Source organism: Alosa pseudoharengus, unplaced genomic scaffold (genome assembly GCF_046254945.1).
Source record: "Alosa pseudoharengus isolate Yale_2024_CS ecotype anadromous, Long Island Sound unplaced genomic scaffold, YU_APseudo_1.1 YU_APseudo_1.1_scf_1, whole genome shotgun sequence".
NCBI lineage: Eukaryota > Metazoa > Chordata > Actinopteri > Clupeiformes > Clupeidae > Alosa > Alosa pseudoharengus.
In genome coordinates this window covers 2,042,100-2,186,278 of record NW_027468564.1, presented here as the reverse complement: position 1 = coordinate 2,186,278, position 144,179 = coordinate 2,042,100, and the positions used below count along the sequence as shown (strand labels likewise).

General features: G+C 39.8%; 5 protein-coding genes, 2 long non-coding RNA genes and 1 pseudogene across 11 annotated transcripts in view; 2 read left to right on the top strand and 6 right to left on the bottom strand.

Moving 5' to 3' along the window:
* LOC143121301 (uncharacterized) overlaps positions 1-13,506 on the bottom strand; it is a 60,469-nt gene extending 46,963 nt beyond the window's left edge. The window contains exons 1-3 of the mRNA XM_076281693.1: positions 13,377-13,506; positions 7,814-8,245; positions 2,598-3,725 (exon numbers count right to left, since the gene is read on the bottom strand). Coding sequence (XP_076137808.1) covers positions 2,598-3,725; positions 7,814-8,087 — 1,402 coding nt within the window. The 5' untranslated portion in view covers positions 8,088-8,245; positions 13,377-13,506. The remainder of the gene's footprint in view (positions 1-2,597; positions 3,726-7,813; positions 8,246-13,376) is intronic.
* Positions 13,507-16,251: 2,745 nt separating this feature from the next.
* On the bottom strand, positions 16,252-41,336 carry LOC143120286 (uncharacterized). The gene is made up of 5 exons (XM_076281364.1): positions 41,200-41,336; positions 38,198-38,506; positions 27,224-28,873; positions 24,414-25,928; positions 16,252-19,132 (listed from the first exon to the last, which is right to left on the bottom strand). Exons 2-5 carry the CDS (start codon positions 38,466-38,468, stop codon positions 16,560-16,562), a joined length of 6,009 nt encoding a protein of 2,002 aa, XP_076137479.1. The 5' UTR covers positions 38,469-38,506; positions 41,200-41,336; the 3' UTR covers positions 16,252-16,559.
* Positions 41,337-60,208: 18,872 nt separating this feature from the next.
* On the bottom strand, positions 60,209-76,055 carry LOC143121195 (uncharacterized). The gene is made up of 3 exons (XM_076281609.1): positions 75,910-76,055; positions 73,259-73,686; positions 60,209-63,261 (listed from the first exon to the last, which is right to left on the bottom strand). The coding sequence occupies exons 2-3, from the start codon at positions 73,530-73,532 to the stop codon at positions 60,404-60,406; spliced, it is 3,132 nt and encodes a 1,043-aa protein (XP_076137724.1). The 5' UTR covers positions 73,533-73,686; positions 75,910-76,055; the 3' UTR covers positions 60,209-60,403.
* A 977-nt stretch (positions 76,056-77,032) lies between these two features.
* Positions 77,033-92,013, bottom strand: LOC143120302 (uncharacterized). Of its 2 annotated transcripts, XM_076281365.1 has the most exons (4): positions 91,898-92,013; positions 85,778-86,123; positions 83,257-83,346; positions 77,033-80,656 (listed from the first exon to the last, which is right to left on the bottom strand). In XM_076281365.1, the coding sequence occupies exons 2-4, from the start codon at positions 86,049-86,051 to the stop codon at positions 77,982-77,984; spliced, it is 3,039 nt and encodes a 1,012-aa protein (XP_076137480.1). In that variant the 5' UTR covers positions 86,052-86,123; positions 91,898-92,013; the 3' UTR covers positions 77,033-77,981. The 2 variants fall into 2 exon arrangements, with proteins under 2 accessions (XP_076137480.1, XP_076137481.1); XM_076281366.1 differs by lacking the exon at positions 83,257-83,346.
* On the top strand, positions 87,512-89,673 carry LOC143121993 (uncharacterized). Of its 2 annotated transcripts, XR_012986580.1 has the most exons (4): positions 87,512-87,654; positions 88,355-88,385; positions 88,906-89,024; positions 89,371-89,673. It is a non-coding gene; the product is annotated as an uncharacterized LOC143121993 (long non-coding RNA). The 2 variants fall into 2 exon arrangements; XR_012986574.1 differs by having other exon boundaries at positions 88,355-89,024.
* A 3,228-nt stretch (positions 92,014-95,241) lies between the features above and the next one.
* LOC143120223 (uncharacterized) lies at positions 95,242-137,728 on the bottom strand. Of its 3 annotated transcripts, none has more exons than XM_076281361.1 (5): positions 137,222-137,728; positions 131,829-132,141; positions 105,678-106,441; positions 104,906-105,146; positions 95,242-97,958 (listed from the first exon to the last, which is right to left on the bottom strand). In XM_076281361.1, exons 1-5 carry the CDS (start codon positions 137,420-137,422, stop codon positions 96,349-96,351), a joined length of 3,129 nt encoding a protein of 1,042 aa, XP_076137476.1. In that variant the 5' UTR covers positions 137,423-137,728; the 3' UTR covers positions 95,242-96,348. The 3 variants fall into 3 exon arrangements, with proteins under 3 accessions (XP_076137476.1, XP_076137475.1, XP_076137477.1); XM_076281360.1 differs by having other exon boundaries at positions 104,906-105,149; positions 137,222-137,727; XM_076281362.1 differs by lacking the exons at positions 131,829-132,141; positions 137,222-137,728 and adding exons at positions 107,519-107,839; positions 110,134-110,249 and having other exon boundaries at positions 104,906-105,149.
* Positions 113,142-125,054, bottom strand: LOC143120259 (uncharacterized; annotated as a pseudogene).
* On the top strand, positions 135,978-136,679 carry LOC143120275 (uncharacterized). The gene is made up of 2 exons (XR_012986338.1): positions 135,978-136,509; positions 136,597-136,679. It is a non-coding gene; the product is annotated as an uncharacterized LOC143120275 (long non-coding RNA).
* Positions 137,729-144,179: the final 6,451 nt, after the last annotated feature.

Sequence of the window (144,179 nt, the reverse complement as noted above, 5' to 3'; positions counted from 1 at the left end):
AATTGTTCATTCTCCCTTTTCCGTGTGTTCGAAGTATGTGATAGGATTATTGAAAAAATAAGACTATGCAAGCAGAGCTAAAAACTATGCTGGCATCGCTGTGGATGGGTCACGTGATCTCCCTAGGCTGTGAAATTAAGGTCTAACCTACTGTTGGGTTTAATGGAATTTTGACGCAACCATTTCTGTCACTCCTGTAGAGCTCACCAAAATCATAGAAATTATCATTACAAGACACTTATCTTCTACAATCCAAGATAGATTTTCTTGAGTTGTTAGGCTTTTAGGCTTCTTGTTGCTAGGCTTTTGAGCATTTATTTGAACAAATCACATGGAAAACATAATTAATTTTGTCCACATATCCTTATGCACTATGCACAACAATGCCACTAAGTTAGCATAAACCGTGTGACTCAAGCAAGCCTCACCGCCTTAAAGTGACTCAATTATACTTGCACACCACCAGTACAGTGTAATGACATGAAAGATAAGTCTATATAGTTTATATATTCCGAGAAGGGCAAGGGGAGGGGCGGCAGCAGGTGATCCCTGGCCGGAGCAGGGAAGATGCACAAACAGCACATTAGTTACATGTCAGATATGCTAGCCTATGCTGTCAATTAGCGGGACATTTGGCATGGGAATGTGTAAAAAGCGTTATTTTCGTGCAAAACAAGTAGCCTAATGATGTGCTGGTAATGTTTGCAAAATAGTGATTTTTAAAAATATCCATATGAATAACAGGACCTTCGATATATGGCCACAAGATTGAGTGTAACATAAAACAATGATCGTTTTAATTTTAGAATCCTTATTAAAGCCAAAATGACTTTAATGCATTAATGACTCCCACTGTGTTCTTGTAGCTAGGCCTCGGCTACTTCATGGGGGAGTGGCTTGGCGAAGAGCAGTGAAAGGCAGGGAATTATGGGAGTTGTTGGCTTTCATTCACATGAGCCAAAAACACATTTTTGTCTTTTTCTCAGCCAAGAAGTCACTGACACTAATTATGACACTAATTATGACTCCACATTTGTGACCCTGCAAGGCGAAACCAGTCGTTTTGCGCACAGTGCTATTTTCAGAAAATCCACGATAAACAAACGTACGGGTTAAAATGTCGAATGTCACGTTTCCACATAATTCGACAGTATACAGTCTACACTTTCATATTGTGAACAAATTTCACGGATAAACATACGTTTTGACTGTTAAACCATGACTTTATTTAGGTGAAGATTCAACACATTAGCAGTCATTCCCTTTGTCCACGCCGCTATAAGGTTTTACGGTAGAGCTAAAATTGACTCATTACTCATTACTCGATGTGTCAGCTCTCTATCGTTCTTGGCAGATGTAACAGAATATGAATGTAAAGGACTTGCCTTTCAGGGCACGAACGGTCAAAATCACAAACTTTTAGAAATATCCTGGCGTCATTTTACGGACCAGGAGAAGATTTCCATTGACATAGCGCATTTTAAAAGTGGGTCTGTACACAGAACTTCCTCTCCCCTTACTTCCCCCGAAATACATTAATTATATTCTATAGTGACACCTTATGACCGTCCCAGGTATTAACTAGGGGGCAGAAAAAGACACTCACTCAAGTTGATGAAACTGGACATAGTCATCCGCTTCAAAGTCACACTACCGTAAGGCTAATAATAGCTGTGTCCTCACACTATCGCATGTGACCATTTACTTAGTGATTTTTATTCCTCTTCTGGCGTATCGTGACAGGAGAACCATGCCAACTTTGGATGCAGTTATCTTAGCGATACTTTTTACAATACCCTCGATATACATATCGTTGGAAAGCTTAGTTAATGGTCGTTCATGTGAGCACAATAACTTAATTTTGTACATTTTACCAAAGCAACTGGTTTCGCCTTGCAGGGTCACATTTCTACTACATAAATGCACATTCATCTTGAGTCAGTGGTGAAACGCTCCTTTAACTATGTGCAATACTTCGCCCGTGACATTAGCCTACTGATCAAGTGAAGATTTTGCGGCGGGGCTCACATTCCAGGAGCAGCGATTTGGATATTCATTATTTTCAAATGTTTTTTTTTTTACGAAAAGTAATACCTCGTAAAATGATTTTTTCATTAAAACTACATTTCAATACCTTTTAATGGCCTTCATTTTTGCTAAGTTGATTTACTTTTTACTACTTTTTAAAACCCCAAGGACACCCTGGATATGCCCGCTTGACAACAGGAGAAATGGAACTAACGACTGGCCTTTGGCCATTGCAACCATCCATTTAGAACTAGTAATGACAGTTTGTCCTGCAAGTTGAGAAATTATATGGCAGAAAGAAGTAATTTCTACAAACAAGACAGTTTTAGCGGTTAAAATTATTAAATTATAACAGGAAATGAACGCAAGTGGCAACAGTGGAATAAGCGGGATAATGGACTCCACGGCATTTGGTTCACCGAAATTATGCACTTACGAGGTGTAAAACTTTGCTGCATGTCGGGGCCATTTTACTACATTGACCGTGCATTTGTTTCTGTGAACCGAATGCTGTGTTGTCCATTATCCCTTACTTGTGTAATACTTGGGATTAATCTCTGAGGACTTACTTTCCAGCAGATGCTCTTGCTCATCCTCTTCTTCCTTCACTGTTGTCACATCGTCACTGTTGGAACAATCATGAGGCTTCTCTCCAGTAAGTGATGTCACATTGGATTTGGAACATTCTGGAGGCTTCTCTTCAGAGTGTGTTTGCAAATGGGCTTTGAGCCCCGTAAAGTGTGAAAATGCTTGTCCACAGTAGGCACATGTATAAGGCTTCTCACCAGTGTGCGTCATCATATGGAAATTAAGATTTGAAATTTGTCTAAAAGTTTTTCCACACTGGACACATTGATGAGGCTTCTCTCTTGTATGTAGAACCATATGGATTTTAAGGTTTGAAATTCTTGAAAAACCTTTTCCGCACTGGACACAGTTATGGGGTTTCTCTCCAGTGTGTGTAAGCATGTGGCGTTTAAGACTGGTAAATTGTGTAAAAGCTTTTCCACACTGGGCACATTGATGAGGCTTCTCTCCAGTATGCATTAGCATGTGGCCTTTAAGACATGAAATTTGCACAAAACCTTTTCCACACTGGGGACATTTATGGGGCTTCTGCCTATCGTGTGTAAGCATGTGGCGTTTAAGGTCTGAGGACTTTATAAATGCTTTTCCACACTGGGCACATTGATGAGACTTCTCTCCTGTGTGCATTAGCATGTGACTTTTAAGGCCTGATTTTCGTGAAAAACCTTTTCCGCACTGGACACAGTTATGGGGCTTCTGCCTATCGTGTGTAAACATGTGGCGTTTAAGGTCTGATGACTTTATAAATGCTTTTTCACACTGGGCACATCGATGAGGCTTCTCTCCGGTGTGTATTAGCATGTGAGTTTTAAGATTTACATTTAGTGAAAATGCTTTTCCACACTGGACACACTTATAAGGCCTCTCTCCGGTGTGCGTTCTCATATGGACTTCCAGACAAGTTCGTGTTGTAAATACTTTTTCACACTCTGTACATTTATGAGGCCTTCTTGCAGTATTCTGCTTTAGATTCAAGTCAACAGTGTGTGTTTGCTGGTGTTCCTCTAGTTCACTCAGGGCGGTGAAACTCTTCCTGCAGACTGTGCAGTGGTAGAGACGTCCTTTATGTTGCAGGTTCTGTTGCATCAAAGGTTGGTGTTGTGATATACCTGGAAGAGTTACCATGCGAGTTAGAATCAAAGATGATCTAAAACCACATTTAAAAAAAAAAGTTGTGGCACTATGTCAAATGCAAATAAAAAACAGAATAAGTAAGTATAGGTATATATACTCTTTTGATCCCGTGAGGGAAATTTGGTCTCTGCATTTATCCCAATCCGTGAATCAGTGAAACACACTCAGAATATGATCTTCTGCTAATCAAATCCACATTTAGTTGGGAAAAAATGCTGTTTAAACTCTGTTGTGCAAAAAAGAAACCATATTTAGACATGAGCAGGGGCAGACTGGGACCAAAAATCAGCCCTGGCATATTTGGCCCAAACTGCAATCAAATCAGTGGGGCACACCTAGTTAAATACAAAATCTTTGCATTACCCTTAAATATGCATATATTTTCAACTGTCATAGAGCACTGAAAGTGATGTAGGCCTCATTGGCCATCACTCTGACTGATCAGAGGTAGCCATGGAGCACATGATCTCCATATTAAAGTAGCCTAGGCTATAGATGTGTTTTTTTTTATTTTTTATTTTAGAGCCTGTTTTAGGTTTAGGTCTTTTTTATTTTCCACCCTGAACATGGGCAAAATGCCCCATTGACATCAATATGTTTTATATAGTCACCACACTGCCACCTGTGGTTGTATAGAGTAACCTGTGGTAGCTCTATACAAAACATATTGATGTCAATGGTGCATTTTGCCCATGTTCAGAGTGGAAAGTGAAAAAGAAATAATTGCATATGACAAGTCAAATTGGTGTTTTTAAAAAGAAAAGATCATGGAGAATAAAGAAAAAAAATATTTAAAAAAATCTTTGTATATTCCCACAAGGTGTTTAGGTGCTCTGAAAATGACTTCTAAGGTCTGCTGTTCAGACCCTGAAGGAATTTATTTTCTGTTCATTGTTTTTTGTGAGAGTGTTTCTACTTATCTCAGTTAGGAAAATAAATCAAGAGCCTATGTTGAGTACAAATATGTCTTCTGAAGGCTTAAACAGAGCCCAGCCAAAAACTCCTAAAATTTGTATCAACTTTGAGGGACAGCTATGACCATGCAGGATTATCCAGACCTAACGTGATGATTTTGCTTCATACTATTCCTATTTATGTACCAGCATGCAAAATTTGAGCCTCCTACATGGTTTAGTTCTTGCGCTGTGGGCTTGTGAACTTTGACAAAAAAAAGAGCCCGAACAAAATCGACACCCCCCTCCCCCTGTAAAACTGGCTGTATCTTGGAAAGTATTGATCTTACAATTTTACAGTGTGTCTCCTGGGTAACATAGGTACACCTGGTAATTCTTTCAGAATTTTTTGAGACCTAAGTGCGTGGGCCCTGGTTGAATTGACATGGAATGACCCTTTTACATTTAGGACAGTAAATTATCAGATAATGCATTGGGATTTGGGTATAAATAAAGAAAGCACTTCATAAGGATTATGACAATTATGTATTGACATACTGTGCTGAAAATGGCCAGTTTGTCTCTAAAATATATCTCCATATGATAAGGGATGCCACAGTCACATATCTACTCACTCCGTAGAGGTGAGGATCTTTTGAGTGCTGTTTCTCCTCATTAAAAAGTCTCTGACTGAAGCCAACTTCAGGCAAGTTGCATTACAAGTTAGTTCTGGGGTAGCAAATATCAAAGTTTGCCGTCTTTGAAGATTTACAGTATCCACTAAAAGGCAAAGGAGAAAAGTGTGTAAAACAAAACGTCTGCATTTCTGAATTCTTTGTCCCCGCGAGAGTTTAATAACAGGTGCAGAAAATTCAATATATTTATAGGAAAAATGTCAAGATACCGGATCTCTTCATATAGGCAAAGATAGCAGTTTTTTTGTAGGCACCCTTCAGAGGTCTATTGCGCTCCTCCAATGAACGACAGCTTTGCCATCTGTACGCTCTGGGCATTCCAAACTTTACCTGTGTGGCATTCCCCATTGAATGGGCTATTTGTTTGTTATTTGCTAGCACTACCAACAGCTTGACATGCTAAATCTAGCATTTACCACTTCACTACTACCTTTCCTGTCACTTGTTGCTTTGTAACTAGTACTTATCTCTGTACTACGCATGTTCACCCATTCCTGCTTCTGTCTCACCCACAGCGCGCAAGTTAGAAATCAAGGCGGCATTATGAAAGAGGCGTGATTTATTTCAAATAGAACCAGACTGATCCACCACCTCGTTAATTTAGGTAGATATGAAAACTTGGAACGTGGACTTTCTCATTGACCTTCTGAATGGCATTTAAATCCAGAAGAACACAAACCAGTCTTTGAATTTGGTGAACTGAATAGCGAACGGCCTACAATAAAATGGTGTGTCATCATATAACCTAACAAAGAATTGACTAAACAATTTTTTACTTTTGCTTTGAGGTTTGTTTATAAAGAATCAAGACCTTGGTAAGCTCCAATATCCAAAGGGGGTGATTATAACAAGGTTTTCCTTATTTAAAAATGTAGCCTCATGGATAAGGTAATGTCGGGAAATATGCCACCTTGTGACGCTGTAATGTGGAAACCATATGAAGCACCAAATTTGATACTGTAATATTAATTTGTAACGTTTTGTGTAACCTACATGTATTTAGAACTAGGCCTACTGCCGACATCGGGCAATATGCTGTTTCACCTTGTAGTGGTGCTTGACCTTAGCCGCGTAATTGAAAAGGTGCTTAAGTCAGTGGCAGAATGCATTTCTTTGTTTATTTAAAAGGGACAATGCACATCAATTGACATTTTTTTGTTTACACTCAAAATGTAAATGTACCAGAGTTAGCAAAAAACTAATTTTCATCTGTAATCCCTTGGCAGGTCAACACATCACCACACCACATTACATTAATAAAAAGAATGGAAGAAAGATAGAAAGCAAATTAAGAAAGAAGAGAAAAGAGAAAGGGATAAAATAAACAAACAATAAGTACAATACAAAGAAGGGCAGTTCCTAGGATGAGGTAAACCAGTTATTGGTGATTGCAATTTTGATTGTTTTTTAATCCATCTCTTGAGTGTGGTTTTAAATGACATGTTTTAAATAGGAAAATTCCCAGAAATCTTAGTATCTTTTAAACATGATGCTAGCAGGTGAGAAGCTAATGGTCTAATTAGATTCAATGACCTATGCTAGCCTGAAGCTAAAACTGGTATCACCAAACTCAGAGAATGGCTGGATGAACTGGAGAAAGGTAAAAATCAATTGTTTAACTCAAGGGGAGGTGGAAAATGTGTGTAATTCCCCAAATAGGGGAATATCCCTTTAACAACTGGATGCTTTTGGCTCAGATGTTGAATCATCGTTGATGTGCTGTTGTGGTACGTCAGTTCTGCCAAGCTAGTTAGAACGTACAGTATTTGTAGCGGCTGTAGCCTAATGTCGTAAGTTGATATGATGTTCAGTTGTGGAAATTTTAAGTAGTAAAATTTATGTAAAATTGCGAGTGAGCAATAAGCTACACCAAAAAACTCACACACACAGACACACCCGGTGTTAGGTTAGGCTACCTATCGCCTACCCCAGACTGAATAATTATAGCCCTCATTGTATTGTAGTATAACTGCACTGTAAAAAACTGTAGTTCATTTTTGTAAGGGAGGTTATTTGACAGTAATGGTCAATGCTGCAGATGCACAAATCTACAAACCGATATGAATTTACTTTGAAGTGACTAGGGCTAGTTTAGAGCATGACATTTGTTGTACATATTAATGAATTGCACTTAATAACGCAAAATCATTTTTTTATCCGATTACTCGATTAATCGCTAGAATACTTGATTCCAATAAGAACCGATAGCTATAGAACATACATAACACGGAACACGCAAGATGTGTGTACAGTCGTATATACCGCTGTATATAGTGTGGACATACGGAACACGGAACACGCAAGATGTGTGTACCTGGCAACCCATTAGACAACAATGTACGCCTCAATTAATAGCAGTGTTACAAGACACATAATACTTTATCGTTACATTTATCATTACTACAATTCTGTATACAAAATACTGTTTAGTTTTTACATGTGTAAAAAATGGGATTTGTCTTTGAAAGTACTTACTTCCTAGCAGATCATTGTGCTCATCCTCTTCAATCTTTACTTCAATCTCCGCTGCTGTCTGTAGTGTTTCATTATAAGCTGTGTCTGACTCTGCAAAGTCTGTTTCCGTTTTACAGTCAAGCTCTACAAAAGGCTTTTCATCTTCATCTTGACATGAAATTACGTGACCATCCTCCTCTTTTATATCTTCTTCCTTCATCATCACACTCAGTAGGTCAACCTGCTGCATTTCAGTCATGTTACAGCCTGAACTAAACGGCAGTCCAGGATCCATGTTCCCCAACAACTCAAAGACGATCCTATCCAACGGTCAACAGTCAACCTGGTGTGTTTTGGTTTCAGTTACAATACAGACATAATCCAGCACAGGTCCCAGATGCATGTTCCCCAACGAACCGATCCAGTTTTTGTTGTTTGTTTGTTTGTTGTTGCCTGTAGTCAGGGAAACACAAAAGAAAACAATACAGCTAGTAAAAAAGTAATTCCAGCACAGTTCTGATTACGATCTGGTGCGTGACGGGAGAGGCCGGATCACTTGAGGAGAGGGAGCAATCACGGGAGGACTCAGATGTGGATGTTTATTATTTTTATTTCAGTGCAGCAAAAAAATGTGTAATGTTTCCGTATTTCGACATCCGAAATAAAACCAATGAACATCCACATCTGTGTGCTCCACTGATTCCTCCCTCTCTTAAAAAAGCTTTCAAGATCCTTTTAGACAACAATTAAAAGCAACATTTGCTTTCAAACAGCTTTCCAGATTATTTTACACATTAATTAAAAGTAACATTTGGGGAAAGCCGGAATAAATGTAAAAATGTTTTTGCTTAAACATAATTTACAAAGAGATTGTACCCAACTGAGAAAAAGTTATGCCCTCTGGATTCACACCTTGAATACATTACAAGAACTTAATAAGGATTTTGCTTTTTTGTAACTTAGATAGATCTCGTTGTATGATAGCTGTGGCCTGATATTTTACATTGCCCTGATTTTAATCCTGTCTTGTTTCATGGCCGTCTCTGTGGACACTGTTATTTTAAAAGTGTATGCCTTTCATCTACATTTCCCAGGATGACTTACTACACTGGGATGCATTTCCCAAAACCATAGTTGCTAACCTGTTAGCAACTTAGTTGGTTGGCAATAGGAAATTGCATTGCAACCAACAAAGTTGCTAACTAAAGTTGCTAACTAAGTATCTTACACTCAAACTGTTCGCCATGCGCTTCTCTTTTATTGAACAATGCACCCAGGGGTGTAGCAATTAATGACCTAAGATGTGGTCTAGCACATTACCTAAAAATTGATATCATACACCATCTAAAAAGTATTACGCCACTGACCAAGTAAAACCTGGTCTATAAAGGTGCATATGAAGCACAGTTGAAGACGCACTGTCACGAGATGTAAGCAGCATCCTCTGCAGGATAAATGTCCTTAGGTTTTTTATTCAGTCATTTGGTCATTATTGGGGTAAGTGTTGCTTTTTTCAGGCTTTGTTTTCAATGGTAACCCATTGTCAGTCAATAGTGAAAGTAATTAACTGTGTATAACTATTTTGTCGTTGACTATGACACCACGGTGAAGTTAGTTTCATTTTGCCTACGAGTTCATATAATGGACGATAGCAGGTTCATGTATGCTATATTTTTTTAGGTTTTAGTTAAGCATGGTTTAGTGGAATACATGTTCCATACGGTCTCATGTGCAAGCAGATTCCTTCAAATTAGAGCCCGACCGATAAAGGATTTTGAAGGCCGATACAAATATTTGTTGATTTAAAAATCCGATATTCCGATATATATCGGCCGATATATATTTTTTTTTCAGAAACGCGCAACAAAACATTAACAGATTTCCCTAACATTATTTATAAGTATTGACTAAAATAATATGATAATGCAACTTGTTTATTTTTAAATAATATTGTCACAGTGGAACAGAGGAACATCAAAATATATTAAAGTTCTGATAAATAAAATGTATAAAAATAGAAACTTAAGATATGAAACTTAGTCTTTTGAACAAAAACACAATAACAACAACAACCAAATCAAAGTTACCAGTATTAAAAGACTTTGTAAGCTTCATAAATATAACTTTGAAATAAGACTTAATAATTACAAAAAATAATGATGACATTATTACTATAATCATCATTTGTATTATCATTAAACAAGATAAAGGTCACTCCTACAGTAAATGTTTGAGTGTGCGTGTGTAATAATTAGTCCCTATTGCCTTATAAGCTACCTTATAATTACAATGTCAGCTTGCATATCCCTTTACCTGCACTTTTAAAATAATTTCCATCAAGCTACATCAAACCATTTTCAATCATCAGTTGCTGCCTGCCTTCTAAAACCTACTATTTAGTGATCTAAATCCATTATGTAACTCGTTAATGCTGCGGCTGAACGACAGTCTGAAACGCACACTTGGCGTCATTGAATTTCATACACGTGTAAAAGAAAAGCTAACTTTTATGCACAAGCTATGTTTTGCACAAGCTACGTTTGATACTTTTTCTCTATGTCTAAATGTTCACTCCTCGCACGTCTAACTTAATTTTACAATGCAGGGACTGTAACTACAGATATACTAGTTATAAATACAGTAATCATTACTTTATTTAGGCAGAATAAGTTCGTTGTGGTTTCCAAGCTCATTAATGTTAACGTTAGCGGTCTTCCACTGATATTCATGGCATTAGCTAGCTTTGTGGTTAGCTAGTCTATGATGAGCCATAATTTAGCAATGAATAACGTCATACTGCAAATTGTAAAACATACGCTTTCAAAATAACAGGCCGGGGAGAGATGATACGTCTCACTGCTATAACTGTCACGCTATTAAAGAAATACATCTTCAGTCACATTGTCAAAAGTTATAAGGACAGACAGTCAACTACACTGTAACAACGTAACGTAATTACTAGCTAATTCCGCTTCACTCTCGACTTATTTAACAGCAGCAAAACTGGACATTGTTTTCACGAATTTTGTCATGCTTATTTGAGTTAAGAGAACTGATGGGGATGTTCTTTTAATTGTTATTCAAGCAATGTATGTCTCGTGACCAAATCACCATGAACACACTTCACTGATGATCTCACTCGCGGATAACTGGTTCTCTCTGCCCGACTCTGGCTGGATCAGGAGGTTGCAGGATGTGTGGCGCGTTATACACGAGTGTTGCCAGCAGGGACGGTGTAGAGTTCCCTCTGGTGGACAAACTATACAACGCCAACACTCATGACATGGTTGAAGGGTGTTTTATTTTATTTTTAAAATATTCATTTATCGGCCATTATAAATGCCGATACCGATAGTTTGGAAAATGCCTAATATCGGCCGATAATATCGGCCCGCCGATAAATCGGTCGGACTCTACTTCAAATGCACCACTGACTATCAAAATACTGATGCGCTTTTGTGCTGCTTGCTAATAAAAGGAATGACAGATGTCATTTTCATTTGGTTTAAAGGATGTTACGCCCAAAACACACCCATGACTGATTAAGAAAGATAAGAACAACCTTTTTTGCGTTTAATAAAAAAAAAAAGCCAATGTTTAAATTATTCGCCAGTGACCACCTGTTTCAGATCGCCAAAGATAGGGCCCACTGCCTCTTTGCCATAATCAAACGTGAATATTGTGGTGATGGAAACAGCTATGGATGCTTCTGCCCTTTCATTGCCAGTAACAGTAAGAGTTCCCATTTATAAAGTTGTTTATATTTATATGCGAGTTAAACCATTGCACAGTTAAATAACATATATTTGTATATGCTATATGTGTGTACCTCTGAGCGTGGTAAACAAAATCGGATATTTCAGGCAGTAAAAGCCCCAGTAAAAACCAAACCAGATTTTGTTCAAATCTACACACCTATTCTTTCACACAAACATACGGGTATTTGTGGGCGTTTTTGCGAGGTAACCAGGTACGCCGGATGTTTTTGGAGGTGCAAACAAACGCTGCATTGCCATTGAGATTACATAGTAAGGAGCTGGCTCAAGGGTTATAAATGTATTTTGTAGTGTTTAGTTGTATAATGAAAGCACAGCTTTTATAGCCATCCATGCGTCTTCCCTTCTGGCTCTTTGGCTATGAATTTGGTAACTATAGCGGACTATTTGACGTCTTTAGAACACTAAACAGGTGGAGGTGTCAAATGTTGAGTTTCTCCAGTCTAGATTAATCACTCCTATGATGTATTGCTATTGTCTATCCAAAGTAAAATACCTGTTTCGAAGTTAACTGATAGTCAAATCAATTAAAACTCTGATTGTTTGCACCTCCAAGTGGTGTGTGACGTAGGTCTGTGACGCGAGTTTGTGTGAAAGAATGGATATTAAAGGTTCATTTAACAAATGTTATTTTGAAGTATTAAAAAAACATCATTGTTTTAGACTTTTCAATGTACATGTATGTAGGCTACTGGACTAATGAATGTGTGGTTATTACAGAGTTCCTGCTAGAGATTGTATGTGTAATGGCCCATTGTATAATAGCCTATAATGTTCCTGCTAGAGACTGTATGTTATGGCCCACTGTATAATAGAGATGGTCTATTGAGTAAGGGCTTAGGAAGAGAAGCTTTGAAGCATAGGGTCATTTAGCCCTTTTAGCAATAGACAGGAATCCCACTCTAAGTCAGATATAAAATTATATGACTTTTCCCCGAAGAAAAACCTGAATTTACAGTGTTCAAACATCATTGTGACTTTCTTTACGGTGAGTAAATGGACATTAAATAAACAAAGTTTGGCTAACCACAGCTTGTCAAGAAAGCAGTAGGCTAATTAATTAACAGATAACCTACACACTAATTCTGCAACATACTTCTATTAATGCATTTTGGCAGGTAGGCTACATTGTGAACTGCTACAACATAATTCCCTGATATTCCATGACTTTGCCCCACAGATTATAAAATGCCCTGATATTCCATGTATGGAATAGACTTCATCAAATGTCCCATATTCTAGAAATCCCATGACCCGTGGATACCCTGAATAGATCAGTATGCGAAAAATGCATACCTGGAATTGAAAAGTAGGCCTAGTAAACATAGGTTGGATGAAGGAAGAAAGGAAGGAAGACTGAGGTGTGAGGCAAATGCTAACGTCTCCTGCTTGACAATGAGTTAACCAATCTCCAAACGAGCTGCATTAAATATCGTAAGGTTCTGCCGTCAGGAGTAGGCTAAAGTATCAGCTGTCAACAGTTTCCCGTTAAATTACTAACATGTAACTTTAAGAAAACATGCCTGGTTGCCTTTAGATTGAATGGATTAATGTCCGTTTCCTCCATAGCTCTTTTGCAAATGTATCAATTAGTTAACATACAGTAGTAACTAATCGAAGGATTGCCATCTTGCAGGCTAGCACATCAAGTTCTTGTTAAGCAGCCATGATAAGCCAACTATTTGACCAAGAATCTGATTAGAACTAGCCTATTTATCAATGCAGCTAGTGTGCAACTGCATATTATTCAACTAGTGCTCGAAGGTTAACATAATTGCGGTCACACCAAACGTAAATGCACAGCCTACCTCAAGCAAGTTCGCTGCATGGTCCGCACAGAGAGCTGTTAATTTGGTCTCTGGTGAGACGTGGAACAAACCTTTATCTCCGCGAAATGCAATGAAAGCGACAGATGAAACTCCTGAACTTCTTTTTCCTCGAGTTCTTCTTCTCCTTCTTGTTTTAATGGCAGTTAGCAAACAACTTCTGGTTGCATTACCGCCACCTTCTGAAATGGAGTGGGTCTGAATCATATATTTCCCTATACACATAAAAGTATCTTTATTAAACCAGTACTTCTAAAAAAAAAAGAAAAAAACCAAAACATACATCTCTATAATTCTTTTGCAAAATATCCTTTACTATCAAAGGTATCTCTTCATCTTCTAGCTGATGGATTAACTGCACTGCCTCTCATTACTATACACGGGTTTCCCGTTTACCAACAAAACTAGATGCGCGCGCAGCCGTGAGGCAGAAGACGCTTGGTGGCCGTCCACAACATTATAAACTTAACCTAAATAGTCGGCTGCTGTAAGCTACAATCAGATTTTTTTGTATACCCCTGTTGTCTCAATGATAATAACATCTAATTTCAGACTATATTTCAAAGTTTGCCGTTCATTTGCATTATTAATCTAACATCGTATTTTGTCATTTTTGGCGAAGACATGCATTCCGTTAGGGATATTAAACATATTTAACATTCTCTAACCATCGTGATTTCGAATTGGTGCCGTTTTCAGCACAAAAACTCATTTTATTCTTTTGCTCTTTTGCATTGCTCTATGCTGTTCTATGGTGCTTTCTGCCTCTTGGTTGCGCACGCATGTGACGTTGCATAGAAATCCATGCATACCTAGTAGACTACATTTTTCAATAGCATGTGGTATCCTATGTGTTATACACTAGCCTACACCTCCCATTAGCATGTTTTTTCATTAAAAATAATGTACTGTTTAACCCTGTGTGCCCAAATCTCATTCTTGAAATGTTCCTGTGTATTTCTGCACGTACTTCTATTCACCCTCTTTTTTGGTAGTTTCCTACCGGTCTGACCATCATCCCACAAGACTTGCCAATTCTCCTTTATCTTTACTTTAGATCAGTGTTTCTCAAACTTTTTCAGACGAAGGACCACTTAACCAATAAAAAAGAAACTCAAGGACCACCTAGCTTAAAAAAAAAAAAGATCAGACCTACTTCAACAGTATTGTAGCGTCGGCGCAAAAAGACTGTGCTACCGTTCTCCTGCGAAAAGCATGCTGGGACACGAGAGCGAACAATCGGGGGGTTTATGTCATTATTCTCCTAAGTTATAAGTGTAAAGTTGGTGTCCTTATCGTAACATGTTTCCCTTTTAGTTATCCCTCATGTGTGTTCCTTTTCGTGTGGGGGGCTGGACCTCCCCTGTTGGTGTAGTGTGTGTGATTCCTTGACCTGCCCTGTGTGCATTGTAATCTGTGTCTGTGTCCCTGCCCTCGTTCTCGAGCCATTAAAGCTGCCATTGAACAACGCTTGGTGTCGTGTGCATTAAACGTTACAGTATATTAGCCTACACAATAGGCCTACTCACTGAATCGCCTTGCTTATTGTCTTTGCACTTTGCTTATGGTGTCAGAGGATTCATATGATTTAAACTGGCATATCTTACATAGACAATGTTGCAGAACTGTTTGGATTTACATACAAGTTGGTTCAATATTGCAAACAACTCATTTATATTATATTTTACCACATCTGCTCGCGGACCACTTGGGATAGCTTGCGGACCACCAGTGGTCCCTGGACTACACTTTGAGAAACACTGCTTTAGATTGATTTAACTTCAGCTTTACTGTACTTAATACTTATATAGTATAGTAGAGAGTTTATTGCAAGTAAGTTTATAGCGAGTATAGCATCCATAAGCACCATCACATTCCAAAATAAGTCTGTGGAAATGCATGGATTCCAGTTGCTTCCATCAGCAGCAACTGGAATCCATGCATTTCCACGGAATTATTGTTGGAATCTGATCCCTCATCATACCTGTTCATTCATACTCGTTGCTTGACTTATCGTGCCTAAATTCAAGATGGCGGCGAATGGTAAACTTCCTAAAGGTACTGTCTGTACAAATCGTCTTGTAAATAAACTAAGTGCTTTTTCAAAATTTTTAAATGTCAAGGCCCTCGGAAGTCTACCAATGAAGTGTGGAGCTACTGAGCCTCGTAAATGGTGTAAAACAGTGACTTATTTGCATGGCTAGGCCGATGCCCGAGGCACCCCCTTTGAGCCGATGAGTTATGAGACATACTGTATGTTCACACTCGGTATCATGTTTCAACACACTTTAGGTCAATATCTTACCGGAACTCTCCTTTAATGAGTACAGTTCCAAAACACTACCCTGGAAATCCAGAGTTCTCGCGAGAGCACAATGGAATTGTCTCTGCGAGACACTCTGGCAAAGAGCAATGATGCACGTTACTTTTTCCCCTTGCATTCCGGGGAACCATCGCTGCAACGTTGGAGGACAGTAAGTTACACATTGGTCGTAGTGTTATCCGATTGCATCAAAGTGAACATGGTCTAATGTTACCCAGTTGAGTGCAGTGAGATTTTTAAATGCATGCTTGTTGCCGCCCCTCTAGTTGGGCCATTACATTGCTCTTTGCCAGACCCTTAATCTTTCTAGATTATCAGGGTCTGGACTTTCCAGGCTACCAAAACACAGCTCAACTAGCACAATGCTAACTGTGGAGCAATTTCCCCAATGACGTTGATAATAATGAGAAATATCAACAATGAAATAATGAGTGTTTAGAATAGTGGATAGTCTTGGCACTAAACTTCATACTTTGTCCGTTGTTGGGCCCTTGAAGTGGTTGGATATTTCACAGTAATAGTGAAGATTAAATCACACAATGAACAATATCATTTTTGGAACACCAATTTTATACAAAGAAGAAAACATTAGTATCCTTACTGAAATCATTTATTAAGAAAATTTAACAAATGCAGATGTGTGACAATGTTCAAGAAGTAATGTCAACTTTTTTACTATGTCACACTGAAAAGGGCTAAGTTAGCTAATTAGCAAACAAATGATGCTAATATGGAATGTTTCTGCACTTGTGAAAAGGAAGCAAATCGCCCCCTAGCATACCTTGGTAAAAAAAATTCATGTATGTATACTAAGGAGTCATGTGGTGTTGACGATTTGAAATTTATGGTCTTTCTCCACACTGGACCTCTTCATGAGGTTTCTCTACAGTATGTATTGTCACAATGGAATCGTAACATTCTGAAGGCTTCTCTCCAGAGTGTGATGTCACGATGGATTTGGACAATTCTGGAGGCTTCTCTGCAGAGTGTGATGTCACAATGGATTTGGAAAAAAAAGGAGGCTTATCTCGAGAGTGTGTTCGCATATGGCATTTGAAACTCACAAAGCATGTAAATGTTTTTCCACAGTATGCACATCTATATGGCTTCTCACCAGTGTGCATCAGCATATGATAATTAAGATTTGAAATTTGTGTAAAAGCCTTTCCACACTGGACACATTGATGAGGCTTCTCTCCAGTGTGTATTCGCATATGAACTTTAAGACTTGACATTTGTGAAAACCCTTTTCCACACTGGACACATTTATGGGGCCTCTCTCTAGTGTGTACAAGCATATGCATTTTTAGATTTGACATTTTTGGAAAACCTTTTCCACACTGAGCACATTGATGAGACTTCTCTCCAGTGTGTACTAGCCTGCGCTTTTTAACACTAGATAATTGTGTAAAAGCATTTCCATACTGGAAAGATTCATGAGGCTTCTCTTCAGATTGTGTTAGCATATGGCATTTAGCATCTTCAAATGCAGATTGATGAGGCTTCTCTCCAGAGTGTACTTGCGCATGACCTTTGAGATGTTCAACATGTAAAAAAAAAATTCCACAGTGGACACATTTGTGCAGCTTCTCACCAGTGTGTGTTAGCATGTGGCGTTTAAGAGTTGACTTTTTTGCAAAACCTTTTCCGCACTGTACACAGCTATGGGGCTTCTCTCCAGTGTGTGTAAGAATGTGGCGTTTAAGAATGGAAAAATATAAAAAAGCTTTCCCACAATGGTCACACTGATGACACCTCTCTCCCGTGTGCATTAGCATGTGGGTTTTAAGATGTGAAAGGTAAGCGAACGTTTTTCCACACTGGACACATTTATGAGTGTCCACGTTAGTATTCTGCTTTTGCGAATCTCTAGTGTGTGTAAGCATGTGACGTTTAAGATCTGAAGGCTTTTTAAATGCTTTTCCACACTGGGCACATTTATTCAGCTTCTCTCCCGTGTGTACAACCATATGCCTTTTAAGAGTTGAAATTTGTGAAAAACCTTTACCACACTTGAAGCAGTTATGGGGCTTCTCTATGTGTCTAACCATATGGATATTAAGATTAGACATTTGAGAAAAACATTTTCCACACTGGGTACATTGGTGAGGCTTCTCTCCAGTGTGTGTTAGTATATGTCTTTTAAGAGTTGAACTGTATGAAAAACCTTTTCCACACTGGGCACATTGATGAGGCTTCTCTCCAGTGTGTGTTAGTATATGGCTTTTAAGAGTTGAACTGTATGAAAAACCTTTTCCACACTGGGCACATTGATGAGGCTTCTCTCCAGTGTGTGTTAGCATATGGCTTTTAAGAGTTGAACTGTATGAAAAATCTTTTCCACACTGGGCACATTGATGAGGCTTCTCTCCAGTGTGTATTAGCATATGGCTTTTAAGATTTGCACTTAATGAAAAACCTTTTCCACACTGGACACATTTATGAGGTTTCTGTCCAGTGTGAATCATCATATGTACTTTAAGATATCTTCGTGTTTTAAATGCTTTTTCACACTGGGTACATTGATGAAGCTTCACTCCAGTGTGTGTACGCATATGGCTTTTAAGAGTTGACTTTTCTGCAAAACCCTTTCCGCACTGTACACAGCTATGGGGCTTCTCTCCAGTGTGTGTTAGCATATGGCGTTTAAGAGTTGAAACGTGTGAAAAAATGTTACCGCATTGGGCACATTTATGAGGCTTCTCTCCGGTGTGTATTTGCATATGGCTTTTAAGAGTCGAACTGTATGAAAAACATTTTCCACACTGGGCACATTTATGAGGCTTCTCTCCAGTGTGTATTTGCATATGGCATTTAAGTTGTGCACTTAGTGAAAAACATTTTCCACACTGGGCACATTGATAAGGCTTTTCTCCAGTGTGTATTAGCATATGGGTTTTAAGAGTTGAACTGTATGAAAAACCTTTTCCACACTGGGCACATTTATGAGGTTTCTCTCCAGTATGTATTAACATATGGGATTTAAGATGTGAAATCATATAAAATGCTTTTCCACACTGGGCACATTGATGAGGCTTTTCTCCACTGTGTATTAGCATATGGGTTTTAAGAGTTGAACTGTATGAAAAAGCTTTTCCACACTGGGCACATTTATGAGGTTTCTCTCCAGTGTGTATTTGCATATGGGATTTAAGATGTGAAATCATATAAAATGCTTTTCCACACTGGGCACATTGATGAGGTTTCTCTCCAGTGTGGATTCTCATGTGGAGTTCAAGACGTGTTCTTGTTGGAAATGCTTTTCCACATTCCGGACATTTATGAGGCCTTTTTGCAGTGTTCTGCTTTAAATTCAATTCAACAGTGTGTGTTTGCTGGTGTTCCTCAAGCAGATGGAGGTCATCATTCTGTTCTTGAATCTTCTGTTGTGTTGAATGTTGCTGTTCTGATAAACCTGGAAGCATTACCATACGAGTTAGAATCGCAGACGTTCCAAAACCACATTTTAAAAAAAAATTGGGGCACTATGTAAAATGCAAATAAAAATAGAATATGATCCTTCTGCAAATCAAAGCCTCATTTAGTTGCAAAAAATGGCATTTAAACTCTATTGTGCAAAAAAAGACATGAGTAAGATATCGACATTGGCCCAGAACTTCGCATGCACGCGGCCAATTTTTTATGAATTTAAATTCGACAGTGGAGTGTGACAGGATTGGGAGAGAGATGGACCAACTAATATGGTACGGGCGCTGTAACCAGTTGCCGTTCACCCTGTTACGAGTTGCTGAACCACTGAAACGATTTTTGGAAACATTATTTTAAGGTACAAAAACCTTTTTGGTGTTGCTTTAAAGCAATTCTCTCAACAATTCCAGGACAATTTAAAAATGGTAGAGTACAATAGGAATAAGTGCATCAGTGAGTGCTGTTTTTAAATGGTCGAGTGTCAGTTCTACTCACTGCGTTGCAGTGCTGGAGACGCACCCCGTTCACCCCGTCGCATCGCGTTGGGAAGTTCAGCTGTTGCTGCACCAACAGGCGGCACCAGCCAATCAAATTACGGACAAGCGAACAACAGACTGCACCAGTAGGGCTGGGACAACGCGTCGACTTAATCGATGACGTCGACGCAAAAAATACGTCGACGCAAAATATGAGCGTCGGTTCGTCAAGCTAAATATTTTTAATTTTACACCTTCAGTGTTTTCCATACGTTGACTAATCTGTGGCTGGGCACCACGAAATCAAAACCGGCCACCACACATTGATGTTCTATGTTGTAGGCCTACTATTTAAATTAAAGATAAGATAAAATAATTTCATTGAAGATAAAATAATTTCATTGAGCTGCACTTTTTACTCACACAGCCTTTCCTCGCCCCGCCTGCTCTCTCGTAACGAGCCCGCTGCTCCTCCTCTGCATGTGCATTTAACAAAATCACGATTGTTGAAGGATTGTTGTTGCCACATAGAAGCACTGCATAGAACACAGTGGGCTAAATTGCTATTAAATCCGCTTAGCATCGTGACCATGCTGCGCAAATTTGCAGCATTAAAACTGCTGAATTAAAGTTAAAGTAAACTCTGCTAAGGTCTTATCACAACACAGTACATTGAGGAGACTAAACTAAGTTAAGTTACAGTATGCAATCGAGCAGTATCTCAAAGCTAACGTTAGAATACTGTTTGGGTGTCAAGTTTAGCATGCTTACTTGCAGCTGCTTATTCGTTACTCATGCAGGGCTCATTTTATTGACTCTGAATGTTTGCAAAATCCCGATGTAAATGGAAAAGTGTTTTCCAAGACTCAAAAGTGCTTGTCCAAAGGAGACGTACGAACCGTTATTTGAACTAACTACATGAATTGCATCCACACATCAGCAGCCTTTAACTGTGTTAATGTTAATTGCAAGGATTCCCACACGAACGTCTTAATATGACAGGCACTCAATTAGACATACACTACTGAACTTTATTGAATGCTACCTCTGACTAAGAATGCATTACTTTGCACTTGTATAGTCTTTTATTTTGGAATCTTAAGAGCAATAAACATATATTGCAATGTTAAAGAATTCATGTTTTTTTCATTCAGATGTGTAAATAAACATGTATAAGTTGCTATTAGTGAATTAATGGGGAGATAATCGAATCGAAATCGAACTGAAAAAATGAATCGTTAGATTAATCGATGCATCGAAAAAATAATCGCTAGATTAATCGTTTAAAAAATAATCGTTTATCCCAGCCCTATGCACCAGCCAATTAAATTACGGTTATACGTAATTTACGTATACGTACGTTCACGCACAACACTGCCTACTATGCAAATTCCTTGAAGTAGGACTATAACCGTAATTTGATTGGTGCAGCACAAGTTGAACTTTTCGACGGGGGCGATGGGAGCAACGCAACGCAACTGACCCACAATTAATTTCTGCAACGGATGACGTAATCCCATGTAAAGTGAACGAGATGCGTCTCTAGCACTGCACTGCACGCAACTGTGTGTAAGCATCGTAACGGCTCCCGCACACAACTGTGTGTAAGCATCGTAACGGCTCCCGCACACAACTGTATGTAAGCATCGTAACGGCTCCCGCACACAGCTGTGTGTAAGCATCGTAACGGCTCCCGCACACAGCTGTGTGTAAGCATCGTAACGGCTCCCGCACGCAACTGTGTGTAAGCATCGTAACGGCTCCCGCACGCAACTGTGTGTAAGCATCGTAACGGCTCCCGCACACAACTGTGTGTAAGCATCGTAACGGCTCCCGCACACAGCTGTGTGTAAGCATCGTAACGGCTCCCGCACACAGCTGCGTTCCATCAACGCATGCCAGTGGGTGCTCCCGACGGTAGCTATGCAAATGACTTAAAGGAACACGCCACCCAAAATCAGTAGTGATATATGTTCTTACCGTAACTTTCACGAGTTGAGTCGTACCTCTCCCGCGTCGGTAGGTGCACTCAAACGCTCTGTCGCGCGGCGCGAATGTGTTAGCATGTTGCTATGCTAGCGGGCTCTGCCGTGGCCGTAGAGAGAGGCACATAGCAGTATTCAAACACCTCCACGTTTTACCTACTTAAATACAGTTGCACGAGTAGTTGATGAAAAATGTTAGGGCACACAACATGAAACGTGACGATTTTCCAAGCGAATAAACATGAGAACTACAATGTGTGGCTCAATAGCACTTGGGAGTACTTCGACCTAGCGTGGTAATATTATTAACACCTAATTGTAGATCCTATCCACCACAGATTTTAGAATCCATGCTGGATCGACCCTCAGCCTCTCCCTCCCCTCTGAGCGAGAGAGGCACACACACTAGAGGTGGTGGCTGGTTGTTTTAATGTAGGCTATATGGGTGATGCAGCGCTGCTGACGTGAGGCTAGAAAGCCCTTGCCTGTTCTAGAAAGACTGATCTAATGCAGCAAATATATTAAAAGGCAAAAGTCGTACATTGGCTAGGCCTATCCCCAGAATATCAGCAGCAAACTCAGTCTCTGTCGCGCAAAACAGTCTCCAAATAAAACGCACATCGGCCTGTTGCCTATTCTGCCAGCTTGTGACAATATATTGTCCAAAATGCTTGATTGCATTGCATTCTCCACATTTTTAGCTACATTTTCATGTACCACATCAGCATTTTTGTTCAGTGAATCTTTTGTAAATTGCTTTACAATTACCGTCGGGCCCTTGTCAGCAGACTTCGGCTTGCCTCTTGCCATATTCACTCCTTGTCTTCCGATGTCATTTCTGAGTCATCTACAGATGTTCACCTCCCTAAATAGAACCAACTTCAACCTGTGTTATATCCTAGATGAGACTGCCTGGGTTATTTTGTTTAGATATTAGCCTATATATAAAACACATAATTGTAGCCTACCATTCAGGGAATAGGCATTTAAAAGAGAGACAGAGAGTGATATGACTAAGAAATGACATCGGGCGATGGCAGTGCGAGATGTTCAGAACGTAAGAGCTAAAACTTCTACAAACTCACTAACATCCACAGCGGAAAAAGAAGGTAAGAAAAATAGTCGGAAAACTTAGATGTGTAAGGCAAGCAAGCAAGTTTGGCGGTTGTTACTAATTAATTTTATAGCAGGCCATCGGACAAATATGACGCCTCGATATTAAAGAAACTCCGACTCCATTCATTCTGAAAGTCCACCGCACAACAATGCAACGTGCATGTTCACATTTTTAGTAACAACCGCCAAACTTGCTTGCTTGCCTTACACATCTAAGTTTTCCGACTATTTTTCTTACCTTCTTTTTCCGATGTGCGTTTTATTTGGAGACTGTTTTGCGCGACAGAGACTGAGTTTGCTGCTGATATTCTGGGGATAGGCCTAGCCAATGTACGACTTTTGCCTTTTAATATATTTGCTGCATTAGATCAGTCTTTCTAGAACAGGCAAGGGCTTTCTAGCCTCACGTCAGCAGCGCTGCATCACCCATATAGCCTACATTAAAACAACCAGCCACCACCTCTAGTGTGTGTGCCTCTCTCGCTCAGAGGGGAGGGAGAGGCTGAGGGTCGATCCAGCATGGATTCTAAACTCTGTGGTGGATAGGATCTACAATTAGGTGTTAATAATATTACCACGCTAGGTCGAAGTACTCCCAAGTGCTATTGCGCCACACATTGTAGTTCTCATGTTTATTCGCTTGGAAAATCGTCACGTTTCATGTTGTGTGCCCTAACATTTTTCATCAACTACTCGTGCAACTGTATTTAAGTAGGTAAAACGTGGAGGTGTTTGAATACTGCTATGTGCCTCTCTCTACGGCCACGGCAGAGCCCGCTAGCATAGCAACATGCTAACACATTCGCGCCGCGCGACAGAGCGTTTGAGTGCACCTACCGACGCGGGAGAGGTACGACTCAACTCGTGAAAGTTACGGTAAGAACATATATCACTACTGATTTTGGGTGGCGTGTTCCTTTAAGTCATTTGCATAGCTACCGTCGGGAGCACCCACTGGCATGCGTTGATGGAACGCAGCTGTGTGCGGGAGCCGTTACGATGCTTACACACAGCTGTGTGCGGGAGCCGTTACGATGCTTACACACAGCTGTGTGCGGGAGCCGTTACGATGCTTACACACAGTTGTGTGCGGGAGCCGTTACGATGCTTACACACAGTTGTGTGCGGGAGCCGTTACGATGCTTACACACAGTTGCGTGCAGTGCAGTGCTGGAGACGCATCTCGTTCACTTTACATGGGATTACGTCATCCGTTGCAGAAATTAATTGTGGGTCAGTTGCGTTGCGTTGCTCCCATCGCCCCCGTCGAAAAGTTCAACTTGTGCTGCACCAATCAAATTACGGTTATAGTCCTACTTCAAGGCATTTGCATAGTAGGCTACACACCCCTTGACTGTCGGGAACACCTACTGGCATGCGGTGACGCAAAGCAACTGTTTGTAAGCACCGAAAGTCCACAAGCCTGATTTTTGCTGACAAGCTCCGCCAGTTCGTTCTCGCTCCAGAATTCTGTTTTATAACTGTAATCAAATTCTGTAGTTGTTACAAACCAGGCATTACAGATTCAATGAGGGCAACGTACCAAAGGGAAAAAAAAAGAGAGAAAAAAAGACACCGAACACCAGGCACTGGTACAAATATCGGATCAAATGTGAAAGGTACAAAACCCTAATATCAAACTGTTTAGTTACATGTGTAATACTTGAGATTAGTCTCTGAAATTACTTACTTTCCAGCCGATAATCATGCTCTTGCTCATCCTGTTCTTTCTTCACTGTTGTCACATCGTCACTGTTGGAACATTCATGAGGCTTCGCTCCTGTATGTGATGTCACAATGGATTTGGAACATTCTGGAGGCTTCTCTCCAGAGTGTGTTTGCAAATGGGTTTTGAGCCCCAATAAGTGTGAAAATGCTTTTCCGCAGTAGGCACATTTATTTGGCTTCTCACCAGTGTGCGTCCTCATATGGGAATTAAGATTTGAACTTTGTCTAAAAGTTTTTCCACACTGGACACATTGATGAGGCTTTTCTCCAGTGTGTATTAGCATGTGGGATTTAAGATGTGAAATTTGTGAAAAATGTTTTCCACACTGAGCACATTGATGGGGCTTCTCTCCCAGGTGTATTCGCATATGAGTTTTTAGACTTTGCATTAGTGAAAAAGTTTTTCCGCAATGAGCACATTGATGAGGCTTCCCTCCAGTGTTATCGTCATTTTCAACACTGGAGAATTGTGTTAAAGTGATTCCAGACTGTTCAGATTCATGAGGCATCTCTCCAGAGTGTGTTAGCATGTGGGTTTTCAGGTGTGCAACGTCTGAAAGAAAAACTCCACAATGGACACATTTATGAAGCTTCTCTCCGGTGTGTGTTAGCATATGGGTTTTAAGAGTTGAAATTTGTGAAAAAGTTTTTCCGCACTGTTCACATCGATGAGGCTCCTCTCCAGTGTGTATTAGCATGTGGGATTTCAGACCTGAAATTAGTGAAAAATCTTTTCCGCACTCGACACAGCTATGGGGCTTCTCTCCAGTGTGAATAAGCATGTGGGGTTTAAGATGTGCACACTCTTCAAAAGCTTTTCCACACTGGGTACAGTTATGAGTGTCTTTGATGGTATTCTGCCTTTGCTTATTTCTAGTGTGTGTAAGCACGTGGCGTTTAAGATCTGAAGACTTTATAAATGCTTTTCCACACTGGACACATTGATGAGGCTTCTCTCCAGTGTGTATTCGCATGTGGCTTTTAAGATTTGCATTTGCTGAAAATGCTTTCCCACACCGGGCACATTTATGAGGCTTCTCTCCAGTGTGAGTTACCATATGGTCTTTAAGACGTGTTTGTGTTTTAAATGCTTTTTCACACTGGGTACACTGATGAAGCTTTACTCCAGTGTGTGTTAGCATGTGGCGTTTAAGAGTTGAACTGTATGAAAAACATTTTTCACATTGGACACACTTATAAGGCTTCTCTCCGGTGTGCGTTCTCATATGGACTTCAAGACGTGTTCGTGTTGTAAAAGCTTTTTCACACTCTGTACACGTATGAGGCCTTTTGCCGGTGTTCTGCTTTAGATTCAAATCAACAGTGTGTGTTTGCTGGTGTTCCTCAAGTGCACTCAGGACCGTGAAACTCTTCCTGCAGACTGTGCAGTGGTAGAGACTTCCTTTATGTTGCATGTGGAGTTCATCATTCTGTCCATGAGTCTTCAGTTGCATTAAAGGTTGGTGTTCTGATATACCTGGAAGAGTTAATGTGCAAGTTAGAATTGCGATTGTTCCAAAACCTCATTTATCAGGAACTATGTAAAATGTAAATAAAAAACAGCTATGATCTGCAAATCAAATGCACATTTAGTTGCAAAAAAATGCTGTTTAAACTTTATTGTGCAAAAAAGAAACCATATTTAGACGAGTGAGATATCGACATCGGCCCAGAACTTCACAATCGGTGCATTCCTAATGGAAAACGTCAAGAGGGCATTAATGTTTCTTGGGGCGTTTTCAGACCTGTTTGGTCTGCAGCAGGCAATAAATTGATGATTGCTTAGGTCAAAACGCATCTGTGGACATGGTCTAAATAAATGAGCAAATGAGAAAAAGCTTGAGAGTTAACTTGCTTAATTCAACTTTAGAGTTACCACTGTAGCAACAGCTTTACGGGCAGATCTCCTATTACACTGTTTGCATGTGTCACTTTTGGCAAATTGTGGAGATTGAGAACGAGTCCCGACTGAGACTAGAAAATAATCTGATTTGCGTTGCCACATACTAATAATCTGATTTGCGTTGCCACATACTAAGCCAAACTATCTATCAAGCATTGTTTGTACCTCCTCACACTTCCACGTGTGTCCACAGTTCATGTTATTAGGATAAATCTTGCATCATTTAGAAAGTGCAAAACAAATGAAATGTACCTAATTTTAGTCCTTTAGTAGTAGTAGTTTGTTCTAAAATGTTCTAAATATATAGCATGAGTTGTGTTTTAGAACTGTAGTCAAATTTTGTAGCTGTTACAAACAAGGTGTTACAGATTTAGTGAGAGCAACGTGCTGAAATAAAGTACTGTTGAATAGATACCAAACATGACAGAGATGGCTTTTAGCTAGTTGGATGGCAGTAGGCTAAGTAAAATAGCAATGTTTCACAGCTAAGGTTAAAAAGAATCCTGGGATATGCCTGATTGACAACGGAAGAAATGGAACTAACGACTAGAACTAGTAATGGCAGTTTGTCCTGCAAGTTGAGAAATTAGTTGATATGTGGCAGAAAGAAGTCGTTCTACAAACAGTTTTAGCAATTAAAATGTTTAAATTATAACAGGAAATGAACACAACACATCTGGCAACAGTGGAATAAGCGGGATAATGGACTCCACAGCATTCAGTTCACCTAAATAAATGCACTTACAAGGTGTAAAACTCGGGGCCATTTTACCACCTTGACCATGCATTTGTTTCTGTGAACCGAACGCCGTGTCTTCCATGATCCCTTACTTGTGTAATACTTGGGATTAATCTCTGAAATTACTTACTTTCCAGCTCATCCTCTTCTTTCTTCACTGTTGTCACATCGTCACTGTTGGAGCAATCATGAGGCTTCATTGGCTCTGTTGGAGGCACATCGTCACTGTTGGAACGATCATGAGGCTTTTCTCCAGTAAGTGATGTCATACTGGATTTGGAACATTCTGGAGGCTTCTCTTCAGAGTGTGTTTGCAAATGGGCTTTGAGCCCTGTAAAGTGTGAAAATGCTTGTCCACAGTAGGCACATGTATAAGGCTTCTCACCAGTATGTGTCCTCATATGGAAATTAAGATTTGAAATTTGTCTAAAAGTTTTTCCACACTGGACACATTGATGAGGCGTCTCTCTTGTATGTACAAGCATATGGGTTTTAAGATTTGAAATTTGTTTAAAACCTTTTCCGCACTGAACACAGGTATGGGGCTTCTCTCCAGTGTGTGTCAGCATGTGGCGATTAAGACCGGTAAATTGTGTAAAACATTTTCCACATTGGGCACATTTATGAGGCTTCTCTCCAGTATGCATTAGCATGTGGTTTTTAAGGTGTGAAATTTGTACAAAACTTTTTCCGCACTGGACACATTTATGGGGCTTCTGTTCAGAGTGTGTAAGCATATGGCGTTTAAGAGCAGTAAATTGTGTAAAAGCTTTTCCACACTTTGCACATTGATGAGACTTCTCTCCAGTGTGCATTAGCATGTGGCTTTTAAGGCTCGACATTTGTGTAAAACCTTTTCCACACTGGTCACAGTTATGGGGCTTCTGTCTATTGTGTGTGAGCATGTGGCGTTTAAGATCTGAAGACTTTATAAAGGCTTTTTCACACTGGGCACATCGATGAGGCTTCTCTCCAGTGTGTATTAGCATGTGGCTTTTAAGATGTGCATTTAGTGAAAATGCTTTTCCACATTGGACACACTTATAAGGCTTCTCTCCGGTGTGCGTTCTCATGTGGACTTCAAGACGTGTTTGTGTTGTAAATGCTTTTTCACACTGGGTACACCGATGAAGCTTCACTCCAGTGTGAGTACGCATATGGATTTTAAGAGTTGAAATGAGTGAAAAACCTTTTCCACACTGGGCACATGTGTGAGACTTCTCTCCAGTGTGTGTCATGATATGGAAATTAAGATTTGAAATTTGAGAAAAACATTTTCCACATTGGACACACTTATAAGGCTTCTCTCCGGTGTGCGTTCTCATGTGGACTTCAAGACGTGTTCGTGTTGTAAATGCTTTTTCACACTGGGTACACCGATGAAGCTTCACTCCAGTGTGAGTACGCATATGGATTTTAAGAGTTGAAATGTGTGAAAAACCTTTTCCACACTGGGCACATGTGTGAGGCTTCTCTCCAGTGTGTGTCATGATATGGAAATTAAGATTTGAAATTTGAGAAAAACATTTTCCACATTGGACACACTTATAAGGCTTCTCTCCGGTGTGCGTTCTCATATGGACTTCAAGACGTGTTTGTGTTGTAAAAGCTTTTTCACATTCTGTACATGTATGAGGCCTTTTGCCGGTGTTCTGCTTTAGATTCAAATCAACAGTGTGTGTTTGCTGGTGTCCCTCAAGTCCACTCAGGGCCGTGAAACTCTTCCTGCAGACTGTGCAGTGGTAGAGACGTCCTTTTTGCAGGTTCTTTTGCATTATACCTGGAAGAGTTACCATGCGAGTTAGAATCACAGATGATCTAAAACCACATTTCAAAAAAAGTTGTGGCACTATATAAATTGCAATATCATCTTCTGCAAATCAAAGACACATTTAGTTGGAAAAAATGCTGTTCAAACTATCGTGCAAAAAACAAACCATATTTAGACATGAGTGAGATACTGACATCGGCCTATAACTTGACAATCCCTTGCAGAAACCTAGCAGAGGATGAGTTCTTCATTCTGTCCATGAATATTCAATTGCATTAAAGGTTTGCATAACCCTTATAAAACCCTTATTTCCAAAAAGTTGTGTAAAATGTAAATAAAAACAGAATTTGATCATCAGCAGTTGTGTAAAGCCATATTTAGTAGCAAAAATGCAGATTAGTATTACCCTGGAAATCCAGAGTTCTCGCAAGCGCACAGTTGAATTGTGTATGCGAGACACTCTGGCAATGAGCAATTGATGCACGTTACTTTCCCCCCTTGCATCTCGTGGAACCAATCAAATTGGTGTATCTGATATGCGGGCCAGAGGCATGCCAAACTGATGACAACAGAGTTACGACGTTGGAGGTCAGTAAACATTGATTGTAGTGTTATCCAATTGCGTCGAAGTCCGCAATCATTCAGAGTAAGCATTGGTCTAGTGTTATCCAAATGCGTGCAATTAGATTTTCAAATGAATGCTTGGTGCCGCCCCGAGTTGGGCCATTACACATTGTTCGTGGCCTAATCTTTCTAGATTACCAGGGTCTGGATTTTCAAGGCTAGATTAGTATCACAGATATTCTAAAACGTTATGTTGGGACACTGTCAGAGGTGTCATGCCCATTGAAGTCACGTGATATTCTAAAACGTTATGTTGGGACACTGTCAGAGGTGTCATGCCCATTGAAGTCACGTGATATTCTAAAACGTTATGTTGGGACACTGTCAGAGGTGTCATGCCCATTGAAGTCACGTGCCCCCTCTGACCCCCCACATCATTTTTTTGACTTTGTTGGCTCCATAATAAGCCATAGCCTATAACGACTCAAATATAAGACCGGTCAGCAACAGCCTTTACTACTTTGCAGAAGAAGATGCTGATATTGTCATCCCAAATGAGTGTCTGGCAAAGGACAGGTACATAATGACAGGGACTATTCACAGGGAGGAAGACAGATATACAAACATTTTACATGGAAGCAAACTCAGGAGTTTCAACAAGCCATATTTTGAGAAGTATCAGTGGTTGGAATACCACAAAATAAAATATGCTGCCTTTTGATTTCCGTGTTTTTGAATGACAGGTTTTCTGCTGAGGGGTTCAGGGATTGGAAGACTGCTTTGGAGACAGGGAAATACTTTGACCGACATGACGCAAGCCAACACCACAAGCAACTTTTTTTAAAAGTGTACTTGATAAATGATCCAGATGATGCACAGCTGTTGGCACAGACAGCCTAACAAATTGAGCTTAAAACAAAAGAAAGGGAGAGCAGATTACAGGCAGTATTCAGCCTTGTAGACATGGCATCTACACTCGCCAGATTGAGATTGCCCTTTCGAGGCCATGATGAATCTGAAACGTCAAAAACAAAGGTGTTTTCCGAGAAATAACAGGATTAGTGGGAAGATATGATGAAGTTCTTCATACCCACATCGAATTGTAGGGATGGTCCGATACCAATACTGGGGATCGGGCCGATACCGTCCTCATATACTCGTAAAAAATTGGTGATTCCACGCACCGATACCACGTACATTTTGCAAAACGAAACTGGCTGCCGCAAGTGCTTTGTCAGTTAGGAGGTGAACTGAGGCATAGGAAAGTATGTTGGCGGTTTGGGCTCATTTCAAGATAAGGGATGATGACAACAGCAAGGCAGACTGTAAGTCATGTTCAGCTAAGGTGTCGAGAGGAGGGAAATAAAGTATGTCATTTAACACCAGCGATCTAGTCAAACATCTGAAGAGGCATCATAGCCCTGAATACACACAGTTTAGTAAAGCTAAAGCAACTCAGCAGCCAACATTAACACAGGTTTTACAGAAGCGTGAGAAGATGTCCAGAGATAATCCACGGGCACTAAAAATAACAGAGGGAATTGCATACGTTATTGCACTTGATGACCAGCCATTGTTGGCTGTCGAAAATATAGGATCTCGACATTTTCTTGGCATACTGGAGCCGCGATACAAAACTCCCAGTCACCACTACATTACAGACGCTATGCTACCAAAAGTGTTTCATGAGGTGAAAAAGCACGTCAGTGGCCTGTTGTGTGACGTTTCGGACTTAAGTTTTACAACAGATATTTGACATTCAGTTAGGGATCGGTCAGCCTGCAAAACGACTACAGCAGGATGTACAGACCCGCTGGAATAGTACATTTGACATGATCCAGTCCCTGATTGAGCAGAAATGGGCTCTGGGAATTTTTGTGTCCGAATATGAACTCTCTGATAATCTCACGGCTCACCAGTGGGCACTGCTGGAGAAGACGGTGACTGTTCTGGGTCCGTTTGAGGAGTTAACACGAACAGTTAGCTCTTCTGTTGCTATGGCAGCACATGTGATTCCTGTTGTCACTGTACTGCAGAGATTTCTGTCTAGAGAGACCGACGATGACCAGGGAATCAAAACTATGAAAGGGACCTTAGCTGCAGCTGTCAGGAGGCAATTTTCCGATGTGGAAGAACAACCCAAAAAGTACTTAAGCTAGTTCAGATCACATTGCTGACTGAAATGTTTGTTTAACTGAAACATGGGAACGGTCACTGTGCCAAATAGTTTAATTGTTGTATAAAAATAGTCTTCTAACCTGTGTTCTAAAATAGTCTTCTGTCTTCTTTTCTGGGAGCCTATAGTTACTTTTGCGGCAGAAATATCGGTATTGGTACTCGGTATCGTCAAGTACACAAATAGGGTGACCAGATGAGATTGGCTGAAATTCGGGACGCTTTTTTTTTTCGCGGGGGGTGGGGGGGTGGGATGGTAGGCTAACAGCGAATTTTCAAACCTGTACCAAAACACATTTTTATTCAAACATCAAGAATGCCTCAAAATACAACAGAGAAATCATGAACTCAAAATGGCATTGTGGGGAAAAAAAAAAACAATGACTGCGTAACAGTGCAAATCAGACCTTTCAGAATAAGGATAATAGCCTAACGCTAATAACAAGCCTTGCCAAAATTATGGGTCATTAAGTAAGAATACAAAATAATTGTTAGATTAAGTAGATTATGTTAAAACGACATGGACATTAGGCCGAACTTGCGACGTATTTTTTTTGCACACACGCTGGCTTTGCCTGCTGCGCTGCCTGCACATTCAATGTCCTCGGCTTCGCGAAATCAGTGCATATTCGCGCCTAATTATAGAACGTCAAAAAGAAACAAAGTAGCCGGGCTGCATCCAGACACTTAGCTGCCGTCGGGGGCTGCATGCAGTCGACTCAGGGCAGGATTCGGGATTCGGGACAACTGCTTGGATATCGGGACTGTCCCGAATTTTTCGGGACGTCTGGTCACCCTATACACAAATTAGGGCTGCACGATTATGGCCAAAATAATAATCACGATTATTTTGATCAATATTGAGATCACGATTATTTATCACGATTATTAATTAATTTTAGTGACAAAAATATTTTTCCCTTAAACATATTGGACTTGCTATCTGGCTCACCCAAATTCTTCCCCTCACATTTACTCCCCAAAATTACTGCAAATATAGATTGACTGCGACTTCCAAACTTCCAGCTTGCTACTTTGTTAATATTTGGGGAAACGTTAACGGCAACACAGTAATTACAAAGTATTAAGAAATACTGTTAATTTGATGCTTTTTAATTCATTTATAAATGGTGCACTGTCAATTTAAGACCCTTTGCCAGATCCACTCAAATAGCCTATGGCTAGTGCTGTGCCCACTCAGTTTGTAAATGGTCAGTAATGGGAACTGTTGCCATTGCGCTCTCTCTCGTGCACGCTCAAATGCGTTCCCAATTAAATGGAGTAGCATAACGTAGTTAGATCTGCTGCAATGGAGATACTATGTCTCTCGATGTAACAAGCTGTTTTGACATTGACATTGTAAACGTTCTTTAGGAAGAGTGTAAAGCAGTTTGCAGTAGCCTGAAGTTAATCACAACGTCGTCTATCGCTGTGAAAAAATAGCTAGCTATGATAACCTAATTATATGCTTGGCAGGCCGGATTAAAGTGTGGCGGACCGGATCTATGATAAACTAATAAATGCTCGGCGGGCCGGATTAAAGTGCGTGGCGGGCCGCAGTTTGGACACCCCTGGTTTAGTCATTAGTTGATATGTAAAACACTGACGTGTAGGCTACAATTTCATTATTGTTCACTCGTTTTGAGTAGGCTGTGTCTTGAAACGCATATGCATTGTAGGTTGCACATGTAGCTTATAAAATACATTAATATAATTCACGGATCCCGTCGTTAGCTCAACTCTTATTATAGGCTATATCGGAGGAAGCAAACAAGGACTAAAAGTTAACGTGATAAAAAGGCATGTGTGGTTTGATGTGATGTGTTTCACGGTATGAGTTGAGAGCCCTGCTTTGCTTAAGTTTTTGGTTAACTCCACTTGCCTGAAATCCGAAATATTTTCGAACAACGGATGATCCGTTTCGAGGGACAAGCTCTTGGCCTGCCGTGCCACACATTTGATTTTTGATCGTCGTTTTTTTGTATAGTCTAACTAGCCTACTAATAGTTAACATAATGCTACTAGTCCACAGTGCATCCAAACTGAGCATTGCATCAGGCTGAGCAGTGCAGGGAACAGTTGTCATTAGTAGGCTGCATGCAGGCACATTGTTTTGTAGCGGAGTGTTCTATGGGTTGCCAGGTTGGTTCAATGGGTAGAGCACGCATTTTTAATATCGCTCGATCACGCAAATTTGATCGTGGGAAGCCAAAATCGTGATCGTGATTAAAATTCGATTAATTGTGCAGCCCTAACACAAATGTAAATACTCATACATCGTATCGGTTTGAAAAAAAATGGTGTCGGGACATCTCTATCGAATTGGCTAAGAAAACCCCTAAGGTGTACCCAGTTACCTTTCTGTCAGAAATTCAATGATTGGCTGCAAAAGAAGTCAGAAGAAAAATAAAAGATGAAAAGAAGGAAGCAAAATTATTCTGTGTGCCGTGACACAACTTCAGACTCCGCTAAACAGGATCAGTTGTCAATTATTCTCCATTTTGTTGACAAAACAGCCAATATTCAGGAGAGCCTAATTGATTTTGTGCATGTGAAAGATACAACTGCACAACGGAGACAACGGAGAAATACAGCCTTGAAGTCAGCAACATCAGAGGACAGGGATATGATGGCTGTGCTGCCATGTCATGTAGGGGCGTACAAGCGATTATAAAACTGACCAATGACCAGGCATATTTTGTGCATTGCTATGCCCATTGTATGAGTCTTGTAGTGGTAAAAATATGTCTTGTAAAAATATACCCTCTAACAACTTCTTTGGAGTCATTGAGGAAGACAGATATCCAAACATTTTACATGGAAGCAAACTCAGGTGTTTCAACAAGTCATATTTTGAGCATGATGCTGCTTTTTGGTTTCTGTGTCGAATTTTTGGATGACAATTTTTCTGCTGAGGGGTTTAGGGATTGGAAGACTGCTTTGGAGACTGTGTTCATGGAAGGTTCCGCCAAAAGACACTGGCTGTTTGTCATAGTCAAGGACGGATCCCTCAAAGCTGCTTTTTCAAGTATGTTACGTCATTAAATCTCGCCGAGCACTGTTCCAATGTCAAGGGTGCTTTACAATTCTATCAAGTGCTGAGTCCTTCGTTCTGAGAATTTTCGAGGATGCATGTGTGTATCCTCTGCATGCTTGGAACACCCACAATCCTGTGCGCATATTTATGGAAGATTTAAAATATGTACTAAACAAGGCAATTCACTGTATTTAAATGTAACCATAGTGTTATTGTCACTATGTAAAGTAAACTTAATGAAATATGGGCTCAAATAATTTTGACAACTTTGAACTCTCACACTGTAATTGTGTAAATAAGGCAGGTATAAGGAAGGGTATTAAAACATTTTCTAATGATAGCTATTGCGAGCTAAATATTACTTTTCTCTTAACGACTTTGCTTAATAGTTGCCACGTTATACACGTGGGAGAATGACTGGTGCATTCATTGTTTTTCAAAAAGAAGCGGGCAGGAGGCATGATGTTCAATAACACACACCTGCAGCTTCCTGCACACTCGCTAGTCTGTTCCATTGTGTGTTTTCTGAACGCTAAGAAGCCTTGCCTCGTCTTTGAAGACTAAGCACAAATTCTCGACTTTGAAAAACAACTATAGCTTGTTCAATGATATGAAAAATTAGTTGATGTGGAAATTACCCCAGAAGACCCAAGACACTGAAGTCCTTGAGTAAAACAAGATGGGCAACACAAATAGCCATCATCATAGATTCTGTGGTGGAGACATTGGATCAGATTGTTGCATCTGACAAGGACACATCAGTAATGGCAATGACAATGAGAAGACATGATAACCTTCACAATCAGCATAGCAACTGCTTTATTTGGCATAGCACCACCAGTTGTACCCTAGCAACCACCACTATGATGCCACCTTAGCAAAACACCATTGATTTTGAATTCTGCTTCCATCTGGTGGTCTTAAGTAGAATTGTGTCAGTGACAGGTACACTTTCAAAATACTTGAAGGCATGGACATCTGCACAGATGTAGATCTTGTGTATCATTGCAAAATGGAGTTGTCCGACTTGGAGAGACAATGTTTCTAAGGAGTTGTGGAATGAGGCAGAAACCGTGGTGTCAAAGACTGATGTTGAATAGAAGAAGGCAAAGAAAGGTTTCAAGAAGACTGGATGACAACTGGTCAAACCAGACACTAACAAATCAAAAGGAGAAGGTGAAGGTTATTTTTCACTTTACCACTCTTGACCTCTGCATTTAGACCCAACCTCTTCTCAAACACTCAGGCAGCCCAACAAAACCATAATTAGAGAAGATCCCAAACCTCAAGCAGCATACTACTGTGTGCATACTACAAAGGGGATGTAAAACAGCATACTACTGTGTGCATACTACAAAGGGGATGTGAATTCAAGTCAAGCTGAAATTGGAATACAAACTCCTGATACACAGATTGAACAGGGAAAACAAATATTACCCTGCAAGATTATGGCTATTTACCAGTTCCTGCTTCAGAATGGTCTTGTTGAAGCATATCCTGACATTAGCAAACTCTACCAGCTCATTATCACTCTGCCAGTCGCATCATGCAGCAATGAAAAATCCTTAAAAATCCGTAAATAACAGCTTGCGCACCACAATGTCGGTGTGACGGGAGCAACACGACGCATCAGACCCACAATTTAGTTTTGCAACGGATGACGTAAGCCCATGTAAAGTGAACGGGATGCGTCTCCAGCACTGCAACGCACGCAACTGTGTGTGGGAGACGTAAGGGATTCCTTTTGGAGCCTTGTGGTCCAAAATGCGGCAGCCAGAATCCTGATGAGGGCTAAAAGGACAGACCACATTACACCACTCCTCAAACACCTCCACTGGCTACCAGTTCAGTACAGAATTGATTTTAAGATTCTATTATTGGTTTTTAAGTCTCTAAATGGAACTGGCCCCGTCTACCTGAAAGACCTATTGCAGCACTACACCCCTACCAGGTCTCTCAGATCCCAAGAAAGGCTCCTCCTGGTCCTACCCACTACCAGAACTAAACATGGAGAAGCTGCTTTTAGCTCATATGCCGCTAAAGCTTGGAACTGCTTACCTGAGAACACAAAAACCAACTCCAACAACAAGCTGTTTAAAAGTAGGCTAAAGACGCACCTCTTCTCCCTCGCCTATGCCTTTCCATCCCAACATTCCTTAGAGCTCTCCTCTCCCTCGTCTATGCAAACACTTTTCTGGTTTTAGGGATTTTATGGTTTTTATGGATTTTATGGTCTTATTATTAAACATTTTTGTCTCGCCTTAGCTTTTATTGACATATACATTTAAAACTCTATTTTTGTACTATTTTTTTTAATGTACATTTTTAGAGTATAAATGCACTTTCCCATTTTTAATTTTTATTTTTGCATGTGAAGCACTTTGAATTGCCCTGGTACGAAAATGTGCTATTTAAATAAATCTTGTCTTGCCTTGCCTTGTGGACAGACGTTGGGGTAGGCATAAAAGTCCTTTCATTTAAAGCAAAACAAAGTCAGACTTCAGCACCTTTTTAAGGCTAATGTAAGATTGTTCTAAGGTCACATACCAATTTAAAATCATAACATAAAAACTGCAATGATACTGTTTTTAAAATCATGCCTGCAAAAATTTGAGCATACAGTTGTCATCATCATGTCTTGACATTAAGTTACAAAATAGATACTCTAGCTCAGTGGTTCTCAAATGGGGGTACGTGTACCCCTGGGGGTATGTTAAGGCACTCCAGGGGGTACGTGAGATTTTAAAATGTACATATATTTAAAAAGTAGAATCCATGCAAAAATATTTTAAAAACACTTATTTAATAAATATTTCAGGAAAATATAAGTTCATAAAATGAATTCTATATATTTCAGTAGGCTATTCAATTTCATTATCCTAAAAACCCAGAGCCCCCCCCCCCCATACCAGGATGGTTCGACCCAACCTGTCACATGCCACCCGCCATCACCTGTCAAAACTCAAACGATGGAGTCGTGGTTGAAGCGTAGCGGTAATTCTTGTGAAAACACGGAGGGACAAGTGACAAAGAATGCGCTGGTTAGGGGGTACTTGGCTGAAAAAATATTTCACAGGGGGTACATCACTGAAAAAAGGTTGAGAACCACTGCTCTAGCTTAGTTCTCAGATATAGGAGGGCTGCTGGTTGTTCTGTTAAAGTATTTCTGTCCCTCGCAAACTGCATTAAAATGGTATGTTTAGCAGCCAGAATTTCACAATTTTCACAGGAAGAAACCCCCGAACCCCCTCTAACATGATGCATGTAACCTGCGTTGGGTTGAACCTGCGTGCGTGGTTCAGCCCTGCACATGCTCGGACTCAAAACCGCGAAACAGCAGCACCTCGGATCGGGAGTTGAGTGTGCTGACAATTGAGCTATTTGAGAAATTGAGCTAAAAGCCAGCTCGCATGCTAGCTTGAAGGGTTGTTCGACTCATTGTCATGATGAAAAAGACCCTGGGTTCAAATTATTCTGGATTTACACTTTAAGATTATGCATATCAAATACTGTTAAATAATCTAAGATACATGGGATTTGTCTCCGAAAGTACTTACATCCTGGCAGATCATCCTCCTCCTCAATCTTCACTTCGATCTCTGCTGTTGTCTGTAATGTTTCATCGTCAGTAACGCTGGACTCTGCAACGTCCGTTTCAGTTTGACAGTCAAGATCTACAAAAGGCTTTTCGTCTCCATTTGGACATGCAATCATATGACCATATTCCTCCTCTTTTATATCTTCTTCTTTCAACATCACGCTCAGCAGGTCAACCTCCTGCATTTCAGTGACATTGCCACCAGAATTAAACAGCAGTCCAAGATCCATGTTCCCAGCAAACCAAAGATGATCCCATCCAACGCTTTCTATAGTGAGAGCAAGACAAAAACAATAGAATGCCTTTCAAAACCTTTTCTCGAAAATAAAGAAAGAAAGAAAATACTACAAAACAAAATTAACTGACATGATCAACTGGCCTAACCGCCACCTCTTGGTCTGGGCTATGTTCAAGTAGGTACACTTGTTAGCACTTTAACTTAAACATAATTTACAAAGAGAATGCATCACACTGAGAGACTGTGAGACACAAATGTTTGCACCCTATGTCCTCTGTACTGTGTGTGTGTCTGTGTGTGTGTGTGTGTGTGTGTTGTTTGTCCTCTGTAAAATGGACGTGCCCAGTTTGAACTAGTTCACTTTCCAAAACCACAATATTACAACAGATCATAAAACTTTTTTAAAAATGTATTTGTTGTATTATTTATTTATTTTTAATCTATTTATATTATTGACATTGTTTCTTTTTAGATAGCCTACTGCAAGCTGTGGTTCTTAATGCATGTTATGGTTCTTATGCATCTTATGGTTCTTTGTTATGGTTCTTAAAGAAGCACTATGAAGATCTGGTTAGCTACGCTAAACGCCCACTAGCTAGCGAGCTAGCCATCAAGAAACCAAGCTAAACATATACAGGGTTCACAATAAAATGGTCGAGCAAACACATTGTTCAAGAGACTATCAAACCACATTACAAAGACGAAGTTCACCCAAGGGTAGGCTATAGGGCTGGGATAAACGATTCTTTTTTCAACGATTAATCTAGCAATTATTTTTTTGATGCATTGATTAATCTAACAATTCATTTTTTCAGTTGATTCGATTTGATTATCTCCCCATTAATTAACTAATAGCAATTTACATTGATTTACATATCTGAATGATGAAAACATAAATTCCTTAACAGTGCAATATATGTTTGCTCATAAATATCCAAAATAAAAGACTATACAAGTGCAAAGTAATGCATTCTTAGTCAGAGGTAGCATTCAATAACGTTCAGTACTGTATAGGTCTAATTGAGTGCCTGTCACTTTAAGATGTTCGTGAGGGAACCCTTGCAATTGCAACACTTAAAGGCTGCTGATGTGTGGATGCAATTCATAACATAGTTAGTTCAAATAACAGTTTGTACTTCTCCTTGGGACAAGCACCTTTGAATCTTGGAAAACTATTTTCCATTTACATCGGGATTTTGCAAACATTCAGTGTCAGAATCAATAAAATGAACCCTGCATGAGTAACGAAATTGACAAGCAGCTGTAAGTAAGCATGCTAAACTCGACAATTAAAAAGCGCTCCACGCTCATGGACGGATTATGAACTTTTGGGGCCCTGGGCCCAGATGTATTAAGGGCCCCCCATTAATTTTCACATATGTGTGGGAGGGAGGGTTTGCACATTTTTAATTTGTTTGATGCGATTTCCTGTATTCTGGTGCATTTTGGGGGGATGGCCAATACTTTAATTCAATCAGATTCATAGCCTACATCCTGATGTGTTGATATTGAGGCAATGATTCCATGCAAAGGCTTGGGCTTCAGGGCCCCCTGACCCCTTGGGCCCGTGCAGTAATCCATCCCTGTCCGCGCTCAAATTCCATCCACATTACACAAAACTATAAAATAATCTAAACTTCATTCACTCTCAGTGTATAGATCTGGACAGACTTGCGGAACAGGCTGCAGGGCAACAGTCTGACAGCCTGCATGAAGATAGGCATTAATGGGCCAACAGAACGGAGTGCAATTACCAAAGGGCCGTTGAAATGTTCTTTTTAAAGCCAAGGAGGATGGATTGTAGCGATGCTAGTTGTCATCTCTGCCATAAGTAGTGACTAATCACATTTGCACATTTTGTTGTTTTGCACTTTATTTTGCAGTTGTTATATAGTTTGTAATAGTCTTTGTTAAAATCGCACAAATATTTTTGAAATATTTGTATACTGTTGTATGTTATTACTTTGTTAACTATTATTTGGAGATGCTGATTATTTATTTAATGTAGTATTTAATAAATAATTGTTAAATGTACAGAGCCTGTAGTGTATCACACAAACAAGACGCCAGCACCCACACCCCCGGTCGAACCGACACCATAACACCTCCACTTACCCTTTCTCTGTCAAATTATTTGCATTTTCTCCAAATCCTTCTTTCTTTATCCTTACAAAACCATGAAAGCTGAGCACCTATATGCCATTACGCTACATGTCACGTATATTATAAATGTTATTTGAAAGTGAGGGTGGCAGCGTGCCCACTCGTTTAAAAGTAACGTCTCCAGTTCTGACTTGACGGCAGTTGAAGGAGCTAACCAAAACTCCAACAGAATTCAAGCTCTCACTTGCAGAGACTGTGACTGTCGGTAGGCTAAAGCATCAGTTGCAAAGCATCAAGTTTCCCGATAAATTGCTAACAAAAACGTTAAGCCAACGTGTTTGCTTACATTCAGTGTTGTTCCGTTAATGTTTTGTCAATTGTTTGCAAATGCATCAGTTAAGGCTAGCCAAAATACAGTGATAATAGAAGAATAGCTACGCTAGCACACCAATTCATGTCTTACAAACCATGATGAGCAACTCTCTCGAGTTATTTTACCCCGAAGAACAGAACATTCTTACTAACCAAATACAAACAGTATGGAATTGAATCTTCTATATTTGACTGGATATTATTCAACTAGCTGCTAGAACCCCAAGTTAAACATATAGATGTCTCACCAAATAAATATACACAGACACCGGCTGCTCCGCATACTATGATCTGTTTGGTGTCAGACGAGACGTGTATCAAGCTTTTATCCCCACAAATTGCAACATTTCTGAAGCAACATCAACGAAAGTCCTAAACTTTCTGAGGACGCTGTAAAATATCCATGCATAGCCTACTACACGAAATAAATTAATTCCTCGTGGCTGGCAAACCAACCAGAAAACTGTACCCTACTGCCACCGCGTGGAGTGGAGTTTGACTGCAGGAAACTGAATCTGGCTTTCAGGGGGGTATTCCCTTTCTATGGGTATTCCAGAAAGCGGATTTATTATGTTATTATACGGCTCTTCACAATGCAAGTAGAACGCTCCATTGACTTGAATGGGATTTCCGAAAGTTCTAGCGGTCATTATTTCTTGGGAAAGGACCTCTGAAAACAAGAATGACCGCTGTCAATGGCAACGGAGTTTGCGCTTGGAACTTCATTCAAAAGTGAAAGCAGACGGTTGATCGATCAGCTGTGTTCTAAAGAATGTTTGATTCAAGTTCAGCGTGTGTTGCGAACTATTTGTTTCTCAGCAAAAGCCACGACGAAACGGTAACAAATAAGTGTAAAGAGACATATCATGGAGTTTATTTTTTCGTTTTGGCAAGTACGGCTCTTCACAATGCAAGTAGAACGCTCCATTGACTTGAATGGGATTTCCGAAAGTTCTAGCGGTCATTATTTCTTGGGAAAGGACCTCTGAAAACAAGAATGACCGCTGTCAATGGCAACGGAGTTTGCGCTTGGAACTTCATTCAAAAGTGAAAGCAGACGGTTGATCAGCTGTGTTCTAAAGAATGTTTGATTCAAGTTCAGCGTGTGTTGCGAACTATTTGTTTCTCAGCAAAAGCCACGACGAAACGGTAACAAATAAGTGTAAAGAGACATATCATGGAGTTTATTTTTTCGTTTTGGCAAGTAGCCGTATAATAAGTGGGATAATGTATAGAACGCCGGTCATTATGGGAAAATAAGCCCCTTCAGGGCGAAACAAGACCCCTCCGCTGGCGCGTCGGGGTCCGGTTCGCCCTGTCGGGACTTATTTTCTCCATAATGACCGGCGTTCTATACATTATCCCTTACTTAACCCAGTCCCAGAGTAGCCTACGCTGTAAACCTGGGATTTCAGTTACAAAATGATCAGGCTATGTAGGTCACTATGAACTTAACCTAGTAGCTGGTAGGTTTTGTTCAGGTTATGTACTGGTATTTAATGTTGTGCATAATTTGTTCCGGTGTTCCAGTTTAGATGGTGAGCAGTTCAACTGGTGATATTTGCATAAAATCAGTGAATATTCAACAAGACCCTGCCTACTTCTTAATCTGCTCTGCCTCCGATAGTGCAGGTTTAGGCTACATTTTCACGAAGTGTTTGCAAGTGAGACAATAACGGATATCGCTGAAAACATCGCCCCTGTATGTCTAATACATGTCCGTTTAAGCATTATCCACAAATATGACACATACTGAATGAATGGAAAAAAATAATACTAGCGATCTAGCTGGGATTCGAACCATGCATGGACAAGAAAGTTGATCAGATTAGCTTCTATATCGTCTATACCACTACACTACAAGCCGTTGAAATTAATGCAGGATTTGTATGTATATATTGCACTTTTAGTCAAAGTTAACACAGGTTAATAATATATGTGAGAAATATACGCCCATGTTAACTGGTGCTATCACAATTTAACATGGGCATATGCAAGCCTCAAAACAACAAAGTAGGTTCATCTTTGCCTCACATACCAAAACTGATGTACAACAAACTGGCATGTCCCCACTAACACTTTATTCCGTTTTGGGGGTTAATAATATGAAACACGTCAGTCATGTGCAAAAGTTATCAGAACTTATTGTTATCTTAGTCTCGGTGAAGTTATGCAGTGAGCTGTGATTTGAAGTGAACATTTGAAATTTATTTTCTCCGCGTTAGACTTATATTATTTAATTTGTTGGTCCGAATTTGACGACAGAAAATGGTCATCATCAGGCTTGGAATTTCACCATTCTGGGGGCAAGGCCACTTGGCCTTCAGTTGGGCATATTTAGTGGGGGGCACAAAGGCCACATGTCAGGGCACCAAGGCCAAAGTTAACTATACAGTAGTAGGCTATAAAAAATGATCAAAGTTGTATTTAGCCTATTCACTGCAGTAGACCTGCATCACTGTATGAAACATTACAAAAACATGAAACATGACATAACATAGAACTGTAAATCATCTGATCATCTAATATTTACAGATATCTAGGCTATATATATAACATTTATTTTATATTTGGCCTGTTATGAAATCATGTATTGAACAATTTAAGCACAGCTCAGCTTTAAGAAACTCAAATAGCCTAGAGGCATGCTTAGCATTTTGTGATCATTAAGGCTACTTTCACAAACTCTTAGTCAGCTGTCCTCTGATTTACCAATATCTAGGCGATATTTGTAACATTTATTTTGTATTTGGCCCGTTATGAAATCATGTGGAACATTTTAAACACATTGTAAAACTTAAAGCCCAAATTTGGAGACATTCATGTATGTCGAACTTTACTGCAAATTCAAAACTGGATTACTCTGGAACGGCTAACTGTACCGGGGACTGCTTTACACCTTTGTGTCCGGTAAGGTCTCCTGTTTATTCTGATATGGTTTGTCATGTGTTAAAAGAAGGGTTCGTAAAGTATTCCACCGAGATGAATGGGTAGGGAGATCATGGGACACAACCTTCAGTAGAATGTATGATTAAATTGAATTATATTATTTACTTTTCTCGCGAACCGTTCAACACAGCAATTATCGGCTAACATCGTTTAAAAGCTGAGAAAAAGCTCTTTCATGTGATACTTTGGATGTCTGTGTGATGAATAGGCTACTTCGCGAGTAGTTCAACTGAGAATGGGTGAATTTGGACGCACTTTCTTGCGCTGTCACTTTCTCCACTGCGTAAAAGACTAAATTAATTTTATTTAGCACAGGCTAAATAAAAATCGCTAGGCCTATTAGTAGGACGCAAAGCAGAATATTGAAAGAAGGGGCACCAAGGCCACCGTGGCCTGTAAATCTCTGATTTTCAAAGGGGCCTCACGGCCAACGCAAGGGGCTACGACGGCCATGGCCTTCGTGGCCGCCGTGAAATTCCTACCCTGGTCATCATGGTAGCATATTTATGGATTACAAAACTTTAATGTAGCTACGAGAGAGTTTGATGACAGATGATGCTGTTTCAGATTCCCACATAGCCTCAATTAGAAAATAGTTTAACCTACTGCTCGTTTAGCAGCCTGTTGCAAAACATTCACGTAGCCTAGATGTGTTTGCTATAATGTCTTGATCCATTGACAAATAAGCTGTCACAAGACAACATAGGCGTACCCATTCATTTAATGGGAACACCATGCTATTGTAGAGATGCAAAATAACCAGTGGTGCAGCAGGGTGGCCTACTGCTAGCTTGCTATTTTAGTGAGCAGTTTGAGGCCCACACGTGATCATTATTTTTGCGCATTATAATCATGATGTATGATCTGCCCACAAAAAAAACAACGTCTGAAGTGGGGTCATGCATGCAGTTTGTTGTAACTGTTTTGGTATGTGAGGCAAAATTAATCTGCATTATTCAACATGGACATCAGGATATCAGTAGCTAGGTAGCTAGCTAGTAGACTAGCACTAGATTAACGATTGTTGATGATGGCATTGAAGTGACTGCTCATCTCTCTGTGGTGTAGTGGTAGTGCTGATTGCAAAGTACATTTTGCCTCCGGGAGACTTCGAAACCCAACAAAACCTTCGTTGTTTTACTTTGACACTGCAGTTTGCAGAGCATTTTGTGTGGATAATGCTTAAGCGGACATGCATTATACATGAACCGGTGATTTCCGCGTGTTTTCGGCAAGATCTTTCTTTGTATTCTGTCTCACTGTGGCCTTGTGAAAATGTGAATCTCCCGGCACTCGAGGGGCGGAGGCAGAGTAGCGCTGTTAACAAGTAGGCAGAGTCTTGTTGAATATTCACGGATTTTATGCAAATATCACAAGTTAAACTGCTCACCATCTAAACTTGAACACTGGTGTTATACGGTAACTGGCTTCTGGAGTTAACGTAACCGCCCCCTTCGTTTGCAGATGTGTTCAGCTGATGATTTAGCCTCCGATACCTGGTCGCAGATTCGTCTGTTTAACTCAAGTTCAAATAGACATGTTTGTGATGCTCCACTTTGTTGTTTAATAAAGTTTTACAACACGATGTGTCGGCGTTGGAAGTGTCAGGTTGTCTGTAGTAGGCTAGGCTACTGGACCATGAATATGCCACCAAATAAATAAAACTAAATAAACTCCATGTGGGTCTCGAACCGCTACTAAATTAAATTGCTATTTGATATCCCGACATCAACCTGCTTGCGCCACTATTTGATATCCCGACATCAACCTGCTTGCGCCACTAACCAGCTGATGCTTCCCAGCGAAATTAGCCATACTTATTTAAGCTATAGGCCTACAAGTAAAAGAGGTCACCTAGTATGTTATTGTGTTTGTAGCAGGTTGTGGATCATGGTAACTGGCTACTGTGTTATCTTGCAACGTTGCCCAAGCCATTTAGACCTTCAAAGTATAGCCTAGGCTTAATGGATTCTACATTTCACTGACTGCTGCAGGCTGCCCGCAGCCACCTAGTCTATCTTCAGCCTAAATTGAGGAAGCATTGCTGGTCTAAAAATCTATAAATTAAAAAAAAATGTGAATGGCGAGGATTGAACCCGTAGGCTAGATAAGCGTAAAAGGAGCTTTAGGCCTATATCACCGCACCACCCTATTACGCCACATGCAACTTGACATTTTAAAAGAAATAAATTATTAAAATATAATAATAATATAACTCATATTATTATAAAAATAACTAATTGAATGCCAAGCATTCCAATAACTCATTGAATGCCAAGCTGTTTTCGGGAGCTTTGTCCTAGAGTGCCAGCAATCTAGACCATTGTTGATGATTTTTGTACAGCCACAGCATATTCTGTGTTATAGCTATGAACACATACAATAGCTCGATTAAAAGGTGAGACTTTAAGCTTTCGGTGGGTGCAAACCGTGTATTTCTACACGCCTCTGTTCCTGAGAAATCCCAAGGAAACAGTGGCTAGTTTTCATCAAAATCACTTTTTTTTTTTTCTAGAAATGGAGATATAACGTCTTTCATGAAATATGAAGTGTTGCCTGTTACTTACTTGTGTAAACTTTCGGGGAAGTGATCAGCGAGACCTGGCGAGGCTGCCATCTAGTGATAGACCCACGAAAACGTGCATGCTTTACTGATTCGACCCAAAGCGGCAACCGAGTTATGATAAAATGTCCAGATGCGTTTTCATGAGTTTTCGATCGTCATATATTTAATTTCCCAAAATCACATATAAGGTGTGTTAGTGTCTAGTTTCGTAATTTAAAAAAAAGCTAAAAACGTAATATTCCGTTTTTGCCACTCAACGCATGGGAAGGAAAAACTTAATATTACGTTTTTGGCACTCAATGAGTTAAAATAAAATATACAATTCCAATACACCTAAAACTTATGTTAACATCTCAGAAACACGAACGTAAATAGCCTAGGCCTACCTGTATCTTGTGATTTGTGACTCGCAGTGCACAAATTTTGTGTAAAATGTGGACACGGTAGACTTCTCCTGCACGTTGCAGTGTGCGCTTCAATGCGTGTGTTTCATTGAACTGAATTCTAGAAAGCATAGACTGGACTAGTGGATACAAAATTGTCAGACAAGAGCAACACAAATTACAAACCAGAGTGGTGGTCAGTTGTGATGTGCATTAGGTTAATATGCAGATTATTGTTTTGTCATACTTCTATACTCTTTGCTCGAATGACAAAACAATAATCTGCATATTAAGTACTTCTATACTCTTTGATTCGAGTTCGAATCTCATAGTTGAACATTTTTATTTTATTTATTTGCTAGCATTGATAATCCTGTGTTAGAGACACTTCAAGTAGAGGAGGCCACAGCCTGGCAGCAATCAGTGAAACGTTTGTAAACTTAACCATGTTAGGTGTAGTAAGAAATTTTGGCCTTAAAGGTGTTTCCATTTAAGTACATGCTATATTCAACCATTTGCTCTTTTGGTATGGTCTGTGCAAAGCTGAAGAAAGAGACGCTGCTGTAAGCAGAAAGTGAAGGAGAGATTTATGAGGTAACAACTGTGGAATTTCATGTTCAAGGTGTTTGTGCAGCCATGCTGAGCGTATGGATACAGCCTTGCTGTATGTGTCTGCGTATGCCATGCTGTCTGGAGGAGTGTGTGTATGTCATTGCTGTGTATGTGTGTACCATTGTTGTGTGTGTGTGTGTGTGTGTGTCCTCGAAGGAGGCTGGGTAGGCCTCTTCTCGACGGCTGGCGCCCTAAGACCTTATTTACTGTCTTGGGGTCAATCTTGACTGAATTCCATGGCCCTTGGTCGTTATGGGATACAGCCTTATAGATATGGTTGACTCTTGGGTAACTATGTCGTAAACAAGTTTGCGTACCATTAATGGAGATGTCATGTCTTGTCTGAACTGTCAGTAGGGTATAAAAAGTGTTTCCTTGTTTGTAACATCAGACTGCGTCTGTTGGCAACACGACGTAAGTCTCCGGATTCGTGAATAAAGCTCTCTGAGATTTCTGACTTCACTCCTGGCTGATTCTGTTCCCACATAGGCCACTTTGAAGGCCTAAGTCATGGGTGGGCAACTAATTTCCCCAAGGGGCCACATGACAAACTGGGACTGTTGAGGAGGGCCGGACCCAAAATACCAAACTCAAGTCTGAACTCAATTCTGTTCAATTCTATCCTGTTCTTGTATAACATTAAGTAAATCATATGGTTTTGTTTACTAGTGTAAGAACAGATGAAAATGTGAGGGAGACAAAGGAAAAACAGCAATATTTAATCTATGTCCAGTATTTAATCCTCATTCTCGAAAATGATTTTTTGACATTGACATTTTTCTTATCAGTTTTCAAAGACTGATATAAAAAAGTACTACAATATCTATATAATTAGGCTAGGTCATGAAAATGTGAATGAGTCAGTACAACCGATAGGCCTGTGCCACCATTTCATCAACACTCAGCAATATTTCATCATTAAATCATTACCATCATTAAATTAACTCTATGCAGAATTAGACTACGAAAATGTGGAGCAGACAATAGTAGGCTGTCATTAGTTAATCAACATGCACAAAGAAAACTATTTTAAAAATGTAGGCTATGTTTTTGTTTTATCTTTATGCACATAACTGTGATTGGTCAACTCGCTCTGTGTTGAGCCGGCTGCTTCAAGCAACCTGTTGGTAGTAGCATCATACTAGTTCGCTAACATAAGCTTTGCAAATAAACTCAGACATATTTAGCTTACAATTGCGGGGTTATCCGATTGTAAACTGTCTATCTGCCAGTAACGTTTTGAAATGAACACTTCGTATCGCCAACGAGCAGCAGTAGGAGTTCGTTCTAACAACCTTTGCGGTGGTGAGCGACGCAGACATAAGAGACACAAAACTTTGAAAGGTTTACGCCGACGTAAAGGCAACTACATTGTGTCGACGCAGAAGCATAAATTCTATTCACCAGCACATCAGTGAGGGTGTTTACGTCGTATGCAAACACGCACAAATGTATGGGCGTACAAATAGCAGTCGCTTTCAAAATAAAAACAACGATATTGATTTGCATGCATTATCTCTATGCTAGGCTCTTGACTATTGTTCTTTCACGGACCTTACGCGGGCCGGTCAGGGAAAGCCCACGGGCCGTATGTTGCCCATGTATGGCCTAAGTAAACGGCTTGGGCAACATTGCAAGATAACACAGTAGCCAGTTACCATAATCCGCTGTGTTAACCTGCTAAACACAATAACATACTAGGTGACCTATTTTACTAGTAACCTAAACCTAGTGGATATGGCCAATTTCCCCACAGAGTGTCAGCTGGTTAGTGGCGCAAGCTGGTTAATGTCAGGTTATCATGCAAGTAGTTTAATTTAGTAGTGGTTCGAGACCCACGTGGAGTTTATTTAGTTTTATTTATTTGGTGGCATATTCATGGTCCAGCGCATGTAGTAGAGTTGGATGTCTCGAGACCGGTCTTGGTCTCGAGACCGGTCTCGAGACCACTTTTACGTGGTCTCGGTCTTGTCACAGTCTCAACCGTCTTTGGTCTTGGTCTTGTCTTGGTCTCGGATCCCTCGGTCTTGTCTTGGTCTTATTGTCTTGGTCTTGCGGTCTCGGGTCGACATAGTGGTCGGGAGATTTGCAACAAATATGTCCATGATACAAAACATAACATTCGATAATGCAACATTAAATTATTTCGCCTTTCACGCCCTTCAAATGCAACCTTTCGAATGCAACCAATCAATGACATGTATTTTGTTGTGATTAAGAAACTGGCGCTCATCCAATCAAAAGACGCAAGTGTAGCCAGCGCGAAACGTTAGGTTTACGTCGTAGCTGTCAGTCTTAGTCAGACCTAGTAATAATAATGTCAGCGAATTCCGCCATCCTTAAATTTGCATTCACGGAACATAAAGAAATTTGCAGTCCAGGGGCAAGAAAGAAGCATTCTGCAAAATGCAAGTTTTGCAAAGTCTCTCTCTCTCATCATTGTCATGCAATTGCTATAGCCTACATAGTTTATCTCACCCAGTCTACGAAAACATTTACAGTGAGTGAGCTCACAGTCACACACATTCATGACATGCTCTGTCTCTGCATTGTTCTGTCTGTAGTTGAAATAATACCTTCTTAAATTTAATTTAAACTGGGACTGAACCTCTTACCCCAGCAGGGTTCTCAAGTCTCACGCAATGGGCGTGAGACACACGCAATTCAACAAGTTCACACGCTCACACACCACACCTTGCATTTCTCACGCAGAAATATTACTAGGGATGTCAAGGTATCTGCATAATTATTAGAGGAGGCGCAGGGATACGAGAGGATTTCTCGCAGGGTTCAGAACTAGCGCACCACTCACCAGCAAAATTAAAAAAAAAAAATAGCCACCGACATCCAATCAAAAAATAGTAGGCTATTCGTTGTATCCGGGTAAAAATTCCAAAATAGCACATCCCCTCCCTACAACCACGTTATGCTTGTGTGGGGTTACACGTTTAAGATTTCAAAACTGCACCAACATTCTTTTTATTCAGAAATTCAACTGTCTGTCATTTGGTAAACCAGCCTACTTATGGTACTTTACAGGGTGTGTAAATCAAGCCTTTTCACGAACATTTGGCCTAGCCTACTTTATGGCAAATTATTTCTTATCTATAAACTAAACTAAACTGTCGGTCATTAAGAAAACCTAATGATTGTGTCGTTATAGCTTTGTGTAAGCCAGACATCAGCAACGTTCATTTTACACGACCAATCACTCTCGTGGCTGCCTGCACTTTCCCTGTCGTCACGGCTGCAACTTTCGCACTCGTTTGTGCTTTTTAGCGCCGTGTTCATCAGGTCCCGGGACACCCATCTGATCCTCCATGGACCATGTCAACAATGAATGAAAATTAGCTTATTATTAACAAATGTTATCAATTTGAGCGAGTATGCTACACATAGGCCTACATTTTTTTCTAAACATACAGGACTGCTGCAGACAATGACCTGCCAACCACCATAATGTATAATGAACTTGCTGTCCTCGGTTTCGGCATGCACATGCTTAGTCTAATGATTCAGTGACAATATAGGCTACTCAAGTGAATAAAGCAATTAGCCTAATAAATAAAATATTTGTCTCACTCAGTACATATAGGCCTTCATCTCGTAAATTGAGCCATAGAATATCCCAGCGCCACGATTATTATATTTCAAGATTCCAATCTATCCCACCTAAATATGAAAAGTTATTTCTACTGACATGCTTCCTGGTGACATAAAAAAAAAAATGGTTTCCCTTGATAAGGCTGACATAAGAGACATAGGCTATGCATTATACTTTCCCAGACAAAAACAAGATATAGGATGTATAGATTACAATGACAAATTCAAGGTCTCAAAGGGTTAATGCTTCTTTCCAATTTTTTTTTATAATTAGTGAGTGAGAGCACCCCCCCCCCCCCCCCCCCAATCTCACTCCAAGCTGAGCTCAAAACTTGAGAACCCTGCCCCAGTATGCTGCTCTTATTCAATTGATGCAAGTTATGGTGTAACACCAGAGACTTTCTAATGTGGAGACACAGCACTCAAAAAATCCTCCATAGTAATGCATGAGGCTCGTTTGCAACGTTGTCTACACATATCCCACCCCTTCCTTGCCAAAATGTCGACATGTGTATACATTGAGCGAATCATGTGGTGTGAGTTGACTACTTTGAGCCAATTATGTGCTGTGTTGTGCAGACATTGTGCCAATCATGTGTTGTGAACTCGACACTGGAGCACGGTTGGTGTGGTAAAGCCTTGCGCACGCGCATTTCTGCTGATTAGGATGCCCGATGAGTACCCAAAAAGCGTTGCAATATGGCCGCCGAGTGGAGGGACATGCCTAAAAGGACTTTGGTAACACTAGCTCGCTAGCTGTTTTTTTTTTTTTTTTGGTCTCGGTCTTGGTCTCGGTCTCGTCTTTTTTTGTCTTGGTCTTGACTCAGTCTGTCTTGGCCTTGGTCTCGTCTTGGTCTCGGTCTTGATACCCTCTGGTCTTGGTAGTGTCTTGGTCTCGGATTAGGCGGTCTTGACTACAAGTCTAGCATGTAGCCTAGCCTACTACAGACAACCTGACACTTCCAACGCCGACACATCGTGTTGTAAAGCTTTATTAAACAACAACGTGCAGCATCACAAACATGTCTATTTGAACTTCAGTTAAACAGACGAATCTGCGGCCAGGTATCAGAGGCTAAATCATCAGCTGAACACACCGGCAAGAGAAGGGGGCGGTTACGTTAACTCCAGAGGCAAAGTAAACAGTCCAGCCAGTTAACATGAAAGCCAGTTACCGTATAACACCGGTACCGACCGAAATCACTCGTTCAATCACTAATCTCAATGTAAAGTCAATCGTAGCCGAGTCATTGTGCTAGCTACATAGTCATGGCATATACTATTGGAAAGCCCAGAGCCTCAGGATTCATTTGAGACCCGTGTCGACTGAATGAAACCCATCCCGAACGGCTAAAACCTACAATTTGTATCACTAGTCACGTTTCAAAATGCCCCCCACCACCACCGTGTCTCCTCACATTACAGCCTTTGTGTACATCCCGGGCTTCATGCTACCCCAACATGCTTGGTGTCATACTGTCCAGAGAATCCGAATATCCACCGTGTTTTGTCGACATTACATTAAGAAGATGCATAATTCCACCCAAACAGTACCTTTAGTAAAAAAACAAACGATAACTTTTCTCTGACAGAAAACCACATAATTTGTATGCTTATCCTATGTATCCACTCAGCGTGTTCAGGAAGCTCTCCTGAGAAAGTAGACACCAGTGACAACTTTGTGTGAGGTACCGTTGTCGAGAAACACGTGTTAGAAGCAGAGACGGTTGATAAAGCGAGACGATTCATAAGAGGGTAAATTCTGGCACGCTGTGACGTAGGGTTCGAAGCTGTCACGCCCATTTAGGAGTCTAGCGGGAGGTCCAGTGTCTATGTATTCCTATGGGAGAAATTAACATTTTCTCGGAATATGACCAATCCCTTAGCCCTACATTCAGCGATGTAAGTTTTGAACCCATTTTCTAAAAGCCACATGTCTCCCTAACATTCCGACATTGAAATTGTATTTTCCAACGAAACAAAAAAAGACAAAAATAGCTTTGTTCGTGATCTGTCACTGTCTCCTTAAAGCTTTGGTACACAGCCACCTGTTCTCAGAGGCTCTAGACTCAGAGATGGTTGATAAACTAACCTAACATATTTTTTGCTAAAACTAGTAGACTACCACAAAGTTGCTGAACATATGTTATTTCAGGTTTGTTTGCAAAAATATATAAGTTTAACCAAAGTCCTTAGCTGCTAGCTAGCTAGTGAACATTCCCATTCACTTTCCGTTTACTGTGCTAACGTTAGCTAGCTAGCTCGGTTAACGGGGCAAAATGAAATTATTCATTCCTTGTCCGAAAGAGTGTTTCACTGGCATCACACACAAACAATGACTGTAAAATAGTATACAAAATTATATGTATATGTTATTATTGCTTATTCAGAGAAAAGTTTATGTTTTGACACGCCTATTTAGGAGTCCGGAACTAGTGCCATTTCGTTCCATTGGTGAATCGTCTTATGATTCATCTTAGTTAGGGCTGGGACAACGCGTCGACGTAATCGATGACGTCGACGCAAAAAATACGTCGACGCAAAATATGAGCGTCGATTCGTCAAGCATAACGTGTGCTGCTAAATATTTTTAATTTTACACCTTCAGTGTTTTCCATACGTTGACTAATCTGTGGCTGGGCACCACGAAATCAAAACCGGCCACCACACATTGATGTTCTATGTTGTAGGTCTACTATTTAAATTAAAGATAAGATAAAATAATTTCATTGAGCTGCACTTTTTACTCACACAGCCTTTCCTCGCCCCGCCCGCTCTCTCTCGTAACGAGCCCGCTGCTCCTCCTTTGCATGTGCAAAATATTCACGATTGTTGAAGGATTGTTGTTGCCACATAGAAGCACTGCATAGAACACAGTGGGCTAAATTGCTATTAAATCCGCTTAGCATCGTGACCATGCTGTGCAAATTTGTTCAAAACTGCTGCAGTAAAGTTAAAGTAAACTCTGCTAACCCAGTAAACAAAATAAAGTCCTGGCGACGTCCCCTAAAGGTCCCCTGGCGAACGTCACCTCCTCGACATTGTGTAGGGTTCCCTTTACGTCCCGCGGACCTCTGTTCGGGAGGTCTAAAAGACTTCCACGAGACTTTGAGAGGACGTCCTGTAATGGTCACTGCGACGTTATGCGCGCGACGTTTATATTTCCGCGATGGTAAAAAAAAAAAACATGAAGCGCGATTTAGTACGGTAGGCTATTACATCCTGTAAGTCTCAGCGTTGCTGGGAGAGAGGTAGACGGAACATGAACACGCATTAATGACTTGTTCTACAACTATACAATCAACTTTACTCACCTCATATTTTCACGCATGTATGAAATCACGTCCTCCGAATGCATTACACTAATGATGAGTAGACTTGGACATTTATACCGCGCTAGGATGTCCTGCTTTCACATCTACGGTGTCATTTTCTTAATAAACTAATACGACGTTTTAATGGGCATATCCCGTAGCATATTGTTCAAAACATCATCAGAGTAGGCCAAGTAGATAAATTGTTCAAACCATATTGTTTCAAAATATTAAAAACTAATAATAGCCAAAATTACTAAATTAATCGCAATGCCTGCTGGGAAGCAAAACTCAACATGAAATAAGTACATGGAACATGGAATGCATTGACGTTATATCCACTCGTTTTCTTGGACCTGTGAGGGACAAAGAGGGACAGCCTATAAATGTAAGCCTATCTTCCTGGAACATTGCAGATAAAGAAAAATGTATCGTTTTCTCTAGGCTATGAATGCTCTTTGTAGCCAACTTTAAGATGAAATAAATAGATTCCAGATGTTTCTATTATATATCATTGTTTTATTAATAAACAGTAAGGCTCTGGTGAGGCAGAGAGCTTCTGCTCCCCGTCAGAAATCTCATCGGATACGTGCACTCTTTGCTGTTTCCACAAGGAGCTGCTGTAACATCGGGGACAGCTATGACACTTTGAAACGCGAGCATGCGTCAAATAAATTACAATGACATTTAAACAAGTCATGAAGAAGCAGTAGCCTATCCTTAATTTTTCTGCAATGTAGCATTAGAGCTAGATCGTTTTGCTTTACAAATTAAGTAGTCACTTCTGTTGCTAGACAACCCTAAACAAATGCTACGTGGTCTGTTTTTAACATTTCTCTAGTTTTATTGCATAGTATTCAGCTCCAAAAGTCGGTTCAGTCCCAATTCGGCCGTGTGTGTTTCTGAAAATAAAACAGATAATAAGTAGGCTACGTGACTACGTTAAATAAACCACTGTCTATTTAGAGCATGTTACATGAATCACGTAATGACAGTTATCTGAAGAAATGCGCATTGTAGGCTAAGCTAGAAGCTAAGAACAGCGACTTTGCTACACCAAGCATCACATCAGCTAACATGAATTTGATAAAATCCCTTCCCTAGTTTGTAACGTTATACATTAACGTTAAACTCAAAATGTATGTGCTACATAATTCAGCATGTCACATGCTGAATTATAGCACATACATTTTGAGTTTAACGTTAACAACCCTTTCCCAGTTTGAAGTTGTGCGTCTATGAGCAAGTAGACATAGACGCACAACTTCATAAACTGTATGATATGTTGCCTTAGACTACGGTAGGCTGATGCAGCTACTGCTAGAGAGACTAGATAGATAGATAGGGGGAGAACCGGGACGAATGAAACACTTCTTAATTAAATGTAATTTACAAAGACATCGTAAAACACTGAAAGTTAATATTTTGTCTCTAGCAACCTACATCTATCCTCTGTCGAATACAGTTGCATTTACAGCTCTGAACAAAACCGTTCAAGAGTTATTTAAGGAGAAGTCGAACGTGCGTTTTGTTTCATTCGTCCCTCCTGGCTGGGACGAATGAAACAGCATGGGGGACGAATGAAACATACAGCTTAAATTATGTAAACTTCCCACAATTTCAATATTTGACAACATATCATGAATGGTACTTCAAGTATGTGTTATTTTAGATAGATTGCTGCTGGGCTATATGTCTTGGTTCATGTCTGTTAACAACTCATTGACGTCATGGTAAAGCGCTTATCTCGCGGTTATGGAAATAGCATGCACTATGCCATTAATATAGCTAGAATAATGCATGTTTCGAATTATATAATGTTTATATAGTACAAAATGTTATTTCACTCTGTTTTTACGTGGTTAAAGCCACCACACATCCAAATAAGTGCCCTTCATGACCGACAGGCCGTCGGTCTCCATAGGTTAACATGGAAAAACTCGACCCCCCTACCTGATAGCCCCAAATATATTTGCATCTTTCTAAAACTACTTTTCCATGTCTCACCTGCATAAAATATAGTATAAACACAGATATGTGTGCATTGACTTAGAATAAATGGGGTTTACTGCCTGGTCGGGACAAATGAAACAGGTGTTTCAATCGTCCCGCCATAGACATCTAGCATTATAGGCTGTTTTGCATCCATTACAAACAATCATGCAATGTGAACGTCTGGGATTGGGGAGAGCACTAAATGCTCTACTGAATAAGCATGAAGTCAAACCTTTAAATGAAAAACACTCTTTAATAATCAAAAAAAATAAACCGCTAATGATGTAAACTTGTGACCATCAAAAATCGTTTATCGCCTGTAACTCCGTGATACCAGGACGTAACAGGAAGGCATTTGGCTGAGCAACGGAGGTTAATATGCTCTATGTTTTGTCCAAATGATGACTGTCTATCATCGTTGCACTCGGAGAAAACCGGAATGTTTCATTCGTCCTCCGTTTCAATCGTCCCGGTTTGACCCTACTTTAGTCATCCCCAGACGTGTAACGTGAAGTCGTGCATGGATGTGATGTCTCCGTCCTGCAGGCGGTAGCCAGAGCGCTCTCAACTCCGCTGCCATGTGTGAATAAACAAACGTCCCCCCCATGTCCCCGATATAACGTTATTGTCGGGTCCTTAGGAGGTATTTGAAATGACCAAATGCAAATGTCATCCGAGGGACCTGACGGTGACGTCCCCAGAAAGTCCTGCACCGGACGTCACGCAATATCCAAATGATAACTTGCTCCGGACGTCAATAAGGTCACCGGAACGTCCGCTAGAGAACATGACGTTCGGGACCAATCGGGGACGTCGTGAATGTCGGCATAAGGTCCGGGGGACGTCCCGTGTTTGTCGGGAAGGTCCTATCACAACATAGTACATTGAGGAGACTAAACTAAGTTAAGTTACAGTATGCAATCAAGCAGTATCTCAAAGCTAACGTTAGAATAGCCTACTGTTTGGATGTCAAGCTTAGCATGCTTACTTGCTGCTGCTTGTATTCGTTACTCATGCAGGGCTCATTTTATTGACTCTGAATGTTTGCAAAATCCCGATGTAAATGGAAAAGTGTTTTCCAAGACTCAAAAGTCCAAAGGAGAAGTACGAACCGTTATTTGAACTAACTACGTTACGAATTGCATCCACACATCAGCAGCCTTTTAACTGTGTTAATGTTAATTGCAAGGATTCCCACAGGAACGTCTTAAAATGACAGGCACTCAATTAGACATGCATTACTGAACTTTATTGAATGCTACCTCTGACTAAGAATGCATTACTTTGCACTTGTATAGTCTTTTATTTTGGAATCTTAAGAGCAATAAACATATATTGCAATGTTAAAGAATTCATGTTTTTTCATTCAGATATGTAAATAAACATGTATAAGTTGCTATTAGTGAATTAATGGGGAGATAATCGATAATCGAATCGAAATCGAATCGGACGGAAAAAATGAATCGTTAGATTAATCGATGCATCGAAAAAATAATCGCTAGATTAATCGTTTCAAAAATAATCGTTTATCCCAGCCCTAATCTTAGTTAACTATAGAATCTTTGTTAGAAGGATGGTAGCCATGCTAGCTGCCTAATGGACAAGTTAGCTTTGATTGAAAACAGCTCTGGCGTATGGATGGTTCAAAGATAGTCTTGTAGCCAATGAGTAGACCTTTCGAATGACGTATGGTACAACCCCCCTCCGGTGAGGGGAACTCTGGGAAATTGAGTCCACCTTCGTTGTGCGTAACGATAGCTTACTAGTACGACCGGCTCGTCAGAGGAATACAGTCGCAATTTTTACAGTTAGATAGATAGATTTACCCAAGGGTAAATTCAAGGATCATTTGGATCTTTTGAAGAAGAAGTAAGCTGAAAACATGCCGAAAAGACAGGCAAAGAAGAAGAACGTGGAGGTCGAACCAGCTGAGGAAGGTTGAGCAGATTGAGTGAAAGTAGAAAAAGTGATGAAGAGATAAGTGACAATGAGGAAAGTGAAGTTTCAGAAGACTCTGAAGGATTCATGGACTTCTTAGAAGGAAAGGATCCCGACTTTGAATGGTGAGTAAACACTATATATTTGTAACAGAAACTCGATATATGGTATGTTTATGTATAGTACATTGCCATGGGGGAGGGGATGCAATCTACCTGTGTGTGTGTGTGTGTATGAGAAAGAGAAAGACACACACACAGGGGGATGGGAGGTGAGAGGGACCTAGGTGTCATGGGGGAGGGGATGCAATCTACCTGTGTGTGTGTGTGTGTGAGAGAGAAGTAAGGGGAAGGTGAGTGTCCTGTGTGAGTCTGAAGGAGGGGGGGGGGGGGGTTAAGCTGACTGATGTGTGTGGGGTATAGTTTGTACTGGAGGTGGAATGAGAGCATGGGCCTGTGGTATTGTGAACATGCAGTCATAGGGGAGGGAATGCAAATGTAGTGTGCATCGAATGTGCTCCTGTGTGTATATGGTTTGATTGTTTTGTCTCTGTTCTCTTCAGTGAAAGTGATGACAACTTCAGCGATGAAGACTGGCACAGTGCACGGTTTGCCAGCTCAAGACACCATTTTTGTGTGTTCTACTCTGCACTTTATTGCATTCTATTGTGCCAAATGTAAATAGTTTCCCCCACTCATATTTTGTTTTACTTTATGTTTGCACTGTCAAAGCAATTTTGCTGCTCTTCACCTATTTTCATATTTGCCTTTTACAAATGTTTGCACTACTACAAATGTACTTTTACAATTACAAATTTGCACTATAGCACATTGTTTGTCCTTTTTTATTGAAATTCTTGAGGCGTTTTGGCAAAAGTAGAGTTTTGTGTGAAGTAATACCTCTGTAATACAGTACCACAGCCATCTCTGATGTGTTTCAATGGCAATATTAGGGACTTTCACATCTGAAATGTGGCCATTTCCAGGGATTTACATAACCGCCTGAAAGAAAAAGGCATTTGATGATCAACCAGGCCGCTGTTTTGACACTTGTCACCAGTGGTTAAATCGGCTTTTGTAGGGAGGGGGAGCCCTTATGGTTTGGTTTGTGTGTTGACCAAATACTCTATGGGTTTGTTGGTCATTTTTTAGACAAGCAAAATGAATTAAATGTCTGGTAGACCAATGAATTATATCTTTATTGTAAGAATACTATTGGGCTTTCTTGCCGTTTGGAACCTCTACATCCATGGGGAACACTTCCAAATAGCCTACTGACCGCAGAGAGCTGAGACTATAAATAGAAGCTGTGTTTATATTTATGCTTCCCGGGTTTTGTCCAAAGTAACTATAAACAGAATATAAACGCAGCATTATTAGTTAACAATAATAATTTCAAATACAGTAAAAAACTAAATTAGGCATTATAATAATAACATTCATAAAAATAATAATAACAAAAATCAACAATAAAATAATGAGTGTATAGAATATGTGTATGGATAGTCTTGGCACTAAACTTTGACTATTCTTTAAACTAAGGCCCTTGGAGTTTAATCAGAAGTAACTGGAGGAGTTTACGACTGTTTACATAGTGGCTTGTGTTTTAGTCAAAGTGAAAATTAAATCACACAATGAATGAACAATATCAATCATCCGTGAAATACCAATTTGATACAAAGAGAAACAATTGATATCCTTATTGAAGTAATTTATTAAGCAAAAATAAAAATAAACAAATAAAATGCACATTTATGTTACGTATGATTCGTTTTCAAGATAATTTTGTTTTGTTTTGAAAAAGCTTATCCACAGTGCACATCTGTTATATCTGTATTGTATATGTGTGTGTGTGTGTGTGTGTGTGTGTGTGTGTGTGTGGGGGGGGGGGGGGGGCGTTTTGCAATACAGTTATAATGTTTCTCTCTTTGGGATTTGCATTTACATTTATTCATAGTAGACACTTGCATCCAAAGCGACTTACATATGCCTAACAACGCCCCTTAGCTGTTGTAGAATCAGTATAACCTACGGCCTCTCGGGGCTTATTGCTTAATTGGAACATTCATAAGGCTTCTCTCCAGAATGTGTTGTCACAATGGATTTGGAACATTCATTAGACTTCTCTCCAGTGTTGTCACAATGGATTTGGAAAATTCTGGAGGCTTCTCTCCAGAATGTGTTTGCATATGACGATTGAGTCTTGCAATGTTTGGAAATGCTTTTCCGCAGTAGGCACATTTAAAGGGCTTCTCGCCAGTGTGCATCATCATATGAAATTTAAGACTTGAAACTTGTGTAAAAGCTTTTCCACACTGGACACATTTATGAGGCTTGTCTCCAGAGTGTATTAGCATGTGGTATTTAAGAATGTGCTGACGTGCAAAAGCTTTTCCACACTGGACACATTTATGAGGCTTGTCTCCAGAGTGTATAAGCATGTGGTATTTAAGAATGTGCTGATGTGCAAAAGCTTTTCCACACTGAGCACATTTGTGAGGCTTCTCTCCAATGTGTTTCATCATATGAGTTTTCAACTGTGAACTTTGTGAAAAACCTTTTCCACACTGCACACATTTATGAGGCCTTTCTCCATTATGTATTCGCATATGGGTTTTAAGAGTTGACATTTGTGAAAAACATTTTCCACACTGCACACATTGATGAGGCTTCTCTCCAGAGTGTGTTAGAATGTGGCGTTTAAGATCACTGGACCTTTGAAATGCTTTTCCACACTGGGCACATTTATGAGACTTCTCTCCAGTGTGCACTAGCCTGTGCATTTTAACACTGGAGACTGGAGATGTCAGAGCATTTCCACACTGGACAGAATGATGAGGCTTATCTCCAGTGTGTGTTAGCTTATAGTCTTTACCATCTTCAAATGCAGATTGATGAGGCTTCTCTGTAGTGTGTGCTAGCATATGAGTTTTGAGATGTTCAACGTGTAAAAAAAAAATTCCACAGTGGACACATTTATGCAGGTTCTTAGCAGTGTGTGTTAGCATGTGGCTTTTAAGATATGACATTTTTGAAAAACCTTTTCCACACTGGACAGAATGATGAGGCTTATCTCCAGTGTGTGTTAGCTTATAGTCTTTACCATCTTCAAATGCAGATTGATGAGGCTTCTCTGTAGTGTGTGCTAGCATATGAGTTTTGAGATGTTCAACGTGTAAAAAAAAAATTCCACAGTGGACACATTTATGCAGGTTCTTAGCAGTGTGTGTTAGCATGTGGCTTTTAAGATATGACATTTTTGAAAAACCTTTTCCACACTGGACACAGATATGGGGCTTCTCTCCAGTGTGTGTTTTAGTGTGTGTAAGCATGTGGCTGTTAAGTCTGCACATTTTTGCAAAGGCTTTTCCACACTGAGCACATTTATGAGGCTTCTCTCCAGTGTGTGTCATCAAATGGAGTTTCAACTGAGAAGTTAGTGGAAAAGCTTTTCCACACTGGACACATTTATAAGGCCTCTCTCCAGTGTGCATCATCAAATGGAGTTTCAACTGTGAAGTTTGTGAAAAACCTTTTCCACACTGGACACATTTATAAGGCCTCTCTCCAGTGTGTATTCGCATATGGATTTTAAGATATGAAACTTGTAGAAAACCTTTTCCACAATTAACACATTTATGAGGCTTCTCTCCAGTGTGTGTTAGCATGTGCTGTTTAAGATGTGAAATTAGCGAATAAGCTTTTCCACACTGGGCACATTTATGAGGCTTTTCTCCAGAGTGTATTAGCATGTGGTATTTAAGACCTAAGGGTCTTGCAAATGCTTTTCCACACTGGGCACATTCATGAGGCTTCTCTCCAGTGTGTATAAGCATGTGGCATTTAAGAGCGGAAGAATGTTTTAAAGCTTTTCCACACTGAGTACATTGATGAGGCTTCTCTCCAGTGTGTGATAGCATGTGCTGTTTAAGATTTGAAACTAGCGAAAAAGCTTTTCCACACTGGGCACATTTATGAGGCTTTTCTCCAGAGTGGATTAGCATGTGGTATTTAAGAGTTGAGGGTCTTGCAAATGCTTTTCCACACTGGGCACATTTATGAGGCCTTTCTCCACTATGTCTAAGCATGTGCTGTTTAAGACGTGCAACGTAAAAAAAAACTTTCCCACACTGGACACATTTATGAGAATCTTTGTTAGTATCTTTAGTGTGTGTATGCATGTGCTGTTTAAGACTGGGAATATGTCTAAAAGCTTTTCCACACTGGGCACATTTGTGAGGTTTCTCTCCAGTGTGAGTTAGCATGTGGGTTTTAAGATTTGACATTTTTGAAAAATCTTTTCCGCACAGGACACATCTTTGCTTCTCTCTACTGTGTGTAAGCATGTGGCGTTTAAGATCTGAGGATCTTATAAATGCTTTTCCACACTGGGCACATTGATGAGGCTTCTCTCCAGTGTGTATTAGCATATGGGTTTTAAGATATGAAATTCGTAAAAAACTTTTTCCGCACTGGCCACAGTTATGAACGTTGTTAGTATTCTGCTTTTGCTTCTCTCTAGTGTGTGTTAGCATGTGCTGTTTAAGATTTGAAACTTGCGAAAAAGCTTTTCCACAACGAGCACATTGATGAGGCTTTTCTCCAGTGTGTATTAGCATATGGGTTTTAAGAGTTGAACTGTATGAAAAACCCTTTCCACACTGGGCACATTTATGAGGTTGCTCTCCGGTGTGCATTCTCATATGGACTTCAAGACGTGTTCGTGTTGTAAATGCTTTTCCACATTCCGGACATTTATGAGGCCTTCTTGCAGTGTTCTGCTTTAGATTCAAGTCAACAGTGTGTGTTTGCTGGTGTTCCTCAAGTTCACTCAGGGCGCTGAAACTCTTCCTGCAGACTGTGCAGTGGTGGAGACGTCCTTTATGTTGCATGTGGAGTTCTTCATTATGTCCTTGAGTCTTCTGTGTTGAATTTTGGTGTTCTGATATACCTGGAAAAGTAACCATGGCAGTTAGATTCACTGTTTGGGTTTGAGGGATAATTGTTTGTTTGTTTGTTTGTTTAATTTAAAGGATAATTCCGGTTTTCTAGTTTGTTTTGGATGAACTAGAGTGGTGGACACCAACATTTTGACGATGGGCCCTGTCTCCACTTTCTGACTCATTTTGAATCACCTTTGACTGGCTGGCTATGGACATGCACTAACATGTCCTTAACCCTTTCGTGCCCTGGATGACCTCCACACACAAAAAACCTTATTTCTTGAGTATAATACATACCATCAATGGGATACATACCATTGTAATCAGAAGGATCAGTTCTATGAAATGATGTAAAATACATATGGTAATGTTGATATAGTAATGAACAGTATTTGAAAATCCTCTCCAAATGTATATCCGGAATTTGTCAAAATTTAATTTCATTCACATAAAAATGAATTTTCATCATATTTCTCTACAAGATAGAGAAAAATATAGAGTGTATGAAATGTTCAGCAAGTTGTGGGCTATTTAACAAAAAAAACTGTATTGGAATATCATTAACCTTTCAAAAGTTATGATATTTTTAGTGATCAGTGTAAAAAAATGCAGGAAACGGGATTTAGAATGTTGACAGAATTCACATTCACTTTCTCACCAACAACATAAAAGTATGCATAAAAACTAATAATCAAGTCAGAAACAATGGTTTAGATGTATTTGGTCTATAAGAATAAACCATTTATTTGTATATAAGCAAATGCTACAGTCAATAAGAATGACATTAAAAAAAAACCTACTGTACCTTACCAGTAATACAGGAAGTAAGTATACTGTATTCATTGAAGACCATTTCGGAAAAGAGACATAAAATACATTTGATTCAACAAATACAACTTCCTTATATAAATCAGTATAATATGAAAATTATATACATATATAAATGTATTATTATTCATTATAAAGCTAGGAATACAATCAGCATCACTCAAAACTCAATGTGTTCTAAACATTTGAACGTGGATTACATACTTAGAACAAGCCTTCGGAGAATAAACACATACACACATATACACACAAACAGAGGAGGATAGGGAAAGGTGGGGTGGGGAACCTGAAGGTTGAACACAGAAGAGCTATGACTCATTACTAAACGCATCCCCTTTTGCAGAATGCCAAATCTGACAGCAATTTGTTTATCAATAAAACAAATTCGCCTACCGTTACACTCCAGGGCCATACAAGCTACTTTAGTTTTATTATGTACGTTGTTTTATAACAAGCTCCTGCTGTACAGGAATATGTACTTGATGGAAAGACGACAGAGTAGTAGTTGGAGCAGCTGAAGGTGAGGCTGAAATTTCAACGGAAATGCCTACCAGCTGTTGTGATAGATTTCCTCCAAATTCTTTCTGGTTGTAGCTACCAAACCTAGGTTCAACACCAGATTCTGCACTGCACTGTCAAACTTGAAATAACAAGAAACTACTGACAACGGCAATGTCAATGGAGAAAAAGTGCTTTCTGGTATTCTGCGTTTTTTGGAGTACACAATATGTATTCATCATTTGGTCAATGTCCCCTGATCCCTGCCAAGACTTGGTTCCCCAGTAGCAATGGATATTAGGGAGGGAAGTGAACCCCATGTAAATGATCAATCCCTGAAACCTGTGAAACTCTGCTGGGGTCTTTGTCCCATGCCCCTGCACTGTTTGCATACGATGGCCTACTAAGCACAAGCTCCCATTCCTTCCGGTTGGTAAAACCACATATGCCTGGGACAACAATGTGAGTAAAAAAGAACATAACAAGTCTATTTCACACAGTTTTTTAGTCTGCACCATCCTACGCATGGCACATAAATCTATACCTTCTTCCTCATCCCCTCATGGTCTTCAGCATTGTGAGCGCAAGCTCATGAGCAGTCAGCTACCTCTTCAGGCTTGCGAGAAGGTCTGTGTAGGTCTTGTCATCCTCCATCTGAAACAAGAGCGAAATCATACAAATACCTTTATTAATGTAAAAAATAAAATCACAAAACTACAGATTTGTGCATGTATGCACACAAAAGAAGAGGTAGCCTAAACTATTGAAGCATCCTCAGAATATACTCGAAATATTTCTAAGTAGGCCTATGAAAAGTCATTGTATTACACATGGGTTTAGCTACCCTAAATCTGATTGCCTGGCTGGCATCAAGATAAAGACAGATTAAATTTCACCTAGTAACAAACTGCTGAAATGCAATAATGATATTTCTGACAGAATATGTGATTTCACATCATGTTTTCTATAACTAAATATTGGGAGCAGTTGTGCTTCATCTATTTCAAGTCATGCCATCTTAGAAAATGTTGAGACAAGCACGTCTGATGTTTGTTATTTAGAAGTTAGCAAGCTAAAATAGTTCACTACAGACTGCACTACAGATAACAACCGGAGGAAAGGCAATAAGTTAATTACATTTCTGACAGAATATGTGATTTCACATCTTATTTTCTACAACTAACGTTACATATTGAGAGGAGTAAAAATATCGCTCAACTTATTTCATGTAAGAGAACGCAACTTAGAAACGCGGCGCCCATTGATTTATTCAGCTTTGGTTTGCTATACTGTCTTGCCAATATAATGCTTACCTAACAAGCAAATTGGTACTAGAAAACAAACTTACCTACAGGTTATATACTAACAGGTTTTTAAATGAAACTGTCAAATGAAAATAACTGACATCAAAAGCAAACGATAATATTGCAAGCAGTTCAGAATTATACAGTTAGCTAAAGTTACGTGACGATGCACTAGCCCCCCGCTAAGCCATAATGTTGACGCTGATGAGAAAGCATATTACTGTCAAATAACATGATTTAAGGACTTCAAATTAAGATAAACCATAACTAGAACCGATGTAAAAACAATATTACCTCAGTTTATCCAGCTTTGTGGTTTCCAGTCGAGGTAAACTCCAACTTAAGTGCAGGTGGCATCCAGCTGTCCACGTCAAATACACCGACTCAAGTGAAAATATTTTTTTTAAGACTCATCTTCAAGTATCCAAAACATTTCGCGCCATAAACCTCTTAACCAATCATATCAAATTGAAGCTTATGTTGTCAGCATTACGGGGAAGACTTCAGAAATAAAATCAGTCATTGGACAGCTGAGATATTAGATGATTGGTCATCGTTAAAATTTTAACGAAATTAGAACGGTCGGGCTTGTAAGGGTTAAAACAACCCTTAATGTTCATTTTTAAAACTGTGCAACTTACCGAGTGGAAACAACCAGAGAAGGGACTCAAAGTGCTAAATACCGGAATTATCCTTTAACCAATCATTGTAGTTTCCCCATCTTCTACTCCATCCCCCACTCTTGAAACTTTTGTGTATGCTTGGCATGCCTGTGTGTGTGTGTGTGTGTGTGTGTGCCTGTGTGTGTGTGGGCCACACAGCAAGTAGCCTGATGGCGCTGGGAAGGTGAATAGATTTGTAGTACTAGCCAAAAAATTTGTAGCATTGTTATAAAACCTTTAAAATCTCTAAACAATCACAAGTAGGGCAGTTCATCACAGTTCATCCATTGCAACTGAACTGATGAAAGGTCATGTACACCTGTAGGCTGCATTGTATTTGGGGAAAGCAGAAGGTATCAGTTTTACTTTTATTTATAAAACGTTATAAAACGAAGGCTAACGTTAATGATCTCCTTACTTGCGTCTCTCAACCTGACGTTGCTAACCTACCTAGGCTATGAAAGTAAGTTCATGTAGACCTACTTTTTTTACTGACATTTGAGTAGGCTATGCAATCCATTGGCAAACTTTTACATCTGGAGATGTCCTTATTAGCTCATGTCATGTTTGCTTGTAGCCTAGTTGGTGTAGTGCTTACCAAAATCATAGAAATAAATAACATTGAAAGACACTTATCTCTTCCAAGAGAGATTTCATTCGAGTTCTTTGTTGTAACATGTATTTTAAGTAATTAGTAGAAAACACCCCGAATTCCATCCACATATTCTAATGCACTATGCAAAAAGTTATTTTCACTCATAGCCAAAAACAGTGAGACGCAGACGCAGCTGTATAGTAGCAGATAATCAGGCAAGTCTTATTTAAATAAACTCCTGGTGCACTTACAAACTTTCTAATGCCTCGTTATTGGACTAAAGGTCGTAGTTGTACTACTGCAGAAGTTTCGTACCATTCAGGGCATTATTAGTGGGGTAATTTACGAGATAAAAGTTGGTTCCATCACGACTGCAGAACGTCATTAGTTTTTGATAGCGCTACTCGACCAGGGTTCGACCAAGGGAAAAAAGGTTCTGGGAGGGTGTTTGGCTCGGGGTCATGGTGCAAAGGACCCTAGGGTGAAATTACTCCGAACCATCGCTTTAAATTCCTGAATTGTGCACAACCCTGCTGGAGAAACACGAAAATATGACTTTGATGAGTAGGGTATCGTTTGAGTTCTGTTGATGTCTAGTGCACAATGGCAAATAAATTAATCTTGTTGCGGTCTTGTAAATAGATCGATCCCTAGTAGTATGTGACTTTTAAAAAAACTCTATGACTTGTCTTTAGATGTGAGAGGGTCTGAGACCATAGTCTTTCAAAAACCTTTTCCAAATGCTTCGCCTCAATATAGTCCCAAGTCAAGACCTCCCTAGGAAATCGCCTCGTCTTAATCTGCATTGCCATTTGTGCTTGTCGTGAATACTGAGGCCACAAGAAGTATTTTTTATTTTTTTATGTTGACGCACTTTTATGCTATCCGGCGACAAGAGATTCCATTCACTAAACTAAGATAAGCTAGACAATGCATGCACAGAGACAAAAATGCTTTTACTCACTTATCTTACTGTAGGGGAGACGGTGAATAACCCAACTTCATAAAACGGTGGCGTGTTTAAGATTATGGGTCATTCCTTGTCAAACCAGATAAGATTGTTACAGCGCCGCCTCAGATTTTGCTCAAACCTTGTCTATAGCAAGAAATGGGTCCTAAAACCAAGGCCTGTAAAATATTACTGTTCAAATCAGTCTTCATATTATTTTCAGCCCTTTACTTCGGTTTTACAGCCTGAAACTCAAATTATCTGGGAAGCAATGTTTTAGGCATTAATATAATGAAAAGTATTATTCATAAGCAGCCCAAACATTTTAGGATGGAAGACAAACATGTTCACAGTATGACTAAACAATTAAAAGTTTGTACAGCATTCTCATTGATTTTCTACAAGGCTCTAGATTTGGATAAAATGTGCCAAAAGAGTGACATTAAGGGTAGTATAAACTTATTTTAGTACACATTTTGAATCAATCATTATTTTTTCTTTTCATACTGTACTTTATTCATTTTGTAGTATTTGAGCTCTCTACATAATAGACTTGACGATTTCAAGGATTAAACAAACAAGGATTAAAATGATATGTGGGGTAACTAGTAGGCACTAACTAGCACTAGCCTAGAGAATCTATGTGGAAGTAGCTCAGTGTATGGGCATTTAGTGTACATGGTGCTAATGTTGCACCATAGCTAAATAAATAGATTCTAAATCATTGTTAAACCTCAGGGACAAGAATAAAAACGCATGTACCCAAGTAAGTGTATCTATGTATGTATGTATGGATGGATGAAACATGGTAAAATGAAACATCATTGGCACTTTATACACAAAATGACTATAAACTGAGCTATTCTCGTGTTCATTTGAATCTTCTACATGCCATTTTAGTCCTATGAGTATTACCACAAAATGCAATCACACCTTGTTTTATCCTTAATCATTTTCATGTGCATTCATTGCAGAGACCTCAAATATTGGCTTAAAATTAACCCTTAGAACCCGATTGCCGCAAAGTGCGTCAAAAACACACCCTGTCTTCTCTGTTACATTGCTCCGGAACTGTTCATCGCAGCTAGATGAAACCTTTATTGTGTGACAGAGCAGAATGGGTCTTTCCAACGAGACTACGCACTTGTCTGTAAGATCAAGTATGAAAATTAAAAAAAAAAAATCATGAAATGAAATTGCATCATATTTACAGTCTATACTTCTCTGCGTTTGTGGTGAAAATTACAATTGACGTGGACGCAAAACTGAACTGAGATGTGTTAAGAAAGGGAAACGTTCCCAGGTTTATTACAAGCCGGCTCGGAGGAGAAACATGAAACAAGTCACCTCTCGATTGTCGTTTCTCACAGCCTTATATTCTGTTAGCAGGGTCATTGCCTGTGCCAGTGGAAAAGTTCAGACACGTCCCGGACATATGCGTGCTTAATTGGCGCCGAACACCTATGGTGAAGTCTGCCATAAGACAAAAGCTGGGTCGTTGTACATGACAAAAGACTTGATTTGCAAATGGTCGCGGCGTGTCTTAACCAGGCACAATCGTCAGTTAATGCAAATATGAAGCAGACAGGCTGATGAAGTTAGTCACATTTGTATACAGTATGTTCTTACAAATAATTTTTACTACACGTTCACCTGCACACCCATTACTCTCGTTTGAATTACTTGCGGACCCGTGATCGGATAGATATGCCACGTATGTCAGATGAAAGAGGACACAGAGCTATCATTTGATACCAAGTACATCCTTCTGGGTTATAAAACAGACGAAGTGACAGCAAAATAATAACTTCATACAGCTCGACTTACCCCACGTTTTTGTCTGTTTTTGTAGCAAAGCATGTTTATAATCCAACACTATGGCAAAGCATGTTCATAATCCGGTTTTGAGATCCTAGCAAATTCCTGCATGGCATCCAATTAAAGGCTCACATTGCATCCCAATTTGTTCAACAAAGAAACACCTTTTTTGCCTTTACTTTGTTCATGGCAATTAGGGTTGCAAAGGGGCGGAAAATTACCGGTAAATTTCCGGAAACTTTCCGGAAACTTACCATGGGAAGTTAAGCTGGGGAATTTTGGAAATATTCCAAATTGGAAACTTTAATGGAATTAAAGGAAATTATGGGAATTAATTGGAATTTACGGGAATTAACTGGAAGTTTTGGGTAATTCATACAAACTGTTTCATATACAAACATTAACATTTTGTTTCGTAATAAGCAATATGATTTGTATGTTCGTATTTTCGCTTAGTTTAGCATACAAAGCTAGCTAGCATGCTAGTGGGAATCCCATTCTCTGCCTATTGTTTACTAGCGTGCTAAACTAGCGACACTGAACTGCCCAAGATACACCACACCACTCAGCCTATGCTGATTGCTGTGTGCATGTGATTGACTGATGTGCAGGGTAGAAATTCAACTGAAATTGCATTAAATCAGGTTGTTTTAACTAATATTATGCTCAAGATGGGGTTTTGTCCACTACATTTAAGTTCCCTGTTATAGACTAACTTGCCATATTAAAAATTCCCAGTTTATTCCCATTAATTCCCGTTTATTCCTGTTAATTCCCATATATTCCTGTTAATTCCTATGGAAAGTTTCCAACTTTGAAAATTCCCGGAATTTTGCAACCCTAATGGCAATGCAGTAAAAAGTTGTTGTAGAGAATCATTTATGAGTGCATACACCATAGGCACATGTAGGCCACAGGCTAACACGCAAACTCGGGTCAAGTCAGGTCAGATCAGTTCATGTCACAGATATGGAGCGCAGAAAGGTAATTTTTCATCACTAAATAAAAAAATAGCAATTATTTCTGTAAGGCGCTCACCACATATGTCTGTAAATTGCTCAGCCCCAGAGAATCCCTCCACCATGGCAATGATATTGCCAGATTCAGGACAGTCTGCTCTACACACACATGTAACAAGTCGAGCTGCCAGCTTGCAGTGGTGAGATACATGTCAAAATATAAGAATTTATTCAAAATTAAATCAATGCAAGTATTAATACATGAAATACATGTGGCAGATTTGGGTAGCCTAGACTCTGCTGAAAAAAACAATATATAGCATGTGTGTATGGCACTTACAATGACCAGGATAAATCCTTCTAACTAAAGGTTGTGAAAATGCCCTTAAAACTGAGGGTTCTAAGGGTTATTATCACCAGGAGACAAGAAATACTCTTTTCTGATTGTCTGGCGAGGTGGCTTTTAATTCTGAATAACGGGACACCTATGAAAAAAAGTTTAATCGCCGTTCCATATCAATGCTTATGAATGGTAACTATACGACGGTTGAGCCTGGAGGCAGGCTTCGCAACAATGGAATCAACAGTAAACGAGCTAACTCATGCTATCGCTGTTATAGGGCCAACGAAAGTTGTACAACAAGCTGAACTAGTGAGCTGCTTTTTAAATGGAACCACGTGTTTCCTTTGCTTTACAGTGGCAACCGGTGATAAGCGGGATAACGGCCTTCGAGGTGTGTCCAGTTATACGGAATTAATGGACTCAGGCGCCGCTGCGCGTCGGGGAGTTTTTTTGCCCCTTGCCCTCGCCCATTAATTCCGTATAACAGGACACCTCGGCGGCCGTTATCACTTACATAAAGCATTTTATTTGTATATATGTGAACCAGTCGTTTTGCGCACGGTGCTATTTTGAGAAAATCCACGATAAACAAATGTACAGGTTAAAATGTCAATTTTACGTTTTCGCATAATTCGACAGTATACAGTCTACACTTTTGCATTGTGAACAAATTTCACGGATAAACATACGTTTTGACTGTTAAACCCTTACTTTATTTAGGTAAAGAATCAACACATTAGCAGTCATTCCCTTTGTCCACACCGGTATAAGGTTTTACGGTAGGGTACGGTAGAGCTAATTTACACATTAGGCTACTCATTAATTGTTACTCAATGTGTCAGCTCTATATCGTTCTTGGCAGATGTAACCGAATATGAATGTGAAAAACTTGCCTTTCAGGGCAAGAACGGTCAAAAGCACTAACTTTTAGAAATATCCTGGCGTCATTTTAGGGATCAGGAGAAGTAGGCTAGCGCATTTTAAAAGTAGGTTAGGCTATACACAATCTGTGTACACAGAACTTCCTCTCCCCTTACTTCCCCCAAAATACAGTAATTATAATCTATAGTGACACCTTATGACCATCCCAGGTATTAACTAGGGGCAGAAAAAGACTCATTGCACGGTTCAAACTATGCTTGAAACTGCAGTCAGTCATCCGCTTCAAAGTCACGCTACCGTAAGGCTAATCATAGCTGTGCCCTCACACTATCGCATGTGACAATTTACTAAAAAAAGGTGATTTTCTCCTCTTCTGGCGTATTGTGACCGGAAAACCATGGCAACTTTGGATGCGGTTATCTTAGCGATACTTTTTTTGCAATACCCTCGATATACATATCGTTGGAATGCTTAGTTTATGGCCGTTCGTGTGAGTACAATAACTTAATTTTGTAAATGTTACCAAAACGACTGGTTTCGCCTTGCAGGGTCACATATTATATCTTATTGCTTAGTTGTGTTTTTATATGATTAAATTTAATACTTTAATTACTTTTTCTGCTGTTAGTGAATGTGTGTGTGTTGTCTGTATGCTACTGAGACCTTGAATTTCCCCTGGGGATCAATAAAGTATCTATCTATCCATCTATCTATCTATCTATTATGTGTATTTGCAGACAAAATAGTGATTGGGGCCATGTGGATACAAAGGGCTTTATATAGGGCTATATATAAAACTAATGGCCATGCAGTACAAACTGTTGAAACAGCCATACTAAGAAAATGTCCATTTTCTACTTCACAAAGCTTTTTAAGATATTAATGTGCAAACATGGACTCCAAGATGAGGCATTTCTGATAGTAAAATCAGAAGGTGAAACAAAATTGTATGAAAACATTGGAATTTAACAAAAATATTTTACAGGTCTTAGTTTTGGGACCTAAATATTAGGTAGACAAACTTTGAGCAAAATATGAGACGGTGCAGCAACTATTTTCCTGGATTTTATCTGAATTGACACAGAATGACCCGTATATAAACCCTAATCAAATACTGTTTAGTTTCTACATGTGTAACACATGGGAATTGTCTCTGAAAGGACTTACTTTCCAGCCGATAATCGTGCTCACCCTCTTCTTTCTTCACTTCGAACTCCGCTGTCTGTTGTGTTTCATTGTCAGTACCGTTGGATTCTGCAAAGTCTGTTTCAGTTTTACAGTGCAGCTCTGCAAAGGGCTTTTCATCTTCATCTGGACATGAAATCATATGACCATACTCCTCCTCTTTTATATCTTCTTCTTTCACCATCACGCTCAGTAAGTCAACCTCCTGCATTTCAGTGACATTACCACCAGAACTAAATGGCAGTCCAAAATCCATGTTCCCAACGCACCAAAGATGATCCCATCCAGCGCTTTCTATATACGGTCAACCTGGTGAGTTTCGGTTTCAGCCACATCACAGCCAGAATCCAGCACTGGTCCCAGATCCATGTTCCCTAGCAACAAGCCGATCCAGCTAAATTTCCTGTAGCCTGTAGTCAGGAAAACACAAAGGAAAAAATATAGTTTTTGAGATCAATTTTCAATAGAAAAGCCACAACAAAAGAAATACTTTTTACTTGCATGTAATTCACAAAAAGTATTCTGTCACAGTTTGGCTCCTAACTGTAACAAAAATTGGGAAACCACACGAGAGATACAGTAAAGATGTATAATTTATTTACAAGGTAGATCTAGGACGGTAAGTTCAAAGGTCAATTAGCCTCCGCCAGACAGAACAGGCACACAGGAAGCGCACACACTCCGAGACCGCTCCACAGAGAGAGACACAAACATGCAGCCCAGAAATCCATGCCCTAGTTAGGTATTTTATTGCCCATAAAAAAGGTGCTGCATGTACTGGACTAATAAAGGTGTGATTACATTCACAATGGCGGCAGGTTCAAACACACCTGGTTCCCACGGAAACAAATGAGCAAAGAGCCAATTCCACCCTTCTGCAATACAGCCACCCTTAAACTTGTCTGACGCGAAGTGATCTCGTACAAATCAAAGGACCCCCAGTTAACGAGTTCTTACGACAAGGAAGTTTCACACGTCATTTCACAAGTTAAGGGTCGTCACAAGCAGTCAGCATGTACAGATGGAACGCTCGATACAATACAGGTGATGTATGGATTATGACTGTTCATTCTTGGTGAGAAATTATAGTGGATCTTCATTTGACTTTGTTAACTGGCTAAGTCAAAAGAGAAAAAAAAATCTAGGGCTGCACAGTTACATAGGAAACACAAATCCCCTGAGTGTGAACTTCACAGTCAATCAGAAGTGCTGTGCCTCCCACACATCAGGACCACTCACCAATCAGAACCCAGATAGCAAAACCACACTGGGGTGGATCTGGCCCACATCTACCATGCGACTCGGCCCAGATCCATCTCACGGACATGGTCCAGCGTCCAAACGCACAACGGGCCAAAAGTGGTCAGGATTCGTTCCATGGCTCTGCACCGGAGATGGGTCAGCGCTGGCCCACTCTCGTACCAAAACAGTAAAACCACACTGGGGTGGAGCTGGCCCACACCTAACATTCCATCCGCGTCTGATCCGTTAAACGGACACGGCCCAGTCCCGTACAGGAGCGGCTTAGATCCGCGTACCAGATCGATGCCAGCTATATGCCTTATTTTCGGCATAGTTAGCCTATGTTTAGTCTATAATTTAGGCTACCTTATATTTAATTACCCTACAGTCAGAAGCAATAATCATAGGCCATCCACAAAGTATACATTTCAGAATATAGGGCAATGGAAAATTCGTTTTTTGTAACATCTATAACGCCAATAAAATGTGATGGTAGGCCTATGATGTGAATGATTGCATGAAATTTGAGCATTTGCTATTTTTGGCTGAAGAATGTAAATGAGAAAAAAATGCACAAAAAATTAATGTTATCATTCACATCATACAAATGCCAAGGTTTGGAATTGCCCTATAACAATCATAGCACGTGTCGCTTGATGTAGGCTTGCTGCATAGCCCAATACCCCATCAGAATCGAAGAAAATGTTTACATTTAAAAAAAATCTTTATTTAAAACATCACATGAACATAGAACAATTAATCCAACATTTAGCTGGCTTCTTTCATCGCGCTGGCGCTTGCTACGCCCCCCTCCATTCAAAACATAAACAAAAAACATAAAATCCAAATTTTAGCTGCTTTCTTCTTGTTCTTCGCGCTGGCTCAATTTTCATCAACGCAGCCAGTTAACACGGAAGCCAGTTGCCATGTAACACCGACCCCTGAGCTAACCAAAACTCCAACAGAATTCAAGCTCTCACTTGCAGAGACTGTGACTGTGTCTGTCGGTAGGCTAAAGCATCAGTTGCAAAGCATCAAGTTTCCCGATAAATTGCTAACAAAACGTTAAGCCAACGTGTTTGCTTACATCCGAGTGTTGTTCCATTAAATGTTTGTCAATTGTTTGCAAATGCATCAGTTAAGGCTAGCTAAAATACAGTGATAATAGAAGAATTGCTACGCTAGCACACCAATTCATGTCTTACAAACCATGATAACTCTCTCGAGTTATTTTACCCCAAAGAACAGAACATTCTTACTAACCAATTACAAATAGGCCTAGTATGGAATCGAATCTTCTATATTTGACTGGATATTATTCAACTAGAACCGCAAATAAACATATAGATGTCTCACCAAATAAATATAGGCCTACACAGACACCGGCCTACCTCAAGTTAAGTTCGCTGCTCCGCATACTATGATCTGTTTGGTGTCAGACGAGACGTGTATCAAGCTTTAATCCTCACAAATTGCAAAATTTCTGAAGCAACATCAACGAAAGTCCTAAACTTTCTGAGGACGCCTACTTGACGAAATAAATAAATTCCTCGTGGCTGGCAAACCAACCAGAAAACTGTGCCCTACTGCCACCGCGTGGAGTGGAGTTTGACTTCAGGAAACTGAATCTGGCTTTCAGGGGGGTATTCCAGAAAGCGGGTTTATGTTAACCCAGTCCCAGAGTAAGCTGTAAACCTGGGATTTCAGTTACAAAATGATCAGGCTATGTAGGTCACTATGAACTTAACCTAGTAGGGGGTAGGTTTTGTTCAGGTTATGTTCTGGTATTTAAGTGCACATTCAACCAGGCCGCTGTTTTGACACTTATCACCAGTGGTTAAATCGGCTTTTGTAGGGAGGGGGAGCCCTTATGGTTTGGTTTGTGTGTTGACCAAATACTGTATTAGCCTATGGGTTTGTTGGTCATTTTTTAGACAAGCAAAATTAATTAAATGTCTGGTAGACCAATGAATTATATCTTTATTGTAAGAATACTATTGGGCTTTCTTGCCGTTTGGAACCTCTACATCCACGGGGGACACTTCCAAATAGCTTACTGACCGCAGAGAGCTGAGACTAAAAATAGAAGCTATGTTTATATTTATGCTTCCGGGTTTTGTCCAAAGTAACTATAAACAGAATATAAACGCAGCATTATTAGTTAACAATAATAATTTCAAATACAGTAAAAAACTAAATTAGGCATTATAATAATTATATTCATAATAATAATAATAACAAAAATCAACAATAAAATAATGAGTGTATAGAATATGTGTATGGATAGTCTTGACACTAAACTTTGACTATTCTTTAAACTGAGGCCCTTGGAGTTTAATCAGAAGTAACTGGAGGAGTTTACGACTGTTTACATAGTGGCTTGTGTTTTACAGTCAAAGTGAAGATTATATCACACAATGAATGAACAATATCAATCATCCGTGAAATACCAGTTTGATACAAAGAGAAACAATTGATATCCTTATTGAAGTAATTTATTAAGCAAAAATAAAAATAAACAAATGCACAATGTACGTATAATTCGTTTTCAAGATTTTTTTGTTTGTTTTGAAAAAGCTTATCCACAGGGCACATCTGTTATATCTGTATTATGTTGCATGTGTGTGTGTGTGTATGTGTGTGGGAGGGGGGGGATAATAACATGGAAAAACATTTTGCAATACAGTTATAATGTTTCTCTCTTTGGGATTTATGTATTCATAGACACTTCTACTAACTTCTACTTACTAACTTCTACTAACTTCATCCAAAGCGACTTACATGTCAGTTATTACATTCTCCCCAGAGCAACTCGAGGTTTAGTGCCTTGCGCAAGGGAATTGAACAAACAACTTTTCAAAATACTGCATCCTTAGCCACTATGCTACCACTGCCAGATTTGATATTCATAAAAGTTTTTCTCCACACTGGACCTTCATGAGGCTTCTTTCCAGAGTGTGTTGTCAAAACGTATTTCTGAAACTGATAGTTCCGGTCCTTGATTGTGATTGGCTGAATCACATTCGATGCCGTTGTAAAATGCAGTATAAACATACTGACCGCACATATTGACCGCATTTCGTTCTATATTACTGCGCTAGCATAACTTGATACAAAAGTTAAACAAGCTGCGTCTCAACATTGCTTAGCAACCATTCAGATAGAGGAAAATTCTTGGCGGAAGAATGATTATCTAGAAATAGCTCATTATATTTCTAGTTGCTGTGCCTTTACTTTACGAAACTTTACCAGGTATTTATAGTAACAGTTTTAGAAAAGCAATAAGCCACTTGAGTCCGTAGGTTACATTGATTCTATAACAGCTAAGGGGGTTTTAGGCACTCTGCTAGCGCGTTGTGGCTAACAACGCCCCTTAGCAGTTGTAGAATCTGTGTAACCTACAGCCTCTCGGGGCTTATTGCTTAATTGGAACATTCATAAGGCTTCTCTCCAGAATGTGTTGTCACAATGGATTTGGAGCGTTCATTAGGCTTCTCTCCAGTGTTGTCACAATGGATTTGGAAAATTCTGGAGGCTTCTCTCCAGAGTGTGTTTGTATATGACTATTGAGTCTGGCAATGTTTGGAAATGCTTTTCCGCAGTAGGCACATTTAAAGGGCTTCTCGCCAGTGTGCATCATCATATGGAATTTAAGACTTGAAACTTGTGTAAAAGCTTTTCCACACTGGTCACATTGATGAGGCTTCTCTCCAGTGTGAATTAGCATATGGGGTTTAAGACTTGAAATTTGTGAAAAACTTTTTCCACACTGGAGACATTTATGAGGCTTCTCTCCAGAGTGTATTAGCATGTGGTATTTAAGAATGTACTGATGTGCAAAAGCTTTTCCACACTGAGCACATTTGTGAGGCTTCTCTCCAGTGTGTTTCTTCATATGAGTTTTCAACTGTGAGTTTTGTGAAAAATCTTTTCCACACTGCACACATTTATGAGGCCTTTCTCTGGTGTGCATTCGCATATGGCGTTTAAGATATGACATTTTTGAAAAACCTTTTCCACACTGGACACATTTATGAGGCCTTTCTCCAGTATGTATTCGCATATGGGTTTTAAGAGTTGACACCTGTGAAAAACATTTTCCACACTGCACACATTGATGAGGCTTCTCTCCAGAGTGTGTTAGCATGTGGCGTTTAAGATCACTGGACCTTTGAAATGCTTTTCCACACTGGGCACATTTATGAGACTTCTCTCCAGTGTGTACTAGCCTGTGCATTTTAACACTGGAGACTGGAGATGTCAGAGCATTTCCACACTGGACAGAATGATGAGGCTTATCTCCAGTGTGTATTTTAGTGTGCGTAAGCATGTGGCAGTTAAGTCTGCCAATGTTCACAAAAGCTTTTCCACACTGAGCACATGCATGAGGCCTCTCACCAGTGTGTATTTGCATATGGGTTTTAAGATTTGACATTTGTGAAAAATATTTTCCACACTGCACACATTTATGAGGCTTATCTCCAGTGTGTGTTAGCATGTGGCGTTTAACATCACAGGGCCTTTGAAATGCTTTTCCACACTGGGCACATTTATGAAACTTCTTTCCGGTGTGTACTGGCATATCGTTCTTAACACTGGAGAAGTGTGCAAGAGCATTTTCACACTGGGCAGAAAGAGGTGGCTTATCTCCAGTGTGTGTTAGCTTATAGTCTTTACAATCTTCAAATGCAGATTGATGATGTTTCTCTCCAGTGTGTGTTAGCGTATGGCGTTTAGCATCGTCAAATGCAGATTGATGAGGCTTCTCTGTAGTGTGTGTTAGCATATGAGATTTTAGATGTTCAACCTGTAAAAAAAAAATTCCACAGTGGACACATTTATGCAGGTTCTTAGCAGTGTGTGTTAGCATGTGGCTTTTAAGATATGACATTTTTGAAAAACCTTTTCCACACTGGACACAGATATGGGGCTTCTGTCCAGTGTGTGTTTTAGTGTGTGTAAGCATGTGGCTGTTAAGTCTGCACATTTTTGCAAAAGCTTTTCCACACTGAGCACATTTATGAGGCTTCTCTCCAGTGTGGGTCATCAAATGGAGTTTCAATTGTGAAGTTAGTGGAAAAGCTTTTCCACACTGAGCACATTTATGAGGCCTCTCTCCAGTGTGCATCATCAAATGGAGTTTCAACTGTGAAGTTTGTGAAAAACCTTTTCCACACTGGACACATTTATAAGGCCTCTCTCCAGTGTGTATTCGCATATGGATTTTAAGATATGCAAATTGTAAAAAACCTTTTCCACAATTAAGACATTTATGAGGCTTCTCTCCAGTGTGTGTTAGCATGTGCTGTTTAAGATTTGAAATTAGCGAAAAAGCTTTTCCACACTGGGCACATTTATGAGGCTTTTCTTCAGAGTGTATTAGCATGTGGTATTTAAGAGATAAGGGTCTTGCAAATGCTTTTCCACACTGGGCACATTCATGAGGTTTCTCTCCAGTGTGTGTTAGCATATGAGTTTTCAACTGTGTAATTTGTGAAAAAGCTTTTCCACACTGGGCACATTCATGAGGCTTCTCTCCAGTGTGTATAAGCATGTGGCATTTAAGAGCTGAAGAATGTTTTAAAGCTTTTCCACACTGAGTACATTGATGAGGCTTCTCTCCAGTGTGTGTTAGCATGTGCTGTTTAAGATTTGAAACTAGCGAAAAAGCTTTTCCACACTGGGCACATTTATGAGGCTTTTCTCCAGAGTGCATTAGGATGTGGTATTTAAGAGTTGAGGGTCTTGCAAATGCTTTTCCACATTGGGCACATTTATGAGGCTTCTCTCCGGTGTGTATTAGCATATGGGTTTTAAGAGTTGAACTGTATGAAAAACATTTTCCACACTGGACACATTTATGAGGTTGCTCTCCGGTGTGCATTCTCATATGGACTTCAAGACGTGTTCGTGTTGTAAATGCTTTTCCACATTCCGGACATTTATGAGGCCTTTTTGCAGTGTTCTGCTTTAGATTCAAACCAACAGTGTGTGTTTGCTCGTGTTCCTCTAGTTCACTCAGGGCTGTGAAACTCTTCCTGCAGACTGTGCAGTGGTGGAGATGTCCTTTATGTTGCATGTGGAGTTCTTCATTATGTCCTTTTGTCTTCTGTGTTGAATTTTGGTGTTCTGATATACCTGGAAAAGTAACCATGGCAGTTAGATTCACTGTTTGGGTTTGAGGGATAATTGTTTGTTTGTTTGTTTGTTTAATTTAACCAATCATCGTAGTTTCCCTGTGAAATTTCACCTCTCACGACAATCCATCGCACAGAATACAAATATGACATAACCATCAACTAATCCCTCCAGGAATTTACAATGTTGTGATCGCAACAATTAACACATTAAACCATCCCGCGAATTCTGGGCAACCTTGCAATTTTGTCTAAACCCTGCATCTTTTCAACAAATTTGACCATCGTAGTTTCCCTGTGAAATTTCACCTACCACAACAGTCCATCCCACAGAATAATGAGCCAGATGCCACACTCACTTCTGCAGACACCATAGACCTATAACTTGTTTGTTCCTCTGCAGTTTCAATGTCAATAAATAGAAGGCTAACATTAAAGGTGCTCTAAGCGATGCCACACGTTTTTTAGGCTAAAACATTTTATGTCACTTACTGCAAACAGCACCTAACCAACCGCTAGCTGTCTGTGTCCTTAATACACTGTAAAAAAACGCGATCTCTGTGGACAGCCCAGGCTCCAAAAAAACGGCAACAAAAACAACCTGGGCAAACCTAGCCCATAAAAACATAACAAACTGTTCCAACAAATCACAGACGAGATGCGCGTTTAGGAGAGTTTCAATTGCATGGGAGCAGCACAGGAGGGAGGGGGAGGAAGTAGCGAGCTAGCTCTCTGTTTTGTTTGAAAGTCAACAGAAGTGACGTTGCCCAGCATTGCTTAGAGCACCTTTAATGATCTGCTTACTTGCATCTCTCAACCTGACATTGCTAATCTACCTAGGCTATGAAAGTAAGTTCATGTAGACCTACTTTGTTTACTGACATTTGAGTAGGCTATGCAATCCATTGGCAAACTTTTGCATCTGGAGATGTCCTTATTAGCTCATGTCATGTCTGCCTGTAGCCTAGTTGGTGTAGTGCTTACCAAAATCATAGAAATGAATAACATTGAAAGACACTTATCTCTTTTATGATCCAAGAAAGATTTCATTCGAGTTCTTTGTTGTAACATGTATTTTATAGCCTGACGAGCCAGACCCACATTAAAATGTAGGGTCTGGGCACTCACCGTCCGCAGTGCTCAGTCCGAGGGGCGGGATAATCGGTTGTCTTTCAAATTCCCTCTGCACGGAATAGGACAGCGCCGAGTCCCATGCGTTTTCCCACCAGCGGAGCTAGTTGGCTAGTTCAAACTTTTAACTCGTATCACACTGTTGGCCAACAGCAACATCCATCTTTGTTTTCAAGTAGCAAGCCAAACCGTTGCAACTCTGCCATCAATCATTATGTTAAGCCCGCCTAATGACTCTATACACGATTTGATTGGCCTGATAGAAGTTTAATTTTTCGAGCTCACAAGCCAACGGTGAGTTACTAGACTAGCCCTGGAAGCAAATGTAATTTGCTACCGCTAGGGTGCGTCTAGATTTCTAGGCTATGTATTTTAAGTAATGAGTAGAAAACAATCCGAATTCCATCCACATATTCGAATGCACTATGCAAAAAGTTATTTCCACTCATAGCCAAAAACAGTGAGATGCAAGCGTTCCAATCCACTGAGAAATGTAATTAGGCTACTCTCACGTCACTCAATTAGCAGGGCATTGGTTGCACTGGTGCACCTAACTTTATTATTTATATATGGCGCTGTGTTTGTAACACGTCATCCTTCATAAAAACCAAAATATTCCCATATAACAGACATGCTTTTCCTTTTAGTCACCAATTCCTCTTCACCCATGTGTAGCCTACCTCGCTCAACTCACTATCTTCAGCCATCACGACATTAGCTCCCGCCTCAAGACCTAAAACACCACACACCTAAACTGGTAGGGGACGGGCTTCTAGGGCAGCATGACGGCATCGGTTTGGTAAATATGTTGACATTCAGAATGTGAATACACCATAGACTGTATGGAATGCGCACGGCACAGAAAATGTATTGAAAATTATCGAAAATTAAGTAATCTTTGCGGTATGTCCATCGCAAGCGTTGATATCGCGATAACGATAGATTTTAGATATATTGTGCAGCCCTACTACCAAAATCATAGAAATTAACAAAATTGCAAGACATTTACCTCTTCTATGATCCAAGAATGATGGTCATTAAAATGATATGTGGGGTAACTAGTAGGCACTAGCACTAACCTAGAGAATCTATGTGGAAGTAGCTCAGTGTATGGGCCTTTAGTGTACATGGTGCCAATGTTGCACCATAGCTAAATAAATAGATTCAAAATCATTGTTAAACCTCAGGGACAAGAATACAAACGCATGTACCCAAGTAAGTGTATCTATCTATGTATGTATGAATGAATGAAACATGGTACATCACTGGCACTTTATACACAAAATGACTATAAACTGAGCTATTCCCGCATTCATTTGCATCTTCCACACTTGCCATTTTAGTCCTATGAGCATTACCACAAAATGCAATCACACCTTGTTTTATCCTTAATCATCTTTATGTGCATTCATTGCAGAGACTTTAAATATTGGCTCAACATTAATAAAGCATTTTATTTGTATTTATTACCCAGCTCTTCACGATGCAAGTAGAACGCTCCATTGACTTGAATGGGATTTCCCAAAGTTCTAGCAGTCATTATTTTCGAAGAAAGGACCTCTGAAAAACATAATGGCCGCTGTCAATGGCAACAGAGTTTGTGCTTCTAAGTCAGGTCTTTCTAACACTACGCAAGGACTGGAACTTCATTCAAAAGTGAAAGCAGACGGTTGATCAGCTGTGTTCTAAAGAAAGTTTGATTCAAGTTCAGCGTGTGTTGTTGCAAACTATTTGTTTCTCAGCAAATGCCACGATGAGCGGTAACAAATAGGCTAGGCTATGTAGGCTAAAGTCATATTGTGGGAAGTTTATTATTTTGTTTTGGCAAGTAACCGTATAATAAGCAGGACAATGTATAGAACGCTGGTCATTATTGGGAAAATAAGTCCCTTCAGGGCGAAACAAGTTTGCTCTGTCGGGACTTTTTTTCCCAATAATGACCGGTGTTCTATAAATTATCCCTTACATATTATGTTTACTGTATTTGCAGACAAAATAGTGATTGGGGCTATGTGGGGCTATGTGGAATTGTCACGTGCGATAGTGTGTTATTACAGAGGGTTAAACAGTCAGAACATATATTTTTTTCCGTGAACTTTGTTCACAATATGAAAGTATACTGTATACTGTCAAATTATGCGAAAACGTGAAATTCAACATTTTAACCCGTACGTTTGTTTATCGTGGATTTTCTCAAAATAGCACCGTGCGCAAAGCGACTGGTTTCGCCTTGCAAGGTCACATATATAAAACTAATGGCCATGCAGTACAAACTTTTAATATTCCAGCCATACCAAGAAAAGGTTCGTTTTCCATTTTACAAAGCTTTTTAAGATATTAATGTGCAAACATGGCCTCCAAGATGAGGCATTTCTGAAAGTAAAAATTATACAAAATCAGAAGGTGAAAAATTTTTTTTTATGAAAACATTGGAATTTAAAGCAACAAGGAACTTTTCCTCTGTCACACACATGCTATTTGTTTATCCGTTTATGTTTACGCTAATTTACCAGTCCCTCCAGGATTTCGGGAGGATTTTTTGTGATTGTTGCGATCTAAAATGCCTGATTTCGCGACAACTTTTCTAAAAAATTGCGATGGAAGTTGCGGTGTTTTTAGCTGTTTGTTGCGAAGAAATTGCGAGAGGTAGTGAAAATTGCAAAAATAGTTGTGATTTTTTTTTTTAAATCATTTTTTAATTGAGGGTAATTAAGGTTAGTAAGACCAAAATTACACTGATCATCTTGATGCTTATTAAAAAGGATAAGTAAAGGTAAATAGTAAGGGTTACAAAGTAGGCCTACTTTATTTGAGTAAATATTTTTACTGGGGTAATTCACAAAGCAGTAGCCTATAACCTTTCGTAGAACTGTCCAAAAAAGACAGCCCCCTAAAGAGATGGCATCATGTCATATGTTTCAATACATTCATATATGTTGTAATTCATATTAAGTTCATATCTTTTTAATAATTCATATTCTGTGACTTGCATAATTACTAATAGCCAACTAAATATCTAGTAATTTCATATTGATTTAAAATATTAGACTACACTTTTCTTTAATGTTTTTTCATTGGTGGTAAGTCTAATTGACTGCCTGCCACTTTAAGGACGTGAGAGTAGCGTAATAACATATCTAAGTGGATTGGAACGCTTGCATCTCACTGTGTTCGGCTACGACTGGAAATCACTTTTTGCATAGTGCATTACGATATGTGGATAGAATTCGGGATGTTTTGCTATGTCATTAGTTAAAATAAATGTTAAAAAATAACTCGTAGGAAATCATTCTTGGATCATAGAAGAGGTAAATTTCTTTCAATGTTATTAATTTCTATGATTTTGGTAGCACTACACAAACTGAGCCCACAAGCAAACATGAGACGAGCTAAAAGGACATCTCCAGGTGTAAACGTTTGCCAATGGGTTGCATATTATAGCCTACTCAAATGTCAGTAAACCAAGTAGGCCTTAATTAACTTACTTTCATAGCCTAGGCAGGTTAGCAACACCAGGTTGAGAGATGCAAGTAAAGCAGATCGTTAACGTTAGCCTTCTATTTATTGTCATCAAAACTGCAGAGGAGTGAACAAGTCTCTGGTGTCTGCAGAAGTGAGTGTGGCATTTGACTCAATATTCTGCGCGAGGGACTGTTGTGGTAGGTGAAATTTCACGGGGAAACCATGATGATTGGTGAAATTTGCGAAAAAAGTTGGACAAAATTGCGAGGTCGCCCAGAATTCACAAGGATTTGCTGAATTTGCGTTAATTGTTGCGATCGCAACATCGCGAAATCCTGGAGGGACTGATTTACAGATCTTGGTTTTGGGACCTAAACACAAACTTTGAGCAAAATATGAGACGGTGCAGCAACTATTTTCCTGGATTTTGTCTGAATTGACACAGAATGACCAGTATATGAACCCTAATATTAAATGCTGTTTAGTGTGTTTAGTGTAACACATGGGATTTGTCTCTGAAAGGACTTACTTTCCAGCCGATAATCATGCTCACCCTCTTCTTTCTTCACTTCAATCTGCGCTGTCTGTTTTGTTTCACTGTAAGTAACGTTGGACTCTGCGTCCTCTGTTTCAGTTTTACAGTGAAGCTCTGCAAAGGGCTTTTCGTCTTCATCTGGACATGAAATCATATGACCATATTCCTCCTCTTTTATGACTTCTTCTTTCACCATCACGCTCAGTAAGTCAACCTCCTGCATTTCAGTGACATTACCACCAGAACTAAACGGCAGTCCAAAATCCATGTTCCCAACGCACCAAAGATGATCCCATCCAGCGCTTTCTATATACGGTCAACCTGCTAAATATCCTGTAGCCTGTAGTCAGGAAAACACAAAGGAAAAAAAATATAGTTTTTGAGATCAGTTTTATTTTCAATAGAAAAGCCAGAACAAAAGAAATACTTTTTACTTGCATGTAATTCACAAAAAGTATTCTGTCACAGTTTGGCTCCTAACTGTGACAAAAAATGGGAAACCACACGAGAGATACAGTAAAGATGTATAATTTATTTACAAGAAGGTAGATCTAGGACGGTAAGTTCAAAGGTCAATTAGCCTCCGCCTGACAGAACAGGCACACAGGAAGCGCACACACTCCGAGACCGCTCCACAGAGAGAGACACAAACGTGCAGCCCAGAAATCCATGCCCTAGTTAGGTATTTTATTGCCCATAATATAATGTGCTGCGTGTTGTACTGGACTAATAAAGGTGTGATTACATTCACAATAGCAGCAGGTTCAAACACACCTGGTTCCCACGGAAACAAATGAGCAAAGAGCCAATTCCACCCTCCTGCAATACAGCCACCCTTAAAGGTGCGATTTGTAGGATTGTTACCGAACGTTCTGTAGGCCAAAATAAAAACACTGGTGAACGTTCTCAAGACTACCAGACGCGAGCCTCTTCTGGGTTGCCAGATGTAATGAAGACTTAGCTAACGTTAGTTGACCTGCAGCTGCTTTAGCGTTTCTCCAACCCGTGGAAAAACCCGCGTTTTTCCCAGCTACACATTACGGAAACAGTGAAAACAAAAAATACCTCTCTGACCAACGTAACATATTTAGCTGAAGTTAGCGATGTATATGAAGTTTAGCATAGGCTACCTGTTGTGGAGAAATATGGCCAGTTCTGCGTCAGACTTAATATTCTTCGTTTCACGAAGACGTCACCATTTTAGGATGTCCACTTAATTTGTTTCTTGTTTTAATTTTGGAAATTTGCCTGCCTCTCGTAGGCGTTCATGACTACAACTGACAGCTGTTGACAGTTGGCCTTTACTAATTTGGCAACCCAAATAGGAGGACGCGCTAGCCCATTATTAATACGCTATTCTAGAATGAATCGTTCAAAACATAAACGAAAATTTCAAGAGATTCCGCCCCGTAACTCATTTTTTTTCATTGGTTTTAGGCTACGGGGTTTTACAGGTTAGAGTAATGTTGTCAAATAAGCCATTACTTCAATTCGTCGTGTGTCCTTACTCTCTGACAACATATGGTGATCATTTTTGGAATGGTTACAGTTTATTTTCCATTATTTCCTGTACTGGTCCTTTAAACTTCTCTGACGCGAAGTGATCTCGTACAAATCAAAGGACCCCCAGTTAACGAGGTCAAAGATCCTTAATATAGAAAGATAAAGCAGCACAGGCTTCTACAATGGAATGGAATTGTACAGTTCCTGCCTCCTAAAAGGGCGTGGTCAGAATGCGCTGACGCTACCTCGTTGATGAAAACGTCAAATATTTTTCATTTTCGCGCCTCTCTCTTGCTGTGACCAACTGGAGCTGGCCTGGGTGACTGAATTTGGTACATCGTCGTGGCAAGATGCGGTCTGATTTCCAGGTAAGTGGCAGTTTGAAATGTGGCAAGGTATTTGTGATTAGTCTGTGTCAGTGTAACGAGTTATCTATGTAGTAAAATGTCTGCGGAGTTTAGGTAATAACATTATTATTATCTCGTGTCGCCGTCATGAATGTTAGCTCATTGAGGAGTAACGTTAGTTGACGTTAGCTAGCTAACCATCTGATACCGATAGCAGAGCTAGCTGAGGCACTAGCTACCAGATTAATTTGGTAGTTAGGCTACAAAGATAATTTACGAACCTGATATTTGCTCTACCTAAATCGGCATCACTATAGCTTGTGGATCAGATCTACTGCAAGCGACATTGATTTAGCAGTTTTGAAATGTGTTTAGTTGCTAGTAAAAAATGAGTAGCTACCGTATGTACACAGTTGTTGGTGCACTGAATTTTATTATCAGCCTAGCGTAGCAGCTAGTGAAACATTTAGTTTTACGCCATATTCTCTGTCTGTCCTTGATGACGCGACGATTTTGTCTACTGATCTCTGCCCCGATCCTGCACATTACATATTTTTGTATTAAGTTTGTCTCTAATGGCAAATGTGTAGTCAGGGTGGCGCTCAACGATTGTGTTGAATAACGTTATATCAGTTGTGAGTAGTTTTTCTCGGATGGTCTTGCACAGACCCTTATCAAGCAGCACTAAAATGAACGTCATGTTTGCTAATTCTCTCTCCAGTTGTTGGACGAGCAGAAGGACGCTATGGATGGTGAGGATGAACCCGCGATGACAGGGAGGAATGAACTTGAACCTGTGTTATTCAGAGGATAAGTCAATGCTATGTACTGTGTTCTGTAACTGTCCGCTCTTGTGGCCATTCAAATGTATAGGGCAATTCCACGCAAAACTGTAACATCCATAACACCAACACAATGCCATGGTATTTAGTTGGCATTATGGATGTGACAGTTTTGCGTGGAATTGCCCTATACAAGTTACAGACTTTCAAAGTTAAACATATCAAATATAATTTCATATAGGCTACTAACAATCAGACCTGAAGACTTCATGAAACACTACCAAAATAAAGTTGAAACTAATTCTACAAAAGGCACTCCAAAGGAAAAGCCTTTTTGGCTGCATTGGCCAACATGTTTCGACCAACAGCCTGTCACTATGAAACTCTGTAACTAGATTTAAACTTCCCTCTGTATGGAAAAAAAGATCTATTATTCAACATTAGTTAACACACTGAGAATGATTGCTGCACTATATGTATTGTTCTCTAGCAACCTGAAGGTCCAAGACTCAATCCACTGAAGGCTCTCCGTAAAATGGTGGATCTGATGTCTGCTTTGTGGTCCTATAGGACGACGCCATGGATTGGGGTCAGAGATGCGCCTGAGAAGTAAGTGTTTGTGTTTGTAATCAAGTGCTGTAATCACAATTTGACTGATGCTAAAACTGGAGTAGGGGATTTGAATGGACATTTATACCGTGAATTTAAGACATCAAAAAGCCTGTTCATGGCCTCAAAGAAGTCAGTCGTAGTATTTGCCTAACTTGGCAGCCTCTCCAGCTGTATCATAGTCTTCAGTCCTATTGTGTTATCACAGCATTTATAGTATGAAGGATCATATTAAGCAAAGCAATGTGCAGGTGTAGTAACTTAATTTCAAGAACATAAGAACATAATTGTAATTCATGATGTTTTTTTTTTTTTTTTACTTTGCGTGGTGTTGTCTCTGTTTTAGGTGCTGTAAATGCTGGCCATATGACTTCAACCTTCATCCAACCAAACGAAGAGATCCTGCTTTCCTACACTCCATTCAGGATGTTAGTTAATTCAAAGACAATAACAGTATTTAGTTTTGTAAATGCTTAACTACCACTCAATGCAGGACACATCTACTGGCAGTTGATGGAGGGGGTTTAGGGCAGTTGTGCTATTCTTTTCCTTGTGGGTAGACTGCAGAATGTGGCTATGTATGCAGGTGTTAAATTGTGGGATTTGTTGAAAATGTGAATTTCAAATAAAACCATACCATTCAAAGTTAGCCTCACACACTTTATACCCTCCTTTCCTCAGGTTTACTTGTTTGGATCGGATGGACAAGTCGGCACTCCTTATATTAACAAGCTACCTCTTTCTTCTACTAGTTCAATAATATGGTATCTGAAAGAGAAATGCCAGTGTTCATCATATTTTTAGCCTTATATCAATGAAAAAATAAGTGGTGTATTTCCATTGTAATTTGCGTGGGTAGTAGGCCTAAAGATATGGCCGTGTGGCGGCGCTGTGGGATACATCGATTGGCGCTACTTTATCAAACATCAGAGGTAAGGCTAATTGAGAAAGCAGACGTCTGGTTAGGTGTGCTAGTTAGCAACTTGTTAACCAGGGGCACGTTTCCCATAACCATAGTTGCTAACTAAGTTAGCTACTTTGTTGGTTACAATGCAAACTGTGGTTTTGGGAAACGCACCCCTGGCTGTCCAGATTATTATGTGATATGACCTACTTGTTAAACAATAATATGCAATACTATAGTACAGTGGTTCTCAAATGGGGGTACTTGAGATTTTAAAATATACAAATAATTTGCAATAAATGTAGTCATGGATTACTATCCAAATGTTTGAATTTTGTATGTGTTTATTAGTTCCAAAGTTTAATAAATTAGACACTGATGGCACAGTGCTCTGTTTTAAATCTTTTTTTTCTCAACCAAAAATGCTTTGCGCTGGTTAGGGGGAAGGCTACTTGGCTGAAAAAATATTTCACAGGGGGGTACATCACTGAAAAAAGGTTGAGAAAACACTGCCCTAGTTTATGTGTATGTCCGTCTGCTATACAGCCTATTTGAACGCAATCCATTTTCGCGATTGAGTGATCAACATCGAAGTGGTAAGCAACGGTAACTTATTCCAGAGAACCTTCGGCTACTTAGTAGATCGCGTGCCAGTGGGTTACAGAAACAGACAGACAAGTGGCAAACAAAGTCGTTTTTCTCATTAACTGTTCATCTGAAAAACGCCATGTCGATGTCAGAATGTAAGGAACACATGTGAATTACAGAAAATGCATTAAAATGCCTAATCTCGAGCTGTATAATTAAGGGCTGGGGCATAATCCGAGAAAAAATGATTTCTTCCATAGGGCCACAGTGTAAAGAATCTCTCGCTAGTCTCCTAAAAAGGCGTGGCGCTAGTGAACCCTACGTCATAGGGGAACAGGAAGAACCCTTCTGTGAATCGTCTCGCTTTATCAACCGTCTCTGACGAGGTCTTACGACAAGGAAGTTTCACACGTCATTTCACAAGTTAAGGGTCGTCACAATCAGTCAGCATGTACAGATGGAACGCTCGATGTATGGATTATGACTGTTCATTCTTGGTGACAAATTATAGTGGATCTTCATTTGACTTTGTTAACTGGCTAAGTCAAAAGAGAAAAATAAATCTAGGGCTGCACAGTTACATAAGAAACACAAATCCCCTGAGTGTGAACTTCACAGTCAATCAGAAGTGCTGTGCCTCCCACACATCAGAAGCTACTCAGCTTAAGAGACGTTTGGAATGTTAAACTGAATCAATTCATTTACATTCAAAAATCATATCGCAATATCAGAAAATCACGATTAGGCTAGATTAGACAATTTCCCCAAAACGTGCAGCCCAGAAATCCATGCCCTAGTTACGTATTTTATTGCCCATAATATAATGTGCTGCGTGTACTAGACTTAAAGGTGTGATTACTATAGAGCTCTTGCTGAAGAATTAAAGATTGTCTTTTAAGTTGGGGCAGTGGGAGGAGAACATTTGGATGAAGGATTTGTCTTTTAGCCCTTTTAGCAATAGATCATACTATGGACAACTGCATAGGAGTTTAGCCTAATATAACGTCTAACGCCTCTACTTGTAACTGCCCAATCGACTTCATTAAACTCACACTTCCAGCTGAAGTAGCCGTACCTGTTATAAAGCCGCCAGCTGTAGGCATAAACAACGTTAAGCCTATGTGTAAAATACGGCAGTTGTCAATAGTTTCCCGTTAGCTAACATTTAAGATAACGTGTCTTCTTTATCTTCATATTCGTGTGTATTTCTCGCGCATTTTTATGCAAAGCATTAAATCTGATTAATATAGCAATCATTGCAAGCATCTTGCAGGCTATCACACCTATTTCTTGCATCAAATGGATTATGGATCATTCAACTAATGCTTAACTAAAATAGCTATAGAGTAGGCTAGGCATGTAACACCAAAGAAATGCCTACCTCAAGTAAATTCGCTGCTGCTCACACTGAGATCTATTTCTTTGGAGTCTTAATTCCCACAAAATAAATCATTATTGAGGCAAAATGGGAGAAACTCCAAAACATTCCAGCGCAACTTTTTTTCTTTTCTTTTGTTCTCTTCTTCTTCTGTTTCTTGGCAGATGACTTCTTTTGTAGTTTATCGCCACCAACTGTACTGGAGTGTGTAATACCATGGAGTCTAGACTTCAAAACAAAGCTAAGTCTCTCCCTTGTCATGCCCTTTTCCTCACTCATGTCATGAATTGCGGTCTCCCCTTCCATGTCCTGCTTGATTAGGCTACTCTATGATCATTATACCTCTCACAAGTATAAGTCAGTAGTATAAGTATACTCTTGATCCCATGAGGGAAATTTGGTCTCTGCATTCATCCCAATCCGTGAATTAGTGAAACACACTCAGCACACAGTGAACACACAGTGAGGTGAAGCACACACTAATCCCTGCGCAGTGAGCTGCCTGCAACAACGGCACTCGGGGAGCAGTGAGGGGTTAGGTGCCTTGCTTAAGGACTCTTCAGCCGTGCCTACTGGTCGGGGTTTGAACCGGCAACACAACCGGTTAGTACATGCTCCACATCTTCTCTGTCTTGGAACTCCATACATAAACCGTTTCCCTTTCCTTCTATCTGTAAAGTAAAATTCAAACCTGTATGTCCTAATCTAAGTCTGGTATAGACCACTTCTTCCCTTCTTTAAACTCAGTGATGTAACCCTTTTCCCTGTCACATTCTTCTGTTTAAACTCAGTGATGTAACCCTTTTCCCTGTCACATTCTTCTGTTTAAACTCAGTGATGTAACCCTTTTCCCTGTCACATTCTTCTGTTTAAACTCAGTGATGTAACCCTTTACCCCGTCACATTCTTCTGTTTAAACTCAGTGATGTAACCCTTTTCCCTGTCACATTCTTCTGTTTAAACTCAGTGATGTAACCCTTTTCCCTGTCACATTCTTCTGAATTTTATGGTAGTGTCCAGCCTTAAATTCTGCCTCCCATTCTCTTTGCCATTTTTGTATAATTTCAGATTTAATTATGGATTTGGCTTCATCCTTTCCCACTAGAATGTTAATTCCTATATGTTTTCCAACATCTTTTTTGCAATCGTATCCGCCTCTTCATTTTCTTTTGATGCCTATATGGAACCCAACAAAATTGAATACTGATTCCAAGGCTCCTGAGCTGTAATAACAAATATTTAATTTCAATAATCAAATCTTCCCTTGATGAGTGACCTGTATCTAGGCTATGTAAAGCTGCCATGCTGTACAGATTCTCAATGGCTTAACCTCTTCAATCCACCTAAGGGCTGTTATTAACCCATTTATTTCAATAGAATATACACGTTATTTAATCGATATCCCTCTCTTTTTGTTAAATTCTGGGATATATATCTATTTTGTGGATGTTTTAATCCATCAGTAATCTTAACATAGAATGATGTTTTTAAATATTCCTGGCAGTATGCTGCAAAACTTTGTTCATTTGGATACTCTTTCTTACCTTTCAGTAATTCACTGTTAGACTCTGGTGATGGGAGAATCAGTAGTTGATTTGCTATTGCTGAACCCTGTTTGATATTTTTTAAATGGACATTTATATTCTAGAAAATAATTTAACCGTGCCACTATCTTTTCCATTAGTTTTCCTAAATGTGATAAAAAAAGCAATGGGTCTATAATTCTCTGGATTGCTAGAATCCTTTCCTGGCTTGGAAAATGGAAGGATGGTTGCCCTTCTCCAAACTTTTGGCAATTTCCCCTCTTGCCATATCTTATTGAAAAATTCAAGATTTTTTTCTAAGAATTTATCAAGTAGATTTCTAATCATTACATAACATATGTTATCACATCCTGGCGAAGAGTATCCCGTATTACCTAAAGCCATTTTAAGTTCTGATTGACTAAATTCAGTATCTAATACATATTTCCCTCTCTGGAATTAAGAATGTCTTTATTAGCATTTAAAATCTCTTCCTTTCTTTTCTTAAAACAGTCATCCATTAGCCTAGAAATCTAGACGCGCCCCTAGCGGCAGCAAATTACATTTGCTGCCAGGGCTAGTCTAGCATAACCTGACAATGGAGCTAAGCGGAACGACATTCATCTGGCTATTGTCAGGTTAAGTCTAGCAACTCTCCGTTGACTTGTGAGCTCCAGAAATCGAAACTCAATCAGGCCAATGAAATCGTATTGAGTCGTTAGGTGGGCTTAACATAATGATTGATGGCAGAGTTGCAATGGATTGGCTTGAATTCCCTGCTACTTGAAAACAAATAAGATGGATGTTGCTGTTGGCGAACAGTGTGACACGAGTTAAGCTTTTATTAAGTTGGCAAACGTTTGAACTAACCAAACTAGCTCCGCTGGTGGGAAACGCATGGGACTCATAGCGCTGCCGCTGTCCTATTGCGTGCAGAGGGAATTTGAAAGACAACTGATTATCCCGCCCCTTTTTGTAAGTGTTGTGCGCAACCTTTTAAAAGCTCTGTCTCTCTTACTTAATGGCTCCAGCACATTCCTCCTCCCTTTTGGCTCATATGAATACTCTGACTTGCTGCTGCAATGATAAACATACATAACTTATGATTAATTTCATCAATATACTCTGACCTGTTTCCTCATCATTTAATTCATCTATACACCATTCATAAAATTTCTCCCAGACCAAGAGCACAGACTACAAGGGCACACACCCTTTTGTGTCTACTTATGGACACATATCCAATTCATTGAAAAATACCATTTAGCGTCATTTGCAAATTTTAATCAGCGACCCAACCATTGGTCATGCTTTTAAAGATCCCCTGCGATTCTGCTATAAGAGAGCATCCAATCTGAGATCTGTTATGTCTTCCTGCACCAAGTCTGCTACACTTTTCTTTCAAAATCCCAACTTCAATAACTTCAAATGCTTTAATTGTGTATGCAATTGCATGCCTTCTGAGAAATCGTTTACACATCCAAGGATGTTCAAAGTAAAAGGCAGACCATGCTTACATGCTTAACCTCTTTTGTTGTGTATTTATTGACGTGTCCTGGGTTATTTTATGTGGGTAAAACAAAACATGAATTAAAAACTAGAATTTGAGAACATAAGTATACCATTAGGAAGAATGAAGAAAGGTCGTCAGTTGCAAGGCATTTCAGCACTGCAGGCCATGATGCCAATTCACTAACGGCCTCTACACACAGCTGCGTGCGTTGCAGTGCTGGAGACGCATCCAATTCACTTTACATTACGTCATCCGTTGCCGAACTGAACTGTGGGTCCGTTGCGTCGCGTTTCTCCCGTCGCTCGCGTTGAGAAGTTCAGCTGTTGCTGCACCGGCAGACGGCACCAGCCAATCAAGCCAATTGACGGACGGCACCAACCAATCAAATTACGGTTATACTTCAAGTCATTTGCATAGCTACCGTCGGGAACACCCACTGGCATGCGTTGATGGAACGCAACTGTGTGTAGAAGCCCTTAGGTGAATCTTGAAATCTGTGATTAATTTTGGCAGAGAGAATGTGCAAGACTGAGCGGCGGTCATATTATGTATCGCTATGTGGTATATCTAGTTCATTTTAACTATTGTATTGTTATACTTTGTAAGCTGCTTTTGACAAAAGCATCTACTAAACTCAATAAACAAACATATATTTATACAACTTAACTTAGGAACAACAAGATTTTATTTTCACTGTAGCCTACAGCTTTGACACTGGAATCTATTCAACTTGACTTAAAGCAAAAACATTTATTGACACTTATTTACATTGTTATATAAAAATGCATAGTTATAGTCTACAAACATTGATGTTTTTCCCCTCTTGTGTAGTTTCTTTGTGCAAACCATAAGGTTATAACACTCAATTGAATGATATTGGCAAACAACAAAAGTAATTCAAGTATCATTTCATGGATAAAGCAAAAACATTTCTTGTCACATATTTACACTTTGTGTAACATGGATGTACACTTATAGAATGTGAAAACAAAATGTCCCCAGAGTTCATACACTTATAAATGTGTTACTTAGTTGAAATCCTCAGTCAGTACATTTATGAAGCTTCTCTCCAGTGCCACCCTTAGAAAAATATGAATATAACAACCTGGTGTTTTAAATTAACTAATTATATGTTAGCATATATATGTTGAATATGAAGTCATGACACCGACTCCTACCCAGGGACTACCGATTTAAATTAGCCTCTGTGCTACAATCTGGCCCTGTGTGTATCCATTTAATAATAAATAAATAAAACAAATGTAATTGTTAAAAACTAACAAACCTTATACATTTTTTCCCCCACTGAGTACATTAATGAAAACAATCTCCATTGTGTCTTAGCATTTGGTCTTAGATTAATTTCTTGTGCACTGTCACCTAGTGGAAAATATGAGTTGCAGCCCATTATGACTCATTTATTGAGTAGCGCCACCTAGCGGGAGATTTAAAATGTACACATTTGGTGTTTGACATTTACTGCTTTCCAGTTGTTGTTTCTTACCAGTGTGCATCATTAGCACGTGGCTACTAAGATTTGCCGATTGTGCAAAAGCTTTTCCACACTGGTCACATTTATGAGGTTTCTCTCCAGTGTGTACTAGCATATGTGTTTTAAGATAAGAAGCTTGTGCGAAAGCTTTTCCACACTGTTCACATGTGTGAGGCTTCTCTCCAGTATGTAGAAACATGTGAGTTTTAATATTTGTAACGACTTTTCCACACAGCACACATTCGCTTCTCCCCTGATCCTTCTTTTCCCCAGAGTGTGTTCGCATATGGTTTTTAAGACTCCTAATGTACGAATACGATTTTCCACACTGGACGCATTCATGAGGTTTCTCTCCAGTGTGAGTAAGCATGTGGTTTTTCAGATTTGAGGACTTTAGAAATATTTTTCCACACTGGGCACACAAATGAGACTTCTCTTCGGTGTGTATTCGCATGTGGCTTTTGAGAAGTGATATGTGTACAAAACCTTTTCCACACCGGTCACATTTATGAGGTTTTTCGTCACTATGTGGAAGTGTATGGTGTTTATGCTCTGTTGATGTTGTTGTTGTTGTTTTTTCACACAGGCGGCATTCATGGGAATTCACTCTGTTGTGTATCAGCATGTGAAGTTTAACTTCTGTGGACGTTGGAAAAACTTTTCCACACTGGGTACACGTATGTGTTGCAAGCATGTGGCGTTGAAGATAATTGGATGTTCTAAATGTTTTTTCACACAGCTTGCATTCAAGTTCTGTGGACGTTGGAGAAATGTTTCCACACTGGGTACATGTAAGCATGTGGCGTTCAAGATCTTCGGATGTTCTAAATGCTCTTCCACACTGAACACATTTCTCTCCGCCGTGTGTAAGCATGTGGCGTTCAAGATCTTCGGATGTTCTAAATGCTCTTCCACACTGGACACACTTTTCTCCGCCGTGTAAAAGCATGTGGCGTTTCAGATATTCAAAACACGCAAATGTTTTTCCACACTGTACACATATATGAGAGTCCTCTCCAGTGTGTGTAAACATGTGGCGCTTAACAGATCGCGATGATCTAAAAGCTTTTCCACACTGGGTACATTTGAAAGGCTTCTCTCCTGTGTGACGCATCATGTGGGTTTTAAGATTTGAAGAGTTCTGAAATGCTTTTCCACACTGGATACATTTATGAGGCTTCTCTCCAGTGTGGAGCATCATGTGGGTTTTAAGATTTGAAGTGTTCGAAAATGCTTTTCCACACTGGGCACATTTATGATTTCTTATGTTAGCATGTATAAGCATGTGGCATTTAAGACTTGTGGCTGTCTTAAGTATCTTTTCACAATGAGAACATTTATGCTGTTTTTTGCTTGAGTTCTGCTTTTCATTCACCCTTACTAAGTGCATCTTCTGGTGTTTCTTGAGTTCTTTCAGGGCTGTGAAACTCGTCCTGCAGACTGTGCAGTGGTGCAGCCTTCCTTGCAGCTGCAGATTGAGTTCATCATTCTGTCCATGGATCTTCTGTTGCATTACATGTGGGTGTTCTGATACACCTGGAAGAGTAACCATAGAGACTCAAAGAATTAGAATGACAGACAGATATTCTACCTCCAGCAATTCATTATGTAAGGGATAATGGACGACACGGTGGTCTGTTGGCAGAAATGAATGCAGTCGAGGTTGTAAAACGCCTCCGATGTGCATTCATCCCTGGAGTCCATTATCCCACTTATTCCACTGTTGCCACTTGCGTTGTGTTCATTTCCTGTTATAATTTAAAAGCTTTAAATCGCTAAAACTGTCTTGTTTGTAGAACTACTTTTTTTCTGACAGATGTCAACTAATTTCTATACTTGCAGGACAAACTGCCATTACTAGTTCTAAATTGCATTTCATTGTCTTTGTACTTGTACTCTGCACAATGACAATAAAGTTGAATCTAATCTAATCTAAATGGATGGTTGCTACGACCAAAGGCCAGTCGCTAGTTCCATCTCTGCCGTTGTCATATATCCCAGGATTCTGATGAACCTTATCTTTGAAACACCGCTATTTTAATTAGCCTACTGCCATCCAACTAGCTAAAAGCTACCTCCATCATATGCTAAATGTTACTATGTTCTGAACATCTGTAATTTACAGGTTGGATGCAACCTTACAGTTCATTTAAACTTCACAACAAATACGGCAAACTAACTAGCCACCAGTGTCCCAAATTCAAGTTCTTGTTTTTTTCCATTCTACATAATAAACATGGCATAATAATCAGTAACTTGCATCACTTAATTGACTCATTCTGGTCCTAGCCTGGGTGTTCCCATGCTGCCTTGCGCGCAATTTGATTCACGCTGCTAAGGCAGCCTGGAGACCATGGAGCAAATTTTCGCCCGAGATAGGGGACCGATCACAGAACAAGAGGGAAAGCAAGACGATGATGAGCTATGCACAAACGCATTTGATAGACATCCGTGGCACCCAATAAATAGCCTGGCTAGCGGCACCACTGAGACGTGGTCTGGGAATCAAACGTTAATTTTCTCGTATTTGAAAAAAATGCCCAGATCCGTTTATTGGGTGCCACGGATGTCTATCAAATGCGTCACCCAGGCTTCTATGGGAAGTATTGATACATTGAGATACATATATTTCAAACATACATTACAATACAGCCTATAAGGCCTAAAGAAAACTAATTTATAATAGAGCAAAATAGATGTAGCCTATAGACCTACACAAGACTAAACCAAATATGGCTGAAATATATAGGCCATCATGATCATTTTGCCAACAGTGACGCAGAACCATAGATTTTTTCCATTTATAACATGTTTTGTTTATAACTTAAAAAAAAATTTGAGTTAAAATGTTGACTAAATTATTTACTATACTACTACTTGATGATAATATATAGCCTGCCCCCTAACAGTCCTCTGGGCCTACGTACACAATAGTGAATCATGTGATAGGCCTACTGATATTTTGATGCTAATTGAACAGGTTGCAACTGGAAGGTTGTTAATATTTCAGTTCCAAAGATAATCAAATTACATCGATTCCTCTCCTCCCAAAGTAACACTGTAGGTCCTACACCTCTCCTCCTAAAATAAATGGTAGGCTCTATTTTAAGCTAGCCTTGTGTAGGCGAAGCGACTACAAGTTAACACTACAAGCGCACACACTAAATGGAGAGCTAGGGTTAAAATGTGGACTGCGCCTTTAAATTGGCTACTTTTTATCTATCAGCACAATGCTACAGTATAGGCTATTTCCACTAAATATTCAGCTCAATATTATGTGCAAGACGTTTACTAAGTATGCCAAAGCCTTGTTCTCGCACCGTCACCATAATGTTACGTTTTCTCACGGTGAGATGGCATCATGAAATATGTTTTAGACAAGGGGCGCAAGGTTCACGGAGGTGAACGGCTGGACAAACGCGAAATGTCAAGGTGTTAACTAAACAATGTAGTAGGCCTAAGGTAAACAGGCTTTGAAAAACTGTAAGGTTAGGCTAGTCTGTCACAGCTAACTTCAAGCACAGCTTACACGCGCAGAAATTAAAATTCAATATCAGCATCACGAGATTTATTATCGGAAAATCATGACAGCGAACCCGATGCAAAGCCAAAACGAGGGGGGAAAAAAACTTCATACATTATGTCTTTTTAAATCAATTTGTTGACCTTTACTGTTTCACGGCTTCTACTAAGAAACTGCACCACACACACTGAACTTAAATCAAGCATTCTTCAGAACGCAGCTGATCAACCCGTCTACTTTCACTTTCAATGAAATCCACTAGTAGGCTAAACGGAATACACTACTTGCGGCGTGATATTCGGAAAGATGTGAAGCACAAAACCCGTCGTCATTGTCAGCGGCCTGTTATAACGATGGCCTGTGTTATGCAGAAATATAGCCTACATCTGACCGACAGACCCCCCTCCCCTAAAAAAACCCTAATTGGATCTATACGAATTGCGTGGGTCTCATTCTCAAGTCAAAAAAAAATACGGAATTCCGTTTAAAAACAGAAGAATCACACCCCTGTTGGTTTTTTTAGAACATCACTGTAACCTTACACAATCAGTCAAAAATGTTCACAATGTCATGAAAACAAATGTCATTTCCCAGCCTGCTTGCTAGTTAGGTAAAGTGACCCATTACGGCCCATGCCCTATTTTCGCCCTTTTGTGTCCGCCTATTAGCCTGGCGGTCCATCCTATATCATTGAAATGTATAGTCTGGAATCGAACCATTCACCTCGCTTAACCCTTACAAGCCCGACCGTTCTAATTTTGTTAAAATTTTAACGATGACCAATCATCTAATATCTCAGCTGTCCAATGACTGATTTTATTTCTGAATCTTCCCCGTAATGCTGACAACATAAGCTTCAATTTGATATGATTGGTTAAGGGGTTTATCGCGAAATGTTTTGGATACTTGAAGATGAGTCTTGAAAAAATATTTTCACTTGAGTCGGTGCATTTGACGTGGACAGCCGGATGCCACCTGCACTTAAGTTGGAGTTTACCTCGACTGGAAACCACAAAGCTGGATAAACTGAGGTAATATTGTTTTTACATCGGTTCTAGTTATGGTTTATCTTAATTTGAAGTCCTTAAATCATGTTATTTGACAGTAATATGCTTTCTCATCAGCGTCAACATTATGGCTTAGCGGGGGGCTAGTGCATCGTCACGTAACTTTAGCTAACTGTATAATTCTGAACTGCTTGCAATATTATCGTTTGCTTTTGATGTGAGTTATTTTCATTTGACAGTTTCATTTAAAAACCTGTTAGTATATAACCTGTAGGTAAGTTTGTTTTCTAGTACCAATTTGCTTGTTAGGTAAGCATTATATTGGCAAGACAGTATAGCAAACCAAAGCTGAATAAATCAATGGGCGCCGCGTTTCTAAGTTGCGTTCTCTTACATGAAATAAGTTGAGCGATATTTTTACTCCTCTCAATATGTAACGTTAGTTGTAGAAAATAAGATGTGAAATCACATATTCTGTCAGAAATGTAATTAACTTATTGCCTTTCCTCCGGTTGTTATCTGTAGTGCAGTCTGTAGTGAACTATTTTAGCTTGCTAACTTCTAAATAACAAACATCAGACGTGCTTGTCTCAACATTTTCTAAGATGGCATGACTTGAAATAGATGAAGCACAACTCCTCCCAATATTTAGTTATAGAAAACATGATGTGAAATCACATATTCTGTCAGAAATATCATTATTGCATTTCAGCAGTTTGTTACTAGGTGAAATGTAATCTGTCTTTATCTTGATGCCAGCCAGGCAATCAGATTTAGGGTAGCTAAACCCATGTGTAATACAATGACTTTTCATAGGCCTACTTAGAAATATTTCGAGTATATTCTGAGGATGCTTCAATAGTTTAGGCTACCTCTTCTATTGTGTACATACATGCACAAATCTGTAGTTTTGTGATTTTATTTTTTACATTAATAAAGGTATTTGTATGATTTCGCTCTTGTTTCAGATGGAGGATGACAAGACCTACACAGACCTTCTCGCAAGCCTGAAGAGGTAGCTGACTGCTCATGAGCTTGCGCTCACAATGCTGAAGACCATGAGGGGATGGAGGAAGAAGGTATAGATTTATGTGCCATGCGTAGGATGGTGCAGACTAAAAAACTGTGTGAAATAGACTTGTTATGTTCTTTTTTACTCACATTGTTGTCCCAGGCATATGTGGTTTTACCAACCGAAGGAATGGGAGCTTGTGCTTAGTAGGCCATCGTATGCAAACAGTGCAGGGGCATGGGACAAAGACCCCAGAAGAGTTTCACAGGTTTCTGGGATTGATCATTTACATGGGGTTCACTTCCCTCCCTAATATCCATTGCTACTGGGGAACCAAGTCTTGGCAGGGATCAGGGGACATTGACCAAATGATGAATACATATTGTGTACTCCAAAAAACGCAGAATACCAGAAAGCACTTTTTCTCCATTGACATTGCCGTTGTCAGTAGTTTCTTGTTATTTCAAGTTTGACAATGCAATGCAGAATCTGGTGTTGAACCTTGGTTTGGTAGCTACAACCAGAAAGAATTTGGAGGAAATCTATCACAACAGCTGGTAGGCATTTCCGTTGAAATTTCAGCCTCACCTTCAGCTGCTCCAACTACTACTCTGTCGTCTTTCCATCAAGTACATATTCCTGTACAGCAGGAGCTTGTTATAAAACAATGTACATAATAAAACTAAAGTAGCTTGTATGGCCCTGGAGTGTAACGGTAGGCAAATTTGTTTTATTGATAAACAAATTGCTGTCAGATTTGGCATTCTGCAAAAGTGGATGCGTTTAGTAATGAGTCATAGCTCTTCTGTGTTCAACCTTCAGGTTCCCCACCCCACCTTTCCCTATCCTCCTCTGTAAGTGTGTGTGTGTGGGTATGAGTTTGTGTGTATATGTATGTATGTGTTTATTCTCCACAGGCTTGTTCTAAGTATGTAATCCATGTTCAAATGTTTAGAACACATTGAGTTTTGAGTGATGTTGATTGTATTCCTAGCTTTATAATGAATAATAATACATTTTATATATGTATATAATTTTCATATTATACTGATTTATATAAGGAAGTTGTATTTGTTGAATCAAATGTATTTTATGTCTCTTTTCCGAAATGGTCTTCAATGAATACAGTATACTTACTTCCTGTATTACTGGTAAGGTACAGTATGTTTTTTTTAATGTCATTCTTATTGACTGTAGCATTTGCTTATATACAAATAAATGGTTTATTCTTATAGACCAAATACATCTAAACCATTGTTTCTGACTTGATTATTAGTTTTTATGCATACTTTTATGTTGTTGGTGAGAAAGTGAATGTGAATGTGAATTCTGTCAACATTCTAAATCCCGTTTCCTGCATTTTTTTACACTGATCACTAAAAATATCATAACTTTTGAAAGGTTAATGATATTCCAATACAGTTTTTTTTGTTAAATAGCCCACAACTTGCTGAACATTTCATACACTCTATATTTTTTTCTATCTTGTAGAGAAATATGATGAAAATTCATTTTTATGTGAATGAAATTAAATTTTGACAAATTCCGGATATACATTTGGAGAGGATTTTCAAATACTGTTCATTACTATATCAACATTACCATATGTATTTTACATCATTTCATAGAACTGATCCTTCTGATTACAATGGTATGTATATCCCATTGATGGTATGTATTATACTCAAGAAATAAGGTTTTTTGTGTGAGGAGGTCATCCAGCACCAAAAATGGAATGTTCGGCACGGGCACGAAAGGGTTAATCCAAGGGGCGGGCAGAGAATTGTCTTTCAAACTGCATAGGCATGCAATAGACCAGCGCTACGACCATATCCGTACCCTGTCGGCAAAACGGCAAATACATTCTTCTTCGAAAGGAATGACTTAAGTGCATTGTGTTGCTCAACTTTCAAAGAAAAGCACAAGTCCAACTCCTCCAAAGTTGACGCCAACGCCGATTCAAACAACCGCTCTTCGTTCGCCATAGGCACCTTCCTTGTTATTCACCGTCGCAGGACTGTCGTTATCCTGTTAAGCCTGCCTTAAGACTCTCTAACAAAATAGAGCGCTGTGATTGGATGACGTCCACGGCGTCAGCCAATAGAAATCCCTATGGTTTGATACTAGACGTACAGGCTGAGCAAATTAATTTGCCGCCGCTAGGGTGCGTCTAGATTTCTAGGCTATTCGCCTATGTGTCACTTAGTATTCATTTCTATACAAACCAAGAGGGTGGTTTCCTTAAAAAACACAAGCACGGCCCGAGCTGTGGCGCAACTGGCTGGGGCACCTGCACCGTACCCGGGTTCGGATCCCACCCCGACTCTCTCTCCCACTCATTTCCTGTCATTCTCCACTGTCCTATCAAATTAAAGGCATAAAAAGGCCAAAAAAATATAAATATAAAAAATAAAAAAAAAGAAACACAAGCACCCACCCCATTAGGTTATCTTATAGTGTATAGTACCAAAAATGACGTTGTACAGTGATTCGAAGAGCAGTAAACGGTGCTATAAGGCTGCATGTACCTCTTCTTTACAGATCAGCTGGCTAACGCTGCTTTTCCTAGCTGCCCGTTACACCAGGTCAAACCTGTTGTATTTTCGCTCAGACGACAAAGATACGTTTACATTTTCATGTGAACAGCTTATTGTTTAATGTTTACATTACATAATACTAAAAAAAACCCTGAATTATTCTCTTAGTTGACCAAAACCATACTTTTTCAATGCATGTAAACTGTAAATGGACAGAATCTAAGTTTCGGACAGACACTAGATAATGCACCAGAACCAAATGTCAGTCTGTGAGGATTAGCAGATTTGCTGCCGATCCCCAAAGGGCACTTATTACTTCATTGTTAAGAAAGATGAAGGAATTTAGAAAAGTGATTACCGTTAATATTTGACAACATGAGGGATTTATGTCTGAAATGACTTACGTTCCTGCAGACAATCGTACTCTTGTAGATGCTCATCCTCGTCTTCGACCTTCACCTCAATCTTCGCTGTTGTCTGTAGTGGTTCACTGTAAATAATATTGTAGTCGGATAAGTCCGTTTCAGTTTTACAGTTAAGCTCTGCAAAGGGCTTTTCTTCTTGGTCTTGTTCATCTTTGCAGGGAATCATATGGCCATAGTCCTCCTCCTCTACGTCTTCTTTCAACGTCAATCTCAGGTCCATCTGCTGGGGTTCAGCAAACATTCATTGACACTTATTTACATTGTTATATAAAAATGTATAGTGATAGTCTACAAACATTGATGTTTTTCCCCTCTTGTGTAGTTTCTTTGTGCAAACCATAAGGTTATAACACTCAATTGAATGATATTGGCAAACAACAAAAGTAAATCATGTATCATTTCATGGATAAAGCAAAAACATTTCTTGTCACATATTTACACTTTGTGTAACATGGATTTGTACACATTTGGTGTTTGACATTTACTGCTTTCCAGTTGTTGTTTCTTACCAGTGTGCATCATTAGCACGTGGCTACTAAGATTTGCCGATTGTGCAAAAGCTTTTCCACACTGGTCATATTTATGAGGTTTCTCTCCGGTGTGTACTAGCATATGTGTTTTAAGATATCGAGCTTGTGCGAAAGCTTTTCCACACTGTTCACATGTTTGAGGCTTCTCTCCAGTATGTGTAAGCATGTGAGTTTTAATATTTGCAACAACTTTTTTTGCACAGCACACATTCGCTTCTTACCTGATCCTTCTCATCCCCAGCGTGTGTGGATGTTGTTGTTGTTGTTTTTTCACACAGCTTGCATTCAAGTTCTGTGGACGTTGGAGAAATGTTTCCACACTGGGTACATGTAAGCATGTGGCATTCAAGATCTTCGGATGTTTTAAATGCTCTTCCACACTGGACACATTTCTCTCCGCCGTGTGTAAGCATGTGGTGTTTCAGATATTCAAAACACGCAAATGTTTTTCCACATTGGACACATATATGAGAGTCCTCTCCAGTGTGTGTAAACATGTGGCGCTTAACAGATCGCGATGTTCTAAAAGCTTTTCCACACTGGGTACATTTGAAAGGCTTCTCTCCAGTGTGGAGCATCATGTGGGCTTTAAGATTTGAAGAGTTCTGAAATGCTTTTCCACACTGGATACATTTATGAGGCTTCTCTCCAGTGTGGAGCATCATGTGGGTTTTAAGATTTGATGGGTAGGAAAATGCTTTTCCACACTGGCCACATTTATGATTCTTCATGTTAGCACGTCTACGCATGTGGCATTTAAGACTTCTGGTTGTCGTAGGTATCTTTTCATAATGAGAATTGCTTGAGTTCTGCTTTTCATTCACCCTTACTAAGTGCATCTTCTGGTGTTTCTCGAGTTCTTTCAGGGCTGTGAAACTCTTCCTGCAGACTGTGCAGTGGTGCAGCCTTTCTTGCAGCTGCAGATTGAGTTCATCATTCTGTCCATGGATCTTCTGTTGCATTACATGTGGATGTTCTGATACACCTGGAGGAGTAACCATAGAGACTCAAAGAATTAGAATGACAGACAGATATTCTACCTCCAGCAATTCATTATGTAAGGGATAATGGACGACACGGTGGTCTGTTGGCAGAAATGAATGCAGTCGAGGTTGTAAAACGCCTCCGATGTGCATTCATCCCTGGAGTCCATTATCCCGCTTATTCCACTGTTGCCACTTGCGTTATGTTCATTTCCTGTTATAATTTAAAGGCTTTAATCGCTAAAACTGTCTTGTTTTAGAACTACTTTTTTCTGACAGATGTCAACTAATTTCTAAACTTGCAGGACTAACTGCCATTACTAGTTCTAAACTTCATTTCATTGTCTTTGTACTTGTACACAATGACAATAAAGTTGAATCTAATCTAATCTAAATGGATGGTTGCTACGACCAAAGGCCAGTCGCTAGTTCCATCTCTGCCGTTGTCAAGCGGGCATATATCCCAGGATTCTGATGAACCTTATCTTTGAAACATTGGTATTTTAATTAGCCTACTGCCATCCAACTAGCTAAAAGCTACCTCCATCATATGCTAAATGTTACTATGTTCTGAACATCTGTATTTTACAGGTTGGATGCAACCTTACAGTTCATTTAAACTTCACAACGATTACGGCAAACTAACTAGCCACCAGTGACGTCTTCCTCAAACGAAGAATATCAAGTCTGACGCAGGGCTGGCCACGTTTCTCCACAACAGGTAGCCTAGGCTAAACTTCATCTGCATCGCTAACTTCAGCTAAATATGTTACGTTGGTAGAGAGGTATTTTTTGTTTTCACTGTTTCCGTAATGTGTAGCTGGGTCATGGTTGGAGAAACGTTGAAGCAGCTGCAGGTCTACTATACGTAAGCGAAGTCTTCATTACATCTGGCAACCCAGAAGAGGCTCGCGTCTGGTAGTCTTGAGAACTTTTACCAGTGTTTTGATTTTGGCCTACAGAGCGTTCGGTAACAATCCTACAAATCGCACCTTTGAGAAAGATGAAGGAATTTAGGAAAGTGGTTACCATTTATATTTGACACAACATATGAGGGATTTATGTCTGAAATAACTTACTTTCCTGCAGACAATCATACTCTTGTAGATGCTCATCCTCGTCTTCGACCTTCACCTCAATCTTCGCTGTTGTCTGTAGTGGTTCACTGTAAATAATATTGTAGTCGGATAAGTCCGTTTCAGTTTTACAGTTAAGCTCTGCAAAGGGCTTTTCTTCTTGGTCTTGTTCATCTTTGCAGGGAATCATATGGCCATAGTCCTCCTCCTCCTCTACGTCTTCTTTCAACGTCAATCTCAGGTCCATCTGCTGGGGTTCAGCAAAGAGCAGTCCGAGATCCATGTTCCAGATGGACTCAGGATGATCCCATCCAGAGATATAACCTGTTACACAGGGAGTAGAATTATTTTTAAAAAATCTTCTCATTTTAAAAACAAACAATTTGTTTAGAAAAATTAGTTTAGATTTAGATTAGATTAAACTAAAGATGATTTCATCCAGAGTTATACCCTGTAGTTACATAAGGAATAGAACAGTGATATTCAAGCGGGGTTCCGCGACCCCTAGGGTACTGCAGGGGGTCAGCCAAATTATTTCATCTGAAGCATTTTTTTTCCTCTTCAGAAAAATTAAAAACATCCTATAGGCTACATAAACATAAACAGAACGTATAAAAGATGATTTGTATTTGTTTATAAAAAAAGTCTTGATGCAATCATGTGATCACCGTGGGAAGAGTTCCATTATCAGCATCATAGTTGGCCCCACAAGACTTCCGTTTTAACATTCCATATGTTATCTTAATGCAGAGGAAGTAGATTGGGACCCAAATAGAACGTTCAAGCATTGTTTTTGTTTTTATTGTTGAAAGGGTCTAGCCTAGAAATCTAGACGCACCCTAGCGGCGGCAAATTAATTTGCTCAGCCTGTACGTCTAGTATCGAACCATAGGAATTTCTATTGGCTTAACACCGTGGATGTTCTCCAATCACAGCGCTCTATTTCGTTAGAGAGTCTTAAGGCGGGCTTAACAGGATAACGACAGTCCTGTGACGGTGAACAACAAGGAAGGTGGCTATGGCGAACGAAGAGCGGTTGTTTGAATCGGTGTTGGCGTCAACTTTGGAGGAGTTGGACTTGTGCTTTTCTTTGAAAGTTGAGCAACACAATGCACTTAAGTCATTCCTTTCTAAGAAGGATGTGTTTGCCGTTTTGCCTACCGGATACGGATATGGTCGTAGCGCTGGCCTATTGCATGCCTAGGCAGTTTGAAAGACAATTCTCTGCCCGCCCCTTGGATTAAGCGAGGTGAATGATTCGATGCCAGACTATACATCTCAATGATATAGGATGGCCCCGCCAGGCTAGAAAGGGTCTATACCACTGATCATCAGTGGTCTATACCAGCATACCCCAGTGTTCTTTTGACATGTCAGGTTGTGCAGTGTGGACAGCAGTAATGCTTAAGTTGACTAAAAAGAGGAATAAAAAACATCTTTTTTTGGAAATGGATCTTAATGTGGGGTTATTTTAATTCCAAAGGCCAAGGGAACTTTATCAGGATGTATAGTAGGTCTACCTGGATGTTATGGTTATGGTTATGGTTATGGATTTAGCAGACGCCTTTGTCCAAAGCGACACATAAATACAAAACAACATAATAATATTTAAAATTGAACAGGGAACAGATTAGAATGTTAGTCAAATAATATTTGTTATTATAAGGAGGAGAATAGTTATAATAATAAACAATAATATCAAATCAATAGCCTAATAAAAATAAGCAATGCAAATGTGGGGAAAGGCAATAATAAAACAATAATGTCCATTCAATCAATAATATAAAAACAATGACTATTATTTAACATAATAACCTAATGGTGATATAACATCTGGGCAACTCATTCCACCAACATGGAACCACTGAGGAATAGAGTCTGGAATTAGACCTAGTTTTTATGGCTGGTCGACATAACAGACGCTCATCAGAAGACCGCAGTGGGCGGTTGGGGATGTAAGGCTTGATTATTGAAAAAAAATATCTAGGAGCAGATCCAGTAAGTGTCCTATAGGCCAAAGTGAGAGATTTAAATTTAATTCTGGCTACTATAGGGAGCCAATGGAGAGTAACTAGGAGAGGAGTTAAATGTGTCCTCTTTGGCTGATTGAAGACCAGGCCTGCTCCAGCATTCAGAATCAGCTGTAATGATCTTATTACACAATAGCGGGTAAGCAGCTAATAGTAAATTAGGCCTACAATAGTCCATCTTAGAGATGACCATGGTCTGAACAAGAAGTTGTTTGGAATCTTGTGTCAGATAAAGTCTGATCTTCCTAATGTTGTAAAGCATAAACCGACATGATTTTGCAATAGAAGCTACATGCTCAGAGAAGTTAAGTCGGTCATCAATTACAACGCCCAAGTTACGTGCCGATCTAGTTGGGGTCTAGTTGGATGTATTGACTGTTGTTTTAAAGATGTAACAGGACTAAAGTCCATACGGAGGCAACATGCATCCTGATTTCATTGAAAGGAAGCTATCAGGGGCATTTTTTTGTTTATTTCCCGAAACCTTATTCATTTCTTACGAATGAAAACGTGTAACGTTAACAATGTTAATCGAACGCATACAAAATAACAATAACGCTAGTGACAACATCTTAATTCGCAGCCTACCCCAAGCAAGTTCGCTGGTCCACAAACTGCGTTGTTAATCTGATGGTCTGACAAGACGTGAATAGCGTTAATCACAGAAAAAATTAGGATTTCAAAACCAACATTGCCAGTGAAAAAACTTCCTGCCACTGAATGAATTTGCTCTCAGTTGTCTTTGACAATAAACAACTATGTCATACTGCCACCTCCCGGAATGGAGTATGCTGCAGGAATTTAAAATAATCACCCAAAGCCCTTGGGCACATTATCAAATTATTATTTGGGGCCAAGCAGCGAAGTCCATTGGCAGCCCATAGAACATAAAAGGTTGTGCAATTTGGCATACTGATTTTGGACAATCCCATGATTAATTTGTACCAAGTTTCATGTTGCCACTTTGAACACTCTAGTGCCACCAACTTGTCAAAGTTGGACATGCTTACAGATGTAACTTTTGCCTGATTTTCAAAAATTAGGTATCGTTGGAATCCTAGGACCAAGCCGAGTTCAACGTACTGTCCGCCAAAATCGTGTCCCTGTGACAGCCAATCAAAATTAGCGGCAAAGCCACCAAACAGGAAGTGAACTCATATCTCAGCAACCAAACTTAGTACAAGGACTAACGGCTCCCACACACAGCTGCGTTCCGTCAACGCATTCCAGTGGGTGTTCCCGACGGTAGCTATGCAAATGACTTGAAGTAAAACCGTAATGTGATAGGTTGGTGCCGTCCGTAGATTGGCTTGATTGGCCGGTGCCGTCTGTCGGTGCAGCAACAGCTGAACTCCTCAACGCGAGCAGCGGGAGAAACGCGACACGACGGACCCACAATTCAGTTCGGCAACGGATCACGTGAGCCCATTTAAAGTGAATGGGATGCGTCTCCAGCAACGCGATGCACGCAGCTGTGTGTGGGAGCCGTTACGGCTTCCACACACAGTTGCGTTCTGTCAACACACGCTAGTGGTAGTTCCCGATGGTAGCTATGCAAATGACTCAAGGTATAACCGTAATTTGATTGGTTGGTGCCGTCTGTTGTTCGCTTGTTCGTAATATGATTGGCTGGTGCCGTCCGTCGGTGCAGCAAAAGTTGAACTTCTCAATACGAGCGACAGGAGCAACGCAACGGACCCACAATTCAGTTCTGCAACGGATGACATAAGCCCATGTAAAGTGAACGGGATGGGTCTCCAGCACTGCAACTGTGTGTGGGAGCCTTTACTACCTGAGTGGACAGTCGACCATTTAAAAACAGCACTCACCGATGCACTTATTCTTATTGTACTGTACCATTTTTAAATTGTCCTGGAATTGTTAAGATAATTGCTTTAAAGCAACATCAAAGAGGTTTTTATACCTTAAAATAATGTTTCCAAAATTGTTTCAGTGGTTCAGCAACTCGTAACAGGGTGAACTGCATTCGCTTCACGACCCTCTACCTGCTATAACCGCACTATGCAAGTTTGCCAGATCGGGTACCGAACCTGTAGTTCGATAGAATGAGACATAAGAACCTACAAATTTGACTTGTTTCTGATGTCGCAATACATCATACTTTCACAAAATCATGCATACTCTACCTTGTCTGTGGACATCGTTATTTCCAAAGCCGGTGCTGGATGGTTGAAAATGCATCAGCCAAATGTAATGTAATGTAACTAAAGCAAAATACATTTCTTGAAACTTATCTACACTTAACCTTCACAAAAATACTGATTGTCCACAAACATTGTTTCCCCCTCATGTTTATTATCCTTGTGCAAAACATAGGGTACCGTCAACACTCAATTAAATGATATTGGCAAACACAAACAAAACTAAAATCATGAAAGGCTCATCACATATCTTTTTTTCAACTCAACTACAACAAAAACACTTATTTACACGTACATTTTCTAAACATTGACGTTATTTCCCCTTGTGTATTTTTACTTCTGTGTGTTTTACAATAATGTTAAATACAATCACTCTAATCCCCAGTATGTCATAACCAGAGTTCGTAGATGCAAATATCAGCATTCATGACATCACTTCCTGCCCAGGGACTACAGATGTAAATTAATCTGGCTCGGTTATAGACTGTGCATTGTCCACGTTAAATAAACATACAACATAAACAAAAATACAGAAAAGGACGATTTTTTATTTATTTATTTAGACCCACAGCCCTATTAAGAAATGTTCCACACCAACTACATGAAAGAAGTCTTCATTGTGCCCTAACGTTTGTTCTTACTCCTTTGCAGTGTAGCGCCACCTAGTGAGAGAAATAAATATACTAATCTGGTGTTTTAAATTGACAACGTTTCAGCCCATCATGACTCATTAATGGTGTAGCACCACCTAGTGGGAAATTGAAAATGTAAATATTTGGTGCTTGACGTTGAGCATTTTCTAGTTGTTGTTTCTTACCAGTGTGCATCATTAGCACGTGGCTACTAAGATTTGCCGATTGTGCAAAAGCTTTTCCACAATGGTCACATTTATGAGGCCTCTCTCCGGTGTGTACTAGCCTATGTGTTTTAAGAGATCGAGCTCGTGCAAAAGTTTTTCCACACTGTTCACATTTATGAGGCTTCTCTCCAGTATGTGTAAGCATGTGATTTCTAAGTTCTGCGGCTACCGTAAAAGCTTTTCCACACTGTTCACATTTGTGAGGCCTCTCTCCAGTATGTAGAAGCATGTGTTGTTTAAGGCTGCGGGCTGCTGCAAAATATTTTTCACACTGGAGACATTTATGAGGCTGTTCTGCCGTATGTTCAAGCATGTGGTCTTTAAGATCTGAGGATTTAGCAAAAGCTTTTCCACACTGGCCACATGTATGAGGCTTCTCTCCAGTGTGTTCAAGCATGTGGTCTTGAAGTTGAGTGGATGTTGTAAATGCTCTTTCACACTGGGTACATGTATGAGGCTTCTCTCCAGCATGTACCAGGTGTTGAAGATTAAAAATGTAAATATTTGGTGTTTGACGTTCACTGCTTTCCACTTGTGGCTTCTTACCAGTGTGCATCATCAGTATGTGGCTATTAAGATTTCCCGATTGTGCAAAAGCTTTCCCACAATGGTTACATTTATGAGGTCTCTCTCTGGTGTGTATTAGCATGTGGGTTTTAAGATGTGAATTTTGTACAAAAGCTCTTCCACACTCGACACATTTATGAGGCTTCTCCCCAGTGTGTGTTAGAATATGGTTTTTAAGACTTTTAAAAAACGAAAAAGCTTTTCCACACTGGACACATTCGTGAGGCTTCTCTCCTGTGTGTGTTCGCATATGGGTTTTAAGATTTGAAATGAATGAAAATGATTTCCCACACTGGTCACATGTATGTGGCTTCTCACCAGTGTGAGTAAGCATGTGGACTTTCAGATACGCAAACTGTCTAAATGTTTTTCCACACTGGGCACACAAATGAGACTTCTCTTCGGTGTGTATTCGCATGTGGCTTTTAAGAAGTGACATTTGTGAGAAACATTTGCCACACTGGTCACATTTATGAGGCTTCTCTCCGGTGTGTATTGGCATATGGGCTTTAAGAGCTGATATTTCTGAGAAGGCTTTTCCACACTCGACACATTGGTGAGCCATCTCTCCACTATGTGTACGTATGTGATGTTTAAGATTTGAGGATCTTGTAAACGACTTTCCACACTGGTCACATTTATGAGGCTTCTCTCCAGTGTGTAGAATCACATGGGTGTTAAGACTCTGCTTTTGTATAAAACCTTTTCCACACTGAATACATTTATGAGGCTTCTCACCAGTATGTACCATGACATGGGTTTTAAGAGTTGAAATTTGTGAAAAACGCCTTCCACAGTGGATACATTTATGAGGCTTCTCTCCACTATGTATTCTCATATGGTTGTTAAGACTCGTCTTTAGTGTAAAGCGATTCCCACACTGAATACATGTATAAGGCTTCTCCCCAGTGTGTGTAAGCATGTGACGTCTAAGATTTCTGGCGGTCGTACATATCTTCTTGCAATCTGCACATTGATGCCACCCTTTTCCACTGTTCAGCTTTTCATTCACTGAGTGTGTTTGCTGGTGTTTCTTGAGTTCTCTCAGGGTCGTGAAGCTCTTCTTGCAGACCGTGCAGTGGTGCAGCCTTCCTTCAAGTTGCAGGTTGAGTTCATCATTCTGTCCACTGATCTTCTGTTGCAGGCAGTCTGGGACACCTGGAAGAGTTACCATAGAAACTTGAAATACCAGATGCAGAATGTCTTTCTTTAATTTCAATATGACCTAATTAGCAAATATTTAGCTTGAAATGGCATTTTAAAACAATGGGTTGCAAGTATTCATAGTTAAACAGTTATTATTGTGAACATTTAGGCCTATATTTGTTACAATAAGATATTTATTTGGGTTAAAAATGAATAAACACTAAAATATTGTTGTTAGATGAGCATTTAAACTGTAAATTGCAGGTTACATTTTTGACATTTTATTTTTGACATTTTTCAGCCTACTAATATTTAACAGGTTGCACCACACAAATAGTTTCGGTCAACAATATCGCAAAAACCACGGGCACAATTTCTGCAAAACTTGGTGGAAAGGTGGAGAGAGAAAAACTTCTCTCTGTCTCTCTGTGTCTATTTAGCAAATGATGAATTTGTGCGTAGGGCATAAAAAAAAAAGGTTTGGTTCTTGTTGGTTGTCAGTTGAGGCCATGGGTCAGTAGGGATTTTTTTTAAAAAAAATTTTCCCCAGTGGCAGTAAGGGATAGGTAGAAAATCAGTCCGAGGTTTTTTGAGACTGTTGCGACCTAAAATGCCTGGATGGAAGTTACGGTGTTTTTAGCTGTTTCTCGTGGAGAAATTGCATGAGGAAGTGAAAATTGCAAAAATAGTTGCGAATAGTTTTTTTTTTTTTTTTAAATGTAGGGCAATTAAGGTTAGTAAGACCAAAATCACACTGATAATCTTGATGCTTATTAAAAAGGATAATCAAAGGTAAACAGTAAGGATTACAGAAAATCAAAGTAGGCCTACTTTATTTGTGAAAATGCTTGAGAAAGTGAAAATTGCAAAAATAGTTGCGATTTCTTTTTTTTTTTTTTTAATGTAGGGCAATTAAGGTTAGTAAGACCAAAAGAGAAGTGAGAAACAAGACACTCGTTTTAAATCGTGTTTCTTACCTTGTAACATCCACATTGTCTGCCGAACTTATGCTAACCGTTTTGCTAGCTTGTAAACAACAAATCCATGTGCTTTATCTTTACCTTTTTCCACAGTTTGAAATAGCATAATGCACAATTTCTCCAGCAGAGGGGGAAATCCTGCCAAGTTTCCCTTTAAGGAAGTGAGAGTAGCCTATTTACATTTCTGAGTGGATTGGAAGGCTTGCATCTCACTGTGTTCGGCTACGAGTGTAAATCACATTTTGCATAGTGCATTACGATATGTGGATGCAATTGTCATTAGTTAAAATAAATGTTAAGAAAACAATTCTTGGATCATAGAAGGGGTAAATGTCTTGCAATTTTATTAATTTCTATGATTTTGGTAGCACTACTCAAACTAAGCCCACAAGCTAGCAAACATGACGCTAAAAGGACATATCCAGGTAAACGTTTGCCAATGGGTTGCATAGCCTACTCAAATGTCAGTAAACCAAGTAGGCTTACTTACTTTCATAGCCTAGGTAGGTTGGTTAGCAACACCAGGTTGAGAGATGCAAGTAAGCAGATTATTAACGTTAGCCTTCTATTTATTGTCATCAAAACTGCAGAGGAACGAACACGTTAGGGCAGTCTTTGGTGTCATATGCAGAAGGTGCAGAAGTAAGTGTGCCATCTGGCTCAATATTCTGCGCGAGGGACTGTTGTGGTAGGTGAAATTTCACGGTGAAACTACGATGATTGGTCAAATTTGCGAAAAAGTTGCGGTGTTTGGACAAAATTGCGAGTGCCTTGGTAAGTGACGAAAACAATCGTCTTCGTGAACAGCTGTGCATAGGCTACTTTGTAAAAGAGAGAATACGCTCACCCCTATACATAACACAAGGGGTAATTAATGTATTTTATAGTTCGCCTTTTATTTGTGGATTTATTTAATGTAGCCTAGACTATTTAGTGTTATTTCTTCCCCAAGCTCATAAAATAAATTTGGGTCGCACATAAATTGACAGGGTCGGTCGGAAACCGGAACCCAATATTTTTTTTTTTATGCCTAGCCTAGGCTATTGCCGATGTCCTTCATTTCTTCACGTCTTACAACATAAACAAATGCAATAGTTTAGTGAAGTCAGAAATGAGCATGTCTAAAGGCCTCTTGGAAATCATGTGGCATGTTACATTAAATGCACAGTCAATTGTGATTCAAAGCAGAAAATATCACTGATAACGAAGGTAAATTGCATTATAGCATATTTGTAAATGAACATTTGGTTTAATGCATGGGGTAACGTGATGTGCGTCAGACAAAAGATGGGCCTGTCCCTCTCAAAACACGTTAAAATAGTGTGATAGTCACCTGAACAGTGTTTGAATCCTGTTTGTACTGCAGTTATTGCGCAAAGCAGATTCCATTACGGTTATCTGTCATCACAGATTTCATTCCATATTTGCCACCAACAACCGGCTAATGATGTTGTTATGCATGTACAAAATACAACATTTGAACACCCATATTGCTGCTGTTATACTTCATTGTATCTACAGCTGTTAATGTTATTACTCATATTTCAAGCCACGCCCCTCAGTTGTGATACTTTTCATGAACTGGCCCCCATTACAAACTAATTGAATAGCCCTGAACTAGAGTTACCGGCATACAGTCAATAGTACCAGGGTTAAAGCAAATGGCAAGGATCTTTGATAGTACGCTAGCAGCTACCGTAAATCCTCAAATTATGACCGGGATTCTATTTATAGCTGGGCCTCAGATAATAGCCGGGAACGTGGTCGATTCTGACAAATAAAGCCCGGCACCCAAATACAAGCCGGGGTAATAATAATTGCCTACCAGTAGGGCTATCAGTCCATGAGCACAAGAAGACATTGTTTCGATTTAACTCAATGAAATAAAAGAGCTCTTCTTTATATGTTGTAAATGTTGTATAAAGTCGTTGTCCTACACAGGGCCTAAATTTCAGCAAGGGATTGCGCATAATTTAAAGTCCGGCAACTCTAGCCATCATAATGCTAGAATTTCCCACACACATTTTATAGCGCTGTCTGATACATCTATTCTAATAATGGAGCAGCGTATGGGACTATTGACTGGACAACTTCTGACTTCAATTGAACTTGTGAGACACACACCTGCGCACTTTACTGGTCTCTCTCTCTCTCTGCACCTCTCTCTCTCTCTCTCGCTCAGCTGTCATCGCTGAAGTCAAATTATGCTACAGTAGGTGCTTCTACATCAACTGCTAAATGACAGGAACCGTCAGGAATTTTTCCAAACAGAGCAACATGACATAGCCTAGTGGCCATGAGACGCGAGGGAACATGGATGTGTTATCCATTTGAGGAACGTTTGACGAACAGACATTTACTGACACAGAGCGCATAGTAGGCCAACTTTCACTTTCTAGTGTGCGCATTCATTACGTGAAAGTAATGATTTCTAAGAATACAATTCTACAACAGAACCCTAATAAGAAATAAAGGCCTGCCTTGAATAGCGTGGATGGAGGAAGGGCATTACATGACGTTTGAGGCGTCAATGAGACGAGCGTGGATGGAGGAAGGGCATTACATGACGTTTGTGGCGTCGATGAGACTAGCGATTGGTGCCTGTTGAGTGGATGCATCTCTACAGCTCTGATTAGGACTGACACCACGTAAGTAAATAATGTCTTCAGTCGTTGTCCCTCCTTGCTATTCTACATGAAGGCTCCATTTTGAAAAGACTTTGGCTTGTTCCCTTATGTTATCCGGGTTAAGTTTGCACCAGGCTAGCCTAGACTAGCTCTAACTTAGGGGCAGGCTCGGCTGAAGTGCCCTTGAGCAAGGCACCTAACCCCTCAATGCTCCCCGAGCGCCGCTGTTGTTGCAGGAAGCTCACTGCGCCGGGATTAGTGTGTGCTTCTCCTCACTCTGTGCTGAGTGTGTTTCACTAATTCACAGATTGGAATAAATGCAGCGACCAAATTTCCCTCACGAGATCAAAAGAGTATACTTAACTTAGCTACTCACCAGGACACCTTGCCAACCCTCCACTTATTCTCCTCACACCAAGCATTAACCCTTAAAAGGTGTAGGTTTTTGAACATTCTAAGTTCCGCAACAATTGAAGGTTATAAAATTCCATGTTGAATTCAATGAACCCAGATATTCTTTAGAACGTTAATTTCCCAACATTCCCGTCACACCAAGCCTTAATAACTTTGATGGTTTCCCACGTCCTCAGTAGTTCTCCATATACACAGTAAGAATCTAAATCTAAAGAAATCTTTTTTTATGGTACAGGTTGGACCAAGTTGTTTTTGTTGCTGTTTTTGGAGCCTGGGCTGTCCACAGAGATAGGCAGCGGATAGTGAGGTGTTGTTTGCTGCATGTGACAACATTTTTTTTAGCTTAGGAACCACGCAACATCTCTTAAGAGTCCCTTTAACTTGGATATCATGGCGGTTTTCATATTTTTTATGCAATGTATTATTATGTGCTGTACTGGAAAATTGTAAGATATCCAATACAGTGTTTCCCATATGTTGACTAATCTGTGGAAACTAACTAGACTCCCATCACCTTATTTGACCAACTTCAAACATTTTTATTGTTGTTTGAATGCAGTTAAGAAGCAAATGTAACATTTATGTTAGATTATGTGAGTCTAAAGTTAGATGTTGGCTTTATCCTGATCACTTGAGGACACTGCCAAGGGGATCAACAAATTAACTTGTTGCCGTTTTTGATATCGCTACTAAACTAGCCATCAGTTCAACCGTTGTAATAACCTCCGGATAACGGAGCCTACCTAAAACAATAACTTATTAGAGCGAGTAGTAGAATATTATCATTACGTTAGCCAAATGGTGAGATGCTAAAACTAGTTACAGTGTCACCAACATAAAATGGTTGGGCAGCCGTGGCCTACTGGTTAGCGCTTCGAACTTGTAACCGGAGGGTTGCCGGTTCGAACCCTGACCAGTAGGCACGGCTTAAGTGCCCTTGAGCAAGGCATCTAACCCCTCACTGTTCCCCGAGCGCCGTTGTTGTTGCAGGCAGCTCACTTCGCAGGGATTAGTGTGTGCTTCATCTCCATTATCTCGTTGTATCCTAAACATGCATTAATTTTGAATACCCATAGATTGTAGGCCTATTTCGGGTATTCAGTAGGCTATAGAGAATTTTGACTTATTGCAACTTCAGCAACGACAAACTAACCTTCGAGCATCCACACCATAAAATCACCAGAGTTACTCCTGTCTGCCTTCGGTATCAAAATGCAATGGTTTCAGTGATGTCGGCCCGAAGGCATCAGTGTTGATTGGCTGAACTCGCCTCACAAATCAGATGGTGCGGTGGGTGGGACATTGCTCCAGTTCACACAGAGAGACATCAGAGCCAATGTATCGCATTTTTAAATGAATATCGAAGCATAAAAATGCTAAATATCGGCCCAGATAATCGGCAATGCGGATAATCGGTCTACCCCTAAGACACCTATTATTTCATTTTATTACACGGCTCTTCACAAGGCAAGTAGAACGCTCCATTGACTTGAATGGGCTTTCCCAAAGTTCTACGGTAAAATATTTTCATATAATTACCGCTGCAAACATATAATTACCGCTGTCAATGGCAACGGAGTTTGTGCTTCTACTTCAGGTATTTCAGATCACTACGCAAGAACTGGAACTTCATTCAAAAGTGAAAGCAGAAGGTTGATCAGCTGTGTTCTAAAGAATGCTTGATTCAAGTTCAACGTGTGTTGTTGCGAACTATGTTTCTCAGCAAATGCCACGATGAACGGTAACAAATAGGCTAGGCTATGTAGGCTAAAGTCATATCGTGGGAAGTTTATTATTTTGTTTTGGCAAGAAGCCGTGTAATAAGCGGGATAATGTATAGAACGCCGGTCATTATTGGGAAAATTAGTCCCTTCAGGGCGGAACAAGACCCCTCCGTTGCGCGTCGGGGTCTGGTTCGCCGCGTCGGGACTTATTTTCCAAATAATGACCGGCGTTCTATACATTATGCCTTACGTAATGGAAGATAAAGGAAAGTTTATATACCGTTTGTATTTGATATGATGAATACGACGGATGTGTATCTGAAATGACTTACATTCCTGCAGACAATCGTACTCTTGTAGATGCTCATCCTCGTCTTCGACCTTCACCTCAATCTCCGCTGTTGTCTGTAGTGGTTCACTGTAAATAATATTGTAGTCGGATAAGTCCGTTTCAGTTTTACAGTTAAGCTCTGCAAAGGGCTTTTCTTCTTGGTCTTGTTCATCTTTGCAGGGAATCATATGGCCATAGTCCTCCTCCTCCTCTACGTCTTCTTTCAACCTCACTCTCAGGTCCATCTGCTGGGGTTCAGCAAAGAGCAGTCCGAGATCCATGTTCCAGATGGACTCAGGATGATCCCATCCAGAGTTATAACCTGTTACACAGGGAATTATTTTTAAAAAATCTTCTCATTTTAAGAGCAAACAATTAGATTAGAAACATTAGTTTACTAGATTAAAATAGATTCAACTTTATTGTCATTGTGCAGAGTACAAGTAGAGAGACAAATAAATGCAGTTAGTGTCTAACTAAAAATGCAAATAAGCAGAAAAGGGCCATGTCAACAGTATAGATAGTGCAGTATAAACCGCATGACATATAGTCACTACGCAGTGTAGACCTACTGTTTCCCCCTACAGATAGAAGATAGATAGTGCAGTATAAACCGCATGACATATAGTCACTACGCAGTGTAGACCTACTGTTTCCCCCTACAGATAGAAGATAGATAGTGCAGTATAAACCGCATGACATATAGTCACTACGCAGTGTAGACCTACTGTTTCCCCCTACAGATAGAAGATAGATAGTGCAGTATAAACCGCATGACATATAGTCACTACGCAGTGTAGACCCACTGTTTCCCCCTACAATGGATTCCGCAGCGGCACAGCGCCGCCACTGGATTTCGAGCGCCACCGCAAAATCTTCACTGATCAGTAATGTCACGACATTTACTTGCACACTGTAAAACCACAACAGCCAAAAATGCCATCTAAAAGTTGTTTTCTGAAAGTCATGACTTAGTTAAGTGCACCAAATACTCGCTTAGTCTCTCATTAGTTAGGACGTAGGCTACATAAAAGTTAAGTTTCAGGCGATGACAAGCACGATGACAAGCCTGCAGAATGTACATTTTGAAGTAGCCTTGGCCACGACCACATAGCATATTTGCTGAGTTTCACAGTTGAGAAATAGACAAAAATAGTAGGTTACATTTCAGCACTCCATGAAAATATGCAGAAGGGGTCACCTGTGTTTTTCAGCTAGTTAATCTAATGGCCATCTATACCACTATATCTTCCTTTTTCAGGACTATCTGGGCCACCTATATCTAGGAAAGGCTATAATGTGACATTTGCATATGTCTTATGGCTTTATATCAAGAAATAATCATTTGTGTCTCATTATTATTTTTCAAGTTCAAGTTCGGTTTATTGTCATATCTATAGTAAGCCTACAATACAATGAAATGCATTTTGCTCCATCACTCACATGCAGTATAACAGACAAGGAAACATACAACAGACAAAAACAGACATAAAGTGCATAGCAGTGTTGTAGTACTCGAGTCCGAGACTCGAACTCGAGTCCGAGTCATTAGCTAAATTTAGAGACTTGTGACTTGACTTGGACTTGAGCACTGATGACTCGAACTTGGACTCGTGCATTCGCACTCGCGATGACTCGTCGAGGTCTCGACTTTTTTTTGTAATATATCATAAGGCTATAATTGTAGTATGTCATTAGGCTATAATTTGCTATATGATTTTAATATCTAAATTATTCGTAGGCCTAATACTAATTTTAGTTCAAGGGAATGTTAGGCTACTGCTTCGTGTCGTAGGCTACATCGCACATCATGTTCACATGCAAAGCAAACTAACGTTAACTTTAACACCAAAATGCCTGGAGATATGGCCGCCGCTATTTCAATGTAGTAGGCTATTGCCAGGCAATATTAGTTCTCATACATGACATAACATTACCTAAGATTACACTCAGCCTAGGCTAAACAACACACACTGCTGCTGGATAGCTGATCATCGTGACTTGGTGAACAGTGTTTTCCCTGACTGACGCAAGAAGCGAGGTTCCATTCATTCATTTTCATTCGGGGCGTGCCCTGCCATGCTTCTGTCTGTTAATTTGCAGCAGGCTATTATCGGATGAAAGAAAAATAAACTAAACGTTTTCCCGATCAAGATATAGCATACTTCTTAATTTTGGTGTCATAAAATATAGAAGCATAACATTAAATTGCCTAGTAGAGTGTCCATGTAGTGTCAATGTAGGCCTACATGTCTGCGCAAGTGAAACTGACAAACTGAACCTCTCGTGGGTAGGCCAGAAACAACTATATTTAAAACCACGAATGAAATGGATTACTGTTACTGTTCAAACGAGCGATTTGATAGCCTAATCCACTGCACGAAAAAAAAGGAAATAGCAACGTGTTCTATTTCTAACAGGTGAATATCGTAGCAAATAGTATGGCGATGGCAGCTTAAAAAACATTTATTTCACTCATCTCGCTGAAATGAACGTGGCCTGTTGCACAAATAAATTAATTAGGCAGATGATCTACATCTTCGTTAACCTAAAGCTAGTTTTCATCTCTATTGTTGACGTGAAATATGTCTCCATAGTGTCAGTGAAGTGATAACATAATTATGCAGTTGCCGTTAGCCAGTGTTCACGTCACGGGAGTCAGAAAGAAGCTACCAAGACGGGCCCTGCTCTGTTTCTGTCCCTCCCAAACTGCGCTAAAATTGTGTAGGCTATTTAACAGCCAGAATTAAAAAAATGCCCTTTTATGATCCACACTACCTCTTACAAAATAGGCCTACTCCAACGTTCATCTAGCTCTTGTGAAGTATGAACTTCTACAACACTGCCTATACAATTGTCAGCAGTCAGTAACAGCATAATGTGACTTAATGGCCTGTGTGATTGGGATGTGGATTGCTCATTTATTATGAGTAGGCCTATAGGCTATGGTATGGTATTCTCTCCGATATAATAAATACAACACATTGGGTTTGGCAAGAAATTTGGCAATACTACTTTCACACAAGTGATGGCAAAATGGAACGACATGTAGGCTATGCTTACTTTAGTGCTGGACTTGGACTCGACATGGTCAATAGGGACTCGACTCGGACTTGACTCGGATGAGTAGTGGACTCGACTCGGACTTGACTTGGAATTTTTTTTGAATGACTTGGACTTGACTCGGACTTGAACACTGAGGACTCGAACCTGGACTCGGACTCGAGGCATAGTGACTTGACTACAACACTGGTGCATAGTGCAAGACAGAAAGTGCATCCGTTTTCTTCATATCTTTGCAGTAAAGTCACTAGGAAGCATGCCAGTCAAAATATGTAATCATAATTTCTGGAATCTGGCAATATAAGAACCATGATGGTGTGATACCCCAGCAAAATATTAGTAAAACCTACTGTTAGAACTAAACATGGTGAAGCAGCTTTTAGCTGCTATGCGGCTCAGCTCTGGAACCAACTTTCGGCTCAAAAAGGCCCAACTGTAGCCGGTTTTAAATCTAGACTTAAGACCAAACTGTTCTCAGATGCTTTCTGCTAACTGCGCCGAGTTACAAATTCTGAATCTGCCTTGATAATTATTCTACCTTGTCTTTTATTACTTTTTTTTACTACTTTTCCCTTTGTTTTTGCTTACTAATTATTATTTATTTTTAAATGATTTTACCTTGTGTTTTATGTTTTCTTTTTATTATGATCTTTGCCTTTTGAACTATTCTTTGACTATATTGCCCTTCTATGCTTTTATGTGTTATTATTGTTTGGTTTTGTTTATGTAAAGCACATTGAATGACATCTGTGTATGAAATGCGCTATATAAATAAACTTGACAAAACAATTTACAAAAATGTACTGAGAGTTTACTTTAGAATACGTTACAATTTCGGCCTAAAGTTGGACACTATGCATACATTTGTTGCAATTTCAAAACAGGATTGAACCGCTTATTCTACAGTGTCCTTATCCCCATATTTGGTAAGGCCTGCTGTTTATTGTAAGATATGGTGATATGCGCTGAGTGACGAATCCACGATGTCTTCAAGGGTTGAATGAAGGGAATTTGCAAAAATTAGCGTATGTTTCAAGTCAATAAACATTCTTAATTATCGAAGGTCTGTGTCAGGGAACATTTGACTTTTCAAAACCATAGGCATGGTATAGTCGCAAAGTCAAGGAGTTATAAGATAAGGGCAATACCATTTGTGTCACCTAATGCAAGACAAAATGGTGTCACTATTTTGCTTACGCGGTTAATTGATGGGTGATTTGACGAATGTTTAGAGAATTGGAGTAGCTCAAATGCGCTGAATAGGTAGCCTACATTAGGTCTGGTTCATAGGTGCGTGTATTTCTTGCAGGTTCGAATCCAGTGTAATGCTATAAAGTTTGCAAATACTTAAAGTAAACGTTTGAGGGAATTATTTTTAATTTCCTGAAACCCTATTCATTTTTCTTCTTACAAACGAAAAAATACAAACATGCTAATCGAACGCATACAAAATGACGGCAACGTTAGTGACAAGCTCTTAACACGTAGCCTACCTCAAGCAAGACTGCTGGTCCATACACTGAGCGCTGTTAATCTGATGCTGAGGTCTTCGTCTGACAAGACATGAATGGCGTTGATCACAGAAAAAAACAAAATATTTCAGTGTCTTCACTCCTCCGTGCAAGTCTCCCTCGCAAAAAACTTCCTACTAGTGATAAAAATTTCCTCGCCGTTGGCAAAGACAATAACACCTATACGTTACTGCCACCTCCCGGAATGGTGTGTGAGTGCAGGAATTTGAAAAATCACCCAAAGCCCTTTCACATTATGAAATTATGTGTTTGTACCTTGTAAGATCCCAGATAGCAAAATCAGATTGTCAGATAGTGGACAGTGGACAGTTGGTATGCCGCCTAAATTTAACTTCTCATGAATATTAAGAACAGTTAATACAATGATATATGGAGTATAACTGAACAAATGAAAAACATTTTGGACCAATAGTGGCAAAATATTGGGCAATTTGTCTACAGCCCGCCAGCGAACCGCCAGAGAACTGATGAGCAAAATGCCAGCGGACCGCCAGCTATGCCCCCAATGGGCCGACACTGGTCCGCCAGCCTCTTGCTATCTGGGATACTTTGTTACATAAGGACTTTGTTATGAAGTCTGATTCAGCCTCTTGCTCTGGTCTGATCAGTGAATGGTCCAAATACTGTAGGCTATTAGTCTAAAGGTAAGTGTCAACTCACATATGTCTAAACAAAATATAGATGACTAAATAACCAGAAGATTGTTATTGTAAAAAAAATGCAATGTTATGTTAAGATGAATATTTACATCCTCCAGTGATCATACCTTTATCTTATAGTCAACAGTTCACCTGTGAAAAACAACTGGTACGAAGGAAACCATATCAGTACACTTCTATAGCAATAAGCAAGAACATGTCATTACGCAAGCTTTTTTTTTTTACTGTAAGGCTATGCTGACATCACAATAGTCTCAACTAGAACAGAACACATTTTTTTTACCTATACTGATTGTCCACAGACATTAATGTTTCCCCCTCTTGTTTATTTTCCTTGTGCAAAACATAGGGTACCATCAACACTCGATTAAATTATTATTTATTTATTTAAAATATTTACACTTATATTTTCCACAAACATTGATGTTATAAGTATTGAACACATCAACATTTTTTTCAGTAAGTATATTTCCAGTGTGGCTATTCACATGAAATTTTCTCCAGACATTAGATCCAGTATTAATTTAGATAATCCACACATATTAAAAAATCCAAACATTAATGTCCATAAGTAGAGTTATGAGCAAAAAAGTGGAATAGCACAGGGAAAAAGTATTGAACACGCTAAGAAAAAGCAGTGCACAAAGGCAAGGAATGGCCAGGAACGAGCTGGAATCTATACGCAGTTAGAGAGTAATTATCCCTCATATCTGTGCAAATTAATATAAGATGGATTAGTACATATTAATGAGCTATAAAAAGGTTTTTCATTACCAAGGTGTCACACAAGAAACATTTCATAATGGGTAAAAGCAAAGAGCTCTTCCAAGACCTTTGCAACATTATTGTTGCAAAACATATCAGTGGAACTGGTTACAGATCTGCAGATCTGCAAGTGGAAGGAACATCACTGCATCATCAATCGGCCATGCACAGGATCTCCTCACAAGATTTCTGACCAGGAAGTCAGAAGGATAGTCAGAAGTGTAGCCTAAGAGCCAAGGACCACTTGGAGAAAGCTCCAGAAAGACTTGGAGGCAGCAGGTTCAATTGTTACAGAGAAAATCATAGGTAATGCACTCCACCGCCATGGCCTCTATGCACGCTCACCCCGCATGACTCTATTACTGAAGAAAAACATGTCAAAACTCGTTGAAAATTTGCTACACAACATTTGGACAAGCCTATTAAATACTGAGAGAATGTATTCTGGTCAGGCGAAAGAAAATGTTAACTTTTTGGATGTCATACTACACACCATATTTGGAGGAGAAATTGCACTGTGCATCACCCTAAAAATACCATACTAACAGTAAGGGTTGGAGGTGGAGGCATCAAGGTGTGGGGCTGTTTTTCATCTTATGGTACTGGCAGACTTCACACCGTTTCACAGAGCGATTTTACCTGGGAGAATCTTGCCATCTACCAGGACGATGAGTATGAGACGTGGCTAGACCTTCCAGCAGGACAATGATCTAAAGCATTCAGCAAAGGAAACTCTCAATTGGTTTCAGAGAAAGGAAATCAAGGCCCTGACTTTAATCCAATTGAACAATTTTGGAAGTTACCTAAAGATCAGGATTTACAAGTGGGACCCCTGGAATCTTCAATATTAAAAGACTATCTGTTTAAAAGAATGGGCCAAAATCATACCTGAATACTGCAACTGATTAGTTTAGTCATACAGGAAATGCGTTGAAGCTCTCATTACAAATAATGGCTTTTCCACAAAGTATTTAAGAAATTTCAGTAGGTGTGTTCAATACTTTTTACCTGTGGCATTCCACTTTTTTACTCATAACTCTACTTATGGACATTAATGTTTGGATTTTTTTATATGTGTTGATTACCTAAGTTAATACTAATGTCTGGTGAAAATTTCAATAGCCAATAGAAAATTTCAATGCAAATAGCCTCACTGGAAGTATACTTACTGAAAAAATTTTGACGTGTTCAATACTTATTTTCCCCGCTGTATGTATTTTCAATTTTGTGTGTTTTACGACAATGTCAAAGGGGAACTATGCAGTTTTTATTTTACTTAATTTACCTTAACAGCTTTGGAGTCATTGAAAGGTCACTTCTTCTGGGTGGAATGGTGGCCGTCTCTTCCCCCTAGCGTCTGTGAGCGGAAAAAGCAGCCATTGGCCGGTGGGAGGCTGGACTCCGAGTCAGAAAGTCTTGCGGTCTCGCGATGTAACAAATTGCTTTACTGCACTACACACATACACGCAAGGAACAGGGATAAGGAAAGAGGAAACGGCAGACTGACCAAGTGAGGAGTGTCGTAAAATATATACTCTGAAGCTGTAGGGGGAGCTCTACAGAGAAAACTCTGCCCAAAATTTTTTTTTAGGCCCACAGTGCTTTTACAATTTTTCCCCCCACTGAGTACATTAATGAGAGCAGACTTCATTGTGCCCTAGCGTTTGTCCTTACTCCTTTGCAGTGTAGCGCCACCTAGTGGGAGACGTAAATATACCAATCTGGTGTTTTAAATTGACAGCATTTTAGCCCATTATGACTGATTTATGGTGTAGCGCCACCTAGTGGGAGATGGAAAATGTAAATATTTGGTGTTTGACGTTGAGTGTTTTCCAGTTGTGGTTTCCTACCAGTGTGCATCATTAGCACGTGGCTACTAAGATTTGCCGATTGTGCAAAAGCTTTTCCACAATAGTCACATTTATGAGGTCTCTCTCCTGTATGTATAAGCATATGTTGTTTAAGACTGCGGGCTGCTGAAAAATCTTTTTTACTGGAAACATTTATGAGGCTTTTCTGTAGTATGTTTAAGCATGTGGTCTTTAAGATCTGAGGATTTAGCAAAAGCTTTTCCACACTGGCCACATTTATGAGGCTTCTCTCCAGTGTGCTCAAGCATGTGGTCTTGAAGTTGAGTGGATGTCGTAAATGCTCTTTCACACTGGGTACATTTATGAGGCTTCTCTCCAGCATGTACCAGGTGTTGAATATTAAAAATGTAAATATTTGGTGTTTGATGTTCACTGCTTTCCACTTGTGGCTTCTTACCAGTGTGCATCATCAGTATGTGGCTATTAAGATTTCCCGATTGTGCAAAAGCTTTTTACACACTGGACACATTTACGAGGCTTCTCTCCAGTGTGTATTAGAATATGTTTTGTGTGTGTGTGTTCGCATGTGGGTTTTAAGATTTGACACGAGTAAAAATGCTTTCCCACAATGGGCACATTTATGAGGCTTCTCACTAGTGTGAGTAACCATGTGGACTTTAAGAAGTGAAATTTCTGAAAAACCTTTTCCACACTCAACACATTTATGAGGCTTCTCTCCTGTGTGTACTAGAATGTGGGCATTAAGAGCTGATATTTCTGAGAAGGCTTTTCCACACTCGACACATTGGTGAGCCATCTCTCCACTATGTGTACGCATGTGATGTTTAAGATTTGAGGATCTTGTATACGATTTCCCACACTGGTCACATTTATGAGGCTTCTCTCCAGTGTGTACTCGCATGTGGGCATTAAGAGCTGATATTTCTGAGAAGGCTTTTCCACACTCGACACATTGGTTAGGCTCCTCTCCACTAACTATACACATGTGATGTTTAAGATTTGAGGATCTTGTATACGATTTCCCACACTGATCGCATTTATGAGGCTTCTCTCCTGTGTGGACTCGCATATGGCGTTTCAGACATGTAAATCGTGAAAAGGGTTTTCCACAGTTGCCACATATATGAGGCTTCTCCCCAGTATGTACTCGCATGTGATTTTGAAGTTGCGAGGATGTTGTGAATGCTTTTTTACATTGGGCGCATTTATGAGGCTTCTCACCAGTGTGAGTCAAACTATGGCTTTTAAGAGCGGAAATTTGTGAAAAACATCTTCCACACTGGAGACATTTATGAGGCTTCTCTCCAGTGTGTAGTATCATGTGGGTTTTAAGACTTGTCTTTAGTGTAAAATGTTTCCCACACTGAATACATTCATGAGGCTTCTCACCAGTGTGTGTTATCATATGATTTTTTAGAGTTGAAGTTTCTGAAAAACCTTTTCCACATTGGATACATTTATGAGGCTTCTCATGAGTATGTGTGCGCATGTGGCGTTTAAGATTTCTGCCTGTTGTCAATATTTTTTCACAATGCATACATTTATGAAGTCCTTTGCCAGAGTTCTGCTTTTCATTTACCCTAACTGAGTGCATCCTCTGGTGTTTCTCGAGTTCAGTAAGGGTTGAGAAACTCTTCCTGCAGACTGTGCAGTGGTGCAGCCTTCCTTGCAGCTGCAGGTTGAGTTCATCGTTCTGTCCGTGGATCTTCTGTTGCAGGCAGTCTGGGTGTTCTGATACACCTGAAAGAGTTACCATAGAAATATTAAATGATAGGCAGATGTTCTGATACACCTGGAATAGTTACCATAGATACATAGAATGACAGACATATCCTCTACATCCAGCAGTCCAATGAGGAAATATTTCACCTGTAATGCCATTCCAAGCAAACTTGCTGTACTTGTACAGTGGGTTGCACATATTCAACCCCTTTAACATTCTCCACCATTTCCACATACTAAAAGATTGTTAAATATATGTAAGGGATAACGGCCGATGAGGCGACCTGTTCGATGGAAATTATGGCGAGGTGGAGGCTTAGAGACATTACTTCCATCGAACAGGTCACCTTGAAGGCCGTTATCCCGCTTATCTCCCAGTTGCCACTATAGGCAATAGTCATGCCTTTATAGCATGCAAAGGAAACAAACGGTTCCGTTTAAAAAGAAGCCAACTTGTTCAGTTTGTTGAACAACTTTCTTTGGCCCTATAACAGCGATATCGTGTTACAGTTAACTCGTTTACAGTTGTTTCCATTGTTGCGAAGCCTGCTTCTAGCCTCAACCGTCGTCCTACTATGGTTGTTATAGTTACCATTCATAAGCGTAGATATTGAACAGTGATTAAACCTTTTTTTACCAGATCTACTTCAAAGGTAGCCTGTTATACAAAGTTAATGGCCACCCCATCAGCCAATCAGAAGAAGAGAATCCCATTGTTAAGGGAAATAAAAATTAAATCATGTTATTATTGTGAACATTTATATTTGATATGATAGCAGTGTTTCCTCTACATTGATTTTGGCATGGTGACCCACCATGTTATCAGAATTAAGGCAGAAGCACAATGTAGTTGCGGTTGCCTTTTAAATTATTCTGCCGAGTCCGACATATCCTTTCACATTGCTATTTAACTTAAGCCAGCGAGTCACAAGCCTAGAGCGCCCTGGCGCGGCTGGAGACGGTAATGCTTACTCCTTGGTTCATGCAGAGATAAATGTCAGTCAGCAAGAACTAACATTTAATAACAAGTTATATTATATATATTTTGATATAAGTCACACCTGACTATAAGTCGCAGGACCAGCCAAACTATGAAAAAAGTGCATAGTCTGTAAAATACAGTAATTTAACAGAATACATTTTAGTTGCAACTAATTCATATCTAAAAACGACTAGATAATAGTCTACGACTTACAGGAAATGAGACAACATGATTCAAATTACAGTAAAGAAATACAAGATTTTATACAATACAACATATTCTCGAAAATAAAGACAAACAAGAATATATTCGAAAGGGAAAATATTCTACGTAGGGGTGCACCAATTGTGAAATTCTGGGCCGATACAGATACCTATAATTTATAGCATATAGTATAAATACTCTTTTGATCCTGTGAGTGAAATTTGGTCTCTGCATTTATCCCAATCCGTGAATTAGTGAAACACACTCAGCACACAGTGAACACACAGTAAGGTGAAGCACACACTAATCACGGCGCAGTGAGCTGCCTGCTCAAGGGCACTTCAGCCGTACCTACTGGTCGGGGTTCGAACCGGCAACACTCCGGTTACAAGTCCGACGCGCTAACCAGTAGGCCACGGCTGCCCCTAATTTGCCCCAGAGTGCTGATATTTTTCAATGTGTTGAAATAAGTTTGTTTACTTTGTTTTCATTGTTAATTACACCCTTTAGTGGCAAGGAGACAAAAACATTCATCTGTTGCCTACCCTTAAAGGACACCTGTAATTTCATTGTAAAGATAAAGGAAAGGGAATACCGTTTATATTTGACATGATGAATATGACGGATGTGTATCTGAAATTACTTTTACTTAAAGGGAATACCATTTATATTTGACAAGACATATATGAGGGATTTATGTCTGAAATGACTTACGTTCCTGCAGACAATCGTACTCTTGTAGATGCTCATCCTCGTCTTCGACCTTCACCTCAATCTCCGCTGTTGTCTGTAGTGGTTCACTGTAAATAATATTGTAGTCGGATAAGTCCGGGGGCTTTTCTTCTTGGTCTTGTTCATCTTTGCAGGGAATCATATGGCCATAGTCCTCCTCCTCCTCTACGTCTTCTTTCAACCTCACTCTCAGGTCCATCTGCTGGGGTTCAGCAAAGAGCAGTCCGAGATCCATGTTCCAGATGGACTCAGGATGATCCCATCCAGAGTTTTCTAACGTTAACGTTATTATAACCTGTAGACAGAGCAACACAGGGAATAGAATGCTTTAGCAAAATCTTTTCATTTGAAGAGTAAATGACATTAACTTTCATTAATAGTAATATTTTAATTATATATAATATAATAATTTACACATGGCCAAAGTCAAGTAAAATTCCATGAGAATTCTCTGACATCAAAACAAAACAAAACTGAATTTTGAGGCAGACCAAGCGCAGCTTCCTGAAAACTCGCTGCTAGACAATGTGGGCCCTATGACAGACAATAATGGCCCCCGGATAATATATAGGCTAGTATTATCTCTCTGGGGGCCCCCTGTCAGTGCTGAATCGTCCTAACTTCTCGGCCCATTTCCTTTTGCCCTAGTTCATTCTCCCCCATACTGACAACATTCCAGGTACAATCACTTAACGTACAATCACTACAATTCATGTAGTGATCTTTCCACACAGATCCTGTCACACACAAGAGTCACTTCATTACACCACCAAAGATTTCAGAGCAACTGTGTAGCGTTATAGAATCTTTTTGACTTCTTTAGAGCGGGAAATTATGAACTAGTATTGAAAAAGCTGATCACAACCACTCAAGGAAGCAGTGATGGATGGGGGGGGGGGGGGGGTAGCTAATAACACGATAAACACCAATGCTACGTGGGAATTGATGTACTGTATGTTGGCAGTGCTCCTACAACACAATTCTCTGACTTTGACCCAAAATGATCACATTTCTTGACTTGTTTCCATGTCTGCAACAGACTTTATTGCAATTTCATGATCTAAAAATCCCATGACCCGTGGGAACTTTGCACGGTGTGTCATGTCCACTGATGGGTGTCTCCTCATCCATCACTTGACTACATTCGAGTAAGTTTACTGTGTAAGTAAGGCAATGGTAGGCCTACCTTACGTTAGGAGTAGAGTAACGTTAACCCCAGCTAACACACAACTAAACAGCCACGTTGCCTATAAGTTGCCAGTTGGTCACGGCCAACTAACATTCTGGCAACCTTCCTGCAACGTGGCCACAACGTTGCCACTATGAAGTGGCCATTTGGTGACTTGAGCAACGTTGCCACAACGTGGCGCTAAGGTCATTTGGTAATGTTGCCGTTTGGTGGTGTAAATAACGTGGCCATAACGTGGCCCTATGGTCATTTGGTAACGTTGCCATTTGGTGACTTGAGCAACGTGGCCATAACGTGGCCCTATGGTAATTTGGTAACGTTGCCATTTGGTGGTGTAAATAACGTGGCCGCAACGTGGCGCTTTGGTCATTTGGTAACGTTGCCATTTGGTGACTTGAGCAACGTGGCCATAACGTGGCCCTACGGTCATTTGGTAACGTTGCCATTTGGTGGTGTAAATAACGTGGCCGCAAGGTGGCGCTATGGTCATTTGGTAACGTTGCCATTTGGTGACTTGAGCAACGTGGCCATAACGTGGCCCTATGGTCATTTGGCAACGTTGCCATTTAGTGGTCTAAATAACGTGGCCGCAACGTGGCGCTATGGTCATTTGGTAACGTTGCCATTTGGTGACTTGAGCAACGTGGCCATAACGTGGCCCTATGGTCATTTAGCAATGTTGCCGTTTCCCAACACCAATTGTTAGCTGAGGTTATATCAAATGCAATAATAATCAGAGATATTATTTATTTATTTATTTTTTAAGTCAAACTATCTTCAAGCCAGAAAAATTGACCACTGGTTTGTACTGTTTATTTACTACCTGATGACTCATCCCCACAAAAATAATGCTAAACTGAGATTAATGTTTACCATCCAGAACTACAATTTTCTAATTTCCACAAACTGAAAAATAGCAATCAAATATATTCAGATACTGAATTGATGAATCGTTTATTTTAAATGCATGTAGGGAACACATTAATAAATCACACTGACAATTCTTTCTATTAACATTTGAAGTAAAATTCATGTGTTTCATGAATTCAAGTGATGTGTACAAACAAACCACGTTGCAGGGTAGGCATTGGTCAACCAGGAGAGAGCATAAAGACCTTGGAGAGGCTGAGGTGGAGAGTAGCTAAACCACTGACTGCTAATCAGAATCCAATCCAAACTATGCTTTATATTAAGTTATAAGAAAATAACAGCAGTGCACATGACCCACAGGATAAGACTGATAACTGACAATCAACCTAAGTTTAATTTTAGTATTCAGTTACCAAGGCTGAAAAGAGGTTAAGCAATTTGAAATTGTGTGAGTAGGAGTGTTGGGTAATGATATAATCACAGGTGTTTTGTTTGGCTGTAACCTCGAGGTTCTGAGGCCGAGTGGCGAAGGTAACAACCCTGCGATCACAAATGCTGTGTTGATTCAATACATTAATTCTGCCGCCGACTAATTAACCTTAAAACACCAGATTATTCTATTGACCTGGGATATTCCCACTTTTGGGAATAGCTGTCTCCTGTCCAATAAGAAAACAAATAATTCCATAGAACCCAAATGTTGTATGAAATCATAGCATGAGAAAATAATTCTACATTACAACACCAGCTTAATTATAATTCAATTATTATTGTATTCACCAAATTATTTGATCAGCAAGTAGGCTAAGTGGTGCCAATCCAACATCAGTTCATATGTCAATTAAGTGTTGCAAGTTTTCTATCAAGCTGAAGTTGTCCTTAAGCCGTAGAGATGCTGGTTCTGCTGTCGCAACTGAGTCAGGGTTATCAATGTTGCCTCCGGTTGTCTCCAAAATGGTGGATCGATCCCTCTTCAGTTCGGTCCCTGGAAAAGAAAAAAAAGGTAAGAATGTCTTAATACTTTCTGTTCACACACTCACAGTTTAATAAAATATCAAGCGAAATGAAAAAGTGTGCATAGACAGCTATACAAGAACAATTGTGTCTAGCTAGCTGAGTTTGACTGCTCCAAAGTCCTTTTAGGCAAGTCCCTCCACTCGGCAGTCATATTGCAACGCTTTTTGGGTACTCATCGGGCATCCTATTCGGCAGAAATACGCATGCACAAGGCTTCACGACACCAGTGTGCTCCAGTGGCGAGTTCACAACACATGATTGGCATGATGTCTGCACAACACAGCACATAATTGGCTCAATGTAGTCACATCACACCACATGATTGGCTCAATGTATACACATGTCGACATTTTGGCGAAGAAGGGGTGGGATATGTGTAGACAACGCCATTGGCGTTACAAACTAACCCCATGCATTTCTATGGAGGATTTTTTGAGTGCTGTCTCCTCATTTGAAAGTCTCTGACTGATCTTGTTTTTATGCCTGTAACTCTACTCTACACCAGATGTGAGGAGTACCACCATGCTGCCCTCTGCAGCCTGTGCATTGGCAATGAGGAGACCAAACATTGTTAATACGAGCTTGCCTTTTAGATGTAACATTAGGTTGAGTCAATTGTCTATGCTTACCTAAATCTTATTTTGCTTTGACATTTTTATGTGCATGCACAAACAAAGTCGATGGAGAAGGGGTGAAGGTGTAACCCACCTAAGCATTGGTTACTAAACCCAAAAAAATGTTAAATAAATAGGTACATAAATTGAATAAATAACAAAATAATTAACAATCCAGAAGGACATACGATTTTCTAGTCAACGGGAAATGCTTTTATTTTGACAAGCGTGTTGCTTGGATACCAGAATTCGTTTATTTTACGTTCTACTCGATAACGTTACACTTGAATAGACTTTGAATCAAAACCTTTTACTCCTTGACACCTTTCTATCGTGAATCATTTTTAATACCTCTTAAGTCGTTTTACTATTTCTACTTTGTCCTTAATCTTCCCTCATTGTTTTCACGTCTTTATCCACTTCTTCTGAACGCCGGTGAGTAATTTATCTGCTAGCAAAGATTGTTAAGGCTAGCGAGTGATTAGCATCGCGTAGCAGCAATTGCATTAGAATGGGGCTAGCATGTAGCATGCTAGGATAACTTTGAGCTAATTGAATGATATAAAAAACCAATCGGAGATTTACGTTTACTGTACTGCTTTGTTACTGTACTTTACTGTACTGTAATGTTAGTGTTTTAATATTAATATGATATGTGAATGTTATTGAATATGACAAGTGTAATTAGTAGATGGTGTGCTATGATTTTATATGAAATATATGCAGTAACGGACTCCCCAGAGAAGACGTTAGTTTGGCATGTTTTAAGACACGAGCTAGTAGCCTGTGTGTGTGAGATGAAAGTGGAACCCTTTCTCTCATGGTTGGTGACCGAAAACGTTGGCTATGTTGTGCCTCTCTTAATTGAAATGTTGTTTTCTGTAGCCCACACTACTAAATTTGGAGGCAGCAACCTGAAGGGGAAGGAGAAGCTGCCACTGCTCGGAACCCGGAGTATGCAGCACAATAAAACGTAAGTAAAACTTCGGGACAGTCTGCACAAATTCAAAAAAAGTGCAGCTCTTACCTGAAAGCTAAAGGTTTTCTTCTTTGCTTGCAGGCCCGGCAGCAGCAGTAGGAGGAGGAGGAGGAGCAGCAGCAGCAGCAGCACATCAAGTCATCGGCAGGAACTCCCAAATTAAATGAATTTAAATAAATGGTGTAATCAAATGTGAAATGTCGCTCTGTTCTTCCTAAACCAAGTGAGTGGGCAAATGAGGACTGCATCTGCAGATCCGCCCAGAGCTGTTTTTTTTAACATCCTGACAACATTCTGGCGACCTCCAACATGGGTTTCAATGTTGCTATAAAGTTGCGGTTACGTGGCCATTAAGTTGCAGGAAGGTTGCCTGCATGTCGCCTATATGTCGCGGTAATGTTGTCAAATAACGTGGCGGCAACATCAAGGCGTCTTTCACTTTTCCGGTTGCCGCCACGTTGGAAATTAACGTGGCGGCAACGTAAACATTGGTTGGAAAATCACGTTGCGGCCACGTGATGGCCACGTTAGTGTGTTTGCTGGGACGTTGTTGTGTCAACGTAACGTTGTTGTGTTAGACACATACAACGTAAATAAGGATCTAAACATGTAACCTACCTCAAGCATAAATAAGGATCTAAACATGTAACCTACCTCAAGTAAGTGCAGTGCTCCACACCCTGACATATGTTAATTTTATGCTTACCTTGAAAAAAGGTGAAATTATCCCCGCAACATGTAACGTTAGCATCAAAAACACTGTCCCAACATCGAGAGACTCGCCACTTCTTCTTGGCTGGTTCAGATTCAATTTCGTCTCAACAGTGCCACCTACTGCCTCGGAGATTGGTAGAAGCTTTTCTAGTGAAGACTGACACAAATGTGCAGAAGACAAAATGAGCTTCATTGCTGCGGCCGAAAATGTCCTTCCTATTTATCAAAATTAACATGACAAAATTAACATCTGACAAAATTATAACAATGTCGTAAAACAATTAGGCCTACTGGCATAATGTGGTATAGTGGTTTAGGAGCTAGCATGCAAGGCCACCGTTGTGCCCTTGATCACGACACCTTACTAGGGTTACCACACGTTCTGGTTTTCCCGGGATTGTTCTCTTTTTTTAATGTCTGTCCCGGAAAATTGATAATCTTTCCCGGGACACCAAATGTCCCGTTTTTTGGTGCAAAGGCACTTTTATTATTTTAAGTATTCGCTAGTTTCACTTTCAATAAAACCTACGTTCCGCTCCTCCTACTATTTTTCTTAAGTTATCTTGATCGTATCCTGCTGTCGGAGGCAGGCATGCGCTTATTTGATTGGTTGTAATGCAGACCTGCGAAACGAAAGTTTACCTTAACCATCAGCATCACCTAGCAACTACCGGCCGCGCGCAGCAAGCATGTCCAAGAGAGTGAGTGCGTGCGGGTATGATTAGATTGGAGAGGGTAGCTTCAGGGGCGTAGCCAGGATTATTTTATAGGGGGGGCCAGCTGGGTCCAGACTTTTTATTGGGGTGGCACTTGGGAATCAAAACAACTATTTAAAAACTACTCAAAAAGTTTTGAAGATTAGGATAGCCTATTTTAATAATGGTAATAAATTGTGTAAAGCCAACACTGATACACAGGTCAGTTTGTTGTCCACTCCAAATCATTTTCCATAAGCCAATGCTATAAAAAAGTACATTATGATAATGCACCTTACTTAATCAGTCTTATTCAAATGATGTTAAAGAACAATAATAAATACTACAAATATTGTATTCAGATATTTAATCTTATACTGATGGCCAAACTATATTTCTTTCTGATATCCACTCTAAGTACTTGGCTGTAAGTAACATGGCTCTGAATTAAGAAATTTACCCTTAGAACCCTAGACTGTTTTAAGGGCTTTTCCACTACCTTTAGTTATAAGCATTTATCCTGGTCATTGTAAGTGCCATTTACACATGCTATATTTTTTTTCAGAACAGTCTAGGCTACCCAGATCTGCCACCAATTCATATTAATACTTGCATTGATTTAATTTTGATTTTTAAATAATACAAAGACAAAAAGCATATTATACCATTCTTATTTTGAAATGTATCTCTGTCAGCTGGACATGACTTTCATGTATGTGTAGGGCAGACTGTCCTGAATCTGGCAATATAAGAACCATGGTGGAGGGGGGCTTTGGGGCTGAGCAATTTACAGACATGTGGTGTGCGCCTTACAGAAATAAATGCCATTTTTATTTAGTAATGAAAAATGCCCTTTCTGCGCTCCATATCTGTGACACGACCTGATCTGACCTGACTGAACCCGAGTTTGCGTGTTCTGTGTGTACATGATGATTCTAAAACAATTTTTTACTGCATTGTCATGAACAAAGTGAAGGCAAAAAGGTGTTTTTTTGTCGAATAAATTGGGATGCAATGTGAGTCTCGAATTGGATGCCATGCAGGAATTTGCTGGGATCTCAAAACCGCATTATGAACATACTTTGCCATAGAGAAACACATAATAGCGTTGGATTATGAACATGCCTTGCCACTACAACACACAAAAACGTGGGGTAAGTGGAGCTATATGAAGTTATTATTTTGATGTCATTTCGTCTGTTTTATAACCCAGAAGGATGTACTTGGTATCAAATGATAGCTCTGTATCTCCTCTTTCATCTGACATGCGTGGCATATCTATCCGATCACGGGTTCGTGAATAGGGCCTAATTCAAACGATAGTTGGTTTTTGTACATGATGTTATTTTGCACTCACGTTGTCTGTTTTTATAACCCAGAAGCATCGATATACTTGGTACCAATGGATAGCCCTGTCTCTCCTCTGTCTTCTGATATGCTTGCCATATCTATGCGATCACGGGTTCGCGAGTAATTCAAACGAGAGTAGCCTAATGGGTGCGCAGGTAAACTGTAAATATGAATCAATTTGATTTAATTTCATGATTTTTTTTTGTTTTCATACTTGATCGCACAGGCAAGAGTTTAGTCTCGTTGGAAAGCCCCACCTCTGCTCTGAACAGTTCTGGAGCAATGTAACAAAGAACTCAGGCAAAGCAGCCTCTGCCTGACCAGCTATGGCAAGAACCACACGCAGTCAGCAAATTATGTTTTTTATATAAAGTAGCCTAGCCTAGGCCCCATTAGCCTACTTTTATTGGAGCCATGATATGTGCTTGCATTTCACCCGAATTTTATCGAAATATTTTTGTAACAGCGTTACCGCAGGCATCGATTATTTCTGATCAGCCCCACACGTCAATGTCAGAGCCTACCTAAGGACAGCCCAACGCAGCTCACAATTCGTGACACATTCTAACATCTTATTAGCATTAATGTTCCAACTCATCATCAACTCATGTTGTTACTGCATGAGGTTAAGTAGTAGTCAGTGTTTTTAACAGATGACTTGAATTGCCCCGCTGCTGCTGCTGCACTAGGCCTAGCCTATCACGATTTGATCACAACCGTGGGCTACACTTCCTGACTGGGCCAATGGTCGTAGATAGAGTGCAGTAATTGGTTCAGTCCCTGCTTTGCAAAGTGTTGGCAAAGTGCCGTCGAAAACGGCAGCAATTATTTTTTTCTTTTTTACTTTTCACTGAACGGAGCTGGGGGGGCCAGCAGGGTGGCCAAGCTTTGACAAGTGGTGGCCGTGGCCCCCCCTGGCCACCACGTAGCTCCGCCCCTGGGTAGCTTAGCCTAGTAAAAAGAAAGGACATTTCAGTTCGTTTTGGTTTGATAAAATGGGGGGCGAGACGGAGGAGGATATAGGCCTACAATCAAAGTCAGGGCCAGCGGCGAAGAAAAAGAGAGGCTACACAGTAGGCCTACACAACGCCGACAGGGTGAAAATGGGTAACTTTTCGGAGTGGGTAAGCTAATAACTTAATATTATGCATAGGCTAGTATTGTTAATGTTTTATGGATTAGCCTTAGCCTATATCTTAAAAGAGCTGGTGAAAGGGCATTATAAGAACCGTTTATACTCAGCAACTTTAAAGTGACAATGAATGCACCCTTTATAGTTAAACAGTATAACATTAGCATGAGTTAATAAATTATGTTAAATCAGTAATAGGCCTAGTATAATTAAAGGCATTTAACATTAATCAAAATCATAACTTTTTTTTTTTTTTTGGGGGGGGGGGGTCGGCAATGAATGTCCCGGATTTTCACAAACCCTACACCTTACCCTAAATTGCCCCGGGGAGACTGGTCCTTGTAAATTGACATAATGAGTCCCCTGTGGGCACCAAATTATATTGTTATTTTGTGATAGATATGTGTCTGTAACACAAAAATGCATTATGGACATCTGGGACTCACAGCTGAAGCTTAGAGCACTATATAGGTAGTGTAGCCTATGACAAAAAAAAGGCCTAACAATGCATGCCCAATGTATTATACATGGGTAGAAAAGTCACAAGGAGGGTGGGAGATGTCAAAACCCATGTTAGTTCACATCTTGAGGGCATAAGCTTGCAGACAATATTTGGTTTAGGATGGTGTAATTTGTTTTCCCTTCATGGTATCAGCCATACATTTGATTTACTAATACGGAATGTGTTATGCACGGGCAACAAAATAAAGAGGAGGGTGGGACATGTCTAAAGAACACTGGGGTATGCTGGTATAGACCCTTTCAACACTAAAAACAAAAACAGTGCTTGAACATTCTATTTGGGCCCCAATCTACTTCCTCTGCATTAAGATAACATATGGAATGTTAAAACGGAAGCCTTGTGGGGGCCAACTATGATGCTGATAATGGAACTCTCCTGAAAGGTCTATACTGGGGTATTCAGGTGGTTGAATGAGTTTTCCCTTAAAGAGATATTCCACCATTTGGGAAATTACACTCATTTTCCTCCTCCCCTCAAGCCTAGAAATCTAGACGCACCTTAGCGGCAGCAAATGTAATTAGTCTAGCGACTCTCCGTTGGCTTGCGAGCTGGAAAAATTAAACTTCCATAGGGCCAATCACATCGTGTATAGAGACGTTAATGATTGATGGCAGATTTGCAACGGTTTGAGGAGCACACTCCACCAACAGCACGGCACAGCAATTTATTTAGCACAACAGCACTTTATTAATCAGCACTGGGCAAATTACCAATTTATGTAAAATACCTTTTGATACCTTTATAATAAACGGGAACACCACCCAAAGAGAGCCAATGCCTGGACCTAGGATTCTTTCTGCTACGCGTTGAGAACACTTAGCCATCCATGCTACGGCTTAAAGGATATCCTCCACAAATACAATGAAAGCAAGATAACTATTTAATTATGTCATGTAAGCAACATTTAACTATTTCATCATTTCATGCAAAAAAAATCTTTGCATACAAGGCCAGGATAGTTTATTTAGCACATTTCATTCACAGGGGTAATTCAATGTGCTTTACATGAACAAAACAATTCCCTTTACGGAACTCACACAGATTCTCATCAACAAAACAATGCCCTTTACGGAACTACTCACACAGATTCTCGTTTTGGTTTAAAGCAACACCAAAGAACTTTTCCTCTGTCGCACGCACTATTTGTTTATCCAGCACCAGCTTTGCAAATAACAATGTCCACAGACAAGGTATATGGAAGGAATATGTTGCATGATTTTATGAAAGTACGATGTATTGATACATCAGATGCAAGTCAACTTTGTAGTTTCCCATGTCTCATTCCATAGAACTACAGATCCGCTACCCGATCCGGCAAACTTACATAGTGCGGTTATAGCCGATAGAGGGCCGCGAAGCGAATGCAGAAAGTGCTGCTCACCCTGTTACGAGTTGATGAACCACTGAAACGATTTTGGAAACATTATTTTAAGGTACAAAAAACTCTTTGGTGTTGCTTTAAACAGTAAAAGGAAGGATTAAGGATCATGTAAGCTTTGTGGTGGAGAAATAGAGAGAGAGAGTGAGAAAGAAAGAAAGAAAGGGGGGAGGGAGAGTCTAGAATTATCTTTCTTCTTGGAGACAACACTGACTGGGGATTGATATGACAGGCAATATTGAAGGCTAGATGAAAACACCACACAAACACACACAGACGCAGGTGCATATTCTCCCACTTTCACTTTCTTCTTATTAACAGCATAAAAACATGAGGGCAATAGTTTAAGGAAAGAAAAAAGTCCATAAGTACATAAAAGAAAAGTACATACAATAGAATGATCAAAATACATAACATACAAAAAGAGTATACAACTTCTGATTAATCTCCAAGCCAAACTTAACCTTGTGTTTCATGCAAACCGTTTAAGGTTTTGTTTGAAATGTTCCTGAGCATAGCCAGCAAAGATACTCACTAGTTTTAGAATAACAATTAAAAGTAATGCATCAAATACATCATTGTATCACAAAAAAAATCCCCCACTGATTAATAAACCTGGTGTGTCTGGCAGCGTGTTGATGTAATACTTTCAGAGTGATTTGACAGAAACAACCGTCAACATAATCTTTCAAAAAGGCTTTTTCTTTTTACTTTTCCTTATTCTTTTATATTACTATACATTTCCAGAGTGTATTTCATAAATTTTTACTTGAGTTATGAATTAGTTCAATCAGTACTTATGTAACGGATGCCAGCTAGCTTAGCTGTGCTTGTGGAATGTTGATAAAACCTCACTCCCCGACGCCTCAAGAGTGCTGCTGGCATGCGAGCCAGTAGCCTGGGCCCGATCCGAGGTGCTGCTGTTCGCGGGTTTGAGTCCGGGCGTATGCAGGGCTGAATCGCGCAGGTTCAACACAACGCAGGTTACACTTACACTTTTACATGCTTACAGAGATCTCCAGTCACTGCTGTTTGCCATGCTAGGTGTAAACATGTTAGATTTAATACCTGACATATTCTTTCTTGTATGTTAAACTATAGGGGTGTGCATGTGTAAGCATGTGGCGTTTAAGATATTTGGATCTTGCAAATGCCTTTCTGGCCTCATTTATGTGGCTTCTCTCTAAGTGTGTCTCAGCATGTGCACTTTAAGACAGTACGTTCGTCTAAAAGCTTTTCCACACCAGGCACATTTATAAGGCTTCTGTCCAGTGTGTATACGCATGTGCAGTTTAAGATCTGTGGATGCTGTAAACGCTTTTCCACACTGGGCACATTTGTGAGGCTTCTCTCCAGTGTGTACTAGCATATGGCTGTAAAAACCTGAACGTTGTGAGAAGGATTTTCCACAGTGGACACACTTATGCGGCTCCTCTCCGCTATGTTTAAGCATGTGGATTTTAAGACTTGCATTTCGCGAGTAGGCTTTTCCGCACAGGGCACAATTGTATGGCTTCTCTCCAGTGTGTCTTAGCATGTGGGTCTTAAGATTTGCCATCTGTGTAAATGCTTCTCCACACTGGACACATTTAAAAGGCCTCTCTCCGGTATGTATCAGCACATGTTTCCTAAGAGCTGATCTCTGTGTAAACGTTTTTCCACACTGGACACATTTAACAGGCCTCTCTCCGGTATGTATCAACATATGACTCCTAAGAGTCGACCTATGCGTAAAAGCTTTTCCACATTGGACACATGCATGTGGCTTCTCTCCTGAATGTACTATCATGTGGCTTTTAAGATATTTGGATCTCGCAAATGTCTTACCACATTGGCTGCATTTATGTGACTCCTCTCTACCGTGCATTAGCT

What these genes read in the sequence shown, in the direction of transcription:
- LOC143120286 (XM_076281364.1), bottom strand. Translation starts at nt 38,468, where the DNA reads ATGGATCTTGGACTGCTGTTTAATTCTGGTGGCAATGTCACTGAAATG. An exon ending in AGAAGAGGATGAGCTGGAAA is followed by an intron (nt 25,929 to 27,223) that starts GTAAGTAATTTC and finishes TAACTCTTCCAG; the next exon opens with GTATATCAGAACACCAACCT. An exon ending in GCATGATTATCGGCTGGAAA is followed by an intron (nt 19,133 to 24,413) that starts GTAAGTAATTTC and finishes TAATGCTTCCAG; the next exon opens with GTTTATCAGAACAGCAACAT.
- LOC143121195 (XM_076281609.1), bottom strand. Translation starts at nt 73,532, where the DNA reads ATGGATTTTGGACTGCCATTTAGTTCTGGTGGTAATGTCACTGAAATG. An exon ending in GCACGATTATCGGCTGGAAA is followed by an intron (nt 63,262 to 73,258) that starts GTAAGTCCTTTC and finishes TTACTTTTCCAG; the next exon opens with GTATATCAGAACACCAAAAT.
- LOC143120302 (XM_076281365.1), bottom strand. Translation starts at nt 86,051, where the DNA reads ATGGATTTTGGACTGCCGTTTAGTTCTGGTGGTAATGTCACTGAAATG. An exon ending in GCATGATTATCGGCTGGAAA is followed by an intron (nt 83,347 to 85,777) that starts GTAAGTCCTTTC and finishes TATGTTTTTCAG; the next exon opens with AGGTCCTTTCTTCGAAAATA. An exon ending in CTTGCATCGTGAAGAGCTGG is followed by an intron (nt 80,657 to 83,256) that starts GTAATAAATACA and finishes TTACTTTTCCAG; the next exon opens with GTATATCAGAACACCAAAAT.
- LOC143120223 (XM_076281360.1), bottom strand. Translation starts at nt 137,422, where the DNA reads ATGAAGCTCATTTTGTCTTCTGCACATTTGTGTCAGTCTTCACTAGAA. An exon ending in TAATTTCACCTTTTTTCAAG is followed by an intron (nt 132,142 to 137,221) that starts GTAAGCATAAAA and finishes CTCTGTCTACAG; the next exon opens with GTTATAATAACGTTAACGTT. An exon ending in CTGGGGATGAGAAGGATCAG is followed by an intron (nt 105,150 to 105,677) that starts GTAAGAAGCGAA and finishes GCTGAACCCCAG; the next exon opens with CAGATGGACCTGAGATTGAC.